The following is a 144179-nucleotide window of genomic DNA, read 5'->3' on the forward strand; positions in this document are numbered from 1 at the left end:
CACCTCTTGTCCAAAGGAGTCGCCAAGTTTCGGCTGAGATCCCTTAACATCATAATGTGAGGGGCTTACGCTCATGGGAATGAAACCCTGACCACCCTTCACTGCATCAAACCCCTTGGGGCGATACATTTTAGTATTGCAACTGCGTTATGGAATAGTGAGAAATGTTTCTTTAGTAAAAATTGTCCGCCAAATTGTCATGATATTTTTAAAAAATTCATTTTCTTATTGTTGGCAAAAAATGAAGAAATTTTAAATTAATAAATAAAAAACATTTTTATTGCAACTTTTTAAGAAAATAAATAGATAATTAATTGTAAATTTAAAATGTAATTTCTGTTAATGTTTATGTCTTTATTGGTCGGTAATATCTTGCATTTTCAATATAAAAAAAATGTCACTATATGCCCATGTACAGTTTTAATACTATTGGACACGAATACTGAGGTAGCCACTATAATATATATAGTAACCGTCACTAACCAATAGGCAGAAGTATACAAGTCACAACAATGGCATTCCAATACACTATACATAAGAGGCCACTAAGGGCCAACACAAAGAGTAAAAAATATAATTTTTTTGTGAGCAAAATTCTTAAGAGAAGCTTATTATTACAAGATATATAAGGACTCTATTTATAGAGCCAAAATGGTACTTTATTTATATAGCCAAAATGGTACATGTGAGAAGCAGACCATCTAGTTGTTGGATTGCTTCAAATGTTCATATTTATGACCGTTGGGAGCAATTGAGAGCAATCCACAACTAGATGTACTCTCCCAACATTAATTGATTAAAGACAAAATACAAAATAGAAAAAACAAAAAAGGCATGTGAAGCATGTGTAGTCGCTAGTGGACTCTGCATATTACAACAGGATAAAAAAATTGTTGTGCTCTTACTGGGCCCAACTTATTATTAGGTAAATTAGTTTAAATATATAAAAATATATATTTTAACATCTTTCTCAAACTGACGGTAATATCATCGAAAGTTTGCTAAACAAAGAATTATAGAATCCCAACAAATAATTATCAGGACGTTGATTTGTATTTATGAAGTTATTGCGATAACGATATGACTTTGTTTATCTTTGTAAACGATATCGATATGTTTGTAAAACCCTAATATAGATCTGTGTAAAACCCTATTCTATGTAAAACTCTACTCGACCTGTTGTCCATGTCTAAAACCCTAATCTATTTAACCTCTCTTCCTCTTTTCTGCGGCAACGCAACTTCTTCTTCTTCTTTTTTCTTCTTCGCCTTCATCTTCTTCTTCTTCTCAGTCTTCTTCCTTGTATTTTTCTTTCTTTTTTATACTTCTGTGTTTTTTTTACCTGTGCTTGATGGATGGGGTTTGATGCTAATAACGTAGTTGTTTCACGTCATGTGAAAAGATCTGCATAATCTTCGATGATTATTATGGTGGTTATCTTTTGTGTATACATCGATATATTCATGACACATACGCTTGTGGCATATTTGTCATGAAGTATATCGAAGTTTACACAGAATATAACGACTATAATCATCCTCAATCGTTGCCGTCATACCGGAGCAAACACAGATATTCTGCATGATAGACAAGGGGTGATGTTGATGACCATCTATTTGATCTATTCCTATCTGCCTAATATTCGATATACTTCAAGACAAATATGTTGCAGTCGTGCAAGCTTCATCTTCTTCATGTGTTGGTCTCCCATACAATCTACAGCTTTGAAGCTTTCTACACTAGCAAGTTATATTTCATGCGCACCTGGACTGCATTCGAAGCACATCACTATTTGGATGTGGGTTTCATACTGGAGATGATATTTGTTTTCTTTGATGATGATGGTCATGTATTGTATCTAAGCCAAACCATTGGTCATGATGTATTGTAACTAAATACTAATATTTTTTATAAATGAATGTAGTTGTAAATCATGTGGATTTATAGTTAAGAAGTTACCACGACAATGATATGTCTTTGTTTGTCTTAGTGAACGAAATCGATTTGTATTTAAGAAGTTAACTAGATTTGTATCGTTGAAGTTACCTCGATTTGTACTTTACTAATTCTAAATGGGACGACGATTTATACCGTTGATAGGAAATCGTGATAGGAAATATTGTTGACATAGACATAGCCCGTAAAAGTAAATCGTGATAGCACGTAGCCTTCATACGTATAAATCGTTTCAACCTTTTATCAATCATTGTGTAAATCACGATAGGAAGACCGTAAAAACAAATTATAATTTCTACTATACACAACGCTAATCGCTTTTACAATTTTTATTTACGAAGGTTAAACATTACAATGATTTGTTCAGTGGCACTAGTGTTTTACACTTATTAAAAAAAGAATTATACAATTATAGAATTTTATAAAATATTGTGAACGAAATATAGAATATCAATTGTTACTTAAATCAATTTGTACTTTACTAATTATAGAATGTCTTATCATAATTTACAACCATAAACTTTTTATAAATACATCGTGACCAATGGTTTGACTTAGATACAATACATGACCATCATCATCACCGACCTGATAGTGTCCTATAGCGATTTACACAATGACATATATGTCACGTGATAACAATTTTTGTTTGCTACAAATAACAATCTAACCTATTGACGTGTTTGGTCAAGTCGGGGTAATTCTTGAATTTTTATTTCAACCCAGAGAGATTTACATAATTTGTATACACAATTTTACAAAATTTGTATATATAGTCTACAAAATCTGTTACAAATCTTTGTACATTATATAACTCCTGGGGAGTCGCATCGTTCGTTGCCTTCTAGGTATTCTTTCCGTTTAAGATTTTTTCTCTTCCGCAATTAGAAACTCCATCAATTTTTTGGATAGTTCTGTGCAAAATCCTGGTATATCATCCTGCAACAAAAAGGTAATGTGAGACCAATATATAAATTGAGTCCCCAATAATATAGGATAATAAAACATGTTTAAGTGTAGAGCATACAACGTCAAAATCAGGTTCTCATTCATTGTATATTGCTTCAATATACTTTATTACAAATATGCCATAATCGATGCCATTATTTTATAAAGGAGCATCGTATGCGCAGTGAAACCTCCACTCGCCAATGTCGACACCCAAGACTTCTTTGACGAATCCCTCATGTGGTTAATATAGAAGCAAGTAAATTTTGGGCTACCGTACAAGATGTGATACACTTATAGATAGAAACTTACCAAATGAATAATGTCATGTTGTATATCAATGTGAAAGTTCAATGGGTTGTATCACTATATTGGTTTTTTTTTTTGTAAATCAATCATGTATAAGACTCAATGCTCACAAGATTGCCACAATATAGGAAACAATATTTGTAAATCGATAATAAAATATCTTACAAATCGATATAGAAATTCATATTGATAGCTTAGAACGAGCATACAAATCGATATTAAGAATCAAAACAATGTCTTAAATCGATATAATATCTTGGACAACAGGTTTCTTCATTTACCTTTTCACTTGACCAAAAGTCTCTACAGTGATCATCGTTACTTCAGCATTGTAGTCCATCTTCAAATCCAATGACGTATGGCAGTCGACGGACAAAACTTTGTTGAACGAAACAGTGATAATAGTAAAGTTAAAACACGAAGCAACAAGTAAATAAAAAATATTAATAAACATATAAGAGAACCGATATACCATGAAATAAGGGGTGACGACGTGTCTAGTATTGATTATTGCACTCCTTTGAATATACATGATGAAAACATATATAGTCTGTTTGCAACAAATATGCACCTGTTAACATACAAACCCATGGTATAAGTAAATATATAACTGATAGTGGTTTCATATGTCCAAAATTACTAATAGTGTTTTCTTCTGCAAATTCATCTTGCAGCCAATGGATGTTATCTTGGAGCCCTTTGTTGAGTTTTCAGACACCTTTTTTTACGGATATTCCACTGACATTAGCAGAATATTCAATAAATGCTTTTACAATTTTTTTCTATACTATACAACATAAATCGACTATACACCATAAAAGAGATAAATTTTAAAGAAACTCATCACTAGGTTTAGAAAATATATGTCTGATTCGCCATCGCTGGGCCGTGTAGTTATCGTCGTCTCCTTCCTCGCCATCAATACCCCCTTTGTGATGAAGGGGGTTATATGTTCGATCCACGAACACGTCATTTATAAAAGAAAAGTTGGTTTGTCTATTCCTTACTAACGAAGCAAAGCGAAGATATACCCTCCCAAATTTGTGCAATGTGTCATTCATTTATAAAGAAAACGTCGTTTCACATATTGCTCATTTTAAAAAATTATGCACAAATAAATTATATTGCGTATTAATTAAATAAAAAAACATCGTTTCATCTGCCTTTTATAAAAAAACATTGATTATGTATTTATGAAGTTACCTTGATTTTTACTTTATCTAGTCTAAACATCGTCTCAATTTGTTTATTGTTTTTCTTTTCTGCCTTTTTATGAGTCACTCATTATGTAAATCACGTTAAGACGTATCATTCACTTAGACAAAGCTCGTAAAGGCAAATCACAATACAATATTCAAATGGATTTGGTGGGATGGGAAATATTCGATTTTTAATTAATTTTATTTGGTTATCAAATGAACCCAAATTCTATTGATTTAAGAGGATCCATTTGGAATTTAGATAGATCCAAAACTTAAAACCTAAACCCTAAACCCTTAAAACCCTAAACCCTAAACCCTAAACCCTAAATGTGATACGACATATCGTTCACATAGACAAAGCTCGAATAGGCAAATCGTGATAGGACAAATGGTTTCCGCTTTATGACTGTGGTTGTACAGATCATGCTAGAATACTTCAATAAATCATGATAAAAAAAATCGTTGGCATAGACATAGCTCATAAAAGCAAATCATGAAAGCACGTAGCCTTCATACGTAGAAATCGTTTCAACCTTTTATCAATTATTGTGTAAATCGCGATAGGAAGACCGTAAAAGCAAATCATAATTTCTACTGTATAAAACGCTAATCGCTTGTATGATTTGTTTATTGTTTTTATTTTCTGCCTTTTTATGAATCAGTCATTATGTAAATCATGATAGGACGTATCGTTCACTTAGACAAAGCACGTAAAGGCAAATCGCAATGAGATATTCAAACGGATTTGGTGGGATGGGATGTATTTGATTGTTGGATGAGTTTAGGTGGGGGAGTGATTGGATTGGGTTGGTTGTGAGAGCCATTTAGCTCTCATCAAATATAAACTATTATATAGAGAGAGACAAAAATACATATTTACATATATATTTTTAAATCAATTTTATTTTGTTATCAAATGAACCAAAATTCTATTTATTTAAGAGGATCCATTTGGAATTTAGACAGATCTAAATCTTAAAATCTAAACCCCAACCCAAAACCCTAAAACCTAAACCCTAAACTCATACCCAAAAACCTAAACCCGAAACCCTAAACTGTAAATTTTAAAACCCAAAACCCTTAAATCTCTAAACCCTAAACCCTAAACACTAAATGCTAAACCCTAAACTCAAAATTCTAAAACCCTAAACCCTTAAAACCCATAAGCCTAAAACCTAAACTCTAAACCCTAAAACCCTAAACTCAAAACCTTAAACCCTAAACCCTAATCGCGATAGGACACATCATTTACATAGACAAAGCTTATAAACGCAAAGCGTGAATGGACAAATCATTTCTGCTTTATGTTTGTGGCTATACAGATCGTGCTAGAATACTTCTATAAATCGCGATACAAAATATCATTGTCATAGACATAGCCCGTAAAAGCAAATCGCGATAGCACATAGCCTTTATTATGTAAATCGCGATAGGAAGACCATAAAAGAAAATTATAATTTCTATTGTACACAACAACGCTAATCGCTTTTACGATTTTTATTTACGAAGGCCAAACATTACACAGAGAAATTTTTTTAAGAAACTCCTCATGAGGTTTAGAAAATATATGCCTGAATCGTCGTCACTGGCAGTGTAGTTGTAGTCATCTCCTTCACCGCCATTGATACCTCCTTTGCAATAAAGCAGGTTATATGTTTGACCCATGAACACGTCGTTTATAAAGGAAACATCAGTTTGCATGTTCCTTACTGACGAAGCAAAGTGAAGCGACACCCTCTTGAACTTGTGCGACGTGTCATTCATTTATAAAGGAAACGTTGTTTCACATACCGCTCATTTTAAAAAACCATGCGCAAATAAATTATATTGCGTATTAATTAAAAATGTCATTTCATTTGCCATTTACAAAAAAAGAATTATAACTAGTGTCGATTTATAATTTACTAAGTCTAAACATCATGTCGATTTGTTTATTGTTTTTTTTCTGCCTTTTATCAATCAGTCATTATGTAAATCGCGATACGATATATCGTTCACATCGACAACACTCGTAAAAGCAAATCGTGATAGGACAATAAAGGATTTATACACTTATTCAGTGGACTTGTTAAAAAAATTATACATTTATAGAATGTCACGTTACAAAAAAGACTTATAAAATTACAACAAAGAATTATAGAATTACAATAAATAATTATCAAGATAAAAAATCACATAATGTTTATTCAGTGGCACTTGACGACTCGGATGAACTATGACATATAAATCATCTTTTTATTTTTCTTGGTAGACTCTCTTTCCTCGGTAGCCTCTTGGTTCTCTCAATCTTATTAAAACCACTAGTAATCATCTATACCAGTGTACCATATTGTGACCGCATTTGTCTCCCAAGATTCCTCACCTGCTTTTGTAACTCCTTATTCTCCCTCTCTAACATCTCTAACCTTGTGGCAGAGACTACCTTCGTTTTTGTGAGTTGTGTTTGCTCCTCATCGTGTACTGCAATTGAGGGAATCATTGTTATAGTCAGAGGAAAATGATGGACATTTTTTCTATGCTGAGAGATAACATGATGGGGGACAGGAGAAACACATGGGTTCCCAATATTTTCACGTTGCTTCTTCTCAATCTTCAGATTTTGACTCATGGGTTCTTAATATTTTTTGAAATAGTTGGGGTCATATTGTCGTTCTTTATAATCATATGCTATGTCACGAACACTTCATTTGTACCAACTATTCAATTATTCCCTAAAACATTCATGTTAATTCATGTTCCTAGCCCCACCACTATTAATCTTTCTTCTCACTTCCACAGGCTGCTTTGGGATAGAGTGTTCCAAGCCAACTTTAGGAGAACTCGACTATCATGTTATAACTCGACTTCAGATTTGCTAAACAACCAAACATCGCAGCCAGACAGTCTCACAATCACAACAACAACCTCTTGGTCCTCGTCCTCCCCATCTTCGTACGGTCTCCACACAACAACCTTTCTTGTTTTCCATTCATTCTCTTCTCCTCCTCTGCCTTTCTTGTTGCTCCTTTGCTCTGCCGCCTCCGTCCTATGCTTTTCTACTTATTTCTTCCTTCGCTCCTTCGCCTCTCACCTCTGTTTTTCTACTTTTTTCTTCCTTTCTCTTTTTTTCTCTTTCTCCTTTTGCTTTTTCCTTTCTCTTTCCTTCTCCTGCTTCTTCCTTTCTTTTTTCTTGTCTTCTTCATCCTCCTCCGCCTTTCTTTGCCTTTCCTTCTCTTCTTCGTCCTCCTCCTTCCTTTTCCTTTCACTTTTTTTCTCGTCCTCTTTCTTCTTCCTTTGCATTTCCTTCTCTTCCTCGTCCTCCTTCTCCTTCTTCTTTCTTTGCCTTTCATTCTCTTCCTTCTTCCTTTGCCTTTCCTTCTCTTCCTCATCATGATGTTTCTTTCTTTGTATTTTCGCTTTCATCTTGATCATTTGTCTTTCCTTTTCCTTCTTCTTCTTCAATTGCCTTTCCTTCTCCTCCTCATTTTCTTTATTCTTTCTTTGCCTTTTTCTCTCCTCATTCTTCTTCAATTGCCTTTCCTTCTCCTCCTCATTTTCTTTATTCTTTCTTTGCCTTTTTCTCTCCTTATTCTTCTTCAATTGTCTTTTCTTCTCTTCCTCCTTCTCCTTATTATTTCTTTGCCTTTCTCTCTCCTCCTCATTTTTTATTTGCCTTTTCTTCATTTGCTTTTTCTTCTCTTCGTCATCTTTTTTCTTTTTCTTTATTTTTAGTTCTTCCTCATCCTTCTTCCTTTGCTCTTCAACCTCAATATCTGATGGATAATGCTCTGCATTATACAATTCCAACGCTTTGTCCTTGTCTTTATCATTCTCAATCTTCATTATATTTTGATACCTTTTATAACACTCATATATATGAGACTAACGGATAATTTCTCCAATAGTCATCCCATTGAACGACGAGTGCTTTATTGTCTCACGAGCTTTAGTCATTGCTAACCTACACAACACATAAATTTAACTACATCATTATATGCTACAACCGCCTCCCCAAGTATATAATATTATAAATTATCTCATTCCTTAAACAATCATCAACATTACAAATCGTCATAATATTTGACTTCATAAGTAAATAGCATTGTAAGATTTAGCAAACTTAAGTACAAATCGAGGTAACTTCATAAATACACATCACTCTTGCTTTAAATGTATAAATCGTTGCTGCTTCAAACTTATAAATCGTTATAGAAATCACAACCTTCATAAGTACATATCGTTGTAACATTTGGGCTTCATAAGTAAACATTGTTGTACGATTTAGCAAACTTGAGTACAAATTGTGGTAACTTCATAAATCATAAATACACATCGCTACTGCTTCAAACGTATAAATCATTGTTGCATCGAGCGTAAAAATCGTTACTGCATTAAATGTATAAATCATCGATGCATTCTAACGTACAAATTATTATAGAAATTCAACTTTCATAAGTACATATCGTTGTAATGTTTGGCCTTCATAAGAACAAATCATTCTAACTATTTTTCGATGCCCCAAAGGTGGACAAGTACAAATTGATTTGTTTCAATATAAAAATAGGTGTTATTTAGCATGAATAGTATAACCAGTTATAAGATTTAGCATTCAGATTTACAAATCAATTTGTTTACATAACGAAGCCTTAAACAAAACTCACTGAAACGCCATGAGTTTTAGTAATCTGACAGTGGAGGAGAAGCACCTAAAAGGTAGATGCAGCCAATGGTGAAAATAATGCTCCCACTACGCAGATGACGACAAAGGGTGCTCCAGCGGCAGCAGACGACAACAAAGGATGCTCCAGTGGCAGCAGACGACGATAAAGGGTGTATCATCACAAGGAGCTTCTGTTACAACAGATGGTGTAAACATTTACGGCTTATGACAAAAATGAAATGTTTGGACTTTAAAGAGTTAACATCATCCTCCCTTTTCTGTATGGAGGATATTTTTGTCATTTTTTGGAATCGGTGTTTCACTTTTCTAGATGGAGAATCCTGAACCGTTGTTTCACTTTTCTAAATAGAGGACATTTTTGTCCTTTTCTTGAACCATCGTTTCATGGTGAGAAAAGGGTACTTAAGTCTTTGCAACCACATCAGACTCCCATGCTAAGTGATGCCAACACACACGGGATACGAGCCCCACGTGCTTATATACATGGCGCTCATTCAGACCCCCGAAGACAAAATGTTTGCTATTGTGCGTCTTGGGGGGGGGGGGGGGCATATAATCTGCTTCGCTCTCTCTCTCTCTATCACAACCCTCTCATCTCTCACTTGTTAGTCTCTCTGTGTTGTTGACCTCTCTATCAAAGTCGTGCTTTGAGGGAGAGAGAGAGGGGGTTACGTCCTTTTATAAAAAAAATAAGAGGAGTTTCCCCCTTTTAAGGAGGAGTTCGCTTTTAAGGAAACCTCTTTTAAAGCGAAAACATCCCATTCTAATCTCCTTCGCCGACATCTCTTATGTATCCAAACAAAAAGGAATGTTAATTTCCTACTCAAGAAACAAATACTTTTTTTTTTTAAGCTTACAAGAGTTTATATTTCATCGGATGGATTTCTATCTTTCACATGAGGGTTATGAATCCTACAACATATGGTAATCATGATTTTTTTCATAAAGGAAAGATCTCTCTTGCTCCCGCAGGGATTTCTCTATCTCTCCATAGCTCATAGTCAACAACAACTACGCCTTCATCCCAAAACAATTGGGGCCGGCGATATGAACCAACAAAGAAAATCATTCTGGGTCTTCCACATGAATCCTTCTCCTCCAATCATTTCTATCCAATGCCATGTTCTCGGTGAGGTTCAAAGCATTCATATCCTTTCCTATCATCTTCATCCAAGTCTTTTTAGGCCTCCTCCGACCTCTTTTAACTAATATATTTTCCCATTTCTCCATCCTTCTAACTGGAGCATCATTAGGCCTTCGCCGAATATATCCAAACCACCATAAACTATTCTCTCTCATCTTATTTTCAATGGATGCAATGCCTACCTTCTTACGTATCTATTCATTTCGAATCTTATCTTTTATTGTATTTCCACACATCCATCTAAGCATACGCATCTCAGCTACACTCATTTTTTGAATATGATGTCTCTTGGCAGCCCAACATTTTGTACCATATGGTAAAGCAGGCCTAATTGTCATCCTATAAAACTTTTTCTTCAATCGCAATGGCATTCTACAATCGCACAACACTCCAGTTGCACTTTTCCATTTCATCCACCCAACCTTTATCTTATGATTTACATCTCCATCAATTTCTCCATACTTTTGAATGATAGATCCCGAATATTTGAAACAGTCATCCACCGGTATTTCTTGCTCACCAAGCTTCACTAGACTCCCATCACTACTTTGTTGCTTACTAAACCGACATTCTATATATTCTGTCTTACTCTTACTCAACTTAAAACCTCTTGCTTCCAATGTCTGTCTCCATAATTCTAACCTAGCATTAACCCCAGCTCTAGACTCATCAATCAAAATAATATCATCAGCAAACAACAAACATCATGGCACATTTTCTTTAATTGATCTCGTAAGCTCATCCATCACTATAACAAATAGGAAAGGGCTTAATGCAGATCCTTGATGTAACCCAACCATTATAGGAAAATTGGTTGTCACCCCTCCACAAGTGCGGACATTGGTTACTACTCCTTCGTATATATTTTAATTATACTAATGTACTTGAGAGAAACACCTTTCTTCATCATTGTCCACTAGAGAACATTCCTAGGTACTCTACCGTATGCCTTTTCCAAATCAATAAAAACCATATGCAAATCTTTGTTCCTCTCTCTATATCTCTCAATAAGTTGTCTAAGAAGATGTATAGCTTTCATAGTTGATCTTTCAGGCATAAAACCAAATTGATTCATTGTCAACATATTATAAAAATAAAATATATATATATATATATAACCCCTCACACACCCTCTCTATTCTGTCATTTTTCTTTCTTTCTTTTCCCCACCTTTCTCTTTTCTCCTTTCTTCCTCATGCCTATTGGAAAAGTGACTCCATTAAAGGCTGAGGTGCAGTTGATCCATTGGTGCAACAACAGTTGGTTGGAAGGAGTTGATCAGCCAAAAGAGAAAACCAGACCAACATTTTGAAAGAGCTAATCCAACGTTGAAGAGGGTGGTCCTTGCTTAACATGTTTGATTTTCTTGTTCCAACTTCAACTCATGTACACTCTAACATGTGTGGGTGTGCATGGTTCCAAGATGCATCTAATCCACAAATGCATATTAATGTGCATAAAACCACTAAGTATGATGAAAGGGCTGATGTTACAGGAATTTGTAAATTCATATGTGTTTATAAATTTGTAAATCTATGTGTTCATGAATCTTAAATCCATGTGTATTCATGAATATGTAAATTCATGTGTTCATGAATCTGTAAATCCATATATGTTCATGAATATGAAAATCCATGTGTTTGTGAATATGTAAATCCATTTGTTTATGAATCTAAAAATCTATGTGTGTTCATGAATCTGGAAATCTATGCGCTCATAAATCTGAAAATCCATGTGTGTCCATGAATCTGTAAATTTGTGTGTTCATCAATCTGTAAATATAGGTGTGTATGTGTAAAATTGTTTAACCATGTGGGTGTGAGTAGTTAATCCAATTGTTCTGTTTAGGGAGGTAAATAGGTTATATTTGGTTCAAATCTAGGTATATTTAAACCCAAAGTTGGTTGTTATAGCCTTATTTGATCCAGATTTGGTTGGACACGGGATGCTTGATGCAAAACCAATCCAACTGGATTGGTTCTGTATGAGAAACTATACCCCACCAGACTCAGTAGTTATTAGGGGTCTAATAAGGGCTCTCTAGGCATAACTAAATGAGTTTATATGCATATACTACACCCGTTTGATAAAAAGTGTGAGAACTCAGTTTTTGGATGTCCACCTTAAATTCAGTATTATCGTGATTGATTGTTATGTAACCTGCCTAAGGTTTTGACCAAAAAGTTATCAAAGTTTTCGCTAATGATTCGAAAAGAAAGTTTTTAAATTTTGCGTTTTTTTCTAGTTAAAAATCTTGGGGCGTTACAACTTTGGTTGGTAAGGGGGAATGTTCTAGGGTTTAAGATACATATTGAAGTAGATCCAGCTCGATCAACTTAGTTTGTGGTATGGTAAACATATCCAATTTCGTATTGTGAGCTCATAACCCACAAGGTAGAACGTGATTGAAAAAAGCACAAGCAAGATCTAAACTTAAGGGCAAGTCTTTTCCAACTCAAGGGAAATAATGCAGGAGAAGAGCAGAAGACCCAGGTCTACAAGGATTTGTTTGGATCCATTTTGATGTTTTAAGTATTTTTATTATTTAAATAATTTTTCATATTGAGGTCATTTTGTAATAGATATTGGATCCTTATGCTTGATCCATATCTTAATTTAAATAAATTTTTATCTTTTTAGGAGTTTATCAAATTATGTAATCTACTTTAATTAGGCTTTGAGAGACCTCCTCTATAAAATGACTAGAGCCCTATATAGAATTCAAACTTGATTTGATAACATTGAATTGAGTTATTGTTTTTCAGTTATTTTCTACTTTTTCAAGCTTTTCTTAGATCTATAGTAGATGTAATCATAGTTGATAGTTTTCTCGTAAATCGCTGACTCTTGATTTACATCAAGAACTTGATAAAATACTCGGGGCCACACAAAACATATAAATTGTCGAATTGCAGTGATTTTTTCTGGTTTGTGTTTTACACAAAAAGCCGCGACATGAAGGCGATTTTTGTGTCTTGTATCTTGCACAAATAGCATGGCAAGCAATATCAATTTTTTATGTTGTATGTGCCTCGAGTAATTTGTAAAGTACTAGAAGTTTGATCACCTAACCAGGAGCAGGAGCAAAGCGAGGATTTTAAATTAGGGTGGGCACAAATGTACAATACAGAAATAATGAATAATAAATATATTAATAATATGTTAAAAAAGTTAAATAGTTATTCTAAAGCATACCTTTTACAATTGACAATGTCAATTTTTCATATTTGAAAACGATTCATAGTTGATTCATTTTGATAAAAAAAGCAATTGATAAAAATCATGGATCTCGTTTATGTTAATGGAATAATTCTTTATATTTTAACCAAAATCAAGCATTTATTATTCGTGAATTCATGCTTAATGTTAATTAAAAACACATACACAAAAACCTTAAACCATAACTAAACGTCCATGCCAATTTATTAAAACCAAATCCAAACCCTAATTCTCACAAAAATCATAAGTTATGCATTTATGCTAATTGATAAAAAAAACCCTTAATATTCTACTAAAACCAAACATTCTATGTTCACGGTCATGAATTTATGCCTAAAGGTAATCAAAACAAAAAACACAAAAAAACCCTAAAAACTATAACTTTATGTTAAACCCTAAATAATAACAAACACCATTCATAGACATGCTAATTGAAACAAGCTTCCACAATTTGAATTCTGAAAACCAAATTGAACGCACCTCATTTATCCAAATATAAGAAAAATGTCACTCCCTGGGTAGAGGGCGTACATTTCATGCTAAGTACCTCCCACTTAGCAATGTAAAACATTTCTATTATTGGTCACATTTTTGAACCGGGTCAAGGTTGCTTTGGGACCTAGTCAATAAATATGCACTAGATCCAACAGGTAGGAAGCAGACCATGCATATGCTACGAGCATCATGGTTCAAACCCTTGATCCAACCCATGCTTGTCTGCTTCGAGTTGGATCTGCACCATTTTGGATTTAGTCTGTTAGAATCAAATTAGGCACTAACTTGCATATTTTTGTCAGATATTGACAGCGAGACCAGATCAACCTGCTTTTAAGTAGGTAGAAACTATGAAATGAACAAGTCCAACCCCTTTGCATCCTGCTACAAGGCTCAGTTTATTTTTTGGATCGGGACTTGACACTAGATCCAAAGTTTATGCCAATCATGTCACGTATATGACATAAAGTTCTTTTAGCAGGATGACCATGTCATTCCTTGGTCCAGATCAGAACATTGTGCATTAGATCTGAATCTGAACTAGATATGGTATAACAAAGTCGAATATGGATATGGCCTTAACATGGTTACACAGGATTTGACAAGAAAAGGGCTAATAATAAGGTTTTTACATGTAAAAGTACAAACGAACAGGATTTGATCTGGTCCGAAATGTAAATCCATTATACAATGCTAATCCCAATACAAATCTAAATTAAAGTTGATCATATAAGCCCAAATGCGATCCAAATCTACATTTGGATCTTACTATAAGCCCCAAATCCTAAAAGACCGTGTCAAATTCGGATTGTATATATGATTTAAACCGATTCACTTGCATGCCTAGTGTCTTCCTTCAAGGTGGTCATGCTATGGCCCGGATCTATCAACTGCAGACTTTTTCGGAAGTATGAACCACGAAGTCATCTGCTTGTCCGTTCCCCTTTTAAAAAGGAGTGAATTATCAGCTGACTTTCCAACGACAAATATAACGAGATTTATGAAAATTTTGCGATAATATTGCAAGAAATTGCCTGAAAGTTTAAAATGGCAATTTCTCATGAGATTTTCAAAATATTGCGAGATTTATAAAAAAAACATAAATACCGGTACTTAACGCGATATTTATGTTTTAAATGGCTATTTATTACAAAAAAATCATGTATTTTTATTTTTAAATAATTTTATTAATATTTTCTTATAAAAATATTTTTATTCATATTTTCTTATAAAAATATTTTTTATATTTTTTAATTGATTTTTTTATTGCCGAGATTTTGCCAAAAAAAAAACACGAGATTTATGATTTTTTTTTTATTTCTCATGAGTTTTTAAAAATGAGAAATTGTCGATAAAAACATTTGTCACTATGCTTTCCAATCCCACTCGTCAAAACTAAGAGAGTACAGTCTCTTGCAATCTCTTTTTTGTTTTTTAAAGGCAAACTGAGGTTAGGGACCACCAGTTATTATTCAACGTACCACTGGCTTTGGAACCAGCAACTTCCCACCACAAGGAGACGTGTATTGATAGCTCTAACCAACCACGCGGAGCCCCTGTTTGTAGTCTCTTGCAATCTCTCTTACGATGGTCTTCTCCTTTCTTGTTTGCTTGAAAAAATTTCAAAAAAAAAATTCAATTCGTTAACCTGGTGAAAAAAGAACTCAGTTAGGGTGGAGAACCAACCTGACCCAATCCTGTTGGATCATATTTCGGATCACACAGTTTCACAATCGTCATCATGATATAAAACACGAAATAAATCAAGAAATACAACAGTGTAAATAACATGATTAACAGACGACCGAAACAGTAACAGGGAGCAAGCATGGCATTTTCCGCATCAAACCAAAATCCAGACGTAAGCATATAAACAAACACATGCACAGAACATAAAGAAAACAACATGCACATGTTTAGAATATGCAGCAGGCTAAGGCGTACGAAAGTACTCCCCTTAGAGAAGATTCGCCCCCACATACTGTGCAGATCAGGGTCCGGCGTCCTTCCCCCAGGATACAATAGCCACGACGAACCGAACGGTGCACTCCGACGGATCGTCCTTCGAAAACAGCCTCTTCGAACCAAAGTTGCAGAACAACCCCTTTCGGGATAACTCACAGGAAAGAGAAAGAGAGAGTAACAGGAGAGATGGGAAAAACACAGAGCTCTTCTTCAGAATTCGTCTGTCTCAGTCCCCCCGTAACCCCACCCCTGACCACGCTTTTATAACCCACGAACGGTTATGAAACGTGGAAGGAGCCCGTTACGGAATCCGAGGGGACGTGATCCGTTAACGGTCTTCGAAAGATCGAGACCCGTTACGGAATCCGAAGCGTCATAACGGGCACGAAAACCCGTTATTCATTCCCATAACCCGTTACCGAATCCAAATCCAAAGAAACTTTGGGTAAAAAGATACTTGTCTTGATTGGATATGGCCCTAAAGGGCCAATTACCCGAACCCGAGCCCGGCCCGGCCCGGCTCGGCTCGGCACGGCGGGCGGGCGCGCGCGCGCGCGTGTGTGTGGTGGTCATCCCACTCTATTGTTCTCAAGAACAAGTGTATGAGTTCTCAAGTGGCTTATAAACCCCACAGAAAACTCAAGCACAAGCAATGTGGGACTATTCCACCTCATCAAGACCACCTCTTTCAAAACAGCCCAGTTTCTCCTTTGAATTCTCTCTATCATCCTTCTTACACCTAACATTCCCCCACAAATTCAAAGAATGAAATGGGAGGAAACCAAGATGCAAGATGAGACAATCTGCAACAGGACATATCATGCTTTCAGCAATGGTACCTTCCGGTTTGAACCACTACCTTAGTTGACTAACTTTACCCCCACAGGAACGAAGTGAACTGAAGTCTTGAACTTGAACCTTTGGTGTAGGAGTGTCCATTAGCAACAACACGATAAAGGTTCTGGTTGTAATCTTTAGGGGCGGCGCGTTAATGGCCATGCGCCCGAATCCTGTTTCATGAGTGACTTCAGGAATAACCCAATTCCTTGAAATGCGGCCGCACAGTCACACTCACATAGGTGGGCTTCTCCAAAGATGCACTGCTAACATCTCGCCTTGAAAGATTTGAACCCATTCAGAGTTTTAACTCTTCCTTAACTTGCAGCTACATCACCTTTCCAGAGTAAACAGGGGAACAGACACAGATACAAAGTATCATATTTAATAAAGTGCTATCCAGTTCACCCTACAGCTTGTTATTACCACATTGAACCTACTTTGTGGGATCTCCACTCAGATAGGTTGGGTTGCTACTGTAGATGAACTACTGATGGGTTTCAGTCCCATCCCCTCTCTGGATTTTAGGACTAAAGACTTATCTAGCCCTTTCGTTAATGGATCAGCTGTGTTCTCTTTGGATCCAACATAGTCCACAGCAACCACTAACTGAGACACCAGTTCCCTTACAGATTTTATTCTGACTTGGATGTGTCTCCTCTGCTTTTGGTTATATTTTGTGCTTTTAATCTTTGCAATTGTGGCCATATTGTCACAATGCACAGATATCGCAGGAATTGGCTTGCACATTAAAGGAAGTTCTTCAAGAAGTCCCTTTAACCATTCAGCTTCCAATCCAGTGACATCTAAAGCACAGAGTTCAGCCTCAAAAGTAGACCGAGACAAGATGGTCTGCTTTACTGATCTCCAGGCGACTGCGCCGCCACCCAAGGTAAATACATACCCTGTCACGCCATAACTGCCAGAGTTCATGGCTATCCAGCTTGCATCACTATATCCCTCAAGAACTGCAGGGAATCTCTTGTAATGCAAACTCAAGGAAATAGTTCCTTTCAGGTATCTAAGTACCCTGTCCAATGCCTTCCAATGAGTGTGATTTGGACAACTTGTGTATCTACTTAATTTTGTCACGGAGAACGAAATATCCGGTCTCGTGCAATTTGCAAGATACATCAAACTTCCAATAATCTGAGAATACCTCAATTGAGACACAGGAACACCAGTCGTATTCTTATGAAGAGGGATAGAAGGGTCATATGGAGTTGCTACAGATCTCCCTTGGTTATATCCAAATTTCATAAGTACTTTCTCGACAAAGTGAGATTGTGAAATGGTTAACCCTTCAGCTGAACGAGTCAGCTTTAAGCCTAAGATCACGCTTGCAACACCCATATCCTTCATATCAAACTTACTACTAAGAAACGACTTTGTCTCATTAACAATTCCCATATTGGAACCAAACAATAGAATATCATCTACATACAGGCATAAAATAATACAACCATCACTTTTGACTTTACAATAAACACACTTATCAGATTCATTGACAACAAAGCCAAATGATAATATAATATTATCAAACTTCTCATGCCATTGTTTAGGGGCGTGTTTTAGTCCATATAATGACTTAACAAGTCTACAAACTTTATCTTCATTACCAGGAGCCACATAACCCTCAGGTTGATCCATATAGATCTCTTCTTCAAGATCGCCATGCAAGAAAGTGGTCTTCACGTCCATTTGATGGACCGAGAGATCATAAATGGAAGCCAGTGCAATAAGCACTCTAATAGTGGTCATCCGGGTAACCGGAGAATAGGTATCGAAATAGTCTATTCCCTCCTTTTGTTTGAACCCCTTGGCAACCAGTCTCGCCTTGTACTTGTCAATGGATCCATCTGGTTTCAACTTCTTCTTAAAGATCCATTTGCACCCAATTGTGGAACTACCACGAGGGAGGTCAACCAGTTCCCAAGTACCATTAGAGATAATGGAATCCATTTCACTCTTGATGGCATCTTTCCAATGCTTTGCTTTAGGTGAAGCCATTGCATCTCGGAAAGTGGGAGGATCATCTTCGATAAGGTAAGTGATAAAGTCACTTCCCAAATCCTTGGTAATCCTTGGTCTCTTGCTCCTTCTAGGTTCTACCACTTCCTCAGACTCATCGGGTCTAGGATGGGAACAAGATGGTTCTACCCCCACATCTGTCATCCTTTCCACATGTTCGGGAATGGAACCAGAAGTTGAAGGTATATCTACAGAAGACAGATTCTGCGGTACACCAACTTTCATAGGAAATACATCCTCAAAGAATGTAGCTTCTCGAAGCTCTACAATAGAGTTAACATCTATGCCAGATATCTCAGACTTAATTACTAAGAACTTGTAGGCATAGTTGTTCTCTACATAACCCAAAAAGACAACATCTACTGTTTTAGGACCCAGCTTCTTCCTATTGTGCTCTGGGACAAGTACCTTAGCAAGGCACCCCCACACTTTAAGGTATTTTAAGTTAGCTTTCCTATTTCTCCAGAGTTCGAAAGGGCTACTATCCTTATGCTTCTGAGGTACTCTATTCAGAATATGGCAAGCCGTATTCAGAGCATCCCCCCACATATAGGTAGGTAATCCAGAACTCCCAAGTAGAGTATTTATCATGTCAGTTAGGGTTCTATTCTTTCTTTCTGCAATCCCATTGGATTAAGGAGAATATGGAGCAGTAAACTCATGAACTATTCCAACAGATTTGCAATATTCATCGAGTTTATTAGAAGTATATTCTCCTCCTCTATCAGACCTCAATCTTTTAAGTTTTCTACCAGTTTGTGTTTCTGCTTCATTCTTAAAGTTAAGAAACTTATCAAAAGCTTTATCTTTTGATTTTAGCAGATACACGTAACAGTATTTAGTGCAATCATCTATAAAAGTGATAAAATACTTTTTATGATTTCTAGTTAACACTCCATTAAACTCACAGATATCTGTATGCACCAGATCCAATATTTTAGAATCTCTCACAATCGTATGGAATGGTTTCCTACATTGTTTTGCTTGCACACAAATTTCACATTTTTTAGTTTTATCAATGGAATGCTCAGGAATCATTTTCAAGTTCATCATGCGTTTCACAGAATTGAAATTCACATGACCTAATCTGTTATGCCATAAATCAGATGATTCTATGTTATAAGCAACATTAGACAATGAATAAAAAGAAACATCATTTTCTAATTTATCACTGCAAACATGTTCAACACGAAGTTTGAATAAACCATCATCTAAATACCCCTTGCCAATAAAAGTTCCAGAATGTAAAATAACAACTTTATTACATTTAAAGTTAAATTCATAACCCTCTCTAACAAGACATGAACCACTAAGAATGTTCCTTCTAACTACAGGCACATGATGCACTCTGTGTAAAGATAGAACTCGTTCTGAAGGAAACTTCAGATCCACGCGTCCAATTCCTAACACCTTTGCAGCCGTTGAATTGCCCATAGTCACGGATCTGCCTGCAGCAGCCTGGTATGAGACAAAGACAGACTTATCAGCACAGACGTGCACATTAGCCCCAGTGTCAACCAGCCACTCAGTTGGCTCATAAACGTGATAGATTTGTGGGTTAATAGAAACATACCCAGTACTGGTCCCAACGACCTCAGTCACCATGTTGACTTGAGGCGTTCCTTCTGTGGTCCCATGAGCTTTGGCTTTCTTGGAAGGACATTCCTTAGCCCAGTGCCCAACCTGCCCACAGTTCCAGCAAGGTTTGTTCTTTGCCTTTTTCTGGATTTTGGCCTTAGGTTTAAACTGGTTTTTCATTGCAGATTTCGATTTTTGTCCTTTGCCCTTAAAAGCTCCGGTCATTATGTTCACCTTAGGCGGTTCAGTTGGCATTACGATCTGTTTCTGGCTCCTATGCTCTTCTTCAATGGCAATGGCTACCATAAGATCATCTAGAGAAATTTTTCCTCTACGGTGCTTGAGAGACATACCGAAGTCTACCCAAGACTTAGGAAATTTCTCTACGATGGTCATAACCTAAAACTTCTCAGGAAGTTTCATTTCAGCCTCAGCCAAACTATGGAGCAGTAGCAGAAACTCGTGTGCCTGCTTAGTGACCGACTTGCCTTCTACCATCTGATATTTCAGAAACTTGGCAATAAAGTATTTTTCAAGACCTTGGTCTTCGGTATTGTACTTCTTGTCAAGTTGATCCCACAAGCCCTTAGCAGTGGTAGACGAAGAACAGTACACATCGAACAATGTGTTGGACAGAGCCAACAATATGCAACCACGGCATATACTGTCCTTTTCTTTCCACTCTACAGCCGCAGTGACTGCAGCAGAGTCAGGGTTCGTATCAGACACCGAAGGGCAGTCGACTTCCAGAACATTCAACAGCCCTATCGTAGTGAACCAGATCTTCATGCGTTGCTGCCAACGCTTGAAGTTCTGTCCGGCAAACTTTTCTGGCATACCGGACATGTCTACTTTTGGTACAAACGCAGAAGAAGACGACATGTTTCGGATCACACAGTTTCACAATCGTCATCATGATATAAAACACTAAATAAATCAAGAAATACAACAGTGTAAATAACATGATTAACAGACGACCGAAACAGTAACAGGGAGCAAGCATGGCATTTTCCGCATCAGACCAAAATCCAGACGTAAGCATATAAACAAACACAGGCACAGAACATAAAGAAAACAACATGCACATGTTTAGAATATGCAGCAGGCTAAGGCGTACGAAAGTACTCCCCTTAGAGAAGATTCGCCCCCACATACTGTGCAGATCAGGGTCCGGCGTCCTTCCCCCAGGATACAATAGCCACGACGAACCGAACGGTGCACTCCGACGGATCGTCCTTCGAAAACAGCCTCTTCGAACCAAAGTTGCAGAACAACCCCTTTCGGGATAACTCACAGGAAAGAGAAAGAGAGAGTAACAGGAGAGATGGGAAAAACGCAGAGCTCTTCTTCAGAATTCGTCTGTCTCAGTCCCCCCGTAACCCCACCCCTGACCACGCTTTTATAACCCACGAACGGTTATGAAACGTGGAAGGAGCCCGTTACGGAATCCGAGGGGACGTGATCCGTTAACGGTCTTCGAAAGATCGAGACCCGTTACGGAATCCGAGGGGACGTGATCCGTTAACGGTCTTCGAAAGATCGAGACCCGTTATGGAATCCGAAGCGTCATAACGGGCACGAAAACCCGTTATTCATTCCCATAACCCGTTACCGAATCCAAATCCAAAGAAACTTTGGGTAAAAAGATACTTGTCTTGATTGGATATGGCCCTAAAGGGCCAATTACCCGAACCCGAGCCCGGCCCGGCCCGGCCCGGCCCGGCCCGGCTCGGCTCGGCACGGCGGGCGGGCGCGCGCGCGCGTGTGTGTGGTGGTCATCCCACTCTATTGTTCTCAAGAACAAGTGTATGAGTTCTCAAGTGGCTTATAAACCCCACAGAAAACTCAAGCACAAGCAATGTGGGACTATTCCACCTCATCAAGACCACCTCTTTCAAAACAGCCCAGTTTCTCCTTTGAATTCTCTCTATCATCCTTCTTACACCTAACAAATCCTTCATTGGGTGGGCATTGACCCTACTTTTACAGGGTTAAAGATGGGCACTCCCCACCCTAACTTTCCCTTTTTAAGAGAATTTTCCAAGCCTGGCCTCAATGTAGCTCCTCCACTGCACCCATCCACATTGAAAGAACGAGCGATCAGTTTTCCTGTAGATCGTGAATCATCTTTCAGTTGTAGCCTAGTTGGTCATTGGAGAGAGAGAGAGTAACCATGCTTTTTGCTTTTCTATATCAATTTTTGGAAAAAAAAATTAGATTTTTTGTTTTAACATTACAAACGGACTCTCTATTTTGGTTTATGGTTTCTCTTGGCTATATGGTTCATCCGGGGGAGAGATCGAGCTTCAAGAAACAATGAACGGTCTTATCAATACACAAATGTATAACTCTCCATGAATTTCGATTGCGCTTATATCCATCACGGTAGGAATTGGGTTGAAGCTTTCTCCGACCCCTTTTCATCAATGAACTCCTAACGTATATGAAGGAGTGTGGTTCGTTCGATAAATTTTTACCTTTATATATATCTCTTCTTAGAGATGTTTGAATTTTTCAAAACTCCATAGACATGTAGAAGAGAAATGCCACCCGAACTGCTTATAAAATATCTGGGTTGTGTTAGAGAATGTAACAATACACATGAAAAGCACATGTTAACGTGGTTCAGTTATCTAACCTATATCTAGGAGAAAAAATAGTTACTCTGTCTTAGATTATTTTTACTCACTATTGATTACACGATATATAAAAATTAGCAACAATAGCAATGGCTTAAGATAGACAATATCTTCATATAGAGAAAACAAAAAACAATCCACCATATGATAATCTTGCATTGGAAACTGAATCCCTACCATAACGACATTTGTTGACGAACACCTCAAAATCGCATAGCAATTTACTGGCAAACACCTCAAACCACGTAGCAATTTATTGAAAAACACCGCAAACCACATAGCAATTTATTGAAAAACACCGCAAACAGAATAGCGATTTGCTGAAAGATCCTCTTATATCTAATAACGATAACATTGAATTTGGGGATTGATTAAATAATTGAGCTTATTTAAAAAATAGCTCAAATCACTTAAAAAAAATACATGGTGTTGTTAGGAACATTTAACGAGAAAACCGTTGGATGAATGGGTCTGATGTCCAACCAAGCCTAGTCCTGATGAAATTGGATTGAAGTTTTGATCCCAACCCGAATAAAATCTGACACCATAATTCATTAGAGCCGAGCTGGGGACCCGGATTTGATGCATATAATTCGGATCTAGTAGGTTCTCACACTGAATTGGATCCGTTAGAAACAAGACAAATTCAGACCGCTTCCATCCCTGGAATCAAATGACGAAACAACAATTCGGTAAATGAGTGAGAGCAATAAGGTAATTTTACGCAAGAGATTGGGAGCTCCAACGCTGGAAGAAGATGGCGCCACGCACAAATATAAAAGGGTGTCACGCTGAAGTTTTTCATTGGGGGAGAGGGTGAAAAGGAGAATCTTCGTGCTCTTTTTTCCGAGGAGTTTCCCGTCTCAGTGGAGACGAAAGCTATCACAAATCCTCCTCCCCCCCCCCCCCCACACACACACACACAGAGTTCTCCGCTTATCCCGGCTTCTCTTCACTCCGTTTGAAGGAAGACGTTGAAGGAAAAAATTGCGGATTCATAGACCCTAGATTGTGTTCTTGCGGAGAATCTGAGAGTTCTGGAACGGTAGTTTCGATTCTTGTGGAGAATTTGCTCGCTTCAGGTTTCCGATGGCTTGCGCGTCGATTCCCACGGCATTCACCGCAAAGAGGAGCGGATTTTGCTGTGAGAACTTTGGGTCTCGGGCGAGGTGCCTCCGCGGAGGGAAGTCGAGAGTTCGGTGTGAGTTGGATACGAGAGTCTCGGATATGGGCGTCAATGGTATCGGCCTCTTGTCTTAGGTTTTTGACATGTCGTGCTTCTTTCAGTTTCTTGTTACGTTTTGTTTGGGCGAGCGTGACTTGGGGTTGGCGACTCGTTTGAATTTCTTTGTTTGACGGTATGGAGTTCGAATTGGGATAAGCTTTTGGCGATAGCATGGTGTAATTTGCTTCTTCGTTTGTTCGTTTTTACGTGACATGGAAGTTCAAGTTGGTCTTGATTATTTTTATCGGAAAATTTTAAGAATATCGGCGTTTTCAATCTAAGTTCCCAATATTTTGAGAACATCATACACTGACAATAATTTCATGTTTCTAGAAATAGACAATTTAAATTAAATTGTTTTCTTGATCATTGATGATAATTTTTGATATTCCTTGCATGTATTAATTTAGCGAGCGCCGATGCCTTTTTCTTTTCCTCCCTGTCTTTTGCTAGTTTATATATTTTCTATTTCTCAAAATTGCATTTATTCTTCTTCTTCTTTTTTTCTTTTTGTAGAAAACCGATTATTGTCGGAATTCATGCTTCTGAGGAACTGCAAATATTGATAATGCCAACCGTGATATGAATTGGACATTATGCAGATTTCTTTCAAATTTAAAGATGCGAACAATCAGAATTTGTACGCTTATCTTGGTTTATGATTTATTTGGCAGCTCCAAAAGGTTTGTTTCCGCCAGAGCCAGAACGCTACAGAGGACCTAAGCTTAAAGTAGCTGTCATTGGAGCCGGGCTTGCTGGGATGTCAACTGCAGCGGAGCTTTTGGATCAAGGCCATGAGGTTGGTACATGATTCTATTACAGATGTATTTTTCCATGTACAAGTATTAATTTTATGTGGTTGTGTGGTATTTTTCTTTGTATCCTTGAGTTTTAAGGGCGGCTTGATAAAAAGTCTCTCGGTACATAGCTAATTTTTATCTCCATTTTTTTTAGTATAAACACCCCCAAAACAGCGGAAAAAGTGGATGAATTTTTGACACGCTTGATGGCGTGTGTTGGTTCCACCAAAAACAAAAGTTTCTCCTTGATGGAGAAATTTTCGGCGCCATCTAACAAACCTTAAATGTCTTAGAAAAATAATTGATATCTCTATAAAAAATGAGGTCAATAAATAAAAATAAAAATAAAAATAAAAATAAAAATAAAAATAAAAATAAAAATAAAAATAAAAATAAAAATACATCTAGGGCTTGAATTTAGAATCTTGTTTCGTCGTGTTTGGTTTAGTTTGGAGGTCGAAACGTCCATTGCAACAGAGCACAAATTTTCTGCCTTGTCAGTAGGATTGTTTCGACCAAAGATTTTGAAAGCTCTAAAACACTAATAAAAACTGATCAAAATAAATTGTGAAAAATCTGGGTGAAAGGTAACATGCATAAAAAGATTCTTTAAAAAAGATTTTGTCAAAAGATTTTTCTGTGAATCATGAGAAATTTTTCAAACCAGATTAAATTTCTGCAGTCAACAAGATATGCCTGATATTTTTTCTGAACAGGGTTCAGTCATAGAATTTTCTTGATTTTATTACAACGAATTTTGCAAATCTGTTTCTTGAACTGTGTTCTTAAGATGATGGGACGATCCTAGTAAAAGTTTGAGAGTTAAATTTGGTACTTGTGATTTTTGGTGGGTTTTCCAAAATTGGGTTAACAGGGATCTGAACTACACAGTATGACATGTGCTAATGCCGGGTTGTATTTTACTTTTTGCAGCATGTTTGTTGATGCTTAAATGAGATATTGGACTAATATGCATGTTAAATGAATGCATTTCTTTATCTATTGAATTGAGCATGCATAAATATCAATGATTAACCTACCTTGACTGTGTAAATGCATAATGATTGCATTATTGTATTGATTTTATGGTAGAAATTAATAAAAAGCATGTATAGAGTACCATGAATATTATTGCATTTGAACCCTAAATGTGGTTACATATTTGCATTGACACGATTAACAAGAAAATTAATTAAAAGAAAAATCAAAATAAAATTAATTCTCTTGAGGCTTATTGAAAGAGTAAGCATGATACTGGCGGTTTTGTGAGATATTTGGCTTAGCACAGAAGGTTGCTTTTGTCCCCCATCCATAGGACCAGTAACCTGGAGAACTATCATGATTTGTCCGCGGTGTGGTAGGTAAGACTCATTAGGAAAATCTGATATATCGGGATTGTAGGAGTTGAAAACTCTCTCTATAAAATTATATTCCTTCTCCAGAGTATGCATAGTTGGGGCATCACGCAGGTTAATAAGATACAATTGTTTGAAAATATAAACCTGGGCCGTACCTTCATCTGAAAGAGTTTGTGTTGTACCCACAGACAAATATGGTCAAGCGAAACAAGATTTTGAATTGCATATAGATAGAATATGGCATGCATCATTTAAGTAAGAGAACAATAAGTAAAGATAAGAAGCTATTATTGCATTAGAGACTCACAACACTAAAATGGTAAGTTCATGCATATTGTATATATTCATGCATTATATATATGTTCATGCATGTGAAAAAATATGTGTTACATGATTGATATATGAGGTTGTGTTTGAATGTATTTTGATATCATACATTATGTAAATATATTATTTTCTAACAGGCTTTCACGAGTCTGACCCATTTTATGGGGTTTTACGTAAATTATGATGTTCAACTGCGGAACAGATGTGGAATGCTTAGGCGGCGTCGCGAGCCAGTCTTTTTCTTTCTCGGGGATAATTTTGGAAAAATAATTATTGTTATCAAAATATTCTGATATGTATTTTAAATTATTAAAACTAAATTAAATCTTAATGTTCATATTTTAATTTAATTATGATAATTGATTGTACTGTAATTCACCAAGACTGTTTAACCCAAAGAAAAATGTTGTTTTCGCTTTTTTTAAAAAAAGTTTTCTCTTAAATTTTATGGTTAAAAATTTGAGGCGTTATATAGAGGGTAAGAGGGGCTTTGGAGTTTGGTTTTGAGGGTTAGGTAAGATGTAAATGAGCGATATTTGAGGCAAAGCACACTTCTAGGGCTCAAATCTAGCTAAAACTGCATTTTTTAAAGTGGATTTGGTCTAAAAATAGTTTGGGGAGGGAGAACATGCAAAAGCGGGGTCAAAATGACCTTTGGAGGGTAAAGAATGCCCCCCATAAGTGGTCGACCTTTATTTTTCTGACGCCGAAGAAGTTAAAAAGAAAATAGTGCTAGACTCGTACAATACATGGTACGATACACCCATGCATCATATAATATATATCACATCAGTATGATAATCGTATCAAATATGATATATGCCTCAAATAGTATCAGTTCTCCTTCCAATTCTACAATATATCGTGTCGTATGCTATGTCACATGGGTGCGGGTGCGGGGGTGCAGCACTTTCAAAAATCCTGGGTGCGAGGGTGCGGTAAAAATATAAAAAATATATATATAAAGTCCAAAAGTTGGACATAAATGACCCTGGGTGCATTGACTGCACCCAGAGTCAGGTTGACCGCATCGGGTGCGGGTGGACACGGGTGCGACACCTAGTTGGAGAATCCCTGTGACATACAGGGCCAGTGTTGTGAAAAGCGTTGAGGCGTAGCGAGGCGCTCCACCAAAAACTGAGGCGAGGCATAAAGCGTAAGCCTTGATTTTTTTTTGAAAACTTTAAAAAAATATCTAAAAATACAAATAAATAAAGAAATGCTTTATTGATGAAATAACAACCAATAAGAAATCGAAAATCTCAAATAAGTACTAAAAAATATGAGATTAACATATAAAAGTAACTAAAAACTAATTATATAACTGAAAAATATATGAGATTAACCCAAAAAAGTTAAAATATACTAAGAAACTGATTACATAACTGAAATAACTGGAAAATATATGAGATTAACCTACAAAAGTTAAAATATATGAGATTATTCTAAAAAATATGAGATTAACATATAAAAGTAACTAAAAAACTGATTACATAACTGGAAAATATATGAGATTAACCAAAAAAAGTTAAAATACACTAAGAAACTGATTATATAACTGAAATAACTGGAAAATATATAAGATTAGCCTACAAAAGTTAAAATATATGAGATTATTCTAAAAAATGTGAGATTAACATATAAAAGTAACTAAAAATTGGTTACATAACTGGAAAATATATGAGATTAACCAACAAAAGTTAAAATATACTAAGAAACTGATTACATAACTGAAATAACTGAAAAATATATGAGATTAACCTACAAAAGTTAAAATATATGAGATTATTCTAAAAAACATGAGATTAACATATAAAAGTAACTAAAAAACTGATTACATAATTTAAAAATATATGAGATTAACCATCAACATCAAAAGCTAGTGAATTCTTACGTTGCAACAAACAAAGAAAATTATTGAGTTGATATATATATATTAATTGGATCTTTAGTTTGTAACCTTGTATGACCTTTCTTGGTCCAATTTGTTATGTAAAGTTGTAAACCTTTTGACTTTGATATATAGTGATATTCTAATTTAAGTTTTAATTATTTGCATTTGTGATAATTAGATTTAATAATGGAGATTTTCAATGATTTCAATTGGCATAATGTGTTGAGATCCAAATTCTGTCGTGCATTGATTAATGGAGGTGCACATCACATGAAACAACACATTGTTCGAGCACCTGGTGCTCCACTGCGACCATGTGTGCGAGCTCCAGATGATGCACATTCTATAATATCTGTCAATCTTGGTGATATATATATAGAAGGCAAGAAACATGATTATAAGAATTGGCACGTGCATGGGGCCTTCATGCGCTAGCATAATGCAATGCATAATCTTATTCAGATGAAGAACTACAGGAGGTACAAGCCCCACAACAAGATGTCATTTCTGATTATGAACGAGAAATGTTTGACAATGAAGATGATTGATGAGTCTTGTTGTAGTGCATTATACAGTTGTAGTAAACTTTGAAGTCTTTTCACTTTTTTTAGTCATGTAGTCAACTATGTAGTTGTAATGAACTTCTATATTATTAACTTTATGGGTTTATTTAGTAAACTTTTGAGCATTTTGACTTTTGTAGTCATGTAGCAAACTATGCTTCTATGTTCTATCAAGTATCACTATCATCAATGCACAATTGGCAAACCCGACGAGTCAACTCGGGAATTGCTCGAGTCGACTCGGATCGGAACCCTGATGGGTTAGTGATTCAGGTTATCGATCCTAATGCCGATTATAATTTTTTTATCGTGTATTTTATGATTTTAATACACAACTCTTATATAAAGTCACTTGTTATGAAGAATCTAATATTGTTCAATGAAAAAAGTTAATAATCATGCATAATTATATGTTTTTGTAACTTGTGTTGACATATTAGCTGTAAGTTTAGTTATTTTCATGTCTTATTCATGTGCTTACACTATAGAATATAGAGTCCTGACTCGTCTGAGTCACCGAGTCAACCCGCTGACTCGGGAGTCAAGGATTGGGCGATCCGAGACCGAGTCATGAGTTTGTCAACTATGCATCAATGTGTGACATGTCAATAGTCTACTATGTTTTTTTTGTATAATTACTTGCTTTTAATTCTTGTACTCATTCTTGTTTATTTATTTTTTCTTTTGTTCTACATTTTACATTTTTGTTTTTAAATTTTTAGATTTTTCATGTTTTTTTTTTGCATAATTTAAGTGGTTTTTCCCCCATATCTTATGATACGATATGATATGATACACCCGTATCTCGGGCTCATGCGTTACAGGTTCCGATACGCTAATTACAACATTGGTTTTAACTTGAAAGTCAAATATACCCTCATCAGGAAACATAGATACAAACACTCAATACAAAACATGTACACTATTCTGTGTCAACCTTGTGAACTTTCATAAGACTCAAGGCAAAAACAGGAAAAAACAATCACAGCTGGCAATCACAATCACAATTTGTACTCTTTTATGTTCCATTAACCTTGAGAAAGTATGGTGATTGTGATTTACAATCATAGGATCCAAGAATCACAGGGCATTGAAAACATGCCATAGTGTTACATAACCAGAATAGCATTTGTACAACAAGAACATGTTTATATAGTCCTGCACTCAATAATGTGAATGAATCTTAGAACTTTATGTGCATGGCCTAGGGACAACTTATTTGGAGCTAGGGACAACTTATTTGGAGCATTAAATTTTTTGATATAGATATAAAAAGCGTCTTAACTTTTTTGCGTCCTTTTTGTTTGATAAAAATGTACAAAATAATGAACATTTTATGGGGTTGCTAGAGAGCTGTGTAAAATGCACTGTGTTATTACATCTTGTTCCTTTGATTGGTTAGCTCCTTTCATTGCATGCTAAAAGAAGAAACATATGACCTTGATGCTGAGTATAATGCATGCCTAGTTCTTCAATTCACTGTTACTCCATGATACTTTTTGATATATACTTACCTAAAAGGTATGACTTTGTTGTTTTGCAGGTTGACATTTATGAATCACGTTCATTCATAGGTGGAAAAGTGGGTTCTTTTGTAGATAGGCGTGGAAACCACATTGAGATGGGGCTTCATGTATTTTTTGGTTGCTACAACAACCTTTTCCGGTTGATGAAAAAGGTTAGAATAATGTAAGTCGTATTTGTGGTCATGATTCTAGAATTGCGAATTTGAAGCTATTTTGTATGTTTTGACTATAGTTACTAGAAGTGCCTCCATAGGGTAGGAAGCATGCCTCCGAAGTGAGAAGAGCAATGTGACCCCAAAGAGGGGGAATCTCCAGGAATTGTGGGAATCAGGTCACTTCCTCTATGATGAAAAACCAATGTAACAGTATTGGCAGCCGATATAACACAATATATCGCCACAGTCACAAACCTAGAAGTTTACTAAAAAATAGGAAAAAAACTAGGTATCATGATAAATGTTGTCGATAAAACCACAATAATTACCTTTTTTTTTATCAAAATTGAGACTTCCAAATGATATATTGATCAAGGAAAAAAACAACAATGATTTTTCAAGGGGATTTAGTGGCCATTGCCAAAGGTTAAAAGTTCATGATTCTTCCATTTCCCTTTCTGTTGGCCTTTCCTTTTTTTGTCTCCCTTTTTCCTTCTTTTCCCTCTCAAGCATATTTCCTGGCCAAAACTTACTCCCCAACAGCTCATCAAGAATTTGTGGGTCAGGGTTGAAGGAGATCATACATACTTATTATTTCATAAGAACAGATAAAATACTTGCAACATGATCAACCATCAATGTGCAATGTGTGTGCTTTCAAGAGACAAACTCACAAACAACTAACATCATCTTGTCACATAGGGAATAGATAAAAAAAAATTGTTGTTTGGTGAGACATGTAGACTTCATGCACGTAAGAGAAAATGCTTGAAGCATTATCAGAGCCTAATGCAAGCAGGAACCCCTTTCTCTAAACATCAGGGACATTTGGAACTTTTTTATAGAGCCTACAACTTTGCATTACCACTTGTAAAAATTGTTAACTATAGATTTTTTAAAGGTCACCCCAATATTTTGTTAATTTCATCTACCCTTTGGCCACACATGATTAAAGAGGTGATGCAGAGCAGGATCAGATCCAGTCTACATATTGACAGCACCCCGATCCATCAACAACATGAAGATGATTCGGGTCAAGACCCGGGTCCAATACTGGACCCGATACCCGGGTCCAGTAGCAGTCTTAAAAAACCCCTCTAGGGTTGCGTGTGAGGGGGAGAAGAATATTTCAGAATTGCAGCAGCCGTCTTTTTTTCCTTTTCAGCAGAGTTTTACCTTTTTGGATATTCTTTTTTTTTATTTCTTGCATTCAGTCGGACTCCTTTACTGTTTCCTTTTGTCATCTAGTGCTTGATTTATTCTATCAGTCTGAATACCCTATCATTGCTCTATCAGTCATTGTTTTTTTTTTTTCTGTTTCATTCCCTGTTAATAAAACACAATCTGTGGGCATCGTTGGTTGGTCTTTTTATTTAAATCCATGGTGGTCGAACCCTTTTGTTCTGAGGTTCTCCTTTTCTTGGCTTCACGTGTTTCTGCGTAACTTTACACTGCACGACTGTGCGTCGCAAAGAGAGCAACCAGTGGTCGTCCGTATTGGGGCGATACCGAGTCCATCACGACATCAGTGACCGCGTGTTGTTTCATCGTGGTCATGTGATTCGAGTCATTCCCTTGTTCCTTCGCTCGTTGGGTAACATTTGTTGCACAATCAACAACCCCTTTGCTGCACCGAAGCGTGTCCGGTGCCCATTACGTGAAGGTCGACCTCGGATTTTCCCTTCCACTGCATCAAAATGGTATCAGAGCCCAGCCCCTCCTCCTTCATCAACAGCATGACGCAAGGGGCGAGGAACGGTCCTACGAACGGAAAGGCACGAGAGAAGATCATGAAGCGGATGCTCGACATGGTGACGGAGATGCAAGAAGATATGCTACGCCTAGAGAAGGAGGTAGCCGGTCTGTCGAAGTGCATGGATGGGGTCGAAGCACGGTTGGGTGCATTTGAATCCAAGGTGGATGCGCACGCAGTGCCATTGAATCAGTTAGGCGCGCGCACGATCCACCCCGTTAATACTACCGTCTTCGATCCAGCCCCGAAGATGCTCCAGCACACGGCGCGGCGAGAAGGTGATGTGGAAACCCTGCACAGGGATGCGCGTCGCAACAGTGTTCCCCATTCGGTAAACCCCCTCTATCTTGAACCTGCGGTGACTGTGGCTCGTCCAGATCTGGGAACCCTCCAACCGAACCATCAAAGTGGTACACCCTGTCGCTCGGGTGTGCCCCAACCGTGGCAGCAGGTCACTGCGACTGCAACGCAGACCGGACCCGGTCTGCAGGAACCCAGCGTCACGCTGGGTCCTGCTGTAGGTTTGGGATTGTGGCCTCACGCCATGGGGGTTGTGCCGCAGAGTGGGTCGGACTTGCAGGGCCCTGGCGTTCCATGGAGCCTTGCTGGGGGCTCGGGTACCTCTGTCCGACCCGAGTGTACGGGTCTGGATGCAATTGTGGATGTTAATGTTCATCTTGGCGGCATTCAAGAAATCTCTTTGGTATTGAATCAAGCTTCATTACAGCGTGACATGTTCAGGGCTGAGCATATCAGCAGTTATAAATCTGAAGTTGACGTTGTGAAGGAGACAGGGAAGTGTTGCAAAATAAAAGGGGCGGTAGATTTTGAAAAAACGCTCCGTGGGTATGGTAAGGTGGCCGGACTTGATGACGATGGATTCCCATTTATTGGTGCCAACTTGCAAGCTGGAGATGTGATCATTGGTAAGTTTACAGAGTCAGGAGCATATCACAATTTTAAATGGAAGCACCTATCTTCGATGTGTCTGATCTATATGCTCACTGTGGAGGAGATCAGTCGTCGGAGCCGACTTTTTCTCAACCGGGGGAGAATGATGCAGAGCAGGATCGGATCCGGTCTACATATTGACAGCACCCCGATCCATCAACAACATGAAGATGATTCAGGTCAAGACCTGGGTCCAATACTGGACCCGATACCCGGGTCCAGTAGCAGTCTTTAAAAACCCCTCTAGGGTTGCGTGCGAGGGGGAGAAGAATATTTCAGAATTGCAGCAGCCGTCTTTTTTTCCTTTTCAGCAGAGTTTTACCTTTTTGGATATTCTTTTTTTTATTTCTTGCATTCAACCGGACTCCTTTACTGTTTCCTTTTGTCATCTAGTGCTTGATTTATTCTATCAGTCTGAATACCCTATCATTGCTCTATCAGTCATTGTTTTTTTTTTCTATTTCATTCCCTGTTAATAAAACACAATCTGTGGGCATCGTTGGTTGGTCTTTTTATTTAAATCCATGGTGGTCGAACCCTTTTGTTCCAAGGTTCTCCTTTTCTTGGCTTCACGTGTTTCTGCGTAACTTTACACTGCACGACTGTGCATCGCAAAGAGAGCAACCAGTGGTCGTCCGTATTGGGGCGATACCGAGTCCATCACGACATCAGTGACCGCGTGTTGTTTCATCGTGGTCATGTGATTCGAGTCATTCCCTTGTTCCTTCGCTCGTTGGGTAACATTTGTTGCACAGTCAACAACCCCTTTGCTGCACCGAAGCGTGTCCGGTGCCCATTACGTGAAGGTCGACCTCGGATTTTCCCTTCCGCTGCATCAAGAGGTCAATTCCGAACTTTAGCAACAAAGATATACTGCCTTTGTCCATTCTGAACTTTCAAATGTCCCAAGAAATGACGAAGTATAAATTTGTTGTCATAACAGTCATCCACTTAGCACTTTAGTCATTGCTTTTGCAGCTGCGGGAATGTAATGCCATGGGCACATCGTTTAAAATTTATAGTTTATGAACAAGGTGGAAAGTATGTTTTAACTTAATTAGAAAGGGAAACAATAATTATGGTTTATGTAATTTCTTTTGCTTTTCAAGTAATTATAAATATTCTCTATTTCTATCTTTTTTAAGAGTAATTGATGCTTGCAGTTAGTGAAAATTAATTTTGTGGTTCAAGTTTACTGACTTTTTTTACATATTTCAATAGTGTTTAGGTTATCGATAAATTAACGCCATATAGGCTATATATATAGCTGATATACTGTATAGGCAACAAAAGACAAGTTACCGATATATTGACTTGTGACTATGTGAAAAACTCATCTCCTATTCACTTCTCGAATCACTTCCCCCTCACTTTTCACTCACTCCGCCTCATTTCTCACTCCCTTCCTATGTTTTTCTTATATTATGTATTATTTTTGTCTATAACAAGTCTTATGTTTGCTTCCATGTTGATTTTGTATCGCTTCCTACTTGTTTCCATGTCATTTCCTGGTCACTTCAACTTGTCACGTAATATAACGTATTTTCATACTTAGTTGAATTCATAAAGGGTTGAAATTTTGGCTAAGTGTTGTAGAAATATCGGTAGAACACTCGATGTTAGGTTATGATATTTGAGTATGAGCTTGACCCAGGTTTCATTAACAAGACCTAAACGAGCCAAACAAGACATGATAAAAACTTTTATTTTTAACCTTTAAATTCAAGTGAAATTCAAATGAATTTCATAGGAAAAATTTAAGTTATATACCGTTAGATGTGCCTTGAAATTTTGAGTTCAACAATATTTGATTTCTCTGAATTCAGGTTGCGATTGGCCCGAAAATCACATTTTTTCAAAAAAGGCTCGCTTCGATGAGACCGGGTCTAGATTGGATCAGACGAAATCTGATCTATATGATCCAAGTTAATATAGGTCTGGACTCAGTGCAAGACCCATATCAATTAGGATCCGATCCAGCTTAGGATCCATAAGGATTTTGGATATGGATTTAGATCTTGGAATCAGATCCAAATCAGAAATTTAGATCCAACGAAATTAAAGTTGTAAAATCAGTATAAAGATTTAAATTGAAGATATTTACTGTTAAAAAGACTCCTAGAGGGATAAGGCACCCTTTGAAAAATTTTGGGTATTTATTAATTAATAAATAATTATTAATTAATTATTTTAATATTAAAATAAATAAATTTCAAAATTTATTGGATGAGAGCAGCTAGGGTTTTTAGAGTGGGCGCCACTCTCTAGAAGAGTCCATAGTTGCCATGAGATGAAAAAAAAGAAGCTAAGTACTAAGAAATAGGAAAAAAGTTTGAAAAGTCAAACTAAAATCTAGAGAGATAAAGAAAGAGAGTTGGAGATAGACTCCCATATGGGAAGCTCTTTCTTCAGCCCCTATTAGAAAACCCTAGAGGGGGGGGGGCACTCTCTAGAGGCCCCTATTATAAAAACTTCAAAAAAAAAAGGAAGAAAGAAAGAGAGAGAGAGGAGGAAAAAGAAAAAAAAAAGGAGAAAAAGGAGGCGATCTACTTTTCTCCAACCTTTTCAAATTTTAAACAAGGTACGAGTTCTTTCTTTTGATTCAAATGGGGAAAAAGAGCCTAAATCAGATTTAGGTGAGATTTTTAAAGGGATCCATAAAATCTGATTTTGTTTCCCATGTTCAAAGTATGAAAAATCGATGTACCCACAGCTGTTTAGGTGTACATCGGATTTAAACTTTTATTTTATGGCGGGAGTATGTTTTATATGTGATCATTGCAATCATTACTTATGAGATTTTAAAGAAAAGCATACAGATTATTTATTTCCGTCGATCTCATGATAATCATGTGCACACATGCACTTTATATTGATTTTCTGTTTATGACACTATATATACGTGTATGTATGCATATACATACATATGCGTAAAGGCCTATATATATATATATATATAAGGTTTTGTCCATGTCAATCGCAGCCGCGGTTTGGGCCAGGTTCAACCCAAACCGGGTCTGCTACAACATCCTATATATATATATATGATGTTGCTGGACAGTTCAGAAACTGTTAAAGCCCAGCCGGACTGCATCTGCTGGGCAGATTCAAGAGATGATGGGCATTTGTATTCACCAATAAGCCTAGCCGACCTGTAGTCAGCTGGGCAGGCTCACAATCTGTTAAAGGCTTAAAGCCCAGCTGAGTGAAGGTCGGCTAGGCAGATTTAAAACACAGAAAAAAATTAAGACTGGTATAGTCTGGGCAGATTTAAAACACAGAAAAAATTAAGACTGGTACAGTCTGGGCAGATTTAAAACACAAAAAAATTAAGACTGGTACAGTCTGGGCAGATTTAAAACACAGAAAAAAATTAAGACTGGTACAATCTGGGCAGATTTAAAACATGGAAAAAAATTACGACTGGTACAATCTGAGCAGATTTAAAACACAGAAAAAATTAAGACTGGTACAGTCTGGGCAGATTTAAAACACAGAAAAAAAATTAAGACTGGTAAAGTCTGGGCAGACTTAAAACAAAGAGAAAAAGAATATGATAATATAAAACTGGGCAAATTCCTAACTGAATCAAAAAAAGAATCTGGGCAGTCTTCATGCCCTGCTGAGTCCAGTTGACCTGCGGTTCCGCTGGGCAGGGTAAAAAATAATTCTGGGCAGCGCCAGTTTTCAAAAAATAAAATAAAATAATAAATATGCATATGTATGTCCAGAATTACCTATAATAAATGTTCATGTTCATGACCAGATTTACAAGTTTATATATGTCCATATTTACATATATGTCCATATTTACATATTTATGTATGTTCAGATTTACAGGTATGTTCATATTTACATGTGCATGTGTATGCTCGTAAAATGCTCATGGTTATGTTCAGAATTATATATGTCAAATGTTTAGGTTTATGTCCAGAATTTGCATATGTTAAAAGTTCAGACTTTATACATGTTGAATGCATAGATTTATACATGTCTAATATGCAGATATGCGTGTCTGTCCATATCCAGGTTATGCATGTTTATGACTGGACTGTTATGCATGTTTGTATATAAGCATTGGAATACTTTCATGTGACTACCAGTGCTGTCCTGTGTGCGGGCAGCATGACTTAGACTCGGTGGGTATGTGTTGTACCCTGAGCTTACCCGAAGTGGCAGACAGAATTGTGGATTTCACATGCTTATAAAATTCAATATATTGTTTACATACATGTGCATGTAATGAACTTGTGAATCCTGAAATTTACGTTGTTGTACTTGCATGATCACATGCATGTTTGCATATTATGCATGAGATGAATCATAAAAGTAAAGATGTAATTTGCAAGCATATGTTCATATGCAGATGTGAAATGGTTATACATGTACATTCTTATTATGTTTGCGTGAACGTGCATTTGTGGACATGATTGGATAATGGTGTGATCACGTGTTCACAATGGTTTTTGCATAAGGTGCATCAATGGTCAAATGTAAACTACTGTAGGCCGTGTGGGCTCCGTGCGGGCCACGAACAGGTGTTGCTCTATGTTTAGTTTTATGCATCGCAAAAATCAATTTGATATTTATTAAATTTCTGTATTAATTGCACTATTTCATATTGTAATGGGCTGAGGACCCATGTTGTGTTTTGTATGCTGATTTGCAAAATGAATTTTGATGTTGTATTTTGCATGCTGATTTGCAAAACGAATATTGAGAAATAAATCTTTCTTTTGATAAAAAAATAAAAAAAGAGAAAAACAATGTAATTAATGCTTTTTTCTGGATGTCCTTTCTATAGTGTGGGAATCCTAGACTTCGGTTTTGGGGAACCGTGAGGATACTAAAACTCAGTGTGCGATTGTGCCCCTGAACCCAACTAGGTGGTTCACCTATCGACCACGGTTTTAAGGAGATTCTGCCACTTTGCCTGGGGGTGGTGTGTAGACACAATTGTTATTTTTGGTATACCAAGAAAGTGATATTGGTGGATGCTGATTTCCCTAGTGTCCCGATATTAGATGTTGAATTCTAATATTCCGATGAATGATGTTGATTCTTGATATTGTTCGAAGGCCAAGTGTGAAACCCAGTGATAAAATACAAAATTGTGTATTAAGCTACAATTGAAAACCTAACTTGAACTCGAGAATTTGTTGTACTCGTTTTGAGTATCCGCGAGTTTTAATGGAAAGTGAAATTAAAATTGTGTGCATATAACAAGGACATGCATATAAGAGAAAACTTTGATAAAAGATAATAAGTTACTCATGCATGTGCATTGACGTCACGCATATTCCTGTTCTACATTAGATCATGCATCTTTACCTGTTCTTTTAATTGTGATATATTGTTGTTGCATGATAATTGTTCACTAATGCATGAATGGTTATTTGAATACTGGAATTTGTAGTTGTATTCTTCTAAAAATATTGCATGGATTTAATTTATGTTTTTCTTGCTTGTTTGATTCATTAGAGGAATTTGTACGCAAAATCTATGATTCTGACACTGTATTCCTTATGTTTTTCACAACCTCTGAAGTCCAGTGATGTGCCCGACTGCGATGGAGAGCCTACGAGACCTGCATGATGACTTTGACATTTTACATTGGGACAAAATAACTCTATTTTGCTTATTGTTCCCAGACTTTAATTATTAATGAATAAAGATATTTGATTTGGTTGATGGTTAATGTAAGATCTCTTGTGGTGTGGATTTTGATTATGTCTGTAAGGCCCCAGGTTTCTGGGTTTGTTTCCGCAATTGTTTTAAATATTTTTTTTTACTTTTCAATGGGGATGAGTTGAGGTTGTTACAACTTTCATGTCACTTCTTGCGTGTTTCCTTTTACGTTTTCCACATGCTTCCACAACCACTTAAAAAATGTATTCCCCTTCGTGCTTCGTATTACTTTTTAACACTCACTACTTTTGCTTCACGCATCATGTCTCGTATTCATTTCATATCTTGGTAACTATGGTTATGACAAATCATTGAATGATATATTAATGATAAACCTTTTATTTTGGCATTTGATGCTAGTGGGAATTGAACCAAATATCCGTGTTCTAGATGCTGCAGACTTGACCATTCACTAATTACAGTGACTCCAATTCAAAAATACGTCCTTAATAAATCATGATGATCCTTATCATTGATTTTATGTTTTCTTGCATGTAATCACCGACTCATGAAGTTCCTATTTTGTCAAATAATTTAGTGACTTTAAGTCACAGGCAAGGTGCCAATTGTATCCACTAGGATTGAAAATGAGTACTATGGAGGATCAGTTAGCCATGAATGAATACAAGAGAAAGAAGGCATACAAAGATTTCAAAGAAGATGTTACAACATAAAGGGAGTCAACCCTGTTAAAAATGTAAATGTATATACAACATAATAGTGCATACACATATATTTATATATGTTATGTTAGTACCTAACTAGTAAATATTAACTAGGTTAGTTCTTTTTTACCTTTTTTACTTTTTTTTTCTTTTCAATGTAGAGAGACATTGGAGAGAGAGCCCAATGGTTCTATTTGAGACATTGGGACCCAACATCTCTCTTAGAGACTCTTGTGCTTGTATAAATAGGGGTAAAACTCTTAGAAATCACGCACGTGTAGTTTTGGATCTTCTATATCACTGCTGGAAGGAAGAGAAGGGAGGAGGTAGCCACGTGAAGCGCGATTCTTAATCAATAAGAATCGTGCCCTATTCCTTGATATATATAATACACTGATCGGATCGGGTCTGTGATTCTTCAATCCAGACCCGATATTCTAGATATCATCTATCATGTGAGGTTACAAGGATACGGGTCCAAATCTGGACCCGTATGTACATATACAGTCTTAATAGTCTCCCTCAAGTTGTGCATGGTTTCGTACCATGGACAACTTGTTCTTCAAAACTAAAAGTGGATGCTGGTAAGTCCCTTAGTAAACAAATCCGCCACTTGATCAGCCGTGAAAACATAAGCTGACTCGACTTCTTTATCTTCGATCTTTTGCCGAATGAAGTGTTGATCAATCTCTATATGTTTGGTACGACTGTGATGAATGAGATTGAAATCAATTTGTATGGCACTCTGATTATCGCAAAAGAGATTGGTGGGCATAATAGATTCTCCGATCTCAGTCATGTAGCCTCTGCTGTAGCGGTCGTCATAGACCGATACTCAACTTCTGTACTGGATCGCGCAACTGCACGCTGTTTCCTGCTACTCCACGCTATCAAGTTCCTATCGAGAAAAACACAAAATTCAGAAATCGATCAACTGTCATCTGGATCTCTAGCTCAATCTGCATCTGTGTAAACATCTAATCGATGTCGCTCCCCTTTGGACTTGGACTGATGATAAACTAGACCATCTCCAAGAGTGCCTTTTAAATATCGAAGAATTCTCTTAACAACATTCATATGCTTTGTTTGTGGATCATGCATGAATTGTGACACTTGGTTCGCTGCATACACAATGTCTGGTCTGGTGAAGGTGAGGTATTGAAGCATTCCAACGAGACTACGATATTGCTTGGAGTCTTTATATGATTCCCCATCTTGAGAACTGAGCTTGTGGTTTAATACACTAGGAGTGGATAGTGGTTTACAATCTATCATGCCTGCCTTTTTCAACAGATCCAAGGTATATTTGTGTTGGGTTAATGAAAGAGATCCATTCTGTCTATCCACTTCAACTCCCAAGAAATAACGTAAGACTCTCAAATCTTTCATCTTAAACTGTCGACTCAGTAAGTCCTTGGTGGCTTTTATGTGTTCATCTGAATTCCCAGTAATAATAATGTCATCCACATATATAAGAATCAAGGTATGTACCTGACGATCACAGAAAATAAACAATGAATGATCGAGGGTTAGACTTCAGTTGATTTCTGAATTACATGAAGGAGGGTTAGCAAGGCATTTCGGGCATGATAAGACGTTCACTCTCTTAGATGAACGATACTTTTGGCCCAAAATGCGCAAAGATGTTGTCAAGTTCATCCAAGGCTGTCATGTGTGTCAAGTGTCCAAGGGTCATCGTCAGAATAGTGGTCTGTATACCCCGTTACCCATTCCTGAACGGCCGTGGGAGCATGTATCCATGGATTTTATCGTGGGCCTTCCCCGCACACCACGTCGTTTTGATTCAATTTTAGTAGTTGTTGACCGGTTCTCCAAAATGGCTATCTTTGTTCCATGCAAGCGCACCACCGATGCCTCTTTAGTCGCCTCATATTATTTCAAGGACGTTGCCCGTTTCCACGGTCTACCTCACACAATCACTTCCGATCGCGACACGCGTTTTATGAGCCACTTTTGGAAATCGTTATGGGCCCTGTTGAAAACTAAGCTTCAGTTCAGTAGTGCGTATCACCCCCAGACTGATGGCCAAACCGAAGTTGTGAACCGCACCTTAGGAAATTTGTTACGGAGCCTAGTGGGCGAAAATGTCAAAACTTGGGATCTCGTATTGCCCCAAGCCGAGTTCGCCTATAACAACTCCATTAACCGTTCTACTGGTAAATCTCCGTTCCAGGTAGTGTATGGTCGGTCTCCCACCCATGTTGTTGACCTAGCCCCTGTGTCAGATCTCTCAGCTCCAGCTCCGGATGCCTTTGATGCCATTGAATATATGCGCGACGTTCACAGACAAGTCCGGGCCAAACTTGTTGAAAGCTATGAGACCTACAAAGCTTTCGTAGATCAGGGTCGTCGTGATGTCCATTTCGAGGTCGGTCAACTTGTTTGGGTGTATCTGCGTCCAGAGCTTTTTCCCGTAGGCACCTATAGCAAATTAAGTCCTAAGAAGTATGGCCCTTTTAGGATCCTTCAGCGATTGGGTTCGAATGCTTACCTCCTTGAGCTGCCTGATGATTGGCATATTTCCCCTATTTTCAACGTGGCTGATCTATATGCTTATTGTGGCAACAACAAGTCGACAGAGCCGACTTCTTCCCAACCAGGGGAGAATGATGCAGGGCAGGACCCGATTGGATCCATCGTGCCACCCGATCCGCCACAAAGGGTAGATGAAGGACCCCGCGCATATGACTCACTTGCAGAGACGGAGCCACGACGCAGGGAGGTACCCCTGCGCACCTACGTCAGGCGTGGTGGAGCTCGCACGCCCCAGAACCAGCTGCAGATCGAGACAGACCCAGATCGTGGGTCGGATCCAAAACCTGGACCCACGACCCGGGTCCAGTAAGCAACCTTTAAAAAGCTCTGCCTAGGGTTGCGTGAAGGCAGAGATTACTGAAAAGCTCCAGCCGTCTTTCTTTCCTGCAGTTTTTCCTATTCTTTTACTTGCTTGCTGTTCTCCTTTACATTTTTCCCTGTTTATTGCATTTTCCTATTGCTTATCGAACATTTCTGAGTTTAATAAAGAAGTTCAGCCACACCGATTCACGGTGGGCCATTATTTTCTCTCCTCCTCCAACGTGGACTGCATCACCATCACATTGGAAATGTTGGATTTGAAATGAGAACTGATTACAAACTAAGGCACAAAATGAGCGAAAAAGCTTGAACACTTCAGATTTGTGTTTCATAAAGTAGATCCAAGTATCTCTGGAATAACTGTCGATAAAAGTGACATAATAGCGGCTGCCCGATAAAGAAGATTGTGTGGCGGGTCCCCAAACATCAGAATAGATAATTTCAAAAGGCACATAAGCTCTTTGATTTATTGAGTAAAATTGAAGAACATGACTCTTACATAAATGACAACTGGAACAAAGGGAAATATCAGACTCAATACTCAAACTAGACTGTGGAACAAGTCCACTAGACACAAGTTTTTCAATGAATGAACGATTACAATGACCCAAACAACGATGCCGGATTTCTGCCTTATTATACTGGGACAAACTAAAACAATCTTTAAATAACACTGGCTGTGGATTTATTGGAGCAACACGAGCAGAAGGAGACTCCTTGAGGACATACATATTTCCCTATCGTTCTCCTTACGAGCGTCTTTTTCGTGAGAAGATCCTTGACACATACAGAAAAAAGAGTAAATTTGACACAAGAATTAGTATCATCGACAAGTTTAGAAAGAGAAACAACATTTTTAACAATACTGGGTGAGTGATAAACACCAGATAAAAGAAGTGAAGAATTGGGGAGTGGAAGAGAAATGTTTCCAACATGAGATATAGGGTGGAGGGCACCACCTCCAGTTTTAATACTAAATTTACCACGATAAGGAATGAGTTGTGAAATCTTACCAACGTTACCTGTCACATGTGCAACAACCCCATAGTCATTGTACTAAGTCTCCTGCTTAGTTTGCTTGAAACTTAACTCGGAAAGCGAAGAAATCAAGAGGTTCTTCACATTCTCCTTTTCATCCCTTGCTTGCTCTCTAGTGGAAGGCCCAACACCACTAAATATGCCTCTGTTTTGCGGATTATGCCAGCAATTTGCCTTAATGTGCCCCTTTTTATTACACTGAAAACACGTTGGTATCTGTCTAGAAGATTGGTTAGTTGGGAATGAGTTGGGTGACATGTTAGGCGTGAGAAGTAATCCACGACCTCCTTGACTACCTCTTCCCTGTCCCCGTCCACCTCAAAAGCCTCCACGTCCACGTCTTGCCACCATGCCTGTGACAAGGACCTTATGCTTGCTGGAATTGGAAGTCAACTCCTCACCTCTAGTAGTAACTTCATACTACAGGAATTTTGCGCACATATTATCAAAGTTAGGCAATGAAGGAAGGCATAGAAGAGAAGTGACCAACATGTGATAGTCAGATCCAAGACCATTCGACGCCTGTTAAACTTTCTCTTTGTCCGGAGTAACACATCCCACCATCGCTAATTGGTCTGTGATGCTTTTGACTTTGTTCATGTATTCTGTAATCGATAAATTCTCTTCCTTTAAGTGTTGAAACTCTCTCTTTAAACGAAGAATCTTAGCCTCAGAAATCTGTGAATAGGTCTGCGCTAGTATCTCCCACAATTCTCTAGCTGAACATTCATATGGAATGACCACTAATACCTCTTGAGAAAGTGTAGAGGTAATATAAGCCACAACCGCCTGATCTTTTTTTTTCCATGCTGTAAGCTCTGGATTGCAAACTAGTTTATTAGAAACCTCCCATTTATCATCTTGCTCTTCCTGTAGGATGAACTCGAAAGGTGCATGAATCGTTCCATGACCAGAGAGGTCCAAACTACTAATAAAAGGCAAAATTTGCCTCTTCCAGGTCAAGAAATTGGAGTTATTCAATTTCTCAGATATGAGTTAACCAAGAAAACTGGATGAAAGTGATGGGGAATCCATGACAAAAAAAATGAACGAGTTGACTAAAGAGAAGAATGAAAAAACACGAGTTGATGAAAAGAAAATAATTGATTAAAAGAGAAAAATAAGAAAAAAAAAACTTTGGTTCAATTCCTCAGCAATTCATTGACCCAACAACATAGACCTGTCCGACTACTTTTTTTTGCGGACAATCGTGCTGTAGGTCTTCAGAGGGCTGTGGTTCTTAAAACCGAACCAGATCTATGGAAATAAAAATATGTGCATATTTAGTTAATGTGGAAAATTTGGATTTTTGGCGGTTTTTGGTCCGGGACAGGACGGACAGCTGTCCAGTCCCAGCCTGGACAGTTGGCTGGGACCGGACAGTCTGCTGTCCAATCCCAAACAGCTGTCCAGATGTGTGCTGGACCACTGTTGAATTGGAAAACATTAATCCCACACATTCATATATATATTAACCTGTTTGTAAAGTAGTTATATATATATATATGTGTGTGTCATCAAATTTTGCATATACGTAAGATGTTATCTTGCAATGATGTGATTTATCTCTGACCTATAAAACAAGCACAAATTATAATTTGATGCAGATAAAATATTGAATGTCATGACCTGGGAATCGGTTTTAGTTTTTATATTACATCAATTTAATATTTGTTTACATCTAAAGATATCATATCTAGTAAAAGATAGAATGCTCTCTTTATCTATATCTGTTTGTAACAAAAGCTGAAAATCTACCTCAAATGTCTGCTCATGTATAACAGCGTGCTTGTGAAGATTTCAAGTGTTTTATATTGCCCATCAATATTTGGGGTTGTTAGGCCCCAGCCGACCCACTGTCGGCTGGGCAGTGTTGGCCTTAGCCCCAGCTGAGTACATGTCTGCTGTAGTCGGCTGGACACTTGTTCTGGGCTCGATGTGGCCCCAGTTGGGCAGGTGCTCTTTCTTTCAAAAAAAAAAATGTAAAACAAAAGTTTTTAAAGAAGTGGGGTTCCTTTTTATGCATGCTGTGACTTGTATGAAAAATATCCAAGGTTTTTAGGTGAGTTGCATGTTCAGTTGCTCACGTGATATACTAATTTGAATCTGAAATAAAAAAAAATGTATACTGCCACATGAAATCACTTATGGTGTTAGATATAGTTGTATTCATACAAAAGAATGAAATATGGCGGGCTTGCACCTAGTATAACATGCTTAATCAAGGTATTAATGCATAATTGTTCTTATGTACACGTGCACATGTGGAATTGATATATGTTGCATCTGTAGATTTGCATTAGTATTCGCATGTTTTTAACTAAGATAATTCATGAATAAAAGCATATGTGTTCATTAGTACATGAATACATGCACATGAATAGTGTGGACACGTGCATATGAATGTATTAGTCCTTGCACATTGTTAAATTGGCATATGTTGATGCCCATTGGAAAGCATGTGACTCTATTGCATATATGACATGTTATGGTTTTTGCATAAGGTGCATCGATGGTCAAAATGAATCATCGTGGGCCTGGTGGGCTTCGAGCTTTGGTTTGCTCATTCTTTATTCATTTTAAATGCATCGCAAAAATCACATTAATGTTGTTGCATTGTATTTTACTGTTCTATATTTTTCCACGGGCTGGAGTCCTGTGATGAGCCTCACATTTGGAAATGCGAATTTGTGGTATTAATTTGGCGTGCATGGTTATGGATAGAAAAGCATGTGATATATAATGAATGTATTTGCATGATCTTAATGTTTTGCGATTTTTATTGTACTGTTCTATAATGCCACGGGCTGTGGTCCCGTGAAGAACTTGACATGTTGATTTGCAAGCTTACGTAATTAATTTTGCATGTTGAATTGCAAATTAAAGAAGATTAATTAATAACAAAATAAAAGAAATTTAAGAACAATGTAATCTACGTTTTCTTGATGTCCCTTTTTTAGTGTGGGAATCTTGGATATTGCGATTTTGGAGAAACCGTGGGGATACTAAAACTCTGTGTGCGTTGTTGTTGCCCCTGAACCCGATATTGAAGTTCTTCTCCTGATCACGATTTTAGAGAGAGTCTGCTACTTTGCCTGAGGGTGGTGTGTATACACAACTGTTATTTTGGTATACCAAGAAAATTGACACTTATGGATGATGATGTCCCTGACATTAGATGCTGATTTCTAATGTTTCGATGGATGGTGCTGTTTTCTGATATCGATCGAGGGCTAAGTTTGAAACCCAGTAATAAAATACAAATTGTCTGCTAAGCTACCCTGAGAACCTAACTTGACCTCGGAAATTTTACCCGTTTGGTGTATCCGCGGGCAATGGTAATTAAAAAGAGAAACTTAAATTGTGTGCATTTAATAGGGACATGCATATGAAAATAAAATTTTAATAAGAGGTAATAATTTACTCATACATTGCACTGAAGCCATGCATATTCCTGCTATATATTAGATCATGTATATTTACTTGTTTCATTAATTTTGCAATATTGGTGAATGCATGATATTGTTCCCTGATGTATGTCTTAATGCTTAAACTGTAATCTTTGTTGTTATTAAATGTTCCCTCATGCTTAATCAATGTTCTCTATTGCATGAATGAATATTTGAATTATGAATGTGTTACATTTATGTCCCTCTAAAATATTGCATGAATCTCATTTATGTTCTTTTTTACTTATTTGATTCATTAGAGGGACCTGTACGCAGGATTCTTTAGATTCTGACATCCTACTTTTTGGTGTTTTTCGCAACCTCAGATGCCTAGTGGGGAGGACTTGCTTTTGAGAGGAGTCAGGAGGGGATTACACCACTGCAGGGCATATTCTTGGGACGACGTGACTCTTTCCTTTTGCTTTCTTTACTTTCATTTACTTATGTCTCAAACTATTTACATTTGAATGAATAAAGTTGGTTTGATTTTAGTTTGGTATGAAAGATGAGTATAAGATCCCTTGTGGTGGTGGTTGTGTTTAACTGTAAGGCCCCAGGTCTCTGGGATTGTTTCTGTACTTGCTAAAAAAAAATTCGCACTTTTTAAGGAGTATAAGTTGGGGTCCTTACACTTATTAAGAATCTGATTTAAACTTCATGGATCCACTTCATTCATCCTGGATCCAATATCAAATTTGATCATGATATTGAGGATCCATTACCAGAGATTCGATCCATTTGAGTGTAATCTATTATTAAATATCAATTTAGTGACTCGATATCTAAGATCCAAATGGAATATCGAAGATCTGAACAACATATTATGGATCCGATGTTGAAGATCCCAACAAAATATCTGAGATCCGAACATGAATAAACAAATCAAATAACAAAATATCCCTGTTCCAGCTTAAGTACGTAAATTTCAAGTTTTCTTATCTGATAAAATTCATGGGTATTACATCCTTTCCCCCTTTTTCTTAGGTTATGAACTGATAAAATTTCAAGTTCCAACTTAGGTTATTTTTTCCTATTTGAATCAAGAGAACGAACCCGTACTCATTTTGAAGTTCGAAAAGGATGGAGGACGCATCGGATGATCGGAAAGAGGGATGTGTCTCCTCCTCCTTCTTCCTCCTTTCCTTCTTCATCTTCTCCTTCTCTCCCTCACACGCTTTTTGGTTTCTTTATCTCTCTCTCTCTTTTCCTTTCTTTCTTTCCCCTTTTTTTTGAGTTTATATAGATGCATCTAGGGGGTGATGCCCCCCCTCTTTTCCGGCCCTTTCTAAATAAGCTGGAGATTGGACTTCCCATATGGGAGTCCATCTCCAACTCTTCTTTCCAATTTTTTTCAAAACTTTTCTTGTTGACTTTTCCAGTTCTTTTTTTTTTCCAACTCTATTAGAGTTCTCTTATTCTCCTACCTTATGCCTTAATGATAATTATTATGGATGCTTCTAGAGTCCCCACCATTTAACAACTTCTGAAATTTGGAATTAAATAATATTAAATATTATTTTTATTATTTATTAATAAATAAATATTAAGAAACTTTCAGAGGGTGCCTTATCCCTTTGACAACCTTTTTAACTTTAAAATTATTTAATTTAAACCTGTATACTAAATTTAAAGTTGTATTTTCATTGGATCTAAATTTGGATCCAAGATCCAAATTCATATCCAAAATCCATATGGATCTTGAACTGGATTGAATCTTAATTAATATGGGTCTTGGATTGAGTTCAGATCCATATTAAATTGGATCATATAGATCGGATTTGGTCCGATCCAATCTGAACCTGGTCCCATCGAAGTTGTTTTTTTTTAAAAATTCTGATTTTGGGGGCAACTGTAGCCCGAATTCGGAAAAGTAATATATCGTTGAACTCAGAATTTCGAGGCGCATCTATCGATATGTAATTTGACCGAAATTTGCCTGAATTTAATTCAAATTTTGCTCGAATTTAAAAGTTGAAAATAAAACTTTTTATCACCTTTTAATTGGCTTGCTTCGGTCTTCTCAATGAGACCTAGGCTACGCCCAAACTCAATTATCATATCCTAATAACGAGAGTTTATCGTTTTTTCCTTGACACAGCCAAATTTCAGAAATCTCAAAATTTAGCTAAGTATGAAAATACACGCTATTACAATTTTGGTGGAACTCTTTTGAGTGTTCACTTTTGGTGATTTAGTGAATATCGTCGGAGGAACTCATTTCCTTACAAACCCCTTAGGATACACTAGAAGACAAAAGCGATTGACTAAAGACCCTAATGGTACAGTTACAAGAATGCCCCTCTAATATAAACATATATACAAAAGTAAGTGGGTAGCATACATGTTAGTAATAAGGGAATTACATTCCTCAACCGGTACATGTGTTATATTTAAAAGTAGTATTTTCCTTTAGGTATGCGTATTGCACTATAATATTGCAACATTTTGTGATCTGGAGTTATATTATACTTTACCTTTTTGCTTTTTAAGATTTTGGCACATTTGGAGACCACTTTTGGAAGCCTCAAAAGTAGTGAAGTACTTATTCCCCTTTTTTCTCCATCTTTCTCCTTGAAAAAGGGGAAGCTAGTTGACTCCTTTCTCTCCTTAATCTTATGAACCTTCTCTCTCTCAACATGTGAAATTATCAGTAATAAAAATTACAATCTCTTCATGCTAGGAATAAATTTACAATTTTAATATTCGTATTTTCTAGCCTACGAGCCAATCAAGTTGGACATGGACACACCATGCTGCTCCAGTGGCTGACACTGATATCCACAAAATGTAATGCCATATTGAGAATCATTTTGTGCATAGTAGCAATGAAGCCTAGCAGTATTCTGGGAAGTTTGTGCTTTTTTTAAAATTTTTAGCACCTAGCACACATGCCGCAATTATATTCTTGTCGTAGTATTTTCATATACTTTTGAGTCTTTTAGCATGATTATTTCTGTAAGCTTGATATGAACGTTTTATTTCTAACTCTAGTGTTAAGTATGTTATCAACTGTGTTACAGTGAATAGGCAATCCCACTATCTCGGTCTACAGCTCAAGTTGGATCTAGAATTTGAGTTAATAATCAAGTTTTTCTCTTGTTTGCAAGTCTTTTCTGGATAAGTGTAGCTAAGTATGAATGCAATCCTTCCTGCACAAAGTTAAAGTTTTACTATAAAAGGCAGGTGAGAAATGTGAAGGAAAAAATCATTATAAATTCCAGCAACCTGGATAAGATGACTCTTCTCAACTTAACCCAACATTTGAGGTGGGACTTCTGAAGTTGGTTTTATTTCAGGTGCACTGACTGCCTGTAGTCCATAAACCAGGTTAATCTGGGTATGCTAGCAAGATTTTTTGTCCTATTTCAAGGTTGAAATGAATTTCAAACTTCAAACTACCATTTGAATGGCATGAGCTTGAGTAGGGCTGTTAATAATAAAATCTAGTTCAAGATTTGACCCAATATGATTAACCTTCTTTCACTATTAGTTGGTCCTATAAGATTTTTGGGTCATTTAAAGTGTATCTGGAGCATACTGAAACCTAGGACTTCACTTAGTTACATTAAATCTGGCGGTCCTCTAACCTGTTTTAGATCTGAATTTTGGGACAGGTAAGTCTATGCATGTTGCATCTCGATCTAGGTCATATGATCGTGGTCCATTTCAGATCTGAATCTGGGTATCCAAAAGGCCTGATCAGAAATCAGTCATCTGGATCTGACCTGAAATAGACCTGTTTGTAGCCATATCTTTCAGAAGTAATTGTTAGTGCGCATACATATATTTCCATCACTAGGAGAAAATACACTTAAGTTGAAGATAAGAAGGCAGACGTTCTTATTGTTGGGTTATAGATGAGGGTTTCAGCAGGAAATGAAGTAATGAACCAGCAGACCAGAAGTTCTAACATAATTTCGTGTGTAATCATTTTCTATGGAGATCATTATAAGATGCTTCAATGCCTTAATAAAGTACTTAAGTGGCTCGTTTTATGTCGAGTGTGGCCCTACTTTATTCGTAGGAGCATGATACTCTGTTCAATACTAAACTGTGGTATTTTCTTTGTGAGTATTTGCAAAGTTCTTCATGCAGATATACTCTGAAGGAATTAAATAAAAATGCCAGCTATTTTCCATATGCTTGGTCTGGATGTGATACATGTCATGTGACTTTTTTTTTTAATTATAATTCAGGTGGGGGCTGATGCAAATCTACTTGTAAAGGATCATGTGCATACTTTTGTTAACAAAGGCGGCGAAATTGGTGGTATGCCATTTTACATTGATATCATCCATTTTAACCGCTTGTTGAAATATATTTAGGGTTATTTTTCATGCTCCACATCAAGGTTTCAGTTTATTAACTGTTACAGATCTTGACTTCCGGTTTCCAATTGGAGCACCAATTCATGGAATTAGAGCATTTTTGACTACCAATCAGCTTAAGGTAAACATTATGCTTTAAGATGTTTTACATTTGTCAAAGCTGGAGAAGCTTCAAGACCATTTTTGCATTTCATGGGAATCAACAAGTATGCTGTGAATGCTGACTGCCACTTAGCTTGCTCAACAAGTCCTCGGTGGAAATTTTATTCCTTATATGAACAAATCAAAGTTCCCTCATAATTGAAAGCTTTGTTCCTTTTTATCTGTTTAATTTGCCAATTTAAGCATTACATTTAATAATTCTTTGCATGTTGTTGGATCATCTAGAAGTTTATAGATTGGTAATTATTTATCTTCAAAATGAGTGCTCAGGCATTTAGGGAATGACAGCCATTCTCTTTGGTTTGCCTAGGGAACTTTCAATGAAAACCTTGAAAAAGGAAAAGATATGTGTTACAAACTACCTTGTTTGTATGGATGCAATTTAAGGTGTGCATGGAATGTTCAAGGGTGTACAGATCTTTAGGCTTGCTACGATACCAACACAAAATGTCACTGTTATCTTGTTTGAAGTTTCCTTCCTTTAATATCATCATACCTGGTCTTTTCAGTATATTTATTGATTAATGCAGACCCATTGTATTTCAAAAATACTATCGAATCACAGATTAAAGTAAATACATATCTCACCTTCAGTGACAAAAATATGATAAGCTCATTTTGTGAATGACATGGTTCTGTCAAGGGCTTTCTCTGGTGCTTTTGAGTCATAACACATACATGTGTACTGGTGGTTGCGTTATGTAGTTGTGTCTTGGTTTGGATATAAATGGGTTTTATTTGGTTTGGTTGTCGCCTTTATCAAATCAGATTAATTGGATTTGGAGTTGGACTCGGATTCAAATGGAGAATGGGTAGTACTCTATGACACAATGATTCATGGACTCGAAGACGCGGGATCCGGATTCGTCTCGAAAATTCATTTTTTTTTTCAAAAATGGGACACGAGGACAAGGCTTTTTCAAATTTTAATCAATAAAAGCTATTTTTGAATATTTCATTATAAATGGATTTTTATTGAAATAAATTTAAAATGTATAAAATATCATTTAAAAATATTAAAATAATGCAATATGTGTCAGTGTCTGAGTCGGTGTGTCAGCTCATGTCACCAGGGACAGCCAAAATGGCGTGTCCCTATGACATAGGTAGCGAATCTGACTAATTCCATGCATCTGAATGTGGATGTTCATTGGAATCGAATATCTGTCCAATTTCGTTGTAAAATCGTAAACTGAATCCGAATATGATTACTGATCGGATTCCATTTCCTTTATTGAATCCAACTAATTCAGAGTGAGATTTGTAACGACCTCAAACTGACCCTCGAAAAATGCAGATTTAAAAAAAAAAAACAATTGCGGAAAACCTCCCAAGGACCAGGGGCGCATTATAGATTTAATATATCCATTCCATCAACCATTCCAAACATAGAGTTAATTTAAAACTATGAATTAAACTCCATTTATTTAATCAAATAAGTCAAGAAAGTTTAAAATTAAAAAATCAACTCTATTTCACCCCATGCACATCAGAACCCAGGATACCAAGTCATAAACCTCGGGCCCTCCAGCCAGTCAGTCCCTCTCATTACTGAGCCTTCGTGCCTTAAAATATTTTTAGAAAACTGGTAAGAATCGAAGTCCTCGTACAAATTCCTCTAAAAATCCAACAATAAGTAAATAGTAAAAATTAAATCATGAACAAATTTAAGAGGAAATCACAAACAATAATTCATCAGAACTAACTTACCATTCAAGCAGTTTAAGCAAGCATTCAACAATTTCATGCTAAATCAAATATTCAAGAATGTATGAAACTAATGCTAAACTGTAAAAGATGCATGAATAACTTCTTAAGTTAATTATCAGAGTTACTTTTGCATGCATGTCCTTATTAAATGCACACAATTTTAATTTTCACTTTCCTTACAAACCCACAGATACTAAAAAATGGGTAAAGTTCTCGAGGTTCAAGCTTGTTCCCGGTCATAGCTTAATACACAATTTGTATTTGAATTATTGGGTTATTACACTTGTTTTCCGACTGATATATGACATCAACACCATCAATTAGAACATTAGGCATCGACACCTAATGCTGAGACATCAAGGACATCAACATCCATTGATGTCACTTTCTTGGTATACCATTAACTACAATTGAGTCAATAACACCACTCCCACGCAATGTGGATAAAAATTTCCTACAACCGTGGCTGAAAACATGAACCTCACATCGGGTTCTTGGGAATAACAATTGCATGCGGTGTTTTAGTATCCTCACGGTCCTCCACGACCGTCATCTAAGATTCTCACACTGTCAAAGGGACATCAAGGAAGAACATTATTACACTGTTTGGTCTCTTTTACCGTCTTAATCAATTAAATATTTTTTACACAAGAACAATTATGCAAATCAACATACAATAACAAATTTGGGCTCTTGTCCTAACAATTCAATAATGTAATTAATTTTAAAAAAAAACTAATATTTTCATAAATCATTTTGCAATGCATAAATAGTTTCAGTAACACATGAGAAACACATGCTCCTAGCCTCCAGAGACCCATCAATGGTTCACATACAACCACTAATCAATCTTATAAATAATTTATGTCATTCCAAATTTCAGTGAACATAAATCATACACAGATATACAAACTTATGTTCACAATGCACAATCATCAATGCATATTTATGGCAAATGAATAAATGCAATCTTTTCAAATTCATCACTTAGCCAAAACCCAACTTTTAAAATCGATCGGTTTCATTATCTATTCATCTCAGATTTAGATGAATATCCAAAACTGATCAGATTCCATGATTTTCAACAGAAATCATATTTCTAAATGCATTGATTGCAATCCCAATGCACATTCACAGCACAAAGACGAATGCAACAATATGCATATATATTCATCTCAGATTTAGATGAATATCCAAAACTGATCAGATTCCATGATTTTCAACAGAAATCATATTTCTAAATGCATTGATTGCAACCCCAATGCACATTCACAACACAAAGACGAATGTAGCAATATATATATATATATATATATATATATGTCATACCTGCTCTTGCTGCACACATATATGAGCAACATACATACCATATGTTGTCGCTGCATACATATATGCAGCAATAATACTTACCACCAACTTGCTGATGCTACACGTGTGGACAGCTACATGCTGACAACATGTTTGCTATCATTGCACAAGTGTGAACAACAACATGTTGACAACATGTTTGCTATCACAGAACAAGCGTGAACAACATGCCTGAACAACCACATGTATGATCGACAACATGTATGCACAACATGTATGATCGACAACATGTATGCACATCGATATGCTTGATCAGCAACATGTATGGACAACCCCACGTATGAACAACTACATGTATTCTCGGCAACATGTATGAACAACACTATGCATGAGTAACATGTATAAACAACAATCTGCATGATCAACTACATGTATAAACAACAATATGCATGATCAACATGTATAACCTGCTGCAGGTATGATCAAATCATCAACCACATGTGCTTGATCAACATGTATAGACTGCTGCATGCATGAACCGTAGCAGGTATGATCAGCCACATGTGTCTGATCAGCTGTCACTGCACAAGTGTGAACAACGGCATGCCGACAACATGTTTGTTGTCGTTGCACGGACATGAACGACATGCTGACAATGTAACGACCCCAACTCATCCCCGATGAAAAGTGATTTTTTTTAAACAATTGCAGAAACCAAAACCTAAGGATCCTGGGCCTCACAGACTTGACAAATTCCAAACCACAAGGGATCTTTACATTGAATCAACCAATCAAAACAACTAACTTTATTAATCAATAATCAAAGTTTGAGAACAAAATTAAATTAAAGTATTTAATCTCAGAGCCACACTGTCCAAGAATAACAGAAGTAAGTCACGCGATCTCGTAGGCTCCCTGTGGCAGTCAACCCCATCGCTGAGCTCTAGGTCCTGAGAAAAACATACGAAGTACTCTGTAAGAATCAAAGATTTTTTGTACATATTTCTCTAAAAATCTAAATAAGCAAGAAAAAGTATAAATCAAATTCATGCAAGTTTTTAGAAGAACATAACTACAAAAATCTCATAATTTAATTACCATTCAAGCATTTAAAAGCAATTATCATGCAATGACAATATCTCACATGAAACAGAATAAGAATGCATGAACTAATGCAGAACAATAAATATGCATGATTTCAATGCACATGCATGAATAAATTATTAAGTTATTGTCAGAGTTCTCTTTTGCATGCATGTCCCTATTAAATGTACACAAATTTAGTTTTACTTTTTATTAAAATTCACAGATACTCAAAACATGTACAACAATTCTCGAAGTCCAAGATAGGTTCTCAGTTATAGCTTACTTAACACACAATTTGCATTTTATTACTGGGTTCCACACTTGTTCCTTGACCGATATCAGGAATCAACACTATCCATCAGAACATTAGAAATCAATATCTAATGTCGGAACACCAGGTAAATCAACATTCACTAATGTCACTTTCTTGGTATACCAATAACAACAATTGTGTCACAACACCACTCTCGGGCAAAGTAGTTGAAAACTCTTTAAAACCGTGGTCGGAAGGTGAACCACCAGTTCAGGGGTACAATCGCACACAGAGTTTTAGTATCCTCATGATTTTTTCGAAACCGCCATCTAGGATTCCCATACTGTAAAAGGGACATCAAGGAAGGGAAAATATTAATTACATTGTTTATCTCTTTTATCTTTTTAACAAAAGTTAAATTCTTTACAAAAGAACCGTTTTGCAAATCAACATGCAAAACCCAACACGGGATCTGGCCCGACACAATTTTAACAATGCAATTAATTTAGAAACCCAAAAATATCAAGAGTGAATTTTGCAATGCATAAACACTAATCTTGGAGCAACAGATGCTCCTGACCCACATGGTCTATCGTGGTTCATATTTGACCACTGATGCATCTTATGCAAAACCCTCTTCAATATGGACTCCTACACAGTTACTTAAACATGTCTACAATGCACATTCATTTACACACAACTAGAATGTGCATATAAAACAAATTGTATATGCATACGAACAATTGTCTACAACATGCATTTTTCTTTTATGATTCATCTTATGCATAACATCCAAACATGTACATGGCTATGTCACATGGGTGCGGGTGCGACACGGGTGCGGCGCAATTTTAAAATTTTTGGACACGGGGACTCGACTATATATAATAATAATAATAATAATAATAATAATAATAATAATAATAATATATCCTGTGTGCATATATGTGGATATTGTCCTATAAAGTTTGGCACCAACATGAGTGTTTTTATAAACTTTGCAAATTATACTTTTGCCCTTGCAGAAAGGGGGGTCTGGGGGCTCCCCTCGGCACGGGTTCCATTGCGCGGTCAGCAGGCGGGGATCCGGGGGGGCAGCGCCCCCCGATTTTTTCTTCTTCTGGGGCTTATGTTTGAGAATCATGCTATATATATATATTTAAAAAATATATAAAAAGATCATTTTTTTTTTGTTTTTTACCTTAAAAATGGATATTTTTGGACTCAGTCAACGTTGGCCGAGTCCAAAACAAGGACAGACTCGGCCTCGACTTGTTGACCGAGTCCGACTCGGCGTTGACCGAGTCCGGGCCGTGTCCGAAGCCGCACCCGTGTCGGGGCGTGTCGACTCGGGTGCGACTCCTCCCTAGTCGAGTCCGTGTGACATAGGTACATGGTCATGTTAATACAACATTAAAATAACTTCAGAAATTATGTGTTCATGATATGCACATCTATGCCAACATGATATTTAATTGCATGAGCATACATAACCAATAAATACTTTTGCTATTCATGTAACAAATTTGGGCATGCTCGAGATACAAAACATGACCACTGAGTAATACCTATGCTGCCTCGATGCACAGGACAACATTAGCATGATGTTGGCAGCATGTTTATTATGTAGAAAACATACAACCCAAAGGCGGTGGACAACGGACAATGCTGCACATAAATGTGCAGCATTGGTCTACCCTACAATAGCCCACCTAAAAGCCATATAAATCACATAGATAATGATGCTGGAAATATATATTTGATGTATGTTTGTGCAGAAATATAACATGCTGGAAATACATATTTTCAGCATGTTTTTGCAGAAACATAACATGTTGGCAATACATATTTAATGCATGTTTATGCAAAAATATAACATGTTAAATACATATTTGATGCATATTTATGCAGAAATATAACATGCTGAAAATACATATTCAATATGACAGCATCTTAAAACATATTCAATATGATAGTATCTCAAAAACATATTCAATATGGTAGCATTGAAATACATCTGAATGCAAGTACATACAGCTGGACAGATATATACATATTTGGTAGATCCGAACCAAATTCGCAGTAAAAAAAATTCAGCAGATCTGGAACAGTTCTGCACACCTATGTAATCGGCAGATCTGTCCAGATCTACCCACATGTGCTGTTGGACAAATCTGTCCAGATTTGTCTACATGCACAGTGGCAGATCAGATTTAAGAGTTTTTATAAAATTATGCAGAACATTTTTACAACTAAGAACTATGCGAGAAAAATAACTCGCAGGTCAAATTCGGTTTTAGCACATGAAAACTATAAGCACGAAATAAAAAATTGTGTACATGCCAAAAAAAGGAAATCAATGGCTGATTTAACAATATATATAGGCTGAAAAGAAAAGAAAGAGAAAATTGACCCACGTATATATATATATATATATATATATATATATATATATATATATACATATTCAACGTTATGTATATATACACACACACACACACATATATATATATATATATATATTCCAGTTCAGATTTTCCCCTTTTTTTCACTAAAATCTCCCATAAACTGGATTTAGACTATTTCTTCCCATTCAAATCAAGAGAGGAACCTGTACCTTCGATTGAAGATAGAAAAAGACTGAAAAAGTATTCGTCGGACGATCAGAACGGAGAGGGATCCTCCTTTCTTACTCCTTTCCTTTTCTTTTCCTCTTTCTTTCTTTTCCCTTCTCTCTCTCTAGAAAACGAAATCTAGACAGAGGGGCGAGTTAGACCATTTTATAATTAATTTTTTTTTGTCTTCTAGAGAGAGGGTGACGTCCCTTCTGGAGTCCTTCTTTAGAGGATAGAGGTCTACTTTCCCTCTAACTACTCCTATTTATTCTCTTATTTTATTTTATTTTATTTCTTTTATTATTTTACTTTAACCACATTTGGGATCTTCTAGAGGGTGACACCCCTTCTAGAATCCCTACATAATAGGTAGAGTTCCATAAATGTAGAATTCTGCCATATCCAAAATAAAAATTTAGAATTAATTAATTTTTGATAATTAATTAATTATTAATTATTTATTAAATAATAAAATTTTAGAGGGTCTCTTCCCCCTCTGGGAGTATTTTTAACGTGGAATTTCATTCAGTTAACTTTTATATTGAATTTAAAACTTTAAATTAGTTGGACTTGGATTTTGGATCTGGATCTAAGATCCAAATTTCATATCCAATATCCATATGGATCTCAGTCTAGACCAAATCCTAATTAATATAGGTCTTGGACTGGGTCAAGATCCATATCAACTTGGATCATATGGATCAGATTTAATCTGATCCAATCTAGAACAGGTCATATCGAGGCAGATCATTTTTAAAAAAGTGTGATTTTCGGGCCAACCATAGCCCGAATTTAGAAAAACAAAATAGCAATATTTTCAGAATTTTGAGACGCATCTAATGATATATTACCTGATTTTTGCCTTCGAATTTTGCCTAAATTTAATCTGAATTTTGCTTGATTTTAAAGGTAAAAAATAAAAAGGTTTACTAAATCTTAATTGGCTCATTTAGGTCTTGTCAATGGGTCTTGGGCCATGCCCAAACTTAGCTGACGCCACCTAAAATCGAGGTTTTTATCAACTTTACAAACACTTAGCCAAATTTTCAGAAATCTCAGAATTTAATAAGAAGAAAAATACACGATATTACATCCCTACCCCCTTAAAAGAATTTTGCCCACGAAATTAGAACGCACCGAATAAATGTGGGTAGTGGTCACACATATTAGCTTCGGGCTCCCAGGTGCACTCGTCTAGTGTGTGATGCTGCCAATGCACCTTCACGAACGGGATCGTCCTAACATGCAGTTGTAATGAAAAACACGAAAGCACCAATAATCAAAATATCTCTTTGAAAAAGTTAAACCAAGAGCCAAAAACACAAGCATGTAAAGTGCACAAATAACCCACTAAGGGGTGAAATGTCTAAAGGCAAAAGGATATTATTGAAGAGAGAAGCCTTGCTTTACAAGTGAGAGAGCTCCTCTATTTATAGAGGAGCCAATGTTAGAGAGGGACCACAAAGGGGGCTCCCTTCTAGTCGTTGGGAGTCCAAACGGTCATAAATGTGATCGTTGGGGCCCCAACAACTAGATGGGTGAGGCTCCTTAGTGGTCCAAATACAATAAGACAAAAAAAGAAAAAGGAAAAATAAAAAAGATAAAAAAGAAAGAAAAACCTAAAATAAAAAAGTCTAATGTAATTTACCAAAATACCCCTATTAGGTATTTGGATGAAAAAGAGATATATACATATATGTTTATATATACTTATATATATGTATGTATATATATAAGTATATGTATATTTATATACATATTTTAACAGTGGGGTCCTCTCCTAGCGATCCACAATCTCCACCGACCTCTCCTTTGTCGTCAAGATGTACCTCGACTGCCTCGTAGTGGATCACATGTGAGGGGTCTGACACATACTTTCTCAACATCGAGACGTGGAAGACGTGAATCTGAGAAAACTGAGGAGGAAGTGCCACCCGGTAAGCACACACCAACTCGCTTGAGGATCTCGAAAGGTCCAACATACCGAGGGCTCAACTTTCCTTTCTTTCTGAACCGGAAGACTCTTCATATACAAGATCCGAACGAACATGTGATCACCCATGACAAAACTGAGCTCCCTACGTCGCTGATCCGTATAGCTCTTTTGCCTGCCCTGCGCCTTGACCAACCTCTGTCGGATCAACCATACCTGGTTCGAGTAGTGTTGGATGACCTCTGGAGATTTCACTGTCCTCACTCCAACCTCATCCCATCACATCGGAGATCTGCATGGTCTGCCATACAGAGCTTCGTATGGGGCCATACCAATACTGGCATGGTAACTATTGTTGTACGAGAACTCTGTAAGCTTCACTTGCCTATCCCACTCCCTTGCCCAGTCCAGCATGCACTCTAAGGATATGTTCAAGCGTCTATATTGTGCGTTCTGTTTGCCCGTCAGTCTGTGGGTAGAATGTCGTGCTGAACTTCAACGTGGTACCAAGGGCCTTCTGCAATTAATATTAGAAATGAGACATAAAACGAGGGTCTCACTCTGACACAATCGAACGCCGCACCCTGTGAAGTCAGACAATCTCATTCACATATAGATCTGCTAAACTCTCCAAGCTTTGCCTGATCAGCAGAAAATGGGCACTTTTCGTCAACCTATCCACTATCACCCAGATGGCATCGTGCTGACGACGGGTCCTTGACAACCGTACGATGAAGTCCATCGAGATGTCATCCCACTTCTACTTTGGAATGTTTAGAGGCTGAAGAAGTCCACCAGGTCTCTGATGCTCGATATTCACTTGCTAGCACGTGAAGCACCGAGGCACGAACTTTGTGATATCCTGCTTCATCCCGTTCCTCCAATAAGTCTGCTGGAGATCATTGAACATCTTGGTAGAACCAGAGCGAACGGAAAACTTCGACCTGTGAGCCTCACTCATAAGCTTCTCCCACAGTGCCTTCGGAACCCACCATCTGTTTTCGTCCTCCTCATGGCGAAACTGCGCATCAGGCATCTGGGCACTCACACACAACCGCTTGAAGTCTGGATCTGCTGATTGTACCTCCTCAATACGGTCTATAATCTCAGGTCGCGCCTGCATCCCAAGCATAAATAATGCGTCCAGAATCGTTTGCAAACGACTGTCACCTGATAAACTCCTCTATCAAGTCCCAACTGTGCCTGATCAAGCTAGCTGCCGTGACTGAAGTCTTTTTGCTGAGTGCGTCTGCCACTATATTCGTCTTACCAAGGTGGTAGGCGATGAAGAACTCATAGTCCTTCAAAAACTCTAACTACCTGCGCTGCCTTAAACTCAAATCACGCTGCGTGCAAATGTACTTGAGGCTCTTGTGATCAGAAATGACCTCACACTGTTCTCCATACAGATAGTGATGCCAGATCTTCAACGCGAAGATTACAACTGCTAGCTCCAAGTCGTGTGTGGGGTAGTTCTTCTCGTGCACATTCAGCTGCCGAGAAACATACACAATTACCTTCCCATACTGTATCAAGATACAACCCAGTCCGGTCTTCGAAGCATCGCTGTACACTACAAACCCATCCGTCTTAGAAGGCAAAGACAACATTGGGGCTGAGATCAACCTCCTCTTCAGTTCCTAGAAGCTCTCCTTGTATCGAGGTGACCAAACAAACTTCACCCCCTTTTTGCAAAAGTTGAGCCATTGGAGTAGCTATACATGATAAATTCTGTATGAATCGACGATAGTAGCCTGCCAATCCAAAGAAACTTCTGATCTCTGTAACTGTCTTCGACTGCTCCCAAGACAACACTCTGGATCAACCTCCGCACCCTTCTCTGAGATCACGTGGTCGAGAAACATCACTTTGTTAAGCCAAAACTCATACTTCGAGAACTTAGCATACCGCTTATGTTCTCTCGGTGTCTGCAACAAAATCCACAGATGCTCACGGTGCTCCTCTACACTCTCAAAATAGCTCAAAATGTCATCGATAAACACGATGACAAACGAATCCAACAATAAACTGAAGACCCAATTCATCAGATCCATAAATGTTGCATGGGCATTGGTGAGTCCAAAAGACATCACTAGGAACTTGTAGTGCTCGTATTTAGACATGAACGCAGTCTTCAGAACATCATCTGCCTTGATCCGCAACTGATGGTACCCGGAACAAAGATCGATATTGAAGAACACCTTTGCCTTTTTCAACTGGTCGAACAAATTATCAATCCTAGGCAAATGATACTTGTTCTTCACGGTTACCTGGTTCGGTATACGGTAGTCTATGCATAGTCGCATGGACCCATCATTTTTCTTTACAAAGAGTACAGGTGCACCCCAAGGAGACACACTTAGCCTGATAAAGCCCTTGTCAAGAAGTTTTTGCAGCTGCTTTATCAGCTCTGCATGTGCCATGCAACACGACACTCGCGAAATTGGTGTTGTGTTGAGCACTAGCTCGATCGAGAACTCGATCTCCCTACGGGGTGGCAAACCCGACAAGTCTTCAGGAAAAATGTTCGGAAACTCATGAACCACATCCAACTGCTCCAAAAGTGTCGCTTGATTGTCCGGCGCGGACACACTGGCCAAGAACACCATACAGCCTTGCTTGTGGTACTTGGAGATCTTGAACGTTTAGACGATCTTCACATCACTCACAGGCCTAGTCGCTTGGAACATCAGCGCAGACAAGTCAGGGTGCTCCAACAAAACCTTCTTCCCCCGATACTGAAGGGTAGTGTTATCATTGCAAAATTTTACTTTTGTAAGTCAAACAGACATTTGAAAAAGATTTTGAAAATAACTCGCCTTCATTTTAAAATGTAAGAAAATTCTGAGGAATGGGACTCGCCTGTCGGTACGAGGTTCAACCGTTTCTGGCGCCATAACCAGAGATAATCGAACTAAGGATCAATCATGTGCTTTGCTTTGCTCAACTTGTCTAAATCGATGTTCTATTTCCTAAATGCACGAAGAATCAGACATGTGCTATGACTTGGAAAATGCAGATTGAAAACATGATGTATGTTTGGAATATTAGACAATACTTGGAGAAAGGAATCACATTGGGACAGTATTTTGAAGAAAAGGAAAATCGATTTCTGAGAAATTTTGATGTTTTGAGAAAATCCATTTATGAGAAAATTCAAATAACTTTGAGAAAATCGATTTTTCTGAGATAGGATTTTGAATTGATCAAAAGAATGAGCGTGTGGCCCTGTGAAATCTTTTCATGATGTAGTTTAAACCTAGATGATGTATGAATGCAATTTGAGAAAATATTTTCTCAAGAATTTTCAGAAAAACCTTTTGTAAAAGAATTTATGTGTCTTATAGAATTTAGATGAAATAAATTCAGCACATATTCCTGACTATGACAACGAATATGCATTGAATATATCTCATTTGATTCTAAAAGGGGAAAATACTTAGAAAACTTTTGAGAAAATGCAATGATTTTTGAAGATAGCCTAAGAGTGTAGGTCATTTATGGCTTAAAAGAAGATAAATCTGGATATTGTTTGTATTCTGACAATGACCACAAATACGAACTCAATCGAGTTTATTAACTCCTAAGAAGCTAGTGCACATGCCATTCGTGTAGACCATTGTGAATTTGAATATGCATGAATCATCATTCATCAAACATTAACATTATTTGAAAAATAAACTACATGCAATGCAACCCTTTTCTAAGCTGGAAATTAAATTCTTATTCCAAATTTATAATTTATATCAATAATAAATTGAAATAAAGGAAAGAAAAATAAATAAAATACAATCTTGAGTGTCTCTACAAAATTAACATACTGGTTAATGGACAAATGTCGGTTTTTCTGGATTTATCCAACAATTTTTCCATGTTTTCCTTAAATAAACATAATAAAGGATGATGCATAATTGAATAAATAATAAAAATAAACAAATTTGAAATTTGAAATTTTGAGAAAATGACCAAACTACCTTTGAAAATTGACCTTTGTTGCAAAACAGGTTTTTTTTAGAAAATATTTTTGTAAAAAGCTTAATCCAGGGATCAAACGAATTCAAAACGATGAAAAATCGGGTGGAGGGCACCCTAATATGATTATGAACATGATCAAACCCTAAAAATATGAAACTTTTCATAAAAAAAATGAAATATTATAAAAAAATCAAATTTTGCCAGTGTTTTGGTTGAATCGAGACTCCTCGAGCATCCTATTTTCATGAAATCTGTAAATAATGCATCAAATGAATTTCAAAATCTGTAAAAATCAACGTGGACACTTCTAATAACCCTAAAATTAAAATGAAATCGAAAAATATAAATTTTGGCATTATTTTGATATGAAAATTAAATAAAAGAAAGAAAATATGCGATTTTGCCCGCGGGCACGTGTATGTCACAATGTCAGACCCGAATCAGGTATCAAACAGTAATAAAAAACTGTAAAATTTTTCATGGAGAAACTAGACATCTGTACAAAAATAGTCATTTTTACAGATCGGAAAAAGCATCTCTGGTTAGGGAGATCGTTCCGGCAATATACGTTTGATTCCGGTGAACGCGTAACGGTTCCAGAAAAGACAATTCTGATTTCGGTTCAAATAAAAATAGCAGACAGAGTTCAAAAATTATCAAAATCATACTGATAAAACTAGACATGTTGCTGAATCTGTGGTCTTTTACGGATCAGAAAAACGATCTCCGATTAGGGAGATACGATCCACGTAAGTTGACTTAGGGCTTAAATAATACATAACGATCTCTGAGAAACAAATTCTGATTTCTGATAAAATAAAAATAGCAGACACCTATGAAAAAATCTGAAAATTTCACAGAATATACTAGACATTCTGATGAATATACTTCTTTTTACGGATCGTCGATCGTATCTCAGACGAGGGAGATATCACCTCGACAAATTGTACCTAATTTCGTATAGCGTTTTCACGGTGCAGGAATCAGAGTTCGGTTTCTGATTTTTTAGCAGGGTTACAGAACTCAAAATAACCCAAAATTTTTATTGCAAGTCCCTGACAAATATATGATTCAACCCTAAAAAAATCAGATTTTATTGACAGAAAAATGCACATGAAATAATGTCGTTCCCGCGTGGCCAGAATCAAGGTACTTATATTATTGATAAAACGCATGAAATATCCTAATCTAGGCATGAAAAATCATAAAAAAACATATAAATAATGCAACGAATCGTGCTTTGATGCTTGAACAAATAAAATAAACATTAACATGATAAAATAAACAAAAAATATTCAGGAAAACACGGTTAGAATTTGATTTAGCCATTAAAAGAGGGATTCAACCCATTGAACGGTTGAATCTCGATCTTTTTCGGGCGTTTATCATAATAAGCACATTACAACGATTTCAATGGATCAAAAATATGTAAATAAGCATGGATATTCAGTAGATCACGTTCTTGAATCGTTTTGATGGTTGCTTGAAAAAAAAAATGAAAAGAGCACACACATAGGGGGCGACTATGGTGAAAACGCATAAAAAATAAAAAAAGAATAAGAACTTACCTTGGGCTGCAATGGAGGAGGGGCTGAAACTTGAAGGTGAGAGAGAGAGAGAGCCACGAATTTGAGAGAGAGACAGAGGATGAAAGCGCATCTCCCATGGCCCCTGTTTATAATTTTTTTCCAACTCTTAATTAAAGAGTTTAGTTTTTCTGAATTTCCTCTTAATTAATTAGGATAAACCAAATGGGGGGCGATTTTGTTTAGAACTTCTAACCTACCTAAAACTCTAATTAGTCAACCCTAATTAACCTAATTAAGACTCCTAATCAACTTTGAAAAATCCCAAATGTGGCGCCACCTTACGCGGGCCCACATTTAATTTTAAAAGCCCTAATTTCAAGATTTAAAAACAAGGTTTTGAAAAGTGAAAATAAAGGCTAGGTTTTAAAATCAATTTTGATCTTTTCGAATTTCTAATTCAATTAGGACACTAACTAAACTTGAACTAACTTAGACTCTTTCAAATATGGCGCCACCTACTGTGGGCCTCATTTGATTTTTAGAGAACGATTTTAAAATTTTAAAATAAAGGGGTTAAAAACAAGATTTACAAAAAGAGTTTGGAATAAAAGATAAAAAATCAAAGTTCTAAATCAACTAGAGTCCTAGATGAATTGAAAATCCTTCGAATGTGGCGCTACCTATGTGGGCCCCACATTCGGGTTTTGAAAATGTTAGATCAAAGATTAAAACGAATTTTTAAAACGGATAAAAGCGGAGAATAAATTCAAGAAAATTAGAGTCCTAAACCAACTAAAACTCTGGACTAGAGTCCTAAACCGACTGAAACTCTGGAATTTTGGGTTTTAAAAGACAAATGAAGAGGTTTTGAAAGATCTTCTAAAAAATTAGTAAAAATAAATAGAAAGACGAAATCAGGGTTAGACCGTTACAATCTTAATTAACTGAAACTCTAAAATAGAGTCCTAAATCAGCTGGAACTCTGAGAATTGGATCCTTTTAAAAAAACAAGTAAAATAAAAGTAAAAAAATGAAATCAGAGTAGAGTTCTGAACCGACTGAAACTTTAGGGTAGAGTCTTAAAATTTTGAAACTCTAAAATAAAGTCCTAGAATTTTGAAATTTGATTTTTTGAAAGATAAATGACAGTTTTTGAAAGATTTTCTTAAAAATGAAGTCAGGGTTAGAGTCCTAATCCAACTGAAACTCTGAAACAGAGTCCTAATCTGACTAAAACTCTAAAATTCTGATTTCTTTCGAATGATTTTGAAATATTTTCTTAAAAACGGGTAAAAATAGAGATGAAAGATAGAGTCCTAATTCGATTGAAACTTTGTGATAGAGTTCTAGTCCGACTGAAACTCTAAAAGTTTGGCTAAAATGAAAGAAATGGACGATGGATAAAGCTACCTCTGATTTAAAACCAAAATGGAATTTTGAAAAAGGTTCAAGAAGGTGAAAAGACAGAGTCCTAAATCAACTAAAACTCTAAAATTTGAGAAATTTGGATAAAAGAAGGGATCCAAAAGCGACACCACGTAGATGAGTCTCATCTGAGAATTGAGATCCGTTAAAAATTGATTTTAAAACGAATCCAGATCGCTTTCTAAAGAAAATATTTTGGAATATAAGATATATAAGATCTCGGGGGTTGATAAATGACAAATATCGATCTAAAACCCAGGTTTTTGAAATTGATTTCGAAAGAAAATTTTTAAAATCAAATATGGATTTGAAGATTTTGGAAAACCAGAATGTTGGATCTCGAGAATGACATGTAATGACACAAAATCAATAAAATTCCATGAAATGATATAAAATGATACAAAATGGTATGAAATGATATGAAATGCAAACTCCAGATGAGGGATTTGAAGTCCCTGGCCCCTGGGAGAAACAAAGAATTGAACATTCCTGTTCGGGGATGCAAATTGATAATTGAATATCGGACCCACTGTTGGATTTGATCCAAATGTGAATTGAGTCTCGGATATGGCTAAAATTTTGAGGAAAGGGATTGATCCGAGCTCATATTAGCAGTTGTACCAGCTTGGAAAATGACAGAATGATGTTTCAAACATGGTCTGAGAAATGATTTTGCCCCTGCAGAGCATAGAGTGACATTGGAAAATGGGGTTTGACCTAGTTTCGATTGGTTTACACTGAATTCTAGGGTTTCTGAACTCAAGTGAACTAAAATGATACTAACTTAACCAAACTTTTAGACTAATGGACCGAGAAATGGTTCAATTCTCAGAGAAATGACGAGAAATGACCACTAGAGTGAAGTGAGTGATAAAAATATGCTGAGTTTGAGCTGTAACAAAGGTCAGAAATACTGAGGTGAACTAATTTCAGAGCTCAAACACTAGCTCAACTGGCTAGATTTAGCTCAATTTCAGCTAAAATGAGCTAAAATGGGTTCCTAGACTGCGGAAAATGGAATTGAACTAAATCTGGACCACTTGAACTCTTGATGAGCTCAAGTTAGACTCAGAGAAATAGGGTCGACTGGGATCAACTGACTCGGGAACAATTGACTGGGATTCGAGCTAGAAATGAGCTCATTTATGAGAAAATGAACCAACTTTAGCTGAAATGGTCAGAAATGAATAGGGTTCGCTCATCGTGAGCTCAGGTGAGCTAGAAATGACAGACATTCTAACTGTTCTGAACTTAAAAAATGAGCTTGGTCGACTTTGACCGGTAGGGATCTAAGGTGACCTAGGGGTAAAATGGTATTTTTTTTTGACAAAAGGGCAAAATGACAACAAAACTTGGACAGACTTAGGGTTGGACTCCTAAGGAGACTGTCATCTGCTGAAAAGGGGTGTATGAGGATGAATGAAGAAAATTTGGGGTGTTTACAGGTAGCATTATGTTTGGACAACCAGTCCATATCTAGAATGATGTCGTAGGTCATGTCCAGTATGATCAGGTCAGCAGACAACTCATGCCCCTCGATAACCAGTCGAACTGCAGGAAGATACTTTCCACAACAAGTAGAGACACCCATCGGAGATATCACATCAAGAGCGTTCTCTAGGCTGGACGAAACAAGGTCGAGCAAACTCGCAAAAGAAGATGAAATAAAAAAATATGTAACACCCAAATCAAACATCACAGAAGTATAGTGGTCAACGACTACGAAAATACCTTCGATCAGGTCAGACTCATCGTCCTACACAGTAACTGTGGTAGCGTACACTCTTCCGTTCGTCCTCCGTTGCGCTTGCTGCTGAGGCCTCTGCTGCTACTTTTATAACTGTTGCTACTGCTGTTGTCCTCCTTGAGCCACCGGCTTGTTCGGATAGTAAGTGGCGATGTGTTCAAGCTACCGACACTGATAGCAAACCCCTTTGAAGAGCGGACAAGAGCCCTGATGATGACTCTTATTGCACCTTCAACACACGAACTGAGCCTTCCCCTACTGCTGCCTCTACTGGGGTCGACTCTGCTGGGCCCTCTGTTGGGTCCTCTGCCTCTTTGCCTTGCCCCCCTGCGCCTTGCCGCCCCCAGGTGGGTACTTCCTTGCTCTGCCACTAGTACTGCCCCCGTTGCTGCCCCTCTTTTGCGATCCACCATTGAACCACTCCCACTCATTCAGGATGGATGCAGACTCGATCACATCACAGAAAGTCGTAGGATGACTCGTCATCACACAAACTCGGAGACCGTCCTTCAGTTTGCTCACGTACTTCGCCGCCCTCGCCTTATCATCAACAAACAAGTTCGGGCAATAGCGCTCCAAGCTCTGAAATTTTGTAGTGTAGTCCACCAAACTCATTTTCTTCTAAACCAAAGCAAAAAACTGTTGTTGTATACGCCCTCGGGCATATACAAGAAAGTATATATCAAGGAACTCCTCCCTGAACGTCTCCTAGGGGATAACCTCCACTCCAGCGTATTTCACCTGTCGCAGGGTGTTTCACCACTTCAACCGGTATGTGCCAAAATTAGTCTGGCTGTCCTCGGGCACAGACAGGACTCCGGACACTCTCTCGATCTCCTCGACCCAACTCTCATCTGCCTCTGGGTCGACCTTCTCGTAGAAAGTTGGTGGATCCAACCTCATAAACTTCTCGAACGTGACCACACCGGGGTTTGAAGTAACCTCGGCGGGATGAACACACGTCGTCTGTTGTGCCGCCCGCGCCTGGACGTGCGTGGTCACCGTCACTGCCAGGGTGTTGAGGGCATTCACAATTAAATTCCTCTGCTCCTGCCAGTCAACGAGAGCAACATAAGTCAAAGATCGGGTATGGGTATGTATTTAGAACATAGAAAATTATCAGGATTTTATACCCTAATCAAACCTACCCCCTTAGGATTGATTCCCGCAAAAAATCATAACCATGCAATCACATCAGATTTTTAATTCACACATCAGGAATTAAATTAAACTATCACTACGGTCAACAACATGGAAATTAAACAATTTCACACCAGTAATGATAAAAATACCTGGTAGCTCTTACCAATGATGAAATCTGCTTTGGAGTACGAGTCGTGACTTTCTGACAGGACTCAAACACCAAAAGACAATTTGGTACACAAAAATAGTTCAAATACAAGATTTTGTGGTTTGGCTTTGATACCAACTTTGTAACGGCCCCAACTCATGTCCATTGAAAAGTGTGTTTTTTTTTTAAATAATTGCGGAAACCAAAACCCAAGGATTCTGGGCCTCAAGTACTTAACGTAAGTCATGCGATCTCGTAGGCTACCTATGGCAGTCATCCTCATTACTGAGCTCTTGGTCCTGAGAAAAACATACAAAGTACTCAGTAAGAATCAAAGATTCTTTGTACGAATTCCTCTAAAAATTTAAATAGGCAAGAAAAAGCATAAATCAAATTCATATAAGTTTTTAGAGGAACATGAACCACACATCGGGTTCTTGGGGACAACAAATGTACATGATCTTTAGTATCCTAAAGATCCCCCATGATCGACATCCAAGGTTCCTACCTTTCAGAGGGACACAAAGGAAGAAAATTATTACAATGTTTGATCTTTTTTACCAGTTTTAATTAATTTATAGTTATGCAAATCATTATGCAATAACATATTCGGGCCCTTGCCCTGTCACATCGACATTGTAATTATTTCAAAAACCAATTTTTAAACAAATCGTTTTGCAATCCAAATTATAATTTAACATTTCATGAGCAACACATGCTCATGGCCTTCAAAGGCCCAACGGTGGTTCATACATTACCACAATAAGATAACATTGCAAAAATTTCAGTGAACATGAAGCGCACATTTAAATTTTCATGTTTACAGTACAACTCATAGTACAATCACAAAAATTTGATGGATGTATATTGAATCATGTATAACATTTTTTAATATCAAATATCAACCCATACGCAGGAAAAATATATGAATGTATTAAACCTAACCAGAAATTCCAATTTCGAAAACTGGTTCTTCAAAAAAAAATAGAATTTTATCTTAAACCCAAACACATTTAAAAGTTTATAATCCACTGTATTCCCGGTTCAAGAACGCAGACATATATATATATATATGCCTGCTGCGAATCTCTGTTCAAGAACAGAAAACGCATGTTTCACTTCTTTAAGCCCATCAAAACCAAAACAGGGAATCAATATCTAGATCAGCAGATGAGAATGAAGGTTTGATAAATCCAAAATCTCTGTATAGAAACACAAGTTTGTTTTTTCTCAAACCCATGCTTGATTCATTCTAGGCTAAACCCCTTAATCATATTTATGGAGAGAGAATCATGTACCTTTGCTTGTGGATTCATAAAAGGAGGAGGTGACGTTTCTCTCTCTCTCAGCTCAGCCCCTCTCTCTCTCTCTTTCTCTCCTAGATGTGATTGAGAGAGAGAGAGACTCACCTATTTTATAACCCAAATAGGTCTCTTCCTTTTAGAGCGGACGTCCCTTCTAGAAATAGGAAGAGTCCTATTTCTCTTAGGAAACCGACATCACTTCTAATATTAATATATATTTCTTACTTTATTATTATTATTTTAAAAAATATCATTTATCCCATCGTGGAGGGATCATGGACCTCAGTTACTAGGTTCATGATCTAGATCTGGATCCAAGGTTAACGTCAGCCACTGATACTACATTATATATACATTATATCTATTTATCACAAAAATATATTTATTTAATAAAAATTATATTTATTAAATAAAAAAATTAGGCACAATTCTACCAGATATTGCACCTTAGGTTTCATATTTGGACTCTAACCAAATCTAGATGACTCACCTAGGTTGACTAGTCAAGGTCTAGTCTAGTCTAAGATTCTAATTAATTATTAATTATCTTAATTATTTAATTCCATAAATTATGAAATCCTACATAGACTATGGACTCTATCTAAAAAGGTATGAGATCCACAATGGGATCCACTCCTATGATCCAACGTGTTACCCTAGTCTTTTAATTAATTAAACATCATTAATCAATTAGTTATTAAAAATTGCCATTAAATTTATTTAAATTCAATTTCAAAAATTATAAAAAATCCTAGGCATTAAAGTGCACACCTTGATTCATTACATATACAACCACCTATATCCTATAGGTTTCTTTCACTGTGAAAGATTTTGAAGAGTCCAAGTTTTGTCCTTTTCTAAGGCCTCTAATTCTACTTTCATGACTTCTACATATTCAGGAGCATAGGACGAGTGCTCTATACTGATGCACAAGCATGGAAGGACCAGAAGTCTGAAAAGAGTTCGAGATTCTTTGCTCTTGAACATCACGGGACGACAGGTCACAGGGCCCTTGAAGAAAAATTGGGTCTCCCATGCTTGTAATCTGCCTTTTTATGGGAAATCTCAGGAGTGAATTAACGCAATACATGCTTTATATTTGGATGAAAAGGAGTCATAAGCTACAAACTTTTCTGGGGACTTTGATACTCTAGATGATGTCTTAGATTACATATCATCTTCACTTCCAATCTTTGAATATTTTTCAAGTACACATGGAGGTTTTTGAGCTCTACGTCTAGTGTATTGCAAGTAGGTTTTACCACTATGGGGGTGCTCTTCACAAGTCATTTAATCTCTTGATTCATCGACATTTTCAAGACCAAGCTCACGATCACAATCATGAATATCATGTTTTGAAACAAAATCAAATAGAAAGGAGTACTCAATTACTTAGCTTTTTCACAATCAAAGAAATTTTTATTTTTTAAAAAAAACACATTTTATGAAACATACAAAATTTTATTTATAAAATCATAACACCTATAACCTTTTTGGTCGGAATAGCCCTAGGAGAAAGCTTATCATTTTTGTTAGTCATTACAAAACACTTGCATCCAATAACTCTTAATTTAGAATAATCAGGAATAAGTTTGAAAAAAATTTCAATATAAGAGATGTTTTGTAATTACGAAGATGTCATTCAGTTTATAAGATACACAACTGTCAAAGCAGCTTCGGCCCAAAAAGCTTTAGGTACATGATTTGCAATAAGTAATGTTCTTGTAGTTTCAGCAATGTGTCTATGTTTCCTTTCAACTAAGAAATTTTGTTTCGATGTGTGCGGGCAAGATCTTTGATGTGTAATGCCATATAAATTAAGGTAATCTTTAAATTCTTTAGACAAAAATTCTTTCCTTGAATTATTGCAAAAGATAAATTTTTTATTATTAAACCTCTTTTTTACAAGTTATAAAAAAATTTGGAAATGCAAGAAGACTGTAGACTTGTGTGTAAGGAAGTAAATCCAAGTATATCTAGAAAAATCATCCACAAATATTACATAATATGCATATTCGCCTTATGATACGATTGGTGTCGGACCCAAAACATTCAAGTGGTCTAGTAGAAACAAAAGTTCTTTTATGAAATGATAATTTCTTCATTTTGTCAATAATACAATCATTACAAGTAAAATTGTCAATGTTGCAAAATTTTTTCAAGCTTGGAAAATATGAAATTTTGAATACATTTAGATGTCGTAACCTTTTGTGCAATACATTCAAATCTATTTTTTGGACATTATAACAAAACACATTCTTGGGTATTTCCAAAAAAATCTATGTAGTAGAGGCCTCCTCTGTGGCCTTTCCAATTAGCTTCTCTAACCGACGATCCTGCACCTAACAACCATTTGATGAGAATGAGACATTACATCATGATTCAATATTTAAGAAACAGATAAAATATTTAAATTTAGTTCGAGAATATATCTAATTTTTGTAATTGATTTTTTTTTTGGAATTTTTAAGATTTCTTTCAAAATTTTCTATTCTTTTGATTTCAAGAGATGTATAATCGACAGTGAAAACATTAGACATGCTCGAATTAGTACGACATTCGAATAGGATGACAAGATTGAAAGTCATATGAAACAATGCATCCGAATCAATAAGCCAAGGAGAATTACTGAGATCAGAGTAGGATGAGACCACGACTTCGGGTGATGAAGATAATCCTCTAAGAAAAGGTTGAAGCGCCTCCACCAATTAGGATAGTGACATGATTCCAACATATGTATCTTGAGGATTGCTCATGTCCTTTGTCTCTTGAGGTGGGCCAACCGAAGCCACCTTATTTTCCTTTCTTTTTCTTGACTTAGGACACAAGGGTTTGATATGTCCCAGTTCATGACAATGGTCAAATGACTTTCCTCTTGTTGTCATACTCATTGCCTTGTCTCCCAAATTGAGGTAGTTTATATGTTCGAGTATAGGTTTTTGGCCTAGATACAACTAAGATGGATTCATCATCATTCTTGAGTGAGTGTCTCTTCAACCTATTTTCCTCCATAGTTTTTCGATCATATCAACAATAGAGAGAATCTTCCCTCTATGGCGAACAACCGATTGATGGCTTCAAACTTGGGTTTCAAGTTTCAACCCATTTATGAATTAGTGAAAATGCTTCCAATCTATTTGCTTTTTTCAGAGCTCAATATCCAAATGACAATACCACTTTGGTTCAAGAATAGTCAATTCTTTCCAAAGTTTGGATAGAGCAGTATAATATTGTCTAATGTTTATTTCCCGTTGAGTTATGGTTCTAATTTTATCTTGTCAGTTGCACACATGCATGATATTTTTGAGTGAATACATGTTTTTAAGATATTCCCAAGTATCATTGGTATGATCAAACTTCGCTAAACTAGAACACTTCTTAATGTTTACACTATTGATAAGCCAAGACATTATTTTCGTATATCCCATTCTCCACTCTTTTCACTTTTTCTCATAATCGATTATGGCTTTAGTCTTCACATCCTCTTAGAGTGCAACGTCCTTTCCATTTTCTACTTTGGTGAGGAGAAGTTTAGGTTCTGAATTGGATCCATCCACTAATCCCCACAAGCCCTTGCCCCAAATATGGTGTTTCATGATAGAAGACCACATGACATAGTATCATTGAGCTTGATGGGTATAACGGTAACACTCTCCTTGCCCTCCATGATGAAATGAAATGGGGATCTTCGAAACACGAGCTTTGATTAACAAGAGCAAGTGTCAAGAATGACACTAAAGCATAACCCTTAAAAAGGGTATAACTGGAAACAAAATAAAAATAAAAATGTATTCTTTATTGATATGAAAAACCAATTGCTTAAGAAGCATTGGAGTAAAATACAAGAGGGGCTGCACCCCTTTATATACACAGCTGAAAGAGGACTCAATAGAGCTGTTGGGCACAGTCCAACAGCTCTATTTAGAGCTGTTGGAATGTGTCAGTCCAACAGCTCTATTAAGAGCTGTTGGACTGTGTCAGTCCAACAGCTCTATTGCTAGTCAAGTCTGGACAGGACTTGACTAGCAACAATCATTCTAGTTCAAACTGAACTAGATGACATAAAGACAAAAAATAAAAATAAAGGAAAAAAAATACAGAAAAGAAAGAAATTAAAATGTATTTATATATATATATAATAATATAATATTATTATATATACATATATGTACAGTTTTACATTTTAACACTCCCCCTCAAACTTACGGTACAATGAGCGAAAGTTTGTCTAAGAGAAAGTGAAATCGGGGAGCAGCGAGAGGCTTTGTAAAGAGGTCTGCTAACTGATATTCTGAAGTGACATATGGCAGATCAATTATCCCGTGTAGATATTCCTCTCTGACGTAGTGACAATCCATTTCGATGTGTTTGGTGCGTTCGTGGAATGTTCTGTTACTGGCAATGTAGATCGCACTTTTGTTGTCACAACACATTTGTGAAGCCTTTGTTGCTTCAACTCCCATGTCAGCAAGCAGTCGTCGGAGCCAAACTACTTCCATGGTCGTGGTTGCCATGGCTCTGTATTCAGCTTCGGTGGATGAGAGAGATACCTTCTGCTGCTTTTTACACCTCCACGAGATTAATGATTCCCCTAAAAAGACACAAAAGCCAGTGGTTGAGTGTCTGTTATTGGGATCACCTCCCCAATCAGCATCAGTATATGCAATTAAATCAAGAGAAGAGGAGGAAGATAAGAAAAGTCCTCGTGAAAGAGAGGACTTGATGTATCTGATAATACGCATGACTGCTCCCATATGAACAGAAGTAGGAGCATGTTGAAATTGACTTGCTGTATGAACAGCATGTGCTATATCTGGTCTGGTAATGGATAGATAGGAAAGTGCCCCGACAAGCTGTCTGTAAGGAGTAGGGTCTGCAAGAAGTTCTCCATCATCAATCTTCATTTTAACATTAACAACTTCTGGAGTGTCAACTTTCTTATCATCAGTAATACCAGACCTGAAAACAATATCAAAAGCAAATTTAGTCTGAGATAATAAATATCCTCTAGGAGAATAAGCAACTTCAATGCCTAAAAAATATCTTAACAAGCCCAAATCATCCACATAGAGAAGAAGCACAATGATCCCTGCATCAGAATTCTTAATAAACAAAGCAGTGTCAGTTAAACAGAATTGAAAACCAATATCAATCATAACACGACTAAACCTATCATACCAAGCTTTTGGTGCTTGTTTAAGTCCATAAAGAGCTTTTTCTAAGCGAAGGACTTTACCCTTAGGAATACTTAGACCAGGAGGGGGTTCCATATATACTTCTTCAACTAGCTTTCCATTTAAAAAAGCATTTTTGACATCCATTTGAAAAATAGACCATTTTTTGATAGAAGCTAAGGCAATTAAGGTTCGGACAGTAGTCATACGAGCCACCGGAGCAAAGGTTTCTTCATAATCAATCCCATATTCTTGGGCATAACCTTTGGCTACTAAACGGGCTTTATATCTTTCAAGAGTACCATCACTCTTGGTTTTAATTTTATAAACCCATCGACATCCTATAGTTTTCTTCCCTGGAGGAAGATCTTGAATATTCCATGTAGAAGCCTTTTCAAGTGCATCTAATTCAACTTTCATGGCTTCTATCCATTTGATATCATTTTTTGCTTGAAAATATGTGGATGGTTCTTCATATGAGTGAATTAATGCAATAACTGCCCTATATGTGGGTGAGAAAGACTCGTATGATACAAACTTTTCTGGAGGCCTCGAGATTCGGGATGATTGTCTAGTTGGAATGTTAGAATATTTCTCAAGTGCACATGGAGTATTAGACTCTTGTCGCCTGAAATATTGAATACTAGTATCTCTATGAACTTCTTCATTTTCAACATTAAGATCAATAATTCTTGGATCATCATCAAAGTTACAATCAAGGTCATATTCATCAGATGTTGATGTTAGATCTAGCAAAAAGGAGTACTCAGTGACGTCTTTTAATTTTCTAAAATCAAAGAAGCTCTCCTTTTCAAGAAAGGAAACATTTCTAGACACATATAGTTTATTATTTTTGAAGTCAAAACATCTATAACCTTTCTGGTTTTCAGCATATCCTAAAAAGGCACAGGGAATCGCACGAGGGAAAAGTTTATCATTTTTGTCAGTAAATATGAAACATTTGCACCCAAATATTCTTAATCTAGAGTAGTCTGGAGAAATGTTCATAAGTTTTTCAATGGGAGTGATATTTTGTAACGAAGAAGATGGCATCCTATTAATGAGATAGGTGGCAGTTAAGGCAGCTTCTGCCCAAAAGTCTTTAGGGACTTGATTTGCTATTAATAAAGTTCTAGTGGTTTCTATAATATGGCGATGTTTTCGTTCTGCCAGTCCATTTTGTTGAGGTGTATAAGGACAAGATCTTTGATGTGTGATGCCATGCAATTTAAGATAATTTTGAAAATCTGTGGATAAAAACTCTCCCCCTGAATCTGTGCGAAAAATAGTAATATCATTTTGAAATTTGTTTTTAACCATATTATGAAAAGTTTGAAAGTATGAAAATACTTCAGACTTATGTTTGAGAAAGTACATCCACGTATGTCGGGAGAAATCATCGACAAAAATAACATAGTAAACAAATCCTCCTTTAGAAATTACTGGTGCAGGACCCCAAACATCCGAGTGTATTAATTCAAGTGGTCTTGAAGAGAAAAAGGTTCTGTTCTGAAATGGTAATCTTTTCATTTTGCCGAGAATACAATCTTTACAATCAAATGATTCAGAGTTACAAAATTTCCCTAGATTTGGAAAATATTGGATTTTGGCTATATGTGGGTGACCAAGTCTCTTATGCCACAGTTCCAACTCTATTTTTTGAATATTATAACAAAAAGCTTTCTTCGGCATTTCCAAAAAATCCATGTAATAGAGTCCTCCTTCTCTATGGCCTTCCCCAATCAGCTTGCCTGACTGGCGATCCTGTACCCAACAACCATGAGAAGAAAAAGAAATATTACACCCATAATCAGAAATTTGAGATACAGATAAAAGATTTAAATTTAATTTGGGAACATGTCTAATTTCTGGAATAAATTTTTTTTTTGTTTTATAAATTTTTTCAAAATCTCCTATTCCTTCTATTTCAAGAGAAGTCCCATCAGCAGTAAAGACCTTTGACACACTTGTTTTATTTTTAACACATTTGGATAGACTTTGATTATTTGGGGTCATATGAAAAGATGCACCAGAGTCAAGAAGCCAAGAAATTTTACCTAAATCAGAAAAAGATGAGGCTGCTGCGCCGGTTGAAGCTTCAGATGAGGAAGAGGCACCTTTGATGAGAGGCTGAAGGATCTCCATTAGTTGGGCCAGGGAAACTGGTGCATCCTGATCTTTAGGCTCCGATCCAGCAATTGCAGCTCTTTTTTCTCTCAGCTCCTTAAGTTTGGGACATTGTGGCCTGTAGTGTCCCGGTTCATGACAGTGATGACAAATAACTTTCTTCTTATCATAGTCACCATTTTGTCGGTTAAAGTGAGGATGCCTATATGATCGAACATGATTCCCTGGTCTAGACATGGCTAAAACGGAATCATCTTCAATTTTTAAAGAACCTTTCCGGAGACGATTTTCTTCCATTGTTAACTCTTCAATAGTTTCAACAATAGAAGGAATTTTTCCCCGGTGAAGTAGGGCCGATTTAGTGGTTTCAAATTCCGGCCTTAATCCAGTGATAAACTGGTAAAAATGTTCAACATCGAGTTGTTTCTGACGAAGCTCGATGTCTTCGGCACAATGCCACTTTGGTTCTAAAAGGGAAAGTTCTTCCCAAAGTTCGGACAACCCATTGTAATATTCACGAATAGTTTTGTCTCCTTGTGTCATCATTCGAACTTTTTCTTGGAGGTTGCACACGTGTGCAATATCTTTAAGGGAATACATATTCTTAAGGTATTCCCATGCCTTATCGGCATGATCAAATTTGGCAAGACTTGAGCATTTTTTAATGTCAACGCTATTGATAAGCCATGACATTATCTTCGCATGAGATATTCTCCATTCTTTCCATTTCTTCTCGTATGAGGCAATAGCCTTGATTTTCTCTTCTTCCGATAGAGGGACGTCTTTATCTCCCTCCTTTTTAGTAAGAGATAGCTTAGGTTCCGAATCGGAACCATCCACAATCCCCCATAAGCCTTTTCCCCATATATGGTGCTTCATGATTGAAGCCCATGTTACATAGTTCGTATCGCTTAGTTTCATAGGCATGATGGTGACTTTATCATTGTCATCCATCGATTACAAGGAGAGAAAGAATAGGGATAGAAGAGAAACAAGAAGGAAAATGAGAAAGAAAGAAAAAAAAAACAATACAACAAGATGTGAAATCTTCTCCAATGAAGTGATAAAACACTTCTCTTCAAGTGGCGAACACTTTTGCAAACGGGCACGGAAACCGAGGCAGCTTTTCCTCGAGATTTAGTACTTCCGCGGCTCTGATACCATGAAATGAAATGGGGATCTTCGAAACACGAGCTTTGATTAACAAGAGCAAGTGTCAAGAATGACACTAAAGCATAACCCTTAAAAAGGGTATAACTGGAAACAAAATAAAAATAAAAATGTATTCTTTATTGATATGAAAAACCAATTGCTTAAGAAGCATTGGAGTAAAATACAAGAGGGGCTGCACCCCTTTATATACACAGCTGAAAGAGGACTCAATAGAGCTGTTGGGCACAGTCCAACAGCTCTATTTAGAGCTGTTGGAATGTGTCAGTCCAACAGCTCTATTAAGAGCTGTTGGACTGTGTCAGTCCAACAGCTCTATTGCTAGTCAAGTCTGGACAGGACTTGACTAGCAACAATCATTCTAGTTCAAACTGAACTAGATGACATAAAGACAAAAAATAAAAATAAAGGAAAAAAAATACAGAAAAGAAAGAAATTAAAATGTATTTATATATATATATAATAATATAATATTATTATATATACATATATATACAGTTTTACATTTTAACACATGAATGGTTATAAAGATAAGAGAGATGAGAGAGAGAGGGAAGAGGTTGATGTGACGAAAAAAACACATTCACTTGAGCCACCATAAACACCGCACCACAAACACTTGAAGAGCGATCCACGAGCACACGAAAAATGAGATTGTCGAGTTCAAAGATCAAGAGCACTATGACTTTGATACCATGTAAAGAGAGCAAAACCTCCATAAGAGAGAAAATGTCCACCAAAAGAATCCAAAATAGACAAGCATGAAAGAGCCACTAAGGGCACACACCAAGAGAGCACAATATATAAAATAATTATCCTCACAAAATGGATGCAAAATGCATGCTTCACAAGGGGGGAGATCCCCTATATATACAACAAGAGGGAGGTCTTCTAGCCATTGGAGCTAGTCCAATGACTAGATTATCTAGCCATTGGACTAGCTCCAATGGCTAGTCAACTATGAGTTGACCAAAATAGAAAATAACAAAAATAAAAAATTACAAGAACAAATAGATGGATCACCGATATATATATGTATATGTATATATATATATATATTTACAAATTGTACATTTTAACATTGACATCCCTACTTGGATAGTTGGCTTTATCATTAGGCTCACAACACATTTGTTGTGACTTCGCCAATTGAAAAATGTAGCTGGATGACTAATTTTTAATGCTTTCTGTTTTTATTAGAGCTGTAGTAAGTTCTAGTTTTCTGCCATGCAAATCCTGTGATTATCGCATGATAGGCCAGATTATCCTTCTGATGCCCTTCAAGGGCATTTTTTGAAGGCACTTCTCATGTTATTTGATTGTCCATGAGGGGTGTAAATGAAAAAAAAATACCATTAGCAAATGTATGAATAGGCTATTCTCGACTCTTGCATGTTTGGATGTGTCATCTTGAGAACAGTTCTGTCATTTCCAACATTAGGGGTTTTCCAGTAATTCCTTCTTTCTATATCATGTCTTCTTTACTTTTTGTTTGCTATTTTCCTGTTTAAGTCTCAAATGTAGAACATGCAATCCGAGTTCACATGCTTGTATCTGCATAACATTGCAATTTCTACAAAAGTTTTGGATTATTATATTAGGTTAATATTCTTGGGTCCAGTTTTTATGTTGCTTCTCTAGAAATACTCTGTTGACTAATATTCTTTTTGCACATAATTATGTGAAAAATTGCTGACACCTTTTCTTCTTAACCTGTAAATAGAAATGTTGTATATGGGTTGTTGATCTTTGAGCATGCACTCTTTTTGCTTGGGTACTGTCTGGTATAAATGGTTCTGTTGCATTTGGCTACTATGTTTCTGTGCGTTTAGGATTTGACTGGAGGTGCTTGGTTCCCAAGTAGTTGCAATGTGTGTACATGTTTGTAAACATGTATTCATTTGATTGTTCTACTTAGTGAACCAGATGTTGCTTTTGTGACACATTTAACATTATTTGCACATCCTTGGATGGGTTTCTGATAGATCTTTGAAAAATGTTCTTCACCTGTACATTTTCTTTCATTTGTTGTTGTTTTAAAATTTTGATGGCTCCTTCCTCATCCCTGAGGCATTTTATATACATATATTAATTTCCTCTTGCACATCTATATTGGCATAAAATGGCTTATGTTTTGTCAATCATTATTTTCTAACAGTGAGTGTTCTTGGTTCATGGCAGACATATGACAAAGCAAGGAATGCATTTGCTCTTGCAACAAGTCCAATTGTGAAGGCACTTATTGATCCTGATGGAGCAATGGAGGACATTCGGAACCTTGATAGTGTAAGCTATTGCATGACTAATGCTTCAAGATTTACTAAAAAAAGTTTTGGATATCGATTCAGCAGAAGCAGTTTATATTTTTTAGGAGGCATAATTAAGCCTCTTTTTATGGTGCATATAGGCAAGAAATTTCATGGTTAAACTGATTATCCTGGAGAAATTGTTTAGAAACAGTGGGTTTGAATTCTCCAATCCCATTGCTATGAATTTTTTTATGTATTTAATTTTAACATAGCATTAGTTTAATTAAAGATATGTATGAAGGAGTAGTAACCAATGTCCGCACTTGTGGAGAGGTGACAACCAATTTTCCTATAACGGTTGTGTTACATCAAGGATCTGCTTTAAGCCCTTTCCTATTTGCTATAGTGATGGATGAGCTTACGAGATCAATTCAAGAAAATGTGTCATGGTGTATGTTGTTTGCTGATGATATTGTTTTGATTGATGAGTCTAGAGCTGGGGTTAATGCTAAGTTAGAATTATGGAGACAGACATTGGAAGCAAGAGGTTTTAAGTTGAGTAAGAGTAAGACAAAATATATGGAATGTCGATTTAGTAAACAACGAAGTAGTGATGGGAGTGTAGTGAAGCTTGGTGAGCAAGAAATACTGGTGGATGATTGTTTCAAATATTTGGGATCTATCATTCAAAAGTATGGAGAAATTGATGGAGATGTAAATCATAGGATAAAGGTTGGGTGGATGAAATGGAAAAGTGCAACTGGAGTGTTGTGCGATCGTAGAATGCCATTGCGGTTGAAGGAAAAGTTTTATAGGACAACTATTAGGCTCGCTTTACTATATTGTACGGAATGTTGGGCTGCCAAGAGACATCATATTCAAAAAATGAGTGTAGCTGAGATGCTGTTAAAATACATGTAATTCATATATATATATATATATATATGTTTATATATATATGTAATTGTCTAAAATACCCGATAGGGGTATTTTAGTCATTTCACAAGTACCCGATAGGGGTACTTGTTATTCTTCTTTTTTTATTTTCCCTTTTATTTTTTTGTAATTTATATTTTTTGTTTTTATGTTTTTTGCTCACACAAAAGGGGCCCCACCATGGAGTCGATGGGGCCCCAACGGTCACATTTGTGACCGTTGGGGGCTCCCAACGACTATATGGGGAGCCCCTAGGTGGCTCTCCTTTTAAGGCCTTATGGCCATCCCCCCTCTCCTTCATTTGTGTATATATAGGGGTGAACCCCTCTTGTATTCTTCACTCTGAAGAGCTCTCTCTCTTTTTCAATAAGAGACATTTATATTTTTATGTTGTGTTGTCTCTTGTGGGTTTGGGTGTTAGCCCTTTTTGTTTGTTCATTAGTGAATGTTGTAAGTGCTTAATGCACTCTTAGTTTTTCCATTTAATCAGAGCCTTGTGTATGCTCTTCTTCTTAATATAGCTAGTTGAGTAGTTATATTATTGGTTTTTGTATCTCTCTTTGTTTGTTCTCTTGTGAGTGATTAAATGGAAGGGGAACAAAAGATTGATCTCTCCTTCAAGCTCAATGGCTCCAACTACATGATGTGGGCCGCCGCCATGGAGAACAACCTCAAAGGTAAAAAACTTTGGGATATGTTATGGGCACCATTCCGGAACCACAACTCCAACTCACTAAGATGGATGGTGATCAAGAGAAAGCTCTTGAAGGAAATGCTCGCATGAAGGCCATTGAAGATCACCAATCTAAAGTGGAAGATTGGGAAAGTAAGCATGCGAAGATTCTTGCTTTGTTCATGAACAATGTGGAGCTCAAGATTTGCGCCAACATTGCTAAGTTTCGGATGGCTAATGAAGCATGGTTCTTTATGAAAGGTATGTTTACTCAAAAAGACCTTGCTCGTCAATTCTTTCTTCAAGAAAAAATCCGGACTATCAAGCAAAGAGAAATGAGTGTAAGAGACTACTATAGCACTCTTGGACCCTTATGGGATGAGTTATCTTTACTAGAACCAAAGTGGGTTTCTAGTGTGGACGTGGAACTAAGAAGAGAACAAATGGAAAAAGAACACTTTTTCCAATTTCTACACGGGGTTAGGCCCGAATATGAACAAGTTAGTTCTTCCCTTCTTCATAGATCTAAGCCTCTTCCCTTGGAAGATGCCATAGCCGAAATATGTCAAGAAGAAACTCGTCTTGGCATGATTAAAGGAGGAGATGATGTTTTGGCCGTATCTAAACCCGACAATCATGTAAAAACCTATAAGCCTCCATACTTTGGAAGGCAACATAATTATAATGGCAACTATAGAAAAGCCATTTGCCATCATTGACAAGAATCGGGTCACATAAGACCTAATTGCCCTAAGTTGAATGAAGCACCTAAAAACAAGGTTGCCTCCGTTGAAGAAGCTACTCAAAAGAAGGAGGAAACTATCAAAGGGAAGGAGTCTTTTTCTCTTGCCCAACTATCGGAAGCACTACAAACTCTACTCAAGATTCCATCAACCTCGGGTGCCGCCATAGCTTCTTCCTTTCCTCCATGTATGTCTTCTTGGATCCTTGATTCTGGAGCTTCCTTTCATATGACTCCTCTTGAAAATGAGCTTTTCGATTTGTGTAATAACTCTAAAAACTCGTATGTTTCAACCGTCGATGGTACATCTTTACAAGTAAAAAGTTTTGGAACCTTAAATTTTTCTAAAGATTTCTTTGTGCCAAACGTGAGAGTGGTACCTCAACTTAATTTAAATCTCCTCTCTGTTGCTCAAATATGTGATCATGGATGTGAAATCTCCTTCTCAACTACGGATTGCTCTATACAGGATCTCCGGTCCGGGAAGCAGATTGGGCAAGGCCATAGGAGGGGAGATCTCTATTACATGAGCAACTTGAAACTTCCCACCAACTCTTTTTGTAACCATGTCCAAGATAAAAATATTGAAATTTGGCATCAAAGACTTGGACATCCAAGTTTCTCAAAAATGTACTCCTTTCCATTTGGAAAGCAATTTTGTAATGAGAAACATTTTGTTTGCAAGAGTTGTATTTTTGGCAAAATGAAATCCACCCCGTTTCCAAATCGAACCTTTGTGTCCAAAAGACCTTTTGAGTTAGTCCATTCCGACATTTGGGGTCCTTCTCCGGTCATGTCTAAAGGAGGATACTCCTATTACGTTACTTTCATTGATGACTACACTAGATATGTGTGGATCTACTTTCTCAATTTAAAATCCGAAGTCTTTGACTTCTTCAAGAAATTTCATATGATAGTCAAAAATCAATTTTCAAGTAATATCTCTACTCTTAGATCCGATTCAGGTGGAGAATATCTATCAAATGAATTTCAAAATTATTTAAAAATAAATGGAATTTGTCATCAAAGATCGTATCCTAGGACTCCTCAAAAAAATGGTTTAGCCGAAAGAAAGCATAGACACATCATGGAAACCACTAGGTCACTCCTTATTTCTAAAGAAATTCCAAAGAGTTTTTGGGCCGAAGCGGCCTTAACCTCAACTTACTTAATAAATAGAATGATATCTTCATCCTTACAAAATACATCTCCATATGAAAAACTATTTGAAAGAACACCCGATTTCAATAGATTAAGAATTTTCGGGTGTAAATGTTTTGTCCTTACTCATAAAAGAGACAAATTATCTCCTAAAGCTATTGAATGTGTTTTCTTAGGATATGGAGAAAATCAAAAGGGCTTTAGATGTTTTGACTTGAAAAATAACAAACTCTATGTATCCAAAGATGTAACCTTTTTGGAAAATGAAAATGGTTTTATGAAAACAAAAGATATTGACGAAAGTGAATATGCTTTCTTATTTGATCTTCTTTCCCAAGAAGATGAGACTCCTCGAGAAGAGGAAATCTCTAATGAGTCGTTGAATGACCTAGAGGATGTTCCTCTTGACAATATTGAAGATGAAAGTGATAGACCAATCCAAACCTATGTTAAGCGTGGTCAACAAGCTCAAATGAGCGCCTTAGAAAAATACTCTCAAGGATCCAATATAGAAGAAACTTCTTTAAGGAGATCCGACCGAATCTCCAATCCTCCTAATAGGTTTGTTTCCTATGAGTCTGTAACTCCAAGATATAGAGCATGTCTAATTGCATTACACTCATTTCATGAACCTTCACATTATAATGAAGCCAAAAACATTCCCCAATGGGTTGAAGCCATGGACTTAGAACTTAGTGCCCTTGAAAAGGCAAAAACTTGGGAAATAACTTCATTACCCACTAGAAAGAGATCGATTGGATATAGATGGGTCTTCAAAATTAAAACTAAAAGTGATGGTTCATTAAAACGCTATAAAGCCCGATTAGTAGCAAAATGATATGCTCATGAATACGGTATAGATTATGAAGAAACTTTTGCACCCGTAGCTAGGATGACCAGTGTTAGGACTCTTATCGTCGTGACATCAGTCAAAAAATGGCCTATCTATCAACTAGATGTTAAGAATGCTTTCCTAAATGGCGAATTAAATGAAGAAGTTTATATGGATCCTCCACCAGGAGTGTGTATTGGTAAAGATAAAATTCTCAAACTTAAGAAGACATTATATGGTTTAAAACAAGCCCCAAAGGCTTGGCATGATAGATTTAGTAATGTAATGATAAGTTTGAATTTTCGTTCATGTTATACTGACACTGCTTTGTTTGTGAAAAGTGCAGGGTCTTCAGTAGTTATTTTACTACTTTATGTTGATGATATGATCATCACTGGAAGTGATGAGCAAGGCATTAATGATATTAAGAAGGTTTTGAAAGAAAATTTTGACATGTCTGACCTTGGTTTCTTAAGATATTTTTTAGGGATTGAAGTAGCGTACTCTCCTCGAGGGTACATTCTCTCTCAGATGAAACTTGCTGCTGACATCTGTTCAAAATCTGGTATCTCCGATGATAAGAAGACAAAAACCCCAGAAGTCATCAATGCAAAATTAAGGTTGGAAGATAGAACACCTCTCGAGGATCCTACTCCCTACCGGCAACTTGTTGGGTCTCTAACCTACTTATCCATCACTCGGCCAGACATAGCTCATGCCGTCGACTCTGTCAGTCAGTTTCAACATGCTCTTACAACCGTGCACATGAGTGCAGTCTTAAGGATCGTTAGATATATCAAAAACACCATAACTAAGAGAGTTTTTCTTTCCTCTGCCTCGTCACTTGATTTAATTGCTTATACTGATGCTGATTGGGGAGGAAATCCCAATGATCGAGTCTCAACTACGGGATTTTGTGTTTTCTTAGGTGACTCTATGATTTCTTGGAGATGCAAGAAGCAGCACAAAGTATCCTTGTTCTCAACGGAAGCGGAATATCGTGCTATGGCCACTACAACCATGGAACTTGTGTGGTTAAGAAGTCTCCTCAATGATATGGGCATTGTCATCTCCACTCCTTCGAAGATGTGTTGTGACAACAAAAGCGCAATCTATATTGCAAGCAATCACACCTTCCATGAGCGTACTAAGCATATTGAGATGGACTGCCATTACGTACGTGATGAATACCTAAGAGGAACCATAGCACTACCTTACGTCACATCTGAGTATCAGTTGGCGGACTTCTTCACTAAGGCCCTTGCTGCTCCTCGTTTTTTGTTTCTCCTTAACAAGCTTTCGGTTATATCCCCGTAAAGCTTGAGGGAGGGTGTTAAAATACATGTAATTCATATATATATATGTTTATATATATATATGTAATTGTCTAAAATACCCGATAGGGGTATTTTAGTCATTTCACAAGTACCCGATAGGGGTACTTGTTATTCTTCTTTTTTTATTTTCCCTTTTATTTTTTTGTAATTTATATTTTTTGTTTTTATGTTTTTTGCTCACACAAAAGGGGCCCCACCATGGAGTCGATGGGGCCCCCAACGGTCACATTTGTGACCGTTGGGGGCTCCCAACGACTACATGGGGAGCCCCTAGGTGGCTCTCCTTTTAAGGCCTTATGGCCATCCACCCTCTCCTTCATTTGTGTATATATAGGGGTGAACCCCTCTTGTATTCTTCACTCTGGAGAGCTCTCTCTCTTTTTCAATAAGAGACATTTATATTTTTATGTTGTGTTGTCTCTTGTGGGTTTGGGTGTTAGCCCTTTTTGTTTGTTCATTAGTGAATGTTGTAAGTGCTTAATGCACTCTTAGTTTTTCCGCATATTTCATTACAGATGCGTATGCTTAGATGGATGTGTGGAAATACAATAAAAGATAAGATTCAGAATGAGGAGATACGTAAGAAGGTAGGCGTTGCACCTATTGAAAATAAGACGAGAGAGAATCGTTTACGGTGGTTTGGACATATTCGGCGAAGGCCTAATGATGCTTCAGTTAGAAGGATGGAGAAATGGGAAAATATATTAGTTAAAAGAGGTCGGGGTAGGCCTAGGAAGGCTTGGATGAAGATGATAGGAAATGATATGAATGCTTTGAACCTCACCGAGGACATGGCATTGGATAGAAATGATTGGAGGAGAAGGATTCATGTGGAAGACCCAGAATGATTTTCTTTTTTGGTTCATATCGCCGACCCCAATTGTTTTGGGATGAAGGCATAGTTGTTGTTGTTGTTGTTGTTGTATTTGAGCTTTTGGAGTACATTTTTTGTCTCATAAAGAAAATTCAAGCATGCCGTGAATAATAATCAATAAAAGGCAAATAATTTCAAGAATTAAATACAAAAACACTTGGAAGGATTCACTCTCAACACAACAAAATGAACAGTATGAAAAAGGAAAGTCTTGTTCATTTAATTTTTCTTTAAAAGGTAAAAGGTGATTCTTAAATACTCTGCAACTTTGAAATGAACTGAAAACACCATCATGAACAAAAGACAACTGACGATCTTACAGCACTTCTAAGGATTTTTTAAGGTAAACTTGACTAGGACTTCAAGACTCTAAACATCTGATGGAAGTAGATGGTGATTCTTCATAGGAGCCTCTGTTAAAATATAAATTCCATACTTTCCCTTAGCAATGGAGATGCTGGTTTTATATCTTAAATTACAATACTGCCCCTGCTTAATAATAATATGAAATTAGTCAAAAATAGTGAATAAGTCTTACATGTATACTATCATGTAAAATTAAAAAATATCCCTTATTCATTTATCTAGCAGCAGAATATTTAGGTAGCTCTGAGCTGAAATGTGCTTCCATAAACTTTCATGGATTATAATTACTTTCATTCTTCTTATCAATAATGTACTTGTTCCAGACAACTGGCACTTTCTGTGCTATGTGTGCGTGCATGAGTGAGTGTCCATATGAGAATCCAAGATTAAGATATACTGTAATTCTCATGTATTATGAATTTGAATTGGATGAATAGGTTTCTAACTGATGTCTATAGTGCTGGCTCTTGATAACTGTTAAGCTATGGGTTTTTTCTAAATAAATGGCTCAGTCTTTCACTTGCAGTTAAAGAAAATTGAAGACATTGAGTACTAGCCCCAGAACTCTGTTCATATTTGTATTTTATATGTAATGGTTCTTTGCAATCATTCTGCATTTTTAAGAAAGCAACCCTTGCAAACATACCAAAAAGTACAATTTCCCAGGGCAAACATTCATTCCTGGGCAGAAAATTTTCTTCTTGACAGAAACATAGTTTAAAGATGTATGTGTTTACACCTACGTGACATAGGTGCGGGTATGGATGTGGCAATGCAACAGCTTAAAAAACTTGGGTGTGGGGAGGGTATATATATAACCAAACCCAGGTCTGGCTTCAGCAGAATCAAACTCAGGAGCCAAACCCAGCAAGCCTGGGTTTGACCCTTATGCTAATGAGGGGATGAGGAGGAAGAAGAAGAAAGACAAAAGGAGGAGGAGGAGAAGGAAGAAGAAAGACAAAAGGAGGAGCAAAAGGAAGAAAAAGAAAGAGAGGAGGAGAAGGAGGAACAAAGAGAGAGATGTACCTAAGCCACCTTCGTCGTCGCCATCGCCGCCGCCATCAAAGGAGGAGGAAGAGAGGAGGAGGTCCTTCGTCGTCACCATCAGAAAAGGAGAGGAGGGGTCCCTTTGTTATCGTTGTTGCCGCCGTTGGAAGAGGAGAGGAGAGGAGTCGGAGCCGAGGAGGGGAAGGGGGGGGGGATTATACCCTAACACCCCCCCCCCCCCCCCAAACCCTTTTTTTTAAATTTGACCAAAATAGACTCTGTCAAAGTTGACCGAGTCTATTTTGGTCAAATATAACCCTATGTGCGGGTTGACCGCACCTGGTGCAGCAAATTTTAATGAATGCCTCACCCTCGTTGCATCGCATCGATGTGGGTGCGGCGTCCCTTTTAAAGAATCCGTGTGACATAGGTTTACACATGCTGCCTGGAAGTTAAAGTAGCACTTGTTTAATTTTTGCTTTCAGTAGATTGTATTTCTCTTCAGCCAGTTTGATCGTTGGATGCTTAGTTTATTTTACAGTGTATTGGTTGGTGGTAAATGTTTGAAATCTGACAAACTAATTTGCTTCATCTCATGCATCCACTTTTAATTTATTTGTTTGTTTGTTTTTGTACATTATCATATTATTAACTCTTTTATTGTTGCTTACACTTTCAGATTAGTTTCTCCGACTGGTTTTTGTCCAAAGGTGGTACCCGCTTAAGTATCCAAAGAATGTGGGATCCTGTTGCTTATGCCCTCGGATTTATTAATTGTGATAATATTAGTGCCCGTTGTATGCTCACTGTTTTTGGCTTCTTTGCCACTAAAACGGAGGCTTCCTTGCTGCGCATGTTGAAGGGTTCTCCTGATAACTTCTTGAGTGGTCCCATACAAAAGTATATAATTAATAAGGGAGGCAGGTAGGGAAATCTTTTGTCATATGTCATCATTTTGGTGCTACTTTAATGTATGTTTTTTGGTACCCTTGTCTAATGTTTTTCCTCTCCTGTAGGTTCCATCTTCGATGGGGATGTAGAGAGATATGTTATGATAAATCCACTGATGGTGAAGCATATGTTACAGGCCTTGCAATGTCAAAGGTATATCCCTTGTTTATTCCTCCCTGCCAACACCATCCCAACCCCCCCTACAAACCAATGCTTTGTCAAACTAATTCAATTGGAGAGTGACATATTTCTCAAAATCTGATTATGAAAATTTCATTTGTGTGCATATTTTCGTTGGTATGCATGAACTTTTACGGCCATGTTTTTTTCCTTTTTCTTTATTTAAGTTATTTCACCCTGTACTCAAACTGTTCTGAGTATTCTATGTCACACCTAATTTAGCCTAAATTTGTGTAAATCAAAATGAAGGATAAGCCTTTTGACTATCCATGATATGTATGGCCAACACTGAGGTCTGACCAAGCAAACCGATAAAAATCATGAAGCATCTATTGTGAATTGAGTTTATATTTCTGTATTCTTCTCCAGGTCTGACGGACTTGTTTGATGACTTTTATTTCTGTTCATCTTTTCAAATCCTTTTGAACCATGTTTCCTATTGATTGGGACTAGATGGAGTTTTCTAAATAAACTAGTGTACACTATTTATGATATTCCTGAGCATCTGCATGGTTACATAATTCTATTTCAGAGTTGTGAAGGAACAATATCGTGCTTAAATTCAGTTTTCTATGCATTCAGGCTACAAGTAAGCAAACAGTGAAAGCAGATGCATATGTTGCAGGTTTGTTATCAAACATCTAGATTTTGCTTGTGTTACTGGGGAAGCACCAGGAGCTAACTTATTTCCATGAGCTCCTTGCAGCTTGCGATGTTCCTGGCATAAAGAAATTACTCCCAGCAAAGTGGAGAGAATGGGAGGCTTTTGACAATATCTACAAGCTAGTAGGAGTGCCAGTGATTACTGTTCAACTTAGATATAATGGTTGGGTTACAGAGCTTCAAGATCTGGAAAGATCAAGGTCATATTCCAGTTGTCATATCCTAAGCATTAAAAATCATTAATAACAAATATTGTACCTTCAAGTATTGACTGTGGCAGATATTTCTCGATTTCTAAATATATCGAAGCCTTGGGTATCAAAATCAGTCTCTTCATTTGCACTCATGTGCTCATGTTTTGTTGTACATTACTTTGATTAGCCTGTCTTTGGTTTTATTGTCCTCTTCTTGCTTGAGCTAGTTAATAAATGTATTTTGTCTCTCCGTTAGGCAACTGAGAAAAGCGGTTGGATTGGATAATCTCCTTTACACCCCAGATGCAGATTTTTCTTGTTTTGCTGACCTAGCACTTACTTCTCCTGAAGATTATTACATTGAAGGACAAGGTTCACTAATCCAGTAAGGATGCTTCTCTGTTGATTCAATTTTAGGTTTGTGGTCTGATGGTTTTACAGTTACACCTTTTTGCTCTCTCTCTCTCTCTCAGGCTTGCCTTCTGAGTATATACTATCTAATAACAAAATCTGACTTAGGAGTGGATTATGTTCAACTCAGTCATGAAAATAATGTGAAGAATCATTGAATATACATTTGTACCATTTACTTATATAAGTTATTGATGTTCATTTAATTGGCAAATCAAGGAAACCAATTTAAAGAAAAGTTGGACACCATAAGAAACTTATCATGCAGGAAAGTTTCTATATAATCTATGTTATTCTAGTTTTTTGGTAATTATTGTAATGAAGTAAGCGAAAACACAAACATTGAGTGTAGAACACTTACAAGTCCAACAATGTACAAGAAACAAAAAGAGTAAATAAGCACTTTAAGTGCACACATAAATCCACAAAGGGATAATGCCAAAAGGCAAAAAACATAAATATTATTGAGAGAGAGAACTACTTACAAATGAAGGGGGGACACCCCTATATATATACAAGAAAAAGGAGAGGAAGCCCTTGGGAGCTCCCCACACTTGGAGTCGTTGGGGAGCTCCCAACGGTCATATTTATGACCGTTGGGGGCCACAACGATTCCAATGGTGGGGTCCCCAAGGTACCTCAAAAAGAAAAAAGAAAAAGAAAAAGAAAATAAAAAATAAGTTGTTTCTAATAAACAATTTATTGTACAAGTGAAAATACCAAAATACCCCTAATGGGCAATACATCAAAATTATATATATATATATATATATATATATATATATATATATATATATATATATATAAACACTCCTCAAACTTTACGGGGAAAGAACCGAAAGTTTGCTAAGAAGAAAAAGAAAGCGAGTAGTAGGAAGAGCTTTGGTGAAGAAGTTGGCCAACTGATACTCCGAAGTGATATATGACAAAGTGATAGTTCCTCTTAAATATTCATCACAAACATAATGACAATCCATCTCAATATGTTTAGTGTGCTCATGGAAGGTATGATTGTTTGCAATGGAGATTGCACTTTTATTGTTACAACACATTTTCGATGGAGTTGAGATGTTGATACCCATATCACTGAGAAGACTTTTAAGCCACACAATCTCCATTGTTGTAGTAGCCATGGCACGATATTCGACTTCGGTTGAAGATAGAGATACCTTTTGTTGTTTTTTGCACGTTCAGGAAATTAGTGAATCTCCTAAAAAAATACAAAAACCATTAGTTGAGGTTCTATCATTGGGATTACCTACTCAATCAACATCAGTATAAGCAATTAAATCAAAAGATGAGAAATAGGATAAGAAAAGCCCTTTTGAAATGATGCTTTTAATATATCGCACAATCCTCTTTACTGCTACCATGTGCACAGTGGTAGGGGCATGCTAAAACTAGCTTGTCGCATGAACAACATGAGCAATATCAGGTCGGGTGATAGAGAGATAAGTAAGAGATCTAATTAATTGTCGATATGAAGTATGATCTTCAAGTAGAACACTATCTTCAAGTCTTAATTTTGCATTTATAACTTCTGGAATCTCCACCTTCTTTTCATCTTAGATCCCCGACTTAGCACAAATATCAGTAGCTAATTTTTTTTTAAAGAGAATGTATCCTCTATGTGAGTAGGCCACTTTAATGCCTAAAAAATATCTCAAGAAACCCAAGTCGAACATATCAAAAGTTTTCTTTAAAATTGTTTTAATTTTATTCACTCTTTTGTCGTTTCCTATGATGATCATATCATCAACATATAGAAGGAGAATCACAATAGTGTCACCTGTTTTCTTGACAAAGAGAGCAGTGTCAGTATAACAAAAGATAAATCTCAAATTAATTAATACATTATTGAATTTGTCATACCAAGCCTTAGGAGTTTGTTTAAGACCATACAATGCCTTTTTAAATTTTAAAACTTTTTCATTTAAATTCACCCTAGGAGGGGGTTTTATGTAAACTTTCTCACCAAGATCACCATTTAGAAAATCATTTTTAACATCTAATTGATAAATAGACCATTTTTCAATAGATGTAATGGCAATAAGAGCTCAAACACTTGTCATTCGAGCAATCGGGGCAAAGATTTCATCATAATCTATTTCATATTCTTGAGCATACCCTTTGGCAACTAACCTTGCCTTATATCTTTCTAATAACCCATCACTTTTGGTTTTACTTTAAACACCCATCTACATCTTATAGGTTTTTTACTTAAGGGAGGATTAACTATTTCCCATGTGTTGGCTTTCTTAAGAATATTAAGCTCAAATTCTATAGATTCATTCTAATGAGGATATTGTTTGGCATCATTATAATGAGATGGTTCATAGTAAGAGTGAAGGGTTATTAAGCATGCTCTAAAATTTGGAGAAAATGAGTCATAGGATACAAATCTACTTGGTGCATTAGTAATGTGATTTGATTTTCTAGGTTGAGACTCTTCTAAAGATATGATTTGAGAGAATTTGTCAAGAGCGCATGGATGATTACCTTCTCCCCATCTATTATACATGTGTATTACTTGATATATGTTCATTCAAATTCTCATATTGACTATTATCCTTATCGTCAAGAGAATGTTCATTATTATTATAACCATTGTCGAAAGCTCAAAAACCTCAATAGGGTTGGACTTATCATTTCTTGGTAATAAATCAAATAGAAATGAATATCAATGTTTTCTCTTGATTCTTTACTCTCAAACCCATTTTCATTTTCAAGAAAAGTAACATCCCTCAAAATATAAAGTTTGTTATTTATTGGGTCAAAACATCGGTATCCTTTTTTATTTTCTCCATAGCCTAAGAAAACATGCTCAATGACTTTTGGAGAAAGTTTATGATTTTTATGAGTAAGAACATAACACCTACAACCAAAGATTCTTAGTCTTTTGAAATCCTGAGTCATTTTAAAAAGTTTTCCAAATAGAGAAACATTGCTTAATGAAATTGAAGGAATTCTATTAATTAAGTTGAAGTTAGAACGACTTCGGCCCAAAAATTTTTTTTGGAATATTCTTGGAAATTAAAAGAGTCTTAGTGGTTTCTATTATATGTCTATGTTTTCTTTCTGCTAAGCCATTTTGTTGCGGAGTTCTAGGACAAGACTTTTGATGACAAATTTTATTTTGTTTTAAGTAATTTTAAAAATCATTAGACATATATTCTCCTCCTGAATCCGATCTTAGAATAGAAAGATTGCTTAAGAATTGAATCTTAATCATTATGAAATTCTTTAAAGAAAGAGAACACATCGGATTTATGATTTAGAAAATAAACCCATGTGTATCTAGTGAAATCATCAACAAAAATCACATAATATGATAAACCTCCTTTTGATATGATAGGTGAGGCACCCCATACATCCGAATGAAGTAATTCAAAAGGTCGTATAGACACAAAAGTTCTTTAGGGAAATGAAATTGCTTTCATTTTTCTAAAAATGCATTTTTTACAAGCTATGTCTTTTTCATTATATGTATTTTCCAAAATAGAGAAAAGAGACATCTTTGAAATGCTAGGGTGGCTAAGTCTCTTATGCCAAACATCAATACTTTTGTCATTTACAACATTATAAAATGACTTGGGTGGAAGAGACAAAAAATCTATAAAATAAAGATGCCTCTCCTATGGCCTTGCCCAATCAGCTTTCCTGACTGGAGATCCTGCACGGTGCAATCTTTAGGTGAGAAAGAAACTTTGCAACCATGATCGAAAATTTGAGAGACAAAAAATAGATTTAAATTTATTTTTGGAACCACCCTTACTTTTGGAACTAGAAAATTTTGAGAATGTTTTAAATCAAGTATTCCAATACTTTCTATTTTCAAAGAAGTTTCATCGTCTGTTGAAACATAAAAGGAGGAAGGATTGGAATAAACTTTAGAAAGAACATTCTTATGCGGTGTCATATGAAAAGAGGCATCAGAGTCAAGAATCCACATACCTGGAGGAGATGAGGACGATGTAATGACGGCACCCGAAGTTAAAGATGATTTGAGAAGTTGTTGATGTGCCTCCGATATTTGATTAAGTGTATCTTTAATATCTCCTCCATTTTTATTTGCTTCTTTCTTCGGTATAATTTCACCAACGGAAGCAACTTTACCCTTAAGCTTAGGACACACCGGTCTAGTATGTTTCGGTTCATTACAATAATGGCAAGTGACACCCTTCCTATAACCATTATTATAGTTTGGTCCATTTCCATAGTTATTAGTTTTTGCAAAGTGAGGTGGCTTATAGGTTTTTACATTGAAACTCGGCCTAGTAACGGTCAAAATATCATCATTCTTATGAGTCATGTTAAGACGAGTTTCTTCTTGGCATACTTCGGCAAAAGCATCTTCAATAGGCATAGCCTTGCTCCTATAAAGAAGAGATGCTCTCACTTGTTCAAATTCCGGTCTTAGACGATGAAGGAATTGAAAAAAGTGTTCTTTTTCAACTTGCTATCTTCTCATTTCAATGTATTCGGGAGCCACCCATTTAAGCTCAAAAAGAGCTAATTCATCCCAAATAGGGGACAAAGTGTTAAAATAATCACGGACACACATGTCCCCTTACTTAGTGAATCTAATTTTATCTTGACAAAAATATTGTCTAGCAATATCCTTTTGGGTATACATACCCTTAAGGAAGAACCAAGCTTCATCAGTTCTTCTAAACTTAGCAATGTTGGCACAAATTCTTTTGTCAACATTATTCATAAACCATTCCAAAATCTTAGCGTGATTACTTTCTCAATCTTTTACCTTTACTTGATGATCATGAATGGTTTTAAGGTGATCCTCCCAAATGAAAGCTTTTTCAACACTTTCGATTTTGATGAGCTTCAATGATGGTTCAAGAGAGGTCCCTATCACAAAGCCCCAAAGTTTCTTCCCTCTAAGGTGATTCTCCATAGCCGATGCCCACATCAAGTAATTTGATCCATCAAGCTTAAAGGAGAGCTCCACCCTGCTCCATGTCGATAATAGGAAGATTGAGAAGAGGAGAGTGATAGTACCTTTGTCACGATCTTTAAATCAGAGTTACCAGTTGAGGAAGCGGGAGCGGGAAGCGAGGCACTTCAAAAAATTTAGGAAGCGTGGGACCACTTAAAAGAAAATTATGAACCGTCTCGGAAGCGATCTAGGAAGCGAGGGGGAAGCGAAAAAAATGAAAATGGGGAAGCTAGGGGGAAGCGTGGGGGGCACTTCCCCACGCGCTTCGGAAGTGCAGCGTTTTGCGCTTCCGAAGCGCGTATCGGGGAAGCACGCTTCCCCATACGCCTAGGCATTTCCGGTAACTCTGCTTTAAATACCACAAAAAAGACTTTCAAGATCAAGAGAACCCAAATGGCTCTGATACCATGTTATGAACTAAGTGAAAATACAAATATTGAGTGTAGAACACTTACAAGTCTAACAATGGACAAGAAACAAAGAAAGTAAATAAGCACTTTAAGTGCACACACATAAATCCACAAAGGGATAATGTCAAAAGGCAAAAAACATAAATATTATTGAGAATGAGAGAGAGAGAGAACTACTTACAAATGAAGGGGGGACACCCCTATATATATACAAGAAAAAGGAGAGGGAGCCCTTGGGAGCTCCCCACACTTGGAGTCGTTGGGGAGCTCCCAACTGTCATATTTATGACCGTTGGGGGCGCCAACGACTCCAATAGTGGGGTCCCCAAGGTACCTCAAAAAGGAAAAAGTAAAAAAGAAAAAAAAGTAAAAAATAAAAAATAAGTGGTTTCTAATAAACAACTTATTGTACAAGTGAAAAGACCAAAATACCCCTATCGGGCAGAACATCAGAATTACAGAAATTTATATATATATAGATATGTATATATACGTATGGAATCTATGGATATATATATATTAACAATTATCGTTCTTTGTCCTTTAAAAGTAAAATTCTTAAAACAAGTATTTCTGTTTCAGCATTGCCCCAAGGTTTATAATTATTAGATCCAATTCATTTGGATGTTTTGGCAAGATCAGCCAGGAAGCCCTCATTACATGGGAAGAATACACAAGTTGAAGTGATTTGAATTATGTTCTTACCACTAACAAGGTTTTCATATTGTAAAATAGTTGGAAATTTGTGTCTGGTTTGGCCTTTTTCCTTACAAGGCATGTGCATGCTTTACATCTTGTCCCTTATTTGGTGACATACTTTCCACTAATTTAATGGGACATTTCTGGTGTATGGATACCATAAGTGCATATAAAGGTAATATCAGCAATTATTTTGCAATTGCTTGTGAAAATTAACTGATTGTGGGTTGAATATGGGGATGCGGTTAGAATTCTGAACTAACCAAGGGATATTGGGGTCAATACCCAAATTCCCCTCTTTCCTAGTTGTGGACTGCCGTAGCAATTGTTTATAGTACTGATCAAGCATGGATGAGATATGGTATCTGAGTGGTTGGAATTGCTGCATGATCAACTTTCTAAAGGGTTTAAACACACACCATTTTCACCTAAATTCAACCATTTCTATGGTTATTTTTAGGTTGTGCTGGTAAGTTTTTTGGCTTTTCAAATTGAATATGAAAGAATGCCTACAATGGCCTGGGATTTTTGGATCATGAAGCTCATAGAATTCCTTGAATGGGAACATCATCTTGAATTGCAGAATAATTTGGCAATTGCTGTTTGATTTGAATGAAATGAATTATGGATTCATATTATAATCATACATTCATTTCGGAGTCTTCATGTCGCTGCTTTACAATGATTTATGTGAATTTTAATAATGATAACTTCAGCTTCTTGGATGGTAGATTATGCAGAATTTGCATGTGCATTTATTGGTCAACACGACCATGGGATGTTGAATTTTTTTCAGGACATCCATATTTTATGCTGACTTTTCAGGTAGTACCATATGGAGATGCAACTTCTCTTTCATCTAAAATGGCAACCATGTAAGACTAGGAAGGGAAAAGGCAATAGGCTAAAGAAAGGGTCAAATGCCGATAAGAAAATTTTGATTAAGTGTTCTAAATGGTGTTGCTGTTTGATGATTTCATCTTTTGAGAGGGATATTCTCAAGTTATCCCTTATAGATAGTAGATGAAGCATAAGTTAAAATAATTTGGGATCCGAGGATCTAATGTACTGATTTATATGCTTCAGTGGTGAACCTTTTCTTGGCATTCCTATATTATGAATTGAAATTCGAATTGGTTAGTATTGCACTATTATTTAACTATGACAATCATGAATATCGACCAACCTACCTCTTGCTGTATTTGTTTTAGCTCCTCTTTAACTAGTGTTCTTTATACTGCTTTGCAGAGCTGTATTGACACCAGGTGATCCATATATGCCTTTGCCAAATGAAGAAATTGTTGATCGAGTCAGAAAGCAGGTTAGATCTGCCAAGAAATTCCTTGCAGAATCTCATACTTTGATTTAGGAAGATCTGTAGTTGTATCTACATGTATTGCTTCTGAACATAGCACACATACAACCAACATGCGCAGATGTCTGCTTGCTCTGGGCTACATGAAACCAGTGTTGTAGACTGTGAACTGGGTCAGAATTTGGAGAAAGATTAATTTGTTAAATATTGAATTGGATCATATATATATATATATTAGTAAGGTTACTACTATGTATGTATGCAAGCATGCATGCATGTATGTGATGTGTGTATGTAGGTATTCAGTAATCTCAGTTAAACCATATGAAGTGATAGCAAAAGTAAAATTGCGAACATCAGCCAAAAGAAGAAAAATAATTCACTAACATGTAAGAATAGGATTGAGATCTAAAGTATTTTTTATGTTCTTATTTCCTTTTTTGTAAGGCATTTTTGGAAAATTGCAGCAATAAATTTCTAAACTATGCCAAGTTTCTAAAACCGTCATATCATTCATTGTTCTTCTGCCCTTTTTAAGATTTTCCAAAAAATTGAAAAATTAGACATCAATAAAAACAGTAAAAATGGAAAATTACCATTTTTATGTCTTAAAATATAAAAATGCATCATTGGCTCCCGTGAGAGAGACCCATGCATCATAGGCTCCCGAACTTCTCTCCTTTAGGATTCCTTTGTTCCCTTTGTTCCAGTTATGTTGCCCTTAAAGTCCTAGTCCAGGGTATTTGGGCATTAAGGGCATAAAATTTGCATGGTCCAAGCAATTGACCCTCTTGCATATGAAGCATGTGCTTTGTGTTCTAAACACACTGCTCCACAAAGCTTATGTTTCTCTGAAAATGCTCTAGGCACTTATTTTTTGAGGTCTGCTTGAGAGTGTTGTAGTGATTGCTTTTGTAGTGAGGAGTAAAAGGTGTCTTTGAAGTGGAATTTTAAGAACATTGGTTCCGGCCTGATTTAACATTGCATGGGCATCATTTATGTGCCTATTGGAGGAATATTTGACTGCATTTTCTTTAATGATTATAAATGCTCATCAACGGCCAATGAAATGCATGCGGTGTGCATTGTTTACTCAATTTTTCTTCAAGTAGAAAATGGTTTCTATCAGCTTAGGAGACTTGAATTTTTTGTACTTTATACATTTCTAAGTTCTCTTTGTTATGAGCTATGTCACATAGGTGCGGGTACGGGTGTGGGTGCGACGACGCGGCACTTTAAAAAAACTTGGGCGAGGGGTGCGGGTGGGTATATATGTTAAAATATATGTATGTGTGTATATATACGTATGTATCTATGTCACAGGGATTCGGCTAGCAGGGTGCCGCACCCGCGTCGACGTGAAGCGGGTGCGGCACCGGGTGCGGTCAACCCGACCCTGGGTGTGGTCAACACACCCAGGGTCATTTTGGTCCAATTTTCGGACTTAAAAAAATTGCCAAGAAAATTTTTTTTGCCCTATATGTCACACGGATTCTCCAACTAGGTGCCGCACCCGCACCCAATGCGGTCAACCTGACCTTGGGTGCAGTCAATGCACCCAAGGTCATTTATGTCCAACTTTTGGACATTATATATATATATATATATATATATATATATATATATATATATATATATATATAGCCGCACCCGCACCCATGTGACATAGGTATGTATGTATACATATATTCATATATATTATTTTTTGCCTTGTAATAGTTAAATGCCCTATAAAGGCATTTCTGTCTTTTCAAATGTATATAAATACTGTTTATTAAAATAGTATTTTTCCTTCTTATTTTTATTTTTTTCCTTTTTTAATGTAATTAAGGGAGACCAATGGGGGCTCTATGGTCTTTTGACTCTTTTCAAACCATAGTCATTGGGACTCCCAACGACCACAAATGTCACTGTTGGGAGCTCTCAAGGGTCTCACTCGTTCCTTGCTTTTGTTGTGTATAAATAAGGGTCTTCACCCCCTATTATTCTTATGCTTTTCTAAGCATATATTCAATAAAGAATTTATTTTTTAGTTGTTGCTCTTTGTATTGTCCCATAGTGGACTTGTGTTCTTTTGTGCTTATTGTGCCTTCGTGCCCTTGTCTATTATTGGACTTGTATGTGCTTTTGCACTTTGTTCCAACAATTCTGCATATTTTGTTACATGGTATCAGAGCCATACTGCTCTTGGTCATTTGGGAAAGTGGTCATATCGTGATTGTGAGTTAGGTAATGTTCAGAAAATGGATTTGGATCTATGACACAAGAGACTTGGTCATCCTAGTGTATCCAAGATCCAGTTTTCTCCAAAGATGGATTTTTTTTGTAATTTTGAAACCTTTACATGTGAAAAATGTATTATTGGTAAAATGAAGAGATTACCTTTTCAAGAAAGAACCTTTGTTTTTTCTCGACCACTTGAGTTAGTACATTCAGATGTGTGGGGACCCACACCTGTTATATTAGAAGGTGGTTTTATGTATTATGTAATTTTCGTAGATGACTTTACATGACATACTTGGATCTATTTTCTTAAGCACAAGTCTGAAGCTTTCTCGTATTTTCAAATATTTCATGATCTAGTCAAAATCTATGTCACATGGGTGCGGGTGCGGGTGCGACACGGGTGCGGCGTAATTTCAAAAATTTTGGACACGGGGACTCGACTATATATATATTTATATTTATATTTATATTTATATTTATATTTATATTTATATTTATATTTATATTTATATTTATATTTATATTTATATATATATAACAATAATTCTAGTAAACAATTAAAATTAAGTAGCCAAAACTATATAAGATAAAAGGATATTATCATTGTACAGATATAATTTAAATTGACTTGTAATAGTAAACTTCAAGTCTGCAGTAAATTAAATAGCCAAAACTATGACCTTAATTTTTTCGAAAGTTTCAATTTGGCACTCCCATTTCTTTATGGTAGTTCTTAAGCTAGCTTTTCTAATACTTGTGAAACTAGTATTTTTTTAAACTGGAAAAGCATTTATTTAGCTACCTCAAATGGTTGGGTTACCTTTTATTGTGTTTTATACATATTTTTACATAAGTTGTGAAACAGTCACACAGACTGTGCACACAGTCTGTGCAATGCAGTCTGTGACTGTGCAGACTGTGCACAGTCACACAGACTGTGCAAAGTCACAGACTGTGTGCAGTGACTATGCAGTTGCAGTTGCACAGTCTGTGGCTGTGCAACTGCATTGCACAGTCTGGTTATATATTAAAAAAAAGATATATAAAAAATGTTTTTTTTTGTTTTTTGTCTTAAAAATGGACATTTTTGGACTCGGTCAAAGTTGACTGAGTCCAAAATGTGGACATACTCGGCCTTGACTCGTTGACCGAGTCCGACTCGGCGTTGACCGAGTCCGGGCTGAGTCCGAAGCCGCACCCGTGTCGGGGCGTGTCGACTCAGGTGCGGCATCAATTTAAGAATGATATTTTAATTTTTCGCACTGATTCAGGGAGAGAGTTTTTATCAAAAGAATTTAAAGATATTTGAATTTATATAGTATTATACATCAATGATCATGTCCCTATACCCCTCAACAAAATAGTTTAGCAAAAAGAAAGCATAGGCATATTATAGAAACAACAAGAACTTTACTTATTACACATCAAGTACCAAAGATTTTTTTGGGCTAAAACCACTTTAATTGCAGTTTATCTTATTAACCGAATGCCATCCTCTTCATTAAACAATATATCTCCTGTTGAAAAACTTTTCAAAAGAAATTTAAGATTATTCTAGGTTAAGAGTTTTTTGATACAAGTGTTTTGTTTTTTTTGACAAAAGTGGCAAACTCTCTCCTCGCACTATTCCTTGTATTTTTTTAAGATATGCAAATCACCAAAAAGGCTATAGATGTTTTGATCCTAAAACTAAAAAATTGTGTCAAGAAATGTATCTTTTTTGGAAAAAGAAAGTTTTTTTTAGAGTAAGAACTGTAAGGAAATAGAGGAGTATTCTTTTTTATTGGACTTAGTTCCAAAGATTGATGAAGGTGATATTAATGAAATTCAAGAAGATCAAAATGACATAATTAGTACAAACTCATTTCGTGATAATCAAGATTGTATTCAATACTCTAGACAGGGTAATTCAGAATAACCATGTGCTCTCAAAAAATATACTAAAGAACAAGAACAAATACCAACAAGAAGATCATCTAGAGTGTCAAAAATCTCCAAAAAATTTGTGTCCTATAAGTCTTTTTCGCAGAAGTATCAAGCCTACATTGTCTTAATTCACTCCTAAATAGAGCTTTCTAACTATGCTGCCCTAAAGGAACAATCTAAATGGGTCAAAGCAATGACAACGAAATTAAATGCCTTAGAAAAGGCAAATACTTGGACTATTCAAGATATTCCGCCAAGCAAAAAACCTATATGTTGTCGATGTGTGTATAAAGTTAAAACCAAGAGTGACGACACTCTTGAGAGGTTTAAGGCCTGATTAGTTGCCAAAGGCTATTCCCAAAAGTATGGAATAGACTATGAAGAGACCTTTGCTCCAGTCGCTAGAATGACCACAGTTAGGACCTTAGTAGCTTTTGCCTTTGTAATGAAATGGCAAATATATCAAAAGAATGTCAAGAATGCATTTCTCAATGAAAGCTTAGCCGAAGAAGTGTATATGGAACCACCACCTGACATTAATATTCCTAAAGAAAAAGTTATTCGTTTAAATAAGGCTTTGTATGGTCTTAAGCTATGTCACACGGACTCGGCTACGTGTCGACGCACCCGCGTTGACATGCTCCGACACGGGTGCGGACACGATCAACCAAGTGTCAGACTCGGTCAATGCATCGGGGTCGAGTCTGTCCACATTTTGGACTCGGTCAACTTTGACCGAGTCTATTTTTGTCTATTTTTTAAGGCAAAAAACTAAAAAAAAAAGATATATATATAGCCAAACTATACAACTGCACGGTGAGACTGCGCACAATCACAAACTGTGTAACTGCACAGTCACAGACTGTGCACGGTCATATAATACAGTCTGTCCCCTAATAGGCACAACTTTGACTGAGTCTTATTATATATATATATATATATATATATATATATATATATATATATATATATGTCACAGGGACTCGACAAAATAGATGCCGCACCCGCGTCGACGCGACGCGACGTGGGTGCGCGTGCGGGTGCGGTCAACACGACCCTGGGTGCGGTCAAAGCACCCAGGGTCATTTTTGTCCACTATTTGGGCATAAAATTTTTTTTTTCTCCGATGAAAAGGAGGATTAGGGCAAAAAAATTTTTTTTCCCTAATCTCTCCTCTCTCTCCCCCTGAGCTCGAGCTCTCTCCCATCGCCGCCCCAGCTCCGCCGCCCAGGCTCCGCCTCCCAGGCTCCTCCTCTCCTTTCGCAGGTATGTACCCTCTCTCACTCTCTTCTTGGGTCGGCAGGGGAGGGGCCGAGCCCCCCCCCCCTCTCGGTCTCTTGTTGGGTCGGCAGGGGAGGGGCTGAGCCCCCCCTGCTCCCTCATTTTTCGGCACAGGAGGGGTCGAGCCCCTCCCCCATCTGGCTCTTTTTTTGGGTCGACAGGGGAGGGGCTGAGCCCCTCCCCCATTTGTTTTTTTTTTGGGTCGACAGGGGAGGGGCCGAGCCCCTCCCCCATCTGTTTTATTTTTTGGGTCGACAGGGGAGGGGCCGAGCCCCTCCCCTATCTGTTTTTTTTTTTTTGGGTCTACAGGTGAGGGGCTCGAGCCCCTCCCCCATCTGTTTTATTTTTTGGGACGACAGCGGAGGGGCTGAGCTCCTCCCCCATCTATTTTTTTTTGGGTCGACAGTGGAGGGGCTCGAGCCCCTCCCCCATCTGTTTTTTTTTTGGGGTCGACAGGAGAGGTGTCGAGCCCCTCCCCCATCTGTTTTATTTTTTGGGTCGACAGGGGAGGGGCTCGAGCCCCTCCCCCATCTGTTTTTTTTTGGGGGTCGACAGGGCCCCTCCCCCATCTGTTTTTTTTTTTTTTTTGGGTCGACAAGGGAGGGGCCGAGCCCCCCTCGCTCTCGCTCTCTTGTTGGGTTGGCAGGGGAGGAGCTGAGCCCCCCCTTCTCCCTGTGTTTTCTAATTGATTTGAAAATTTTAATGTATTTTTTTTTTGTGTTTTCAGGATAAAAATGACGGATAAAGGGAAAGGACTTGTGTCATCCTCATCCCAACATGTGAGTTCTGCTGCTAGTTTTGCTCATAGTTGCAGTGGGATTGATGATGTGGGGCCACTATGGGTACATGCAGATAAACTTGCAAAAACTGGAGAAGGAGGTGGTGGAAACAAGAGATTTCGATGCAAGCTCTGCGAAAGAGATTTTGTTGGGTCTTACACAAGAGTGGAGGCTCATTTGTTGAAGATACCAGGACATGGCATTTCAGCTTGCAGAAAAGTTGATGAGGCAATGCGAAGACAATACAAGAAGAATATGAGAAGAGAAAGGCAATGGCCGATTCTTATGCAGTCAGTGTGCCATTTGCAAGCCACCAAGAAGATGCTGAAAAAGAAAAGAAAAGTCAATGTAGGAGGTAGAGGAACGATACAAGCAGCATTCAATACATATGGAAGAGAAGAATTGGATAGAAAAGTTGGGAGGTATTTTTATTCTGGTTCACTCCCATTTAATGCGGCTAAAAATCCTTATTGGAAGGATTTAGTAACATCCTTGGCAAATTGTAATTTGAGTGGTTATGTGCCTCCAAGTTCAGAAAAAATACGAACCACACTTCTTGCAGAAGAGAGGGCAAATATGGAGAGGTTGCTAGAAATTAAAAAATATTCATGGGAGCAAAATGGAGTTTCCATTGTGTCTGATGGATGGACAAATATTCAAAAGCGTCCATTAATCAATTTCATTGCTTGTTCGCTTAGTGGTCCAATATTCTTGAAAGCAGTTGATGCATCTGGGGAATATAAAAATGCAAAGTATTTGAAGGGATTGTTTATAGAAGTGATAAAAGAAGTGGGTGATCAGAAAGTGGTACAAATCATTACAGACAACGCTCCAGTTTGTAAAAGTGCAGCGTTGAGTTTGGAGAGTGAGTACTCTCATATTTTTTGGACTCCCTGTGTAGCACACAGCTTAAATCTAGCCCTAAAGAGCATATGCAACCCCAAAGAAGAAGAAAATTCACAAGTATATGCTTTATGTTCATGGATTGAAGATTTAGAAAGAAATGTCAAAAGCATTAGGAATTTTGTTGTTAACCACCATCGTGCTAATGCTATATTTAATAGGCATTCTGATTTGAAATTGTTGAAGGTCGTTGAAACACGTTTTGCGTCCATCATTGTGATGATGAAGATGATTAAAAGAGTGAAGAATGTTTTGATTAACATGGTGACTGATGAAAATTGGACATTCTATCGTGTTGATGATGATATGAAGACTCAAGAAATTAAGAAATTCATTTTTGATGATGAGTTTTGGGACAGAGTGGTATACTTCCTTAAATTTACGCAACCTATTTGGGAAATGTTAAGAGAAGTTAATAAGGATGAGCCCATGCTTTACAGAGTTTATGAAATGTGGGATAATATGATTGAAAAAATACAAGTTATAGTTTTCATGCATGAAGAAAAAAATCCTGCATTGGATGATTCAGATTTTTTTAATCATATTCATTCAATTTTAGTCAGAAGATGGTATAAAAGCAACACTCCTTTGCATTGCATGACACATTCTCTTAATCCAAAATATTATACAAATAAGTGGCGGGCTGGTGGTATTGGTCGTGTCCTTCCAAATTTAGAACCAGAGCTATCAAGACCTAGAAATATGTGTATGAAAAGACTTTTTCCATAAGCATATCTTCTACATCAAGTCACACAAGAGTTTGAAAAATTTTCATCTTCGATATTATATGGACCGACATTATTCGTGAGAGAAGAAGATAATATAGATCCTATCACATGGTGGTCAACATTTGGATCAGAAATACCTCTTCTCCAACGTCTTGCATTAAGATTGCTATCGCAGTCTGCTAGTTCATCTTGTTGTGAAAGAAATTGGAGCACATATTCTCAAATCCACAACATGAAGAGAAACAAACTCACCAGCAAGCGTGCAGAGGATTTAGTATATGTTCATTCAAATCTTCGATTACTTTCGCGAAGCAATGATGAATACAAGTACTAATTTGCTCTCTTAGTTATTTGATTATTTCTTAGTTTTTCATTTAAATATACTTGTATTATATTTAACATTTTCAAATTGGGTTTGTAACGCAGACAAGGAACATCCAAATTTTGGGATGTAAACCCAGAAGAGTGTGACTTCGAGGGAGAACATGAATTCAACGTAACAAACATGGATTTAGCTGAACCCAGTATTCCTTCTAATGATGCATTTGATGATGAAGAAGAAAATTATTAACATCCATTAATTCATCAGGATATACTTTGGTATGTGATTTAGTTCTTTTATACAATACTTATTTGATTGATATTTAGGTTGATTTATGTAATTGCTTTACTTATTTGATTGATAATTTGATATTTAGGTTGATATACTACATGCATGATGAATCATATTATGAGTTTATGACAATGTTTACTGTTAAAACTTCAAAATTATATATATATATATATATATATATATATATATATATAAAATTTTTTTTACATTTTTGCCCCTGCCGCACCCCCGCACCCGGGTTTTTTGGAAGTGCTGCATCCCCGCACCCGCACCCATGTGACATATATATATATATATATATATATATATATATATATATATATATATATATATATATATATATATATATATATATACATATATAGCCGAGTCCCTGTGTCCAATATTTTTGAAATTGCGCCGCACCCATGTCACACCCGCACCCGCACCCGCACCCGCACCCATGTGACATAGGTCTTAAGCAAGCCTCAAAAACTTGGTATGACAAATTTAGTCATGCTTGATTTTGTTTTTCAATCTTGTCTTATTGATATAACTTTGTTTGTTAAGAACTCTGATGCAGGTATTATCATCCTTCTTCTCTATGTAGATGACATGATCATCACTGAAAGTGATAAATAGGGAGTTGACAACATTAAAAAAATTCTCAAAATACACTTTGAAATGAGTGATTTGGGTTTTTAAAATTCTTTCTTGCTATAGAAGTTGTTTATTCTTCTAGAGGCTATTTGCTAACTCAATCAAAATTTTCTCTAAATATTGTTGACATGTCTTTAACTGGTAAGTTGATAGAGTTAGTAGATGTTATGTGTAGGAGAAAGATTGATATTTTATGTCTACAAGAGACCAAATGGGTAGGTGAGAAAGCAAAAGTGATAGAACCTTGGGGATATAAGATTTGGTATACAGGAATAAATAGGAATGGAGTAGGGATTGTTATGAGTCGTGAGTTTATAGATAATGTAGTTGAGGTTCGTAGGAAGGGTGATATGATTTTACTTATTAAATTAGTATTAGGTTCGGATATTATTAATATTATTAGTGTTTATGCACCTCAAGTAGGTTTAGATGATTCCACTAAGCGTCAATTTTGGGAAGATTTAGATGAAGTAGTACAAGGGATATCTTATGGAGAAAGGCTTTTCATCGGCGGTGACCTTAATGGGCATGTAGGCATTAGTAGGGATGGATTTGAGAGTATCCATGGAGGCTACGGTATAGGAGAAAGAAACGATAGTGGAGAAATGATTTTAGATTTTGGTTTGTCCTATGATATGATCTTAGCAAACACTTGGTTTAGGAAGAGGGAGTCTCACCTAGTAACATTTAAAAGTGGGGTTAATACGAGTCAGATAGATTTTTTCCTACTTAGAAAGAGAGATAGGGGTTGTTGCATCGATTGTAAGGTTATACCGGGAGAAAGTGTAGCTACACAACATAGAGTCTTAATTTTAGATCTTAGAATTAGACAATGTTGCAAAAGGGATAGACATAGGATAGATCCTAGAATTAAGTGGTGGGCACTGAAAGGAGCTAAACAAGGAATGTTTGTAGAGCGGGTAGTTAAGGAAGTTGATTGGTGTCTCGAGGAGGATTCAGAATCTATGTGGAATAAGATAGCGGGTGGCATGAGAAAGGTGGCTAAGGAGGTATTGGGTGAGTCTAAAGGCGGTGCACCGCTAGGTAAGGATACATCGTGGTGGAACGAGGATGTCAAATTAGCTATTAAGGTTAAAAGAGAGTGTTATAGAAATCTAAGTAAAAGTCGTGATAATGAGAATTTGGAGAAGTATATGATAGCAAAGAAGGAAGCTAAAAAAGTAGTTCGGAACGCGAGGGATAAGGTATATAAGGAGGTTTTTGACAAGTTGGATACCAAAGAGGGTGAGAAGGATATTTATAGGATTGCAAAAATGAGAGATAGGAAATCGAGGGATCTGAGTATGGTTAGATGTATCAAAGATGAAACGCAAAGGGTTTTAGTCAAAGATGAGGAGATTAAGGAGAGATGGAAAGATTATTTTGATAAGCTATTTAATGAAAGTCATGCTCAAGATCTTGGAGACTTTTTCATTCCTTTTCATGAGATGAATCGTGACTTCATGCGCAAGATTCAAAAGAAAGAAATTGCAGAGGCTTTGAAGAAAATGAAATCAAGAAGGGCAGTTGGCCCAGATGGTATACCTATCGAGGCTTGGAAATGCTTGGGAGAGAAAGGTTTAAAATGGTTGACAAATCTTTTTAACAAGATTTGGCGGACAAATAAGATGCCTAATGAGTGGAGGAAGAATACTTTGGTGCCTCTATATAAGAATAAGGGTGATATACAAGATTGCACAAACTATCGTGGTATAAAACTCATGAGTCATACTATGAAACTTTGGGAGAGGGTGATTGAGTCTAGGTTGAGGAAGGTTGTCATGATATCGGAGAATCAATTTGGTTTTATGCCTGAAAGATCTACTATGGAAGCTATACATTTTCTTAGACAACTTATTGAGAGAAATAGAGAGAGGAACAAAGATTTGCATATGGTTTTTATTGATTTGGAGAAGGCTTACAATAGAGTACCTAGGGACGTTCTCTGGTGGACAATGATGAAGAAAGGTGTTTCTCTCAAGTACATTAGTATAATTAAAGATATGTATGAAGGAGTAGTAACCAATGTCCGCACATGTGGAGGGGTGACAACCAATTTTCCTATAACGGTTGGGTTACATCAAGGATCTGCTTTAAGCCCTTTCCTATTTGCTATAGTGATGGATGAGCTTACGAGATCAATTCAAGAAAATGTGTCGTGGTGTATGTTGTTTGCTGATGATATTGTTTTGATTGATGAGTCTAGCGCTGGGGTTAATGCTAAGTTAGAATTATGGAGACAGACATTGGAAACAAGAGGTTTTAAGTTGAGTAAGAGTAAGACAGAATACATGGAATGTCGATTTAGTAAGCAACGAAATAGAGATGGGAGTGTAGTGAAGCTTGGTGAGCAAGAAATACCGGTGGATGATTCTTTCAAATATTTGGGATCTATCATTCAAAAGTATGGAGAAATTGATGGAGATGTAAATCATAGGATAAAGGTTGGGTGAATGAAATGGAAGAGTGCAACTGGAGTGTTGTGCGATCGTAGAATGCCATTGCTGTTGAAGGGAAAGTTTTATAGGACGACTATTAGGCCTGCTTTACTATATGGTACGGAATGTTGGGCTGCCAAGAGACATCATATTCAAAAAATGAGTGTAGCTGAGATGCGTATGCTGAGATGGATGTGTGGAAATACAATAAAAGATAAGATTCAGAACGAGGAGATACGTAAGAAGGTAGGCGTTGCACCCATTGAAAATAAGATGAGAGAATCGTTTACGGTGGTTTGGACATATTCGACGAAGGCCTAATGATGCTCAAGTTAGAAGGATGGAGAAATGGGAAAATATATTAGTTAAAAGAGATCTAGGTAGGCCTAGGAAGACATGGATGGAGGTGATAGGAAAGGATATGAATGCTTTGAACCTCACCGAGGACATGGCATTGGATAGAAATGAATGGAGGAGAAGGATTCATGTGGAAGACCCAGAATGATTTTCTTTGTTGGTTCATATCGCCGACCCCAATTGTTTTGGGATGAAGGCGTAGTTGTTGTTGTTGTTGTTGTTGTTGTATTGTTGACACGTCTGGTATCTCAGATGAAAAACAGTTTGGTACTCCCGAAGTTGTGAATATCAAAATGAAGATTGATGATGGAGAACTACTTGAAAATCCAACACCTTACAGACAACTTGTCGGAGCATTGTCTTATCTATTCATTACAAGACTTGACATTGCACATGCTCTTCATACAACAAGCCAATTTCAACATGCTCCTGCCATTGTTCATATGAGAGTTGTTTTACGTATTATTAGATATATTAAAACCTCTCATATTCTTACAGACCACACCCACGGTTTATTGACCGCACCGGGTGCCGCATCCGCACCCATGTCACGTCGCATCGACGTGGGTGCAGCGGCCTATTTGGCAAGTCCATGTGACATATGTTGTTAACTTTTAACCAATCAAAGAAGAGTAAGTCACCTGACTTTTGAATTTTATATTTGACCTTATAGTGTTATGAACATGACTTGCCATGAGCTGCCATAAATGTTGATATGACGTGTATACAGATCTGCAAAATAATTTTCAGAATGCACATATTTTCTAGTCTTAACTGGTAAATTGAGTGGATTTGTGCTAGCATCTCAAGTTACTGCAGTGCATGCCTCACATAAGCAATGATAAAAGTTCTATCATTTTTGTGAAATTGAAATTAACTTTTTCCATTTCTTATCAGTAGCATATAAACCTTGTGCATTCCTGTAAAATGTCGGTATTTGCTTGGGTTCGTTGCAGTGCTAGCAGTAACCATAATTATTTATTATTTTAATATTGCATATTGGTCCTCAGCAACTTCTTTATGCCATCTTTGGTACAAGATAGCTTGATCAATGATGGTTGACCATGTATGTGTTATTGGAAAAATATGCTCAATTCTGCCCTTCTTTTGCTTGTCAGGTTTTGTCTTTGTTCCCATCTGCTCAAGGATTAGAAGTTATGTGGTCTTCTGTTGTCAAAATTGGGCAATCTTTATATCGTGAGGCTCCTGGACTGGATCCTTTTAGACCAGATCAAAAGACACCAGTGAAAAATTTCTTTCTTGCAGGTTCTTATACTAAACAGGTTAGTATTTTACTGGATCGTTTTATCTTAACACACTTATTTTACCATTTACTTTGGTGCAGTAGCTGGTGTTTCTATGTGATAATGCAAAATATGTTTACATATCAGCTTTGAATACACATTATGGGGCAAAAGCATGTCAATGATAATCATTTACAAAAGATGCAAACTTAGTAGTAGGATTCTTCACATCTGGGTGCCAGTGTGAGGACTATCGTGTTATCCTTGCTCAATAATTTCTTCACATTATTGGGAATTGTGAATCGAGGGGAAGGTAAAATTTCTGTGAATGATAAGAAAAACTTTTATTGTTCATGCTATATCCAAAGCCGGAGCACTTTTGTCTATGCTTTTGGAGCGGTGGTATGATTGTTCGATGCAAAACAATCATGTAATGCCCAAGTTCATGTTGATCCAAGGGAAAAAGAAAGAAAAAAATGATCGTACAAGGCTTAAATGCTTGATGTAGGTGTGAAGATGCTCCACCTTGGAAACCTTTCTGTGCAACGCAAGAAAGAAAAGGAGAAAGTGAAAAAAAGATGAATAGAAACTGAATAGGTTGTGCCCTCCTTTTGGGATGTCCCTCCTTTTATATTATTGATTCATGCTCTTTTACAAAAATACCCTTTTATACAAATACAAAGGCAACAAGATACCTTTTAGCTTAAAAGACAAGAATACCCTTGAATAACATACATACACGATCTCTAACGGTAGGTCCTTCATGGCAGATCTGAGGGTGTTTCAGATTTTCGGTGCCTGAGGTCAATGGGGGACATCACGGAACAGTTTACTCTGACTGTGAGCATCTGATGAGCATTTTATTGACTACAAAGGATAGCCTTGAGCGCTTGTGCATGTGAAACTTTTATCTAAGTTTCTCGATGGGTTATTGTAGAAAGGGGATGGTCTGTTTAGTTGCTATTGGCTCCTTTGTAATTTTTATTGGGAAAAGCACCAAAAGCACTGTTGTGAGATCAAGTACCTTCTGGTTTAGGTTGCTACCTGAAATATCATTTTTGTTAAATTTGTGGCTTGTGTTTGCTCTGATACCTGCTTCTTGAGTACAATTATCTATCATATTTTATAATCAGGTAATATTTTCCTCACCCAGATTCCTTTGATTTGAATGAAATGTGATAGTATAAGCTATTTGACTCATCAAATGTCAAGTTAGTACTATGGAATCCGTAAATTGTCAGGAGAATTCTACTAAATTGACTTGCTTTCTATGTGGACTAAAAGGTGCTTGCATGGTTAGAAATGATTGGAGAAGGATTCATGTGGAAGAGAATCGTATACAGTGGTTTGGACATATTCGGCGGAGGCGTAATGATGCTCCAGTTAGAAGGATGGAGAAATGGGAAAATATATTAGTTAAAAGAGGTCGGGGTAGGCCTAGGAAGACTTGGATGGAGATGATAGGAAAGGATATGAATGCTTTGAACCTCACCGAGGACATGGCATTGGATAGAAATGATTGGAGAAGGATTCATGTGGAAGACCCAGAATGATTTTCTTTTTTGGTTCATATCGCCGATCCCAATTGTTTTGGGATGAAGGCGTAGTTGTTGTTGTGTTTGTGCTTGCATGGTTAGCTCTTCCTGCCAACTCTTTTAAGTCAGGCAAACTGGTTATTGTGATTGTCGGTTATTGTTTCGTCAGCTTCATCATAAGTACGGTTATATTGCTTCTAATATAAGGATATATCCATTTCATGTGAAAACAAATTCTTTTTTTCATTGTCGATCATTTATTTAGAAATTTACAAGCTTTGCTCATGCCATTGGTCTAGAGCACCCCGGCAGCTACTGACGATTCATGTGTGCATATGTTTAGGATTACATTGACAGCATGGAAGGAGCAACTCTATCAGGAAGGCAAGCTGCAGCCTACATCTGTAGCGCTGGGGAGGAGCTAGCTGCACTCAGGAAGAAGATTGCTGCCTACGAGGCCCAATTGAAAGCAGAAACTGCAAAGGCAGCTGATGAATTAAGTCTTGTATGATACCCGCACTTGATTTTATCCACGTACTTGCCTTGCGGGGCACCATTTGCCATTCCCTAATGTAATTTGATGTACTGCAATGTACCAATTATGTCTGTAATTAGTTTTTTTTAATAAAATTTATAGCCAAACTCGAGATAAGCCCAGTATGATTTGCACAGAGACTGAAGACACAGAAACTATGGGAAACACTCCAACTGCAATTACCTTTCTGTTATTTGAAAGCGTGATTGTAAGGCTGGGACTTGCATTCATGCAGTTTCCTCCAGGGCATCGTCAGAAGCACACCTGCCTTTTCCTTCCTGCATGCAGGCTTTCCTCAAGGCTGTCCAGGCAACTGCATTTCATTCAGGCCTTTTCAACAAATACTCAGAATGTGCTCATATATATCACACCGTTCCGCAGGGGACAGAGCAGCCCATATATATCACACCGTTCTGCAGGGGACAGAGCAGCCATGCTTTTCTTCAGTCATTTCATCAATGTATGCTCTCACACACACATATACACACACGTGCATGCACACACACGCCCACCTGCGACACACACACGCATGCAGCACATGCACCCACCCACCCCTGCCTGTGCGCACGCACACCCACCCACATCATGATTTTATCATGATACTTTCAAAAGCCAATACAATCTAAACAAGTGTTCTATTTAAAAAACTAAGGTAATTTCATGATAATCATACTGTCATACCATAATTTCAGAAAAAAGTGGTACATGACATGGAATTTCAGGCAAAAGGTGGCTCTGTATTAGGGAATTACCCTAAAAAAATCATGTTTTTGACATGATATTAGCGCAATAAAACAATTTTTATGTTTTGTATGGTTTTTAGCTTTTATATGCTGATCTTTTCCTGAGGATTTCTCAAAAAATATTTTTTGTTTTGTTTTAATGTTGATTTTCCTCGCTTTGTAACATTCACACAGACATGCACACGCAGACAGGCACGTATGTGTGCACGCAAACATCTTACATATGCACACGGTCAATTCTGATCTGAAGGCGATGAAGGCGTTGTTGTTGTGATTCATACCTTTTTCTTTTTTGGCTAAGCCAAGGGAACCCCCCCCCCCCCCCCCCCATCACCAACCTCACATTGGCTGTCCTTTAGTTGATAAAACCCTTGAGGTCCCCCTGTCCACAGGGAGTACACGCAGCTTTGACCTTCGGGCAAAGGACACCCCTGTGGGTTTCAAACTCATGACATCACGTCAAATATTAGATGTGCGGAGCCCTTGTGGGTAGATCATTCTTACCATTGAACCTGTGCGGGAAAGAAAAAGGGAGAATGCAAGCGGTCATATTGGATACTAATTGTGAGAGTAATTAATTTTTTTTGCAACCAATGCATTACTTATTGTTGGACACCATCATAGACCTGCATAACTAATGCGAATTAGACGAATATGTGATGGCAACTTAATAGCAAAGGATGAACAAGTTTGGAGAACTCTAAGATGCTTAAAAAATTGGCAGATTATGCAATATTTTGTTTTTCTTCTGATTTGAATAGAGGATAATCTAATCCTATATTTGTGGTTTCCTTTTTAAGATTTATGTTTATATTAGCCATGACAAGGGTGTTGCAGAATTTATTACGTCTTAGAATTTGCTTTTGGAGGGGATATCATGTCAGACATTTGATTATAGAATCACCTATCCTGTAGATGACCATAGAACTTTAATTTGGATATAATGTACGGAACCTTTCTTTCTTGCGTTTTTTCACCCAGGATGTATGACTTGCAGTGGACGTCAAATACACAGCGCCTTCACAGAAGAAAGAAACCAGGAGTCTGCAACTCAACCCAATGCAGCAAATAAATACAATAACGGCTACCCCTATATAAATTAAAGCGATTGAAAAAAAATGAGGGCAGATCAGTTGATTTAACAAAACACAATTTTTGAGGGAAAATGACTGGACAACAAAAATGATAAGTTTGCCAAAAAAAAATCTTAGAATTTTCAAAAATCATAAATGTTTGACATTAAAAGAATCATTTTAACCTTTGCACACCGAGCCTCCTGAGATTCGCGCGATATATATGTACACTCCCCTGGTATCACACTCACTTAAAGATAGTTTCACATGGGTTTTTTTATGGACCTCACGAAATTTGCATAACCAAACTTGTGAACCTTTTGTTAATCAAGCCTGTCGAAGTTCGCAAATATTACACTAAATTCGCATATATTGTACAAAGTTCACATGAACAAACATGTGAACTTTCAGTAACTGAAACCTTAGAAACTTTGCAAATATTTTACTAAATTCACATATGGCCATGTGAATCTCATTTAACTGATAAGATCTGCAAACAAGTGACGATATGCAAGTATATTACATTGCGAAGTTTCGTGAAATTCACATGCTCGTTGAATCATATATAAAATCATTTTTGTTCATTTTATTTGTTTTCTCGCTTGTTTCTGAAAATAACCCTAACCTTTTTTTCCTCTAGAACCCTCAACATTTTTCCTCCTTCCTTGCAGTGATTTTCGTAAAAAAAATTTATTGCGTTCTGATGATGCAGTATCCTTCACATCGAGTTCCCAATTAGGTTGAAAGGTGAGTATCATAACGTTTGCATATTTGTGTTATTTTATTTTAAACTTTTTATTGTGTTTGTAGATATAAGCATTTAATAGCCCTATGAGTATTTGTGTTTGGTTATTGTGAATGTTTTTTTATGTTTTTCACCAAATTTATTGTGTAATGTTCACTATGTTAGGTTTTTTTATAGTATCTTAAGTAGTTTACAATGAATACTTATAAACATAAAGGAAAATGTGACAACAGAAAATGATTCAAACCCCCACTCCAACCTCAAGCAAGGACCCAGTTGTAGTGCCTGAGGTATAATCAATGTCCCGAGTTATGTGTATATACAAGCAATAGTATAATTTTGTGTTTATATTTATTTTTTAATTGGTGATGAAAACATGTTATTGATACAGTTCACAAAGGGCTACCGGAACTGAAAGATAATGAATTTTATAAAGAAACTTTGTTGGCAAGTAACATAATTGTTAGTTTTGCATGTTCGTTTGTTTATTCCTTTATTACATTTGTATATACACTCATTTGAATTTATAAGAATATCACATATTGCTCTTATGTAGCATCTAGCAAGATTCATAAAAAGACTCCAAACGGCTAACAAAAACGACATGACAGATTGAATGGAACTGTCAAAATCCATTTACCTTACTCCCTACTTTTTGTGTCTTGAAAGTGAAGTTTCTAATGTTTTTCTACTGACTAAGAGAAACTAATTGGTAAATATTAATCGTTTACAGTAAATAGTTGAAACTAAAAGGATGAGGCTTATCCATGCTTGAAGATCCGTGAATTGTCGTATCCTTTCGATGAAGCTGACAAAGTATCCACTCAATAATTTTAGATACAAAATATAAATTTGCATGTGCATAATGACTTTAACCGATTTATATTGCAGATCTTAATTCCTGTCAACTGGAGCAACCAATACTAAGTTCTTTGAGAAATGAATATGAATGTGAGGAAGTTCAAGCTATACAATTTGATTGCATCCACAATTAATTCTAATAAAAACATAAAAAATATAGTATGATAATATTACATATTTAATAATGTGCTTATTGTTCTCTTGTACTCGGTAGGTTTAATGTTGGCGTTGCAGGTTCATTTTTTTATGGCATGGTTTGGCTACTATTATTACACTGATTGAATGCCTTGTCCCATGAACGATATTCCTTAACAAAAAAATGAGTAATTTGCATATTTTTGTTAACTCAATTTGTATATATACATGTGCTTGACTTGGTATATGATTGTTACAAGTATGATTGTATATTTATCATATTGTACATGCAGTATTTGGATAGAAACAATGAATTAAACTTCACGCATGTACGTGTTTATATGTGTTATTTTGTTAAGGTTTTGAGATGTAATCTATAGTTAGTTGATTGCTAATAACCATTTTTCTAGAATGATATAACAAAAACTAGAAAGCATATGATCCAATTCTATAAACTCACGAGAGAGAATACAACTTCGGAGGTTGCCAAAAAGAAGGCGGAGGAGAAGGCAAAAAACCAGAAAGGATCGTAGTAGAACAAAAAATGTCTAAAGGGCAAACAAAAGGCAAGAGACGAGACATCAAACAATGAGGTGTCGAACGACAAGACATTGGAAGCTGAGCTTTGGACAATTCTGGGGACTATACATTGACTACTATTGTAAAACATTGGATGTGAATTTGACAAATTATTGAATATAAATTTGATAGATTTTTTGATGTTTTTTAAATTATTGATGTTCTTTTAATATTCGTTGTTTTATACGTTATTAATTGTAAGTTATGAATGTTTTGTATATTATATTTTGTAAGTTTTGGATGTTCATTAGACATGTTTGTATGTTTAACTTTATTATAGGTTTGTAACAAAAACATGCACAAAATATATTGGTCATTGTAAATCATTAAGTCATTGAATTGTCTTCGATTGAATTATGTCAATGCTGTAAATTTGAATTTGAATTATGTCAATGTATTTGTTTTTATTCTTTAACTGTAATTTTGAATTTTGTAAAAGTTCTGGATGTTCTGATTTACGAGGATGAGAAAGTTTGCGAATTTTTTTTTGCAAAAAATAATAAATATTTGCGAGGATGAAGAAGTCTGCAAAAAATATTTTGCGAACAGTAGGACCAATATTTAGAGGATAAGGAAGTCTGCAAAAAAAGATTTGCAAAAAATGATCAATATTTATGAGGATGAGGAAGTTTGCAAAAAAGAATTGCAAAAAATTAATAGATATTTGTGATGATGAGAAAGTTCACTAAAAAGATTTATAAAAAATGACCAATATTTGCGATAAAATCTTTTTGCAGACTACCTCATCCATGCAAATATTGGTCCTACTGTTTACAAAATATTTTTTGCAGATTTCCTCATCCTCGCAAATCTTAGTCTTTTTCACATTTTTTTTTGCGGACTTCCTCATCCTCGCAAGTTTATATCTCAATTCAAATTTACAACATTTACATAATTCACTTGTTACATTCAAATTTTTCAAATTTATAACATTTTACATAATTCACTTGTTACATTCAAGTTCGCCTGCTCAATTCAAATTTACTGCATTTTACAACTTTTCTTTGTCATTCTACACCCCAGCATTTTATAGTAGTTGACTCTAAGAAATGTGTTAAGATCATGACAAAATATTGTGGCTCTGCCTTGTGAATACAATCAAGGGACAATCATGAAATTAACAGAAAAAATAGTTGAGGAAATGTGGTAAAAGCATTAATAATGTACAAAACATCTAGAACTTACAGAACATAATGTACGAAATATCCAAAACTTACAAAACATTGAATATTAAAAGAATATCAACAATATAAAAACATAAAAAAATCTATTAAATTTACATTCAATAATCTATCAAATTTACATCCAAGGATTTATAATAGAAATCAAATTTACAATATATATATATATATAATCGAAGACGAAAGTCATTGTTGTGGATGCATCAAGCATGCTCGTAAGTCCTTGATGACTCGATCCTTGTTAGTGATAAGGTCAACTTGAGTTTGTATAATGAACTCCTTTGTTGAAGCAACACCTTCAACATGCAATTTTTAGCTAGTGCAAGAGCCAACTGGCTATCCGCTCCACTTTTAGTCCTTACGTGTTTTAAACTCCTTGTCCCAAGTTCCTCCTTAATGGACCTCTTTGCAGAGAGACTGTTTGCAAACTGAAGGTGGCAGCAACTACATCCTTGTCATAATAGGCATGTACCATGGATGGCAAGTTGATGTCATCGGTGCCTTCACACAAGTTTTCAAGTTCGAAGAGGAAGATTGTGGGTTAATTCTTTATTAGATCCTTTATTGCCCACAAGACTGTTTTGTTAACTGCTCAAAGGTGATTGAGTGGTTGTTGAACAAAACCAAACTATCAAACTACTCAATTGGCCATTTGGTGTACAACTTTGTTTATTTTGTTAAACCAAATGTCCCTCCTCGCGATGTCCTTCACTTGCATAACCACATTCGAGTGGTCCTCCTCCACGTCTTTAAAGGAGTACCACGTTACCTACATACCAAACATTTATTCATGGTTAGTCATATTTTGCCTTTTTTATAAACAACATAAAAATTTGTTTGAAGAATGCTTATATGTGACTTGGTCATCCTGGGCAATGTTGTAGCGCAATGGTCCCTTCTCATGGGAGGACCCAACACTCCTCAATCATAACCATTTTGTTCGTTGTGTGACCGACTCCAGTTTGCAACACGTGAAAATTCAAAAAGACAGTCATGTTTCCAATAGATATTTACTCCCATATCCAAACCTGAAAAAAATTAATACAATGATTAATATTGATTAATACACATCCTTCAACATAATGGTCATATAAATATCTCTAAACTGGAATGTGTTGTTGCTATATTCCAGAATTGCACAACGGCCTCTAGGAGATTGTTACTATGTTCCATGGTGTGATCTCTAAAAAATTTTGGAATGCATTCGATCTAACCAGTCCTTCACATCCTCCTTTAGTATTACAAACCACTCGTGTGTTTGGAATCAATAGAATCAATGCATGCAACTTGTTGGATCCTCTAAATCTTGAGACTGCAGATCCTACCGTCACAATTAATTTTGATGCAATCAATCAAATTGTTCATTTAATTATACAAAGATTAAAGTGCAATATATATATATATATGATGATTTAATCATTGTTGAATGTAAAATTGACAATGATTATAAACATCTTACAAACATGTATATACAAATTAACAAATAAACAAAGTACCTCTCTACTAACACTAAAACGTGTTGCCTGCGAAGACTCCCTCCTCATAGCTCCAAAACTTGTTCCCCGTTGTGACCTCCTCCTTAGAGCACCAAAACTTGTTTCTCGGTGCAACCCCCTACTCAAAGCACCAAACCTTGTTTCCCACTACATCTGATCCTATGCACTCTCCACTACAACCTCAACCTTTGGCTGAGCATCCAATCCACCCACCTCCACTTCTTGAAGACCCTCATTCACCTCTATTTCGTGAAGACCCTTAACATTAACCTCAACCTTAGGGTTCACATCTTCCCCTTGCTGAGATAATGTCTTCATTTCACCATTCCCACTGCAGGTAGCCGCGTATCGAGGTTCTTCTATTCAAAGATTGAGGTTAGCAACAACCTCAGAGTCAGCCAATGGGTGAAACTTTTTCACCACCGAGTCCCTCTCCCTCCTTAGATGCTTCTGAGATGGGAGACAACAATGTAGCCACATATTTGTCTGCATTTTTTTATATTCATCCTTAGATTTGGGCCACACTTGAAATGTTTATTGTTGTTTGACCAATATGAAAGGTGTTAGCTATTGCGAGTTTGAGTGTAGAAGTTCAAGTCTCAATTTATCAATGTATTTTTTGTAAAAAATATTAGACACCCAGATTTTTGGCCACGGAGCAAGCTCCCTCTCTACCCATGTGTCAAGCCTACTCAGCATTTCATAATATAAACTATCACCCAATACATATTTTTTCTTTCTTTGCCCACGTGTTCCAACTATATTGAATGTTGTCGATGTGGCCCCCCTTCAAATCAATATTCTCAATCGTCATATCAAACAAATGCAAACTTTCCTGCGATAACACATAGAATATTGATGAAAAGGTGGGCAACAGACGCAGGGCATATGATATTAAAAATATTGCAAAAAATAAACAAAATGGCCTAAAAAATATTGAATCGTTAAGGAAACAACTAAAAGAAACAAAAAACGCTCTAATCATATTTATAATACAATATACACAACATATAATCACATAGACACTACTATGCAAATGATTTAACAAAAAAATAAAATAGGTCATTGAACATGCAAAGATATGCAATTCTTCCACAACATAACTAACTCATGCTAATGTTTTAAAAAAATAACTAATTCAAACAGTTGTTTCAAAAAAATAACAAAAAATAACAGGTTAAATCATTAAATATGTGCTTGTCAAAAAATGCCTCAGTCTTTTATTTTTTATTGATGAAGTGTTGTTGATGAATCGTCGATGATGATTCACCGAAAATAGTCACAAAAAATAGTCGTCAAAATTTTTTGCTGGAGGAAGCACGTTGGGGACCACTGGTTGGGAAAAAAAAACCTAGTTTATGCAAAAATTGACTTGGGGTGAGACACTATTTTTATATAAATAAAAAAATCATATTTAATTCTCATACAAAAATCCGCAAACAAGCATATTCATAATGACATGATTTGTGTAGTATCTAATTTGCAGACTTCTCGAGGATCATAATAAGTTTGCACTATATCCCACAAATTTATTATTGTATTTACAAAATTACAATATATTAACATGAGGTCCGCATTATATATTGTGAATTTTATCTTATTAATACGATATTTGCAACGTTTTGAGGTTTCAGTTCAACAAGAGGTTCACAAATATAGTTATGCAAACTTTGTAAGGTCCGCAAAAAAAATCATGTGAATTTACCTTTACGTGAGAGGATGTGATACCCGAGGAGCATATTGATATATCGTGCGAAGCACAAGAGGTCCATTGTGCGAAGGTCAAAATGGTCCTTTTAAAGACAAACATTTGATGTTTAAGACATCAGATAAATATTAAAAAACTATTGGATTTTTCAAAAAATATGGCATTTATGTCATATAGTATGGTCATTTTCCAAAAATAATATTCGGATTCGGATTGGATATCCAACCACGTCTGATCCATTTATATCCCCATCATGAGTGACATTCATTCTATCCATGGTTCTTGTATAAGGGTGTCAATGGGTCCAGTTTACCCAAACCCGACCCGAACCAAACCCTATAGGGTTTTGGTATGGTGACAAATCAATGGGTCGGGTTTGACCCAAACCTGACCCAACCCGTACCAAACCCTATAGGGTCAAGGTTTGATGATAAATATGAATGTCCGCTTTTAATCCGGGTGGGACCCGAAAGGTCCGAATAATATATGAAGCTAGATATGGTTTGTGAAATTTAATAGGGCCTAACTAAGATCCACAATTTTTCAATATAAAAAGAATAAAAATTTTCATTTTACCAAGTATGGTTAGGGTCTAGTTCATGTAATCCTTATAGGATTCAAGTATGGTTTCTCTTATAGTGGGTTTGATTGGACCCAAGTCTGGATCTGATACCTATATTTCAAATTAGGTTTAGGTCTGGTTCCACCTGGACACACCTAGTGATAATGCACATCTCCACTGCATGGTGACAAAGTGATCAACTTTTAGCAAATGGACACTACAAAATTTCATACTATTTATGGCCGCTTGCCATAGCTAGTGCTAAAAAAACCATAGTAAATAAGCTTTAACTACAGCCAACAACCGTAGTGGGTATTACCATACCTAATAGCAGTAACTATGGTTTTTTCAACCGTAGTAAATGCTGTTTTTTTAAGTATGACCAAGGGCCGTAGTTAATGAGAATATTGACCCTAGTAGTAGCAAACTATTAACTATGGCCCATGGCCGTAGTTAATATTAAGGACGGCCATGGGCCGTAGTTAATGCCAGTAGTCATTGATGACTATTAACTACAGCCCATGGCTATAGTTAATGGCATTTTTTTTATACCCGTAGTTGTAAGATCTAAGACTACCTAATCACCAGAATTACATTATGCAATTATACAGAACTATGTCAAATCCAAATGCTAGAATACCTAATGACATCAGACATATTCCATCATATTATTACACCTTGATTAAATAAAGATGAATTTACCAAGAAAAGCATATTCCACTGCTCCACTGTAGAAAATCTATGTTCATTGTTCATTGAAATGTAGTTTGCAGCTAGAACAAGAACAGTAAGACAAAAGGTTCAAAAGAATGACTAAATACTGAGATTTTGTGGTAGTAAGCATCTTCATCTTTCCAAAACAACCCATAAAGTAAAATAAAAGTAACAACCTGTAAGAAATGTGCAACATTTAAAACATTCATGCCATCCTTGCCTGCCACATGTTTCTAATATCATATCTGAATTAAGCAAACAATGAAACACACTCTATATTAAAGACAAGTTGTAACGACCCCAAACTGACCCTCAAAAGTTTTATGGGATTTTTTTTTAAACCTATTTATATTAACACATATGGATCATGGATCTTGGCCATGAGTTCAAGATCCAAATCAAGATCCAAAGTGTGTCAGCCCATATATATATATATATATATATATATATATATATATATATACAAACTATGAAAATATATTTATTTAATAAAAATTATATTTATTAAATTTAAAATTAGGCACAAATTTTTTGAGATATTACATCCCTACCCTCTTAAAAGAATTTCGTCCACAAAATTATAATGTACTGAATAAGTATGGGTAATGATCACGCATATCATTCTCAGGCTCCCAGATGCATTCGTCCAATTCATGATGTTGCTACCGCACCTTCACTGACAGAATCGTCTTGCTCTGAAGCATCCGCTCTTATCGGTGTCTCCTTTGTCATCAAGTTCGATTATACTTCGACGATCTCATATTGAATAACATGTGAAGGGTCAAGTACATACTTCATCAACATCGAGACGTGAAAGATCTAAAAAAACTGAGGTGAAAGGTCCCACGTACCGAGGACTAAGCTTTTCCTTCTTTCCAAACCTGAAAACACTATTCGTAGGCGATATCCAAACAAAAATATGCTCTCCCACTGCAAAACTGAGCTTCATGCACCACTGATCGACATAACTCTTCTATCAGCTTTGTGCAACGATCAGACATTGGCGAATCAATCACACTTGATCAAAATAATGTTGGATCACCTCTAGAGACTCAACTGCTCTTACATTGACCTCATCCCAATACATCGGAGATCTACAAGGTCTACCATACAGAGATTCATACGGGGCCATACCAATACTAGTATGAAAGCTATTATTGTATGAAAACTCTGCAAGTTTTATATGTTTATCCCAATCTTCAACCGAATCCAATGTGCATGCTCTCAGCTTGTCCTCAAGAGTCTGGATCATACACTCGGTCTGTCTATCGGTCTGCAAAAGAAAAGTTGTGTTGAACTTCAGTCTGGTACCCAAAGCTTTTTGCAACTGACTTTAGAAACGTGACGTGAAGCAAGGATCTCGATCTGACATGATTGAAAGTGATACTTCATGTAATCTAATGATCTCATTGATATACAAGTCGACCAAGCTTTTTAGAGTTTGACTCACCTTGATCAACAGAAAGTGTGCGCTCTTCATCGGTAGATCCACTATCACCCAGATAGCATCATGCTGACAATGGGTCCTCGGTAATCCCACTATGAAGTCCATCCATATGTCATTCCACTTCCACTCTCGAATGTCCAACGACTGAAATAATCCACCAAGTATTTTAGTGCTCGATCTTAACTTGCTGGCAAGTAAGACAATGAGACACATACTCAGTCATGTCATGTTCCACCAAAAAGTCCTCTGCAAGTCTGTACATCTAGGTGCTACCAGGATAAACGAAATATTTTGATATGTGGGCTTCACTCATCAACTCTTCTCGAAGAACCTTCAGAACCCATCATCTATCCCTGCATAATGGTATTGTCCTCCTCGCGATGGAATTGAACATTCGGCTTCTGAGCACTCCCACACATCTTTTCGAAGTTCGAATGCTCTAACTATAAAGCCTCAATTCGACCTATGATGTTGGGTCGCACTCTCATCCCTACATAATGTATATGCCCGACTTTATGTGCAAACGGCTGCCACTTGATAAATTCTTCAAGTAAATTCCAACTTTGTCCAATCAAACTGGCGGTCGAAACCAAAGTCTTCCTACTCAGTGTATCAACCACCACATTCACTTTACCGGAATGATAAGGGATAGAAAACTCATAATCCTTGAGAAAATCTAACCAACTGTGTTGTCTCAAATTCATATCCTTCAGCATGAAAATATACATGAGACTCTTGTTATCAAAGAGAACCTCAAATTGCTCCTCATACAGGTAATAACACCAAATCTGCAGCGCAAACACAATAGTTGCAAACTCCAAATCATGCATTGGATAGTTCTTCTTGTGCACTTTCAACTGCCTAGAAACATAAGCAATCACATTTCTGTGTTGCATCAAGACACAACCCTGTCCAGTTGTCGAGGCATCATCGTAAACCACAAAACCTCTCAATCCTGATGGTAGCGTCAAAAATGGGTCTGAGGTCAACCTCTTCTTTAGCTCTTAGAAACTCTCCTCACAACAAGACATTCAAACAAACTTCACCCCTTTCTGCAACAACTTTATCATCGGGGCAACTATACGTGAGAAATTCTAGATAAATCTACGATAGTATCCAATTAATCCCGAGAAACTCTTGATCTCTATGCCCGTCTTCCACTGCTCCCAAGACAACACCACTTCCACCACCAGATCTACCTCAACACCATTCCCTAAGATGACATGATCGAAGAATATAACCTTGTTAAGCCAAAATTCACACTTAGAGAACTTAGCGTAGAACTTATGTTCCCTCAGTGTTTACAGCACAATCCTCATATGCTCTTTGTGCTCCTCACTTTCTTAGTAAATCAGGATATCATCAATGAACACTCTCATAAACTGGTTCAGCCATAGCCAAAAGACTCGATTCATCAAGTCCATGAAAGTTGCTAGGGTATTCGTGAGTCCAAAAGACATCACAAAAAACTTGTAATGCATGTATCTCGACCAAAAAGTTGTCTTCAAAATGTCCTCTGCCTTGATCTGCAACTGGTGATATCTCAAACGAAGGTTAATCTTCAAGAACACTTGTTATACGCAACTAATCGAACAGATCGTCTATCTTGAAAAAATGGTACTTATTCTTCATTGTTACCTGATTCAACATTCGATAGTCGATGCAAAGTCTCATAGATCCATCATTCTTCTTGACAAACAAGACTGATGCACCCCAAGGTGACACACTCGATCTGAGAAATCCCTTATCAAGAAATTCCTGTAATTACTTCTTCAGCTCTGCAAGCTCGGTAGGTGCCATATGATACGACGCAATTGACACTTGTACCATTCTAAGCATCAACTTAATAAAAAACTCAATCTCACAGTGTGGCGATAATCCCGGTAAGTCCTCTAAAAATATGTTGAAAAACTCGTGGATCACTTCCAACACTTCAACAGTAACTCCTGGCTATTTGTAGTGGGCACACTCGCCAAGAATATCGCACACCCATGCTTGCCAATGCTGATACGATCTTCATCCTGCCAACCAGCCTTGTCGCCTAAAAAACCAATGTTGATAGAACGGATTGCTCTAAGCACACATTCTTGCCTCGGCAATGAAGAGTCGCTTTATGCCGAGATAGTCAATCCATACCCAAAATGACATCGTAGAATGTCATCTCGAGTAAGATCAGATCAGTCGATAACTCGTGTCCCTTAATAACCACTTTAACTGCGAGGAGATACTTAGCACATCGAGTCGATACACCCATATGAGACATAACCTCTAACACAATCTCTAAGCTAGACGGTGTAATGTCAAGCAATTCAGCAAAAGAAAAAGAAATAAAAGAATGGGTTGCACCCGAATCAAACATAACACGTGCAAGGTGATCGACAACAATGATAATACCTTCGATTAGATCACTTTGATCGTTTCGCTCTGCGGCTATAGTGGCATACACACACTCGTTGGTCTTCCTTTGTGTCTGCTGTTGTGGAGGTCTTTACTGCTACTACACCTGCTGCTGTGGAGGTCTTTACTGCTACTGTGACTTATGTTGGCTGCCCTAGGCTCTTGGCTTATTTGGGCAATATTGTGCAATGTGCCTTGACTACTTGCACTGATAGTAGATGCTAGTGAACAGCAGGCACTCACCGAAAGCATGACCGCACCTATGACATGCCTGCTGCGGCTACTTATGCTGAGGACGATTCTAGTGGTTCCCCTGTTGGGTCTTATGCTTCTTTGTCTGTGCACTCTGTGCCTTACCACCAGTAGGTGAATGCTTCTGAGCTCCAACATTGTCGCTGCCACTCATCTTCTTGGACTAGCCTCCCTTAAATCGCTTTCATTCTTTGTTCAAAACAAATGTTGCCTCAATCGCGTCATTGAATGTAGTAGGATGGCTAATCATCATGCACTCACAACCCATCCTTGAGTCCTCACATGTACTTTGCTATCCTCGCATTGTCATCAACAAACAAGTTGAGGCAACAACGTTCGAAACTCCAAAATTTGGTGGTGTAATCCACTAGACTCATGTTCTCATGAGCCAACTCGAGGAACTTTTGTTGCATCATCTACCTAACAAACGAGGGAAAGTAAGCCTTTAAGAACTCATCTCAGAAAGTCTTCTAGGATATGGACTCCACCGCGATGAACTTCACTTTCCAGAACGTGTCCCACCACTTCTTGACATCGCCCTTCAGACGGTAGGTACCAAAGTCTGTTTGCCTATCCTGTAGCATGGGCAAGATACGAAAATCACGCTCTATATCCTCGACCCAGTTCTTGGTGGCTTCAACTTCAGAAACTTCTTGTAAGTCACCACACCAGTGTTAGGGGTCACGATTAGTGTGGGGTTTGAGCATGGTGTAGGCTGAGTAGTTTGTGCCTGAATATAATTAGTGCCAGTCTGTAAAAGTATCTCCACCAAGATACTAGGATCAAGACCTTAATATTCTTGATAATAAACCCACCACGAATGCACAATAAGAACACTTAAGAACACTTGTGCACAAAGGCACAACTCACAAATGCACAAAGGCATAAAAACAATGGAATCGATTTATTGAGAACTTGGGCTTTGACTCAAAGCCATGGAGAATACAAAGGGGTGAACCCCCTATTTATAAGAACACATGAGGGGCCTTGGAGGGGCTCCACTCATAGACGTTGGAGCCCCTCCAACGGTCACAAATGTGACCGTTGGAGAGGGCCCAACGCCTATGTTAGTGGGCCCCCCAAGGTACTTTACATAAAGTAAAACAAAAAACAAAAAATAAAAGAAAAAGAAAAACGAAAATAAATTACAATCACATTCATAAATTGAATGTGCGTAAAATGAAGGAAAAGACTATTCTACCCCTACGGCTAAACAAAAACAGAAATATATATTTTATATATATAATAAGTAGATACATATACATATATATTAATATATGTATATGTATTACTTTATATATATAATATATATATTACATTGAATGATTTAGGTATATAATTTAACACCCCCCCTCAAACCTAGGGCAGGATGACCGAGAGTTTGCTAAGAAGAAAGTTGAAACGCGAAGCACACAAGGCTTTAGTGAAGAAGTCCGCCAATTGATATTCGGACGTAACATATGGAAGGTCAATGATTCCTTTAAGGTATGTTTCCCGAACGTAGTGACAATCCATCTCTATGTGCTTGGTCCGCTCATGAAAAGTGTGATTCTTAGCAATATAAATCGCACTTTTGTTGTCACAGCAAAGCTTAGTAGGCCCTTCAATAGTGATCCCCATGTCTTCCAACAACTGATGAATCCAAACAATTTCCATGGTAGTAGTTGCCATGGCACGATATTCCGCTTCAGTTGATGATAGAGACACCTTTTGCTGCTTCTTACATCTCCATGAGATTAATGAGTCACCTAAGAATACACAAAAACCAGTGGTGGAGTGACGGTTATTTGGGTCACCTCCCCAATCAGAGTCAGTATAAGCAATTAATCTTAACTCAGAAGAAGAAGACAGAAAAACTCCCTTATTAATAGTGTGCTTTAGATATCTTACGACACGTAAGATAACACCCATGTGAACAGAAGTTGGTGCATGCTGAAACTGACTTGCTGTATGCACCGCATGTGAGATATCTGGTCGGGTGATACTTAAATACATCAACGATCCTACAAGTTGCCTGTAGGGAGTAGGATCAGAGAGAGGAACACCATCATCAATCTTCATTTTAGCTCCTACTATAGCAGGAGTTTCACAAGTTTTATCATCTATAATACCTGACCTGTCAATAATCTCAGATGCAAGCTTAGTAGAGACAAAAAATATCCTCTATGAGAATAAGCTACCTCAATACCCAAAAAGTAAGTTAAGAAGCCTAAGTCAGACATTTCAAACTTATCCTTTAAAATGGATTTTATGCTTTTAATCCCTTTAGAATCGCTCTCAGTTATAAGCATGTCATCCACATAAAGAAGTAGAATAACAATCCCTGCATTAGATTTTCTAACAAATAAAGCAGTATCAGTAAAGCAGGATGAGAAATTATTTTCTAACATAACGGAGTTAAACCTATCATACCAAGCCTTGGGAGCTTGTTTCAAACCATAGAGTGTTTTCCGAAGACGAAGCACTTTTCCTTTAGGGTACTCCATTCCAGGAGGAGCATCCATATATACTTCTTCGTTTAGATCTCCGTTTAAAAAGGCATTCTTAACATCCATCTGATAGATGTTCCATTTATTGATTGAAGCAACGGTTATAAGGCATCAGACGGTGACCATCCGAGCAACAGGGGCAAAAGTCTCCTCATAATCAATCCCATATTTTTGACCATATCCTTTTGCAACTAAGCGGGCCTTATATCTCTCAAGAGACCCATCACTCTTAGTTTTGACTTTAAAGACCCATCTACACCCAATAGCTTTCTTGTCTTTAGGAAGGTCTTGAAACTCCCAGGTTTTTGCTTTCTTTAGAGCTTCAAGTTCATTATTCATAGCAACTATCCATTCCGGGCATTTTCGTGCTTCCTCGAAATCCCTAGGTTCTATGTAGGAGTGAATGGCGCTTAGACAGGCTCTATATTTTGGTGAAAAGGACTCATATGAGATGAACCTAGAAGGAGGTCTTCTTGATCTTTCGGTCCTACGAAGGTTTCCTTCACTTGAAGGGGTAGACTCACTATCATATCTTTCGAGAGCACTTCTAAAAGTATTCCTATCTCTATGAGAGTAGGTTATAGGATCTCTATGTTCTTCATTGATATGTTGATCAGAATGAGTTTCATTATTATTCAAGTCATTTTGATTTGTTTCATCATCACTAGTATCATCATCTTCAGTTAATAGATCAAACAGAAAGGAATAGTCTATATTCTCGTCATTGGTTTCAAGTTTTTCGAAACCACTAACATTTTCCAAAAAACTTACATTCCTGGAAACATAAAGTTTATCACTTTTAACATCATAACAGCGAAAACCTTTATGAGTTTCAGAATAACCAAGAAAGGCACAAGGAATGGCCTTAGGAGAGAGTTTGTCATTTTTATCAGTAAGGACAAAACATTTACATCCAACTACCCTTAACCTGCTATAATCAGGTTCTTTTTCGTATAATTTTTCAAATGGGAAAATTTTGTTCAAGTTTTTAGATGGGAGTCTGTTTATGAGATAGACAGAAGTAAGGGCTGCCTCTGCCCAAAGTTTCTTTGGAATATTTTGCGAAATGAGCAAAGTTCGTGTTGTTTCAATAATATGTCTATGTTTTCGTTCCGCCAACCCATTTTGTTGAGGAGTTTTAGGACAAGACTTTTGATGGAGAATTCCATAGTTTTCAAGATAATTTTTGAATTCATTGGAAAGATATTCGCCACCCGAATCGGTTCTAAGAATTTTTAACTTTCCATTGAATTGATTTAAAACCATCATATGAAATGTTTTAAAAGTTGAGAAAACTTCATGTTTATGTTTAAGAAAATATATCCAACTAAACCTAGTGAAATCGTCCACATAGATAACATAGTATGAGAAACCTCTCTTAGAGATCACCGGAGCCGGACCCCATACATCGGAGTGAACAATTTCAAAAGGTCTTGTTGTAAACATAGATCTTTGAGGAAAAGGGAGACTTTTCATTTTTCCAAGAATACATTCATTACAAACAAAATTTTCATTACAAAGATGCTTAATAAAGGGCAAATAAGAGATTTTAACAATGTTGGGATGACCCAATCTCTTATGCCATACATGAATATCTTTGTTTTGAACAACATTACAAAATTGATCCTTGGAAATTTTAAGAAAATCGATATAGTAGAGGTCGCCTCTCCTAGAGCCTTCCCCAATCAACCTCCCGGACTGGCGATCCTGTATCCAACATTTGTTAGAAGAAAACCTTATATCGCAACCATGGTCCGAGAGTTGAGAGACGGAAAATAAATTTAAGTTTAATTTGGGTATGAGACGAATTTTTGGGATAAAGAAGTCTTGTTTTTCAAAGTTGCCCATTCCTTTAATTTCAAGAGGTGTTCCATCCGCCGTTGAGACAAAAGATGGAAGAAAATTTTTAGAATAATCAGTGAGAAAACAAGGACTTGGAGTCATATGAAATGAGGCACCGGAATCAAGGAGCCAAGATGACTTACCGAGAGAGGATGAGGATGACATAGCGGCTCCAGAAATGCCTCCTTTGAGAATAGGTTGAAGAGCATCCACAATTTGTTGAAGCGAAAGAGACTCATTTGATGACGAAGGTCGTTCTTCTGATTGAGATGCTAAAGCCGCGGCAAGAAATTTCTTCCATTTAGGACAAAGGGGTTTGATATGCCCCGGTTCTTTACAAAAGTGACAAGTTAATTTGCTATAGTCTCTCTTCCCATATCGATCATTTCCTCCTTGCCCTTGATTCTTGAAATGTGGAGGTTTATAGGTTTTCAAGTTATTTTCGGGTCTTGACACGGCATTAACCCCTTCATAATCACTTTGAGAAGGGGTAGCAAGAATACTCGGATTATTTTTACTAATCCCCATACGTGTTTCCTCACCACTTAACTTGGTGATGACATCTTCAATAGATGGGGATGTGAAAGCGGATAAGAGAGAGGACCGAATTTGCTCAAATTCGGGTCTAAAACCATTTAAGAAATTAAAAAATCGATCTTCCTCTAGTTGCTTGTGTCTTAATTCAATAGCTTTTCCGCTCCATTTTGGTTCGAGCATAGCAAGCTCGTCCCAAATAGATGATAATTCGGCAAAATATTCCTGAATAGACAAATCATTTTGTTGAAGAGTCAAGGCTTTCTTTTGGAGATAATATTTGTGTGATAGGTCCCTTGAAGTATACATTTTTTCAAGGTACAACCACGCATCGGAAGCCCTTTTAAACTTAATGATGTTGGCATTGATCTTGGTTTCCACGGATGAAAAAATCCAAGATAAAATTTTGAAGTTCTTCATTTCCCACTCATCATGCTTTTTTTAATATTCTTCAAGGGCCTTTTGTCTATCTTCACCTTCAAGGATCTTAATATCCCCTTTTTCTATGATAGAAAGTTTGGGTTCGGGTTCCGATATGAAACCTTGAACGTATCCCCAAAGGCCTTTCCCTTTGATATGTGCTTCCATATTGCCGGCCCAAACATGATAGTTTGAACCACTAAGTTTAAACCCAAGAGAGAAGTGGGAATTTTTTTCACCCATTAGAGAGGTAAGATGATAGAAAATAATGTGTACCTTAAGAGTTTTTCCAACTTTTCTTGACAAAAGTTGCTTCTAAAATATCGCCCGAAGAAGATGATATACTTCAAAACTTCACAAGCTTGAGGGCACAATTACCGAGGTACTTCACAAGTGGCGGGATGCTCTATCCTCCTTCTTCAACGAGGCTCTGATACCATGTAAAAGTATCTCCACCAAGATACTAGGATCAAGACCTTAATATTCTTGATAATAAACCCACCACGAATGCACAATAAGAACACTTGTGCACAAAGGCACAACTCACAAATAACTCACAAATGCACAAAGGCATAAAAACAATGGAATCGATTTATTGAGAACTTGGGCTTTGACTCAAAGCCATGGAGAATACAAAGGGGTGAACCCCCTATTTATAAGAACACATGAGGGGCCTTGGAGGGGCTCCACCCATAGACGTTGGAGCCCCTCCAACGGTCACAAATGTGACCATTGGAGAGGGCCCAACGTCTATGTTAGTGGGCCCCCCAAGGTACTTTACATAAAGTAAAACAAAAAACAAAAAATAAAAGAAAAAGAAAAACGAAAATAAATTGCAATCACATTCATAAATTGAATGTGCGTAAAATGAAGGAAAAGACTATTCTACCCCTACGGCTAAACAAAAACAGAAATATATATTTTATATATATATAATAAGTAGATACATATACATATACATATATATTAATATATGTATATGTATTACTTTATATATATTAAATATATATATTACATTGAATGATTTAGGTATATAATTTAACACAGTCTTGGTCAGGCTGTTGAGGGCATTCATCAGGAAATCCATCCGTTCCTATCAATTTTCAAGAGCGTTTACTCGGCCACGAGTATACATCTACAAATTATTCCAAACCAAAATTTATTATTAAACTACACCCATAGATCAAACTTACCCCTTAGGCTTAATAATCACAAATTTTCATTATTGTAGAAAAAGTAAAGAAATAAAAATTCACAAAATACTTCTTACCAATGATGCGGAGACTGCTTCTAGAGTGCGAGTTTATGATTTATGGTGTTAATTCTGATCAGCTCTGATAACAACTCTTTAACGACCCCAAACTGACCCTCAAAAACTTTGCAGAATTTTTTAACCTATTTATACTAACACATATAGATCATGGATCTCAACCAATGAGTCCAAGATCCATATCGGGATCCAAAGTGCGTTAGCTCCATTATATATATATATATATATATATATATATATATATATATATATATATATATATATATATATATATATATATATATATACATATATATATTATCAATTCAAACATTGAAAATATATTTATTTAATAAAAATCATATTTATTAAATTTAAAATTAGGAACAAAATTTGCAAGATATTACACAAGCAAGTGCAGGAATAATTCCCCCCATCATTTAAAGGAAAACTTCCTCAAAGAATGCACTCCTAATAAATAGAACTGCACTCCCTAGAATCCACACATTCAAAAGCACATTCATTATGATCTGATTTGATTTCTATTTACCTCAAAAATATGGCAGAGCAGTGAGAATATAAAAATAGGTCGTTCTTTGGAACCTGAATCAATGAATATGATTGTTCCAACCACAAATGTTAGGATAGCAAGAATGCTCTCTCTCCCTCTCCTTTTCTATTCTACTTAAGATGTCATGAATGAGTCGCAAACACATAGATAGCTCAAGCATGGAATACCATTACTCTTACAGGGATAACACATTAATAGACATACTAACTTGAGAAAAAATACTTACCAATACAGGCAAACGTAGGCTCTTGAGATCTTGTCACCACGTGATTGACAAAAAATTTAACAATAAGACCTATGTATGGATGACATAATGATTCTCAATCAAACTCCTCAAACATCAATGAGGACTATGTTAAAATTTTATGAATGCGGCAACAATATCACACAAAACATTCATGTTAGTAGTATCAAGATTATCACAGTTTGCAACTGAACGACAACTGTTAAAAATGTGTAAGGCCAGGAACCAAACTACATGTACTTAATAAAATGTATAAGATAGGCACTAGTGTTGCATGTTGTATATGGATCCAAAGTAAGGAATCACCTTTAGAACTTTTCCTCAATGGACAGACCGGCATCACCAATTTTCCCTTGACATTTTTAAAATATGCACATGTTTTGAAACATACATTGATAGCCATGGAAGCTTTACTATCATCAGCATCTTCAGAACCTAGATTTAGGGCTTCCACATCTATCCTGTTATCAAGGGAAAAAAGGATCGATACAAGTAATGAATAGAAGCAAACAACACTACATCCTTCAAATGGAGAGGGATAATGTACTGCCTTCAAATTTTGAATGTGATGCTCTAATTTGCACAAATACTGCAACATGACACAGTGAGAACATTGTACAGTCTAAAAAAATAGTGAACCAAAGGCAGCTTAGATTGGACCAGGCATCCAAAGCAAGAGATCACCTCTAAACATTATTTTGTAAGGCGTGTACTTCACCCAGTCTAAGTGCAAGGTCTGCATTGCCAGATTTTGGAATATAAAAGGGCCTTTCTAGAAAATGGGATAAAAGGAATGACAAGATCTAAGATTGGTCACAAGTTTAACAAAAGTCAATGCTACTGCAACTTGGCAGTGACTGCAAGACTCTCCCATGTAGCTGCCAGATCAAACTGATCTAAATAGACCACAAACCATCCTAGATTTAACAGCGCTGTGGTTATGAGCAAGCTTAATATTAAAAACGTGATAGAAAAAGAAGAGAAAATAAGATAGAGACTTCCAAGATGCTTAGTTTTTCTTAACTAAAGCATAATAACAAATGTAAAAATGAACATGTCCAAGATAACATCAAGGTATAACATTTCAATAAGGATGCAAATTTTATGATACTGATATCTATTTTTACTTTCTTTAATCATGAAATGATGTCCTTAATATTTGATCGTGCACATACTTCACAAATTCCTCAACACAGATTTGTATATCCTCAAGACACCATTAAATATTTCACTAGCATTCACCACGAAGACATTGACCACAAGTGAGACAAGTTGTTAACTTGCTATCAACCTTAGCCACTATATGAGTGTCGATGTCAAGCAACCATTCATAGGGGTGTCCATATAACATGGATATTGGAAGCAGACAAAGAGTTTTATGAGGTAATAGCTTGATTTTTAGGAATAAAGCAGGGGATCTGCAAATGAAATACCTTAGAATGTGACTAAATAGAGACATCATGGTCTCATTGGTGTTCATTTTTCTCTTATTAGAGATGGAAAATCATTTGGTCATCATTTCACACATTTCATGAAAGGTCCAATTGGTCTAGCCGTGATGTTGGAAGTGGGTTACTTATCAAGCTAGAAGCTTTAATGACTCAACTTCCAACCAATGGTGATGGTTATTCATAGGGATGGGAGTTGGAATGGCAAGAGATATATCGATGGACAAATGGCTCTAGGATTTGGAAGGTATGGTTAAACCTTGAAGGATTTTAAAGAGAATGCACGTGAATCTAGGTGAAGTAACCTGTTCTCGTTTTGGACTGACCAATGGCTAAAATTGGGCACCTTAATCTATGACCTTCCTAGCCTCTTTATGATTGCTATATTTCAAGCAAGGTCAATAGGCCAACTAGTGGTGCAATGGGAATTCAGGCTGGGAAATGGTGACGAGAAGAGATCCTAATGATAGTTAATATAAAGAGTGGAGTGAACTAATGTTGTTATTTTTGTCATGTTCGCCAAATGAGAATAGAGAAATGCCTTGAGGAACTACTCAGTGAAGATCTGCTATAGAGTTGCCATAGATTTCCCAAGTGAGTGATATGGGATTTTGGCCCTTATGAGATCTTTACTTGGCTGTCACTCTAGGCACCAGCCCTTAATCCAAACAGGAGAGGTGTGGCCCTGAGGAGTAGATCATCCTTGTGCTTTGCAATAGGAAGAATCAACCAAACACCTCTCTTTAAGTTCTCCCTATTTTCATAAGCAGTTTCACTTGATATGGACCAATCCAATTTGGACATTGCACCAAACCTTAGTATCTAAGGTGCAAAGAGAAGAGATTGCTCCTTAAATAGAAACGATACTCTTTCAAATTCTCATGATCAAACTATATCATGAATCTCCAAGCTTTCTGAAGAATGTTAGTATCATAAAATTTTAGCAGGTGTTGTGTACCCAGATTCAAATTTCTGCAACCTTCCAAAACTCATAATCTTCCCCCAACAAAACAAAAAACTTTCCAAAACCCCAAAAAAGCATCTAATATATATAACCCCAAAAGGGAAAAGAAAAAAAAGAAGAGCAAGAGAAAAATCCAAACCTGGAGGAAAATCTCACAAACAATATCCCCTTTCTCAGTACATCTCTGCATGAATTTCCTATGAGCATACTGCAAACAAAAGCAAACCACTTTCAATAAATTTGAATACAATAAGATACCTTTCCCAATAAAAGCAAATGGTAAAACAAAAAAAAAATTGTGAAAGAGATCTAGACGAAGTTAGAAAACCGTGACAAACCAATAACTTACAAATGAAAATTCAGGAATAATTACATACCCATCATGGACCACATTCAGGACGGCACCACAAAGAGCATACTAGATCAACAATATACCAGTTGATAGTTGATCACAAGCAATCCAAGAAACAAAGAACATGATCATATCTACAAAGCTCAAAGAAACATAGATGAAAGTTGGATTAAAAAAGGTATCAAACAACATGAGATGCTGCAATACCTCCACAAGAGAAACAAATGATGCCATCATCATGGCAAAAGCTTCCCCGACATCAAAAGTAGGTGGCCCCCATTGAAATGGATATGGAACTCATATCCTACACCAGGCAAGGTCATAGAAATAGTCAGATGAGAACAGAGGCCATCATATCTTTTTTCAAGAAACACAGACATGGTTTATAGGAACCCATACACACACACAGTTGGTATAACACGAGTTTTGCAAGACAAGGACATAGGGACACAATCATATAAATAAGTAAATATATGTAATTATTTACACACACACACATATATCTATAAATATATATAATGGATCTAAGTTGAGAATTGAAACGGAATCTAATCAATGACAAATTCTAAAAGAAGACACACATAAGTAAATATCAAAAGAAACAATCAAGATCATAAAAAGCAATAGATAAAAGTTAAGGATATGGTGTTGACTATGTCACACATGATGTGTCCATGAAGTGTCATGGTGTGTCCTATGTCATGTCGTGTGGCGTCGACAAGGGACATGCATGCTAATGTGTACCTCTGCTTGATCACAAAGTTAGTACCTTTGCTTCACTCTTATTGTCTTGATTTCTTCCAAAGTAAAATAAACTGTAAATAAATAGGCAGGTCATTAGTTTGTTGTTTGCTTGACAACTCTCATGCTCTTATAATAAAACTTCCCAAGTGGGAGGTATACGTGAAAATATGAGAGAGATCTCTAAAGGCTTCTGATCCTAATTGCTTTACCAAATAGTTATATGAAACAATGATAAGGAACAAGCATTCTAGTATAATCATGGAATTGAAAACACAAGTATGGCAAACTAAAAAGGTATGAATCTCTGTATCTAAACCAAGAGGGCTCAGATATGAGTGAACCAGAAACCAAACTTCAATTACTCCACTACAAGCAACAAATATTTGTTGCCTGTAAAGAATCTAGTAATGTTAGACCCCTGTACTTCATAGGTTCTTTTGAGATCAGTGAACTCTTTGTGCTCTGCAACGTCAGTGGTATCATCAAGATAGACATCATGGAAACATATGAGAGCACCATCCTTAGTGGCAAGAATATCAGTTATGTTTAAGTCTCAAAAAAGAATATCAATTTCTATGACGTCTGCACCTTTTTCAATGGCCCTCTGCATGAAAAAACCTTGAACTTCAGTGTGCATTGAAGGAAATAGTAAGCAGAGGACCTTAAGCCAGAACAATGAAGCATTATTGACATTCATAAAGTTTAATACTCATTGAAATATCTACATGACAATAAAAGCACAAGCCGCATCATTAATTTTGCTATATGCTTCTGAACTTAGAGGACAGTCTCATGTGTCCGATATTTAAAGACTGAACTTCTAGAAACAAATTTTACTTGATCTCAAGCATAAACACTGAAACTTTAAAGTAACCCAATATACATACTGTTAACAAATATTCGACAAATATATGATTTATCTCATTTGCATCATCAAAAAGCTAATTAATCAGAAACCACACAGATAAACATATTAACACTGATCTGCATAAATTCATTAACATCTGAAAATCAACAAATATTCGATCTATAAAAATACTGAAAGGAATCGACAATCACACTCTCAAAACCCTAATCAACGAAAAATTCCAACAAATCGAGCATGATTCCTCTTCAAAATCACAGATCGGGGATTAGAAGGCACATATGGTGATCAAACCCTATGACACCAAGGAAGACAGGGCCTAAGTGGTGTATCTCAAGAGATCTACAGATATTCAGCGAGGAAGATTACCTGAAATACAGGAGGTGGGAGCGTCCATGAGCTCCTTCATGATTTGCTTGGACTCCATCGCAGGGCAACATGCAGACGAAAAACCCTAGATGGCGAGTGACGTCTGTTCGAAGTAGCTACAAATCGGTGAATGGAGATGGATAACAGAGACAAAAAAGAGAGGATTTTTGCGAGATGAATGATAGCAGGGAGAGGGAGAAAAGGCGAGAAGGTTTCGATTTGTGAGGGGAACAGATGAGAGAGAGAGAGAATAGGGGAAAGAATGCACCTGACACGCCGGTGGGAAAGGAGCTCGACGACGGCCGATGCAGGTGGAGAAGAAGCTCGGCGACGGTCTAGCAGGGAAGGAGAGTGAGAGGAAGAGGGAGAGAGAGAACGACGAACCAGATATTCCGATGGCGCTCGGTGCGACCCTCTGGACGCGGGGGGGGGGGGGGAACGAGCTTGGCGAGGCAGTCTGACGCAGGGAAGGAGAGCGAGAGGGACAAGGGAGAGGATTTTTTACCAGTCTCTCGCCAAAAAATTGGCGGGAGTAGGCCGTAGTTAATAATCCAAAGGGCCATAGTTAATCCCCGATCAGTTTCTATTAAACATATAGATCACATTTGCAGGGTCTAATGTAGGGGTGACAATACTTCAACCAGATTTTCGGGTATGGTATCAGGTCTAGACCCGAGTCTAATCGGGTCTACTATAAAAAAAACCATACCCGGACCCAATAATAACTACATGAACTAGTACCCGGTAAACTAATATTTTTTATTATTTTTACATTGAAAATTTGTGGGCCTTAATGGGAACTCGGGTCACGCCCAGGTCTGGTATAAAATTTCACAAACTATGCCCTATCCATGTATTAAACGAACTTTCGGATCTGGACCCAAGTCTCAAATGTGCCTTATTATTTATCACCATGCCCGGACCCTATAGGGTTTGGTCCGGGTCAGGTCTGACACCGTAGTCTAATGTACAAAAATACTAAAAATATTATGTTTTTTAACTAGGAGATTCCTTACCCACTAGCGTAGCCCATCAAATTGAATGAGCATCAAACAATGCTTGTTCATGCAATTCATGAGATTTGTGGTCATTAGCTAACAACAACTGCTATTGATTCTGGCTGAAAAAGGGTCATTAGTGGTGCTAATGACCCTTTTAACTTGATTTTTTTTTGTTGCTGAGCTTTGCACGATCAGTGATGAAAACAAGTTCGATAACAATGGACGCTTTGTGAGTCCATTATACAGATAGATAGATAGATAGATAGATAGATAGATAGAGACTCTGTGTGGGTAAGGAACCCTCAATTAAAACTCACATGGAGAGGTTGTTTTAACAAAATCTGACTTAATGAATGCGTTCAGCATGGTCGAAATAATAGGAGTTTACTCTTGGATCCTAGTTTTGAAACATAGATACATGTTTTTTTGAGGTTTGCAAGATTAAGCTGTTGCTTTTTCAATCATTGTAAAATTTGACCTAGTTTTGGAACATAGGTCAATTTGGTAACCACCCCAACTCATCTTCGTTGAAAAGTAATTTTTTTTTTTACAATTGCGAATACCAAAACCCAAGGATTCAGGGCCTCACAAACTTAACAAATTTTCAAACCATAAGGGACCTCTACATTAAACCCACCAATCAAAAAAACTAACTTTATTAATCAATAATCAAAGTCTGAGAACAAAATTAAAGTAAAACATAAAATCCCAAAGCCACACTGTCTAAGAATAACAAAAGCAAGTCATGCGATCTCGTAGACTCCTTAATGCAGTCAACTTCATCACTGAGTTTCAGGTCCTAAGAAAAACATTCAAAATACTGGGTAAGAATAAAAAATTCTTTGTACGAATTTCTCTAAAAATCTAAATAAGCAAGAAAAAACATAAATCAAATTCATGCAAGTATTAAGAGAAAATATAACAACAATAATCTTATAAATTATTTATTATCCAAGCATTTAAAAATAATTATCATGCAATACCAATATCTCACATGAAACAGAACAAGTAATAATGCATGAACTAATGCAAAACAGTAAATATACATGATTTTAGCGCACATACATGAACAATTTAGTAAATTATTATTAGAGTTCTCTTTTGCATGCATGTCTTTATTAAATGTACACAAGTTTGGTTTCACTTTTCATTAAACCCGTGAATACTCAAAACAGATGCAACAACTCCTGAAGTTCAAGATAGGTTCCTAGTTGTAGCTTAACACACAATTTATAATTTATTATTGGGTTCCACACTTATTCTTCGACCGATATCAAGAATTAATATCATCCATCAAAACATTATAAATCAACATCTAATGTCGGGATACTAGGAAAATCAATATTCACTCATACTACTTTCTTGGTATACCAATGACAACAACTGTCACAATGTCACCCTTAAGTAAAGTGGCTGAAAACTCCCTAAAACTATGGTCGAGAGGCGAACCACCATATCGGGTTTAGGGGTATAATTACACACAGAGTTTTAGTATCATCACAATTTTCTTAAAACCGCCATCTAGGATTCCCACATTGTGGAAGGGACATCAAGGAAAAAAATATTAATTACACTATTTATCTCTTTTATCTTTTTAACAAAAATTAAGCCCTTTACATATGAATCAATTTTAAATCAAAATACAAAACCCAACACGGGACCTTGGC

General features: G+C 36.8%; 1 protein-coding gene across 1 annotated transcript; it reads left to right on the top strand.

The window, feature by feature from the left end:
• The first annotated feature begins 23811 nt into the window (after positions 1 to 23811).
• Positions 23812 to 115634, top strand: ZDS (zeta-carotene desaturase). Its single transcript, XM_090016409.1, has 14 exons — positions 23812 to 24223; positions 24883 to 25007; positions 30694 to 30828; positions 51449 to 51521; positions 51628 to 51701; positions 82571 to 82675; positions 91226 to 91470; positions 91563 to 91650; positions 92260 to 92302; positions 92384 to 92540; positions 92791 to 92919; positions 100257 to 100329; positions 113332 to 113496; positions 115336 to 115634. The coding sequence occupies exons 1-14, from the start codon at positions 24073 to 24075 to the stop codon at positions 115501 to 115503; spliced, it is 1731 nt and encodes a 576-aa protein (XP_089872535.1). The 5' UTR covers positions 23812 to 24072; the 3' UTR covers positions 115504 to 115634.
• Positions 115635 to 144179: the final 28545 nt, after the last annotated feature.

The sequence above is a fragment of the Nuphar pumila genome, chromosome 8, assembly GCF_984573655.1.
Source record: "Nuphar pumila chromosome 8, dmNupPumi1.hap1.1, whole genome shotgun sequence".
Classification (NCBI taxonomy): Eukaryota; Viridiplantae; Streptophyta; class Magnoliopsida; order Nymphaeales; family Nymphaeaceae; genus Nuphar; species Nuphar pumila.

Coding starts and splice junctions, on each gene's coding strand:
- ZDS (XM_090016409.1), top strand. CDS start 24,073: ATGGCTTGCGCGTCGATTCCCACGGCATTCACCGCAAAGAGGAGCGGA. Junction 24,224..24,882: donor CTCGGATATGGGCGTCAATG/GTATCGGCCTCT, acceptor TTTATTTGGCAG/CTCCAAAAGGTTTGTTTCCG. Junction 100,330..113,331: donor TTGATCGAGTCAGAAAGCAG/GTTAGATCTGCC, acceptor TTTGCTTGTCAG/GTTTTGTCTTTGTTCCCATC.